The 121,896-nt window shown below is 31.6% G+C and overlaps 11 protein-coding genes, 1 long non-coding RNA gene, 1 other non-coding gene and 2 pseudogenes across 14 annotated transcripts; 10 read left to right on the forward strand and 5 right to left on the reverse strand.

Moving 5' to 3' along the window:
• The first annotated feature begins 6,936 nt into the window (after window positions 1-6,936).
• Window positions 6,937-9,818, forward strand: LOC114377159 (transcription factor TCP4-like). Its single transcript, XM_028335566.1, has 3 exons — window positions 6,937-7,105; window positions 7,533-8,952; window positions 9,228-9,818. The coding sequence occupies exon 2, from the start codon at window positions 7,872-7,874 to the stop codon at window positions 8,904-8,906; it is 1,035 nt and encodes a 344-aa protein (XP_028191367.1). The 5' UTR covers window positions 6,937-7,105; window positions 7,533-7,871; the 3' UTR covers window positions 8,907-8,952; window positions 9,228-9,818.
• Window positions 9,819-17,464: 7,646 nt separating this feature from the next.
• On the forward strand, window positions 17,465-18,676 carry LOC114375181 (RING-H2 finger protein ATL40-like). The gene is made up of 2 exons (XM_028332941.1): window positions 17,465-18,472; window positions 18,542-18,676. Exon 1 carries the CDS (start codon window positions 17,763-17,765, stop codon window positions 18,450-18,452), a length of 690 nt encoding a protein of 229 aa, XP_028188742.1. The 5' UTR covers window positions 17,465-17,762; the 3' UTR covers window positions 18,453-18,472; window positions 18,542-18,676.
• A 12,766-nt stretch (window positions 18,677-31,442) lies between these two features.
• Window positions 31,443-35,512, reverse strand: LOC114374592 (basic leucine zipper 61-like). The gene is made up of 4 exons (XM_028332251.1): window positions 34,559-35,512; window positions 33,858-33,948; window positions 33,433-33,559; window positions 31,443-32,224 (listed from the first exon to the last, which is right to left on the reverse strand). The coding sequence occupies exons 1-4, from the start codon at window positions 35,113-35,115 to the stop codon at window positions 32,064-32,066; spliced, it is 936 nt and encodes a 311-aa protein (XP_028188052.1). The 5' UTR covers window positions 35,116-35,512; the 3' UTR covers window positions 31,443-32,063.
• Window positions 35,513-44,931: 9,419 nt separating this feature from the next.
• On the reverse strand, window positions 44,932-48,332 carry LOC114374816. The gene is made up of 3 exons (XR_003658635.1): window positions 48,014-48,332; window positions 47,101-47,245; window positions 44,932-46,454 (listed from the first exon to the last, which is right to left on the reverse strand). It is a non-coding gene; the product is annotated as an uncharacterized LOC114374816 (long non-coding RNA).
• A 3,694-nt stretch (window positions 48,333-52,026) lies between these two features.
• Window positions 52,027-54,628, forward strand: LOC114374732 (rac-like GTP-binding protein RAC2). The gene is made up of 7 exons (XM_028332403.1): window positions 52,027-52,589; window positions 52,678-52,765; window positions 52,964-53,073; window positions 53,225-53,288; window positions 53,388-53,452; window positions 53,559-53,624; window positions 54,255-54,628. The coding sequence occupies exons 1-7, from the start codon at window positions 52,491-52,493 to the stop codon at window positions 54,351-54,353; spliced, it is 591 nt and encodes a 196-aa protein (XP_028188204.1). The 5' UTR covers window positions 52,027-52,490; the 3' UTR covers window positions 54,354-54,628.
• Window positions 54,629-59,322: 4,694 nt separating this feature from the next.
• TRNAR-CCU lies at window positions 59,323-59,395 on the forward strand. The gene has a single exon. It is a non-coding gene; the product is annotated as a tRNA-Arg (tRNA).
• Window positions 59,396-60,983: 1,588 nt separating this feature from the next.
• On the forward strand, window positions 60,984-63,404 carry LOC114374908 (ras-related protein RABA1f-like). Its single transcript, XM_028332633.1, has 2 exons — window positions 60,984-61,400; window positions 62,718-63,404. Exons 1-2 carry the CDS (start codon window positions 61,189-61,191, stop codon window positions 63,160-63,162), a joined length of 657 nt encoding a protein of 218 aa, XP_028188434.1. The 5' UTR covers window positions 60,984-61,188; the 3' UTR covers window positions 63,163-63,404.
• A 783-nt stretch (window positions 63,405-64,187) lies between these two features.
• On the reverse strand, window positions 64,188-66,507 carry LOC114374909 (vegetative cell wall protein gp1-like). The gene is made up of 2 exons (XM_028332634.1): window positions 65,837-66,507; window positions 64,188-64,658 (listed from the first exon to the last, which is right to left on the reverse strand). Coding segments are annotated over exons 1-2 (576 nt in total). The 5' UTR covers window positions 66,412-66,507; the 3' UTR covers window positions 64,188-64,657.
• Window positions 66,508-73,207: 6,700 nt separating this feature from the next.
• Window positions 73,208-74,291, forward strand: LOC114373517 (fasciclin-like arabinogalactan protein 13). The gene has a single exon (XM_028330994.1). The coding sequence runs from the start codon at window positions 73,288-73,290 to the stop codon at window positions 74,038-74,040; it is 753 nt and encodes a 250-aa protein (XP_028186795.1). The 5' UTR covers window positions 73,208-73,287; the 3' UTR covers window positions 74,041-74,291.
• Window positions 74,292-75,865: 1,574 nt separating this feature from the next.
• LOC114374558 lies at window positions 75,866-79,231 on the forward strand (annotated as a pseudogene).
• A 6,301-nt stretch (window positions 79,232-85,532) lies between these two features.
• On the forward strand, window positions 85,533-86,413 carry LOC114374804 (glutaredoxin-C9-like). The gene has a single exon (XM_028332498.1). It carries the CDS (start codon window positions 85,670-85,672, stop codon window positions 86,192-86,194), a length of 525 nt encoding a protein of 174 aa, XP_028188299.1. The 5' UTR covers window positions 85,533-85,669; the 3' UTR covers window positions 86,195-86,413.
• An 11,119-nt stretch (window positions 86,414-97,532) lies between these two features.
• LOC114373451 lies at window positions 97,533-101,226 on the forward strand (annotated as a pseudogene).
• A 2,629-nt stretch (window positions 101,227-103,855) lies between these two features.
• LOC114377540 (protein N-lysine methyltransferase METTL21A-like) lies at window positions 103,856-106,163 on the forward strand. Of its 2 annotated transcripts, XR_003659101.1 has the most exons (3): window positions 103,856-104,657; window positions 105,156-105,199; window positions 105,496-106,163. XR_003659101.1 is itself a non-coding variant. In XM_028336093.1 (2 exons), the coding sequence occupies exon 1, from the start codon at window positions 103,972-103,974 to the stop codon at window positions 104,638-104,640; it is 669 nt and encodes a 222-aa protein (XP_028191894.1). In that variant the 5' UTR covers window positions 103,862-103,971; the 3' UTR covers window positions 104,641-104,657; window positions 105,496-106,163. The 2 variants fall into 2 exon arrangements, 1 of the variants encoding a protein (XP_028191894.1); XM_028336093.1 differs by lacking the exon at window positions 105,156-105,199 and having other exon boundaries at window positions 103,862-104,657.
• Window positions 106,164-106,729: 566 nt separating this feature from the next.
• LOC114374673 (NAC domain-containing protein 73-like) lies at window positions 106,730-109,364 on the reverse strand. Its single transcript, XM_028332342.1, has 3 exons — window positions 108,830-109,364; window positions 108,276-108,468; window positions 106,730-107,682 (listed from the first exon to the last, which is right to left on the reverse strand). Exons 1-3 carry the CDS (start codon window positions 108,941-108,943, stop codon window positions 107,150-107,152), a joined length of 840 nt encoding a protein of 279 aa, XP_028188143.1. The 5' UTR covers window positions 108,944-109,364; the 3' UTR covers window positions 106,730-107,149.
• A 5,989-nt stretch (window positions 109,365-115,353) lies between these two features.
• On the reverse strand, window positions 115,354-119,022 carry LOC114375285 (receptor-like protein kinase HSL1). Its single transcript, XM_028333064.1, has 2 exons — window positions 116,347-119,022; window positions 115,354-116,004 (listed from the first exon to the last, which is right to left on the reverse strand). Exons 1-2 carry the CDS (start codon window positions 118,931-118,933, stop codon window positions 115,613-115,615), a joined length of 2,979 nt encoding a protein of 992 aa, XP_028188865.1. The 5' UTR covers window positions 118,934-119,022; the 3' UTR covers window positions 115,354-115,612.
• Window positions 119,023-121,896: the final 2,874 nt, after the last annotated feature.

Below are 121,896 nucleotides of genomic sequence, written 5' to 3' on the forward strand. Positions count from 1 at the left end.
TTTTTTGTTTTGTAGTAAGTCAAAGATCATTAATATCCTTTAATTCATTAGATAAAAAATTAAGATAACTTTACTTATTGTCACTAGATCAAAAATTTTTTATATAAAATAAGAAGAGGTGATTTTCACACATGTTAATATAATAAAATTTTATATCAATTACGTCAATCATTTAGATTGTATGATAAATTGATTATTTTTAATAACTTAAAGTCATATTAAAGATAATTAGATGATTAAAATTGAATTACAAAATCTTTTATATTTATGGAAATTTAACTATAATTATTTTACTAAAATTTATTATTAATATACTTTATTATGATTAATTGATTATCAATATACTTTCAAGGTTTTTTTTATAAAAAAAAATATTTATACATTCCTTAACAAGATCGTATCTATAATAGCTATCTATAAATAAACAACGTAATTTTAATTCTTTAATTATTTACCATTCTTTTTAAACCGACTAAGTGTAACTTTCTGAAAGTGCCGTCACGGGCATGGCAAGTTGCGAATTTGATTGTAGACTAACGAGTTGCATGCGTAAGTGTGACTTGGCTTCTAAAGAAAAAGAGAGGAATGGAGAAAACTTATATATATATATATATATATATATATATATATATATATATATATATATATATATATATATATTTTATCTACAGTATATTTTTTCTTTTTTCTCTGACTATCATCTAAATGTTAGTAGCTTGTCCATGAATTTTTTTCAAACTCATTAGGCATATATAAATAGTGGTGGAGGAGTTCATTAGGTGTCCATTCTAGCAGACGACACTGAATTTAATTGCACTGTATAATCACCACCTTGGCAATTTATACCAAGATTATAAATTATTTATTGATGAAAAAAATCTAAAATTCGAACATAAAATTACAATTTTATTAACATGAACTCTTGAAATTGATTTTAAATATTTTTTTAAAAACATCGAAAAGTACTGGAATTTAATTAGAAAAATATCTTTTAAAATTTTATGTAATAAATAATTTTAATAAAAAAATGTCACTTTAAAGGTTTAAATGAACTATACAGATGTTATCATCTTTTTATACAGTTATCAAGATAATTAGTAAATTAAAATATCTTATAATTTTTTCTAAAAGAATTGTACATACAAGAATAAGAATAAGGTATAATCCTTGACGTAACGGTACGGTTGTCGTCGCCTTGTGATCTAGAAATCGCGAGTTTAAATTTCAGAAACAGCCTCTTCACGTGTAATAAAATTGTGCATGTCAATTTTTTAAATATGTTAGCTGAGTTGTGTTCATCAAAGGATTGATCCTTTGACATTATTCTAAGAGTAATACTTATTTTTGTGTTTTAAAGATATATATAATTAGGTAACATTAGTTTCGTTTTGAATAATAGATATTATAGAATGATAATTCAGTGTTATTTTTTTATATCAAATTAGTCCTTATTTATATTTGATGTCAACATTTGACATTGAATTATTACTCCAATTAATGATTTGCAAAGTAGCTCCAAACTGAAGTTTTCCTAATGAATGCCACATTAATAGAGTTTGTACAAATTGGTTTCTTGTTCTTACATTACACCATATTTACATTAATATTACCTACGACATTAGGGCCATGTCAAAACTATGAAGCAGATATTTTTACGTTGGGTACCTAAGTAGATCATTTGAGTAACGTGCAAGTGAGGATAATTCTTAAAGTAACTGTACTACTAACGGACTCCGTCCAGGAAAGATAGATATGCTGACCAATGTAATGTAATGTAATGCAATAATAATAAATATGAAAAAAAGTTCAAAATAGTGCAAAATTACAAGCACCAGTGTAGTGTTCACAGTCCCACATTAACAAGAGAATAGCTAGCTGTAAATATCAAACTAAAAATCTTATTAGACACTAATTTAGACACTCTCGGTATATATTTCAAAGACGTCATTAATTATTTGTAAAAAATCATTTTATTTTTTATCTATCAATGTAAATTTGTAAGTCGTTAAGTTTATCAGTAAAAGTTCACTCATGATCAGAAAATAAAGAGGAAAAGAATAATTAAAGCGAGAAGAAAGTAAAGTGTTTGATGTCATCCTTGGCTAATCGCTTGTAAAAGAAGAATAAACACATTGTGTGTTGCTTTCATGTTTTTTAGCATATGCCTTACACAACCTTTTATTTTTCATTTTTTAGGTGCTTCACTTTAAGTACAAGATTCTAGTCATATCCTCAATGTACATTTCCGATCAATATTAGAATTAGCTCTAATAAATATTTCATTTACCTTTTTCTTCATGTATTTATGATGAAAAACAAAAACAACATTGCCTAGGCATCAAGTTAAATTACAGTTGCAATGGTAGTAGTTATGGAGTCTTGCCAAATCTTAAGATTACAAACAATTGTCGACAAATGATGTCAATGCAGCTATAATTGCAATTATGATGAGGTCACAAAGACTTCATTAACCCTGATATAGAGGCCAATTGCATGTATCCCGAACCACTATTTAAAACTTTATTTCAGATCATAATATAGATTAATGGTACGCTTTAATTTATATGTACCATGGTAAAATAATTTTATATTATTATTTAATTATAAATTATTATTTATATTTTTTTAAAATAATTATTTTAAAAATTATATGATTAAAATGATAGTGTAAATTTTTTTTAATACATAATATTTTTTTCTTAATGATATACCCACCAACAACAAGCTAGAACAAGTGTCAAAAAAGAAAAATGAAAACAACATGTTGATGAAGGGTTTGTGTGGTACTCTTACACCATCTATTTATACTAGTGTGTTTCTTTTGCTGTTATACTAGTGTGTTTCTTTTGCTGATTAAAAAAAATAAAGCAATAGTAAAAATAGTATACTATAAAATAACTTTGTATAGTATACCAAATTAGCTTGGAAAATTATAAGTATTGGTCAATTTAATTCATGAAAATACAAAATATGTTTTTAAATTTCTAAAATTAACAAATAATAATACAAATAATTATAATTTTGAAAATTAATATAACTATTATTTAATACTTTTAGGAACTAGAATAATATTTTTTACAACTTGAGGGATTAAATTAGTTTATACTTATAATTTTAAGAACTCATTTGGTTATTACTCATTTTTCTGTTGACTGGTATATAAGAATATAAACATGTGTCATTACTAAAAGACTTTGGCGGCTAGTCTCATCGATCTATATATATCTTAGAAGCAGCTAGATTAATAAACTTGCACTAATTATTTATGAAACTTGAAAGGGATTTGTGGGCATATCCACCATATTTAAGTCATCTCATAAACCCTACACGCCCTTTTGGGTAATTACCGAACTTGGTGTAAACTAACCGGGATGAAAGAGTACCCAGTTCAAATTCTTTTTTGTTTTCCTTGAGATAGAGATTAAAGGTGTTTCTCAACTGGCGTTAAAGATTAAGTCCACTTGTAGTATTTAATTATCGTTAATTCAAAAAAAAAATTGCACACAAAAAAAATTAACAAATAAATTATCTCATTAAATAAATCAATTCTTACCTATAAAGTAACGACATCTTATCACGATATCAATCTTTTTGAATTTCAAATTTTTTGGCTGGACACACGAAGAAGATTGATATTGGGCTATCGACAATTCCAATTTTCATTGGTTACATAATTTCATGCTTTTTTCATAACTTTTATTTCATATAATTAATTACCGCTATTAAAAAAATATAATTTCTTTTTTTCTCTCTTCTTTACCTTTTGTAGATACAATTAGGGATGGATCCAGAAAATCATTAAAGGGAGTTTGACTTTTTTTTTGGTGTAGTTTAATTGTTTAAATATTTAATTTTTAACAAATAAATATTTATTAAATAATAACTTCTAAATTTATTTATTAATTTTTAATGTAAAATTAAAGTTGATTTTTATTTCAAATGATACAAGAAAAAAATAATTCATACTAATTTTTTGTTTCAAGTTTTGAACGATTTTTTTGTCTCACAAACACAATAATAATCAAATAAACAATCATCTCACCATAACAAAAGAGAAACATACTCATTAGATATACAATTTAGTGCCTTAAATTTATAAAAAAAAATGTGGTTTTAATTTCTGGGCTTGTTCCTCAATTTTAACACTTTTTTTTTTTAACTTCAAATTGTGAGGAGAAATTAAAAACAGATTTTTATAAAGTCTAGGAACTAAATTTGTTCAATGTGAAAGTTTAGAGACTACAAACAAGATTCAATGAAAATATAAAGACTAAAACATATTTTATCCTAATAACTAAAAGTCATCAAATCTTATCATAATATTATATATATATATATATATATATATATATAATGTATTTTGATTTTTTATGAAGTATAATGTAATCTTACTAATAACTAATGTTAATAATTAGATATATAAACAGATAAATTATAATAATACACATAGTATAATTAACCTAGGACAAAACAACAGATAAAAGTCATAAAATATCATTCTTATTATATCTATTATCTAATATACATATCTGTTTGAATTAAATTATAATTAGCGGCAACAAATATTATTAAAAAGATTAATATATAATCATGTGATAACATATATTATTAGATTTATTAATAAGTATTTTTTTACTTATAGTAATATATATTTTATTAATTATTGTATATTTATTAAATTTTTTGAGGGAGGATTGTCAAAAAAAAAAAAGCTTTGTGGGAGGGAGGGGGGCTAAAGCCCCTGCTAGCCCCCCTATATCCGTCTCTGGATACAACTCCTCTTAATTCCCCTCCTCTTTCATCTTTTCAAAATACAAACTAACTTTTAAATAAAATTTTGGCTTAAATAAAAATTTAGTTTCGGTAAGTTCTAGTTTTTTTTTTTTAAAAAATTTTGGTTCTTTTAAATGTTTCTTATTCAATTTTAGTTACTTTTAAGAATATATTTTTGTAGTTCATGTAAGTTCACACTTATAGTAACTAAAAAGAATGAGCCATAGTCCAAAAGAGGAGCCTAAAAGATTAAATCGTGGAGAAATTAATTAATTGTTGAGAGTTTCTTAGTTGTGATAATTTCTAAGAGTTCAATCTCATCATAATAATGTTTATGGAAATATCCTATTAAAAAATGCTTGATTGAAGATTAGGAGGAAAGAGATGGAAATATGGGCTATTACTAAAAATATATATATTAAATATTAATTTTATTGAAAAAATATTATTTATAAACATACCTCCTTGTCAAGTCTAATAGACCTTTTTGAATTCTTACAACTTAACCTACTTAACTTGAATGGAATTTTAAAAAACTTGAACCTAATTAACACTGTTTTTCTTAAACATGTTAGGCTAAATCTTAAATGAGTTAGGTTAGTAAGCCCTGTAATGAGTGTCCTAGCCTATTTTTACTCATAGATGGAAGGGCTAATTTTCCATTTGAAAAATAAAATCCTCTTATTTAATTTTTTTTGTGAAATAAGAGGAATAAAATAAGAAATTATAATGTAATATTTTGATAATTATTTATTGATTTGTGTAAGCAGCTTATATTTGGTTCTCAATTTTAAAAAATAAAATACATATTATTTCTATTTTTCCTTAGAAAATCCTCCATTAAACATATATAAATGGTTGCTATCATAATTAAATAGAATATAAGTTTTACATTGTGAAGTGAATAAATTAATGTCAAATTCACAATTAAATGAAGAAAACGTACTTCGCCTTTTTTTAGTTTAGACTAAAACGCAAGAGGAAGAATGGTTAGAAAGTACTACAAGTGAGACTGGGAGAGATCATCATCAAATCAAAAACTAAAATCAAAATTGAAGAAAACTTGGAAAGAATGTTCGCTTAGCACATACTGATTTGCTAGCACTCTTCAAATGCATTATTCCTTTCCCTTCCCACAATATTAATTTGCAATGAATGATCTGAATCTCCACCCCCACATCCACAGTTGCACTCACCCGATCCCTATACGTTGCCTTTCTTCTTTAATCTCTACAAATGTTTTTTTTTTTTTTTAATAATTCTAAGCCATATGGTGTTAGGGCTTCCGTGTGGAGATTAGGGATTCACACCTTAACCCATATCTATAAAAATAAATTTTTAAAAATAATTAACGTGTACTTTAGCTGCTAAAAAAAGTTGCTAAATGCTATTATAATGTTAGCACCTTCAAGATAATTTAATTTATGCTACAACTTCTCGTTTACCCTAAATACAGTAAAAGAAGAAAGATTATATAATTTATTGAAGGCGATATGCAAGTAACCCGCATCACCATGTTAAATTTTTGCATTAAAATCTAACCAAAAAATAAAAAAGAAGAGGAGAAAAAGTTATGCATTAAATTGCAGGTTAATTAATAATTCATAGAACAAGTTGCCATAACTTGCCAATAGTACCACTTATTGATAAGCAACAAGCTCGTTAGTGCATGTTGCATACCTTTTGTTGTTCTAGTTGAGCAAAAATTCCTCTCTTTTGAATGTCTGAGGGAGACATGATTGTTTTAGTTGGAAGAAAAAGTGTAGGAGAGTAATGAGAATGCACTGTTTCTTTTAGCGAAATCAAACATTTTCTTAATAGTGAAGCTGCAAAGTACAGATAGGAAAGAAACCAAAAAAGCTGTTAGATGTCATTATCAAAGGCTTAAAAAGGTGTGGGTAGAAGAGATGGCCATTGAGAGTTACCTCTCTATCATCCATGACCTTAATCATAGATCATCACTAGCATCCATCTAAAGTTATTAAACAAAGTTTCAAGAGTGAGTCAGTATATTTTATATTCTATTTTTTTATCTGTAAATATTAATTATTAATTTTTATTAATAGGAATGTTTGAACGTATGGCTTTTTTTTTTCTTTCACTTCTTGATTAATCATCCAACTAACTTTGTATCTCCTATTTATTATACTATTATATATTAGTGAGGAGAAAGTTGAGGGGCTGGTTAAACTCCAAGAAATGAGTTGGGGTTTGTGACAAGGCCTTATTATTATAAATTTTGCGTTTGTGGGGCTAAAAGATCTTTAATCTCTTCTCTGAGCACACTCTGCCTCTCTTTGCAGAAGCATCAACAAGCTCTCATAGGCCACAGGTACCATTTTTTCTCCCCCTCCCATTCTTTCTTGCAATCCCATGTGACATCTCCTTAGCTCAATCAAAAGTTGGATCAGTCACAGAGTTCAATGTCCTATTGTAGTTTGTGTTTTTACCCCCCCTCCCAGTACAACCACCAGCCACTTCAAGTCATTGAAAGTTGAAATGAATCTGCATACTCTTCACAAATATTTTGGGATGCACACGTAAAGAAAGAAACATCAACTCCAACTCTAACAATCTACTAAAAAAATTTACTATGTCCTTTTACTCCCTTGTTTGTAGATAAAATCCAGACACGTGAGTCAGTCACCAAGATAGCATTTAGTAATTAGCTTTTGTTTGTGTTTTGTTGTGTGTGTTATGAATGTTATCCATTGTGCTAGTGTTATTGGATAGGGAATCTTATGAGGTTGCAATTGCAGGATTTGGTTTTTTGGGATCAGCAGCAGTGGCAGAAGCAGAAGCCTCAACAAGTAACCACAGTTGATAGTGTCAGGAACTAAGCAAAACCAAAGAGTACTACCAACTACCATACCAAAGTACCAATCTCAACAAAAACTACAAGAAACAACCCTTTAGAAGAGTAAAAGAAAAAAAGGAATCTGAATCTCACCCTATAGACACAAGAATAAAAAAAAGGAGAACAATTTTTTAGCATATAGAGTGGGGGTGTCAATTGTCATCACTCATCACACAAGGTGTGCAAACAGCGAAGGGGACTAAATTAACTATGCAGAAGGCACAATAGAAGAAACTGAGGAATGGGCATGAAGAGCACTGGGGGAGAGATTGTTCAAGTCCAAGGAGGGCACATTGTTCGGTCCACAGGTAGAAAAGATAGGCACAGCAAGGTTTACACTGCAAAGGGTCCTCGTGATCGAAGGGTTAGGCTCTCAGCACACACTGCTATTCAGTTCTATGATGTTCAAGATCGTTTAGGCTATGATAGACCAAGCAAAGCCGTGGACTGGCTCATCAAGAAGGCCAAGAATGCTATTGACAAGCTTGCTGAGCTTCCTCCATGGCACCCTAATCCTAACACTACTGCTGCAGATGCCGAGAACAACAACAACAACAATGCAGGGTCAAGTGACATGGCCATTGCAGAACAATCAGAGTCTTCTGGTTACAATTTTCAGCTGCAAAGGCAATTAGGTGAGGACCATGATAACCACCACCATTCAGCTTTCATTCCTTCACCTATTGACACTGATGCAATAGCCTTCTTTCCCACAACCACTGCAACCTCCTCCATCAATTTCCAAACCTACCCTCCTGACATAATCTCAAGAACCAACAACTCCACTGAGGATCTTGGCCTTTCCCTTCACTCCTTCCAAGACCCTGGTTTGATTCATCATGGCCAGTCCCAAGCAGGTGCAAATCAAACACCTTCCAATGACCAAACCCTCTTCTCTGGCTCAACTCAAGTGGGGTTTGAGGCCAATTACCCCAGGATTGTGACTTGGAACAGTGATGCAAGCACAGATATGAACAGAACCGGGTTCATGGTTAATTCACCATCAGCACTTCTAGGCCAAGGTGGTTCTGCTGCGTATTCCCAAAGGGGGACCCTTCAGTCCAGTTTCTCACCATCACTTCGTCCTTGGAGTGACATTCCAATGGCTTCATCAGAACATCATCACAAGTCACAACAAGCTTCCATCTTTGGCAGCAGGTTTTTGTCTGATGCATTGCCAGGGTTCTGCATTCCTGCTAGAATCCAAGGAGAGGATGAGGGCCATGGAGTTGGTAACGACAGGCCATCATCTGCTTCTCCTAATTCTCATCACTGACCACAAACTTGAACTGCACAATACTGCACTGTTCCTTATCTATCAGGTACTTTGCTGGTTATCCATTTCATTTTTTCTTCGACAGTAATGGTAAACAATATCAGAGAAGGAAAAAGGAAAGGGGAAAGGGACCACTTTATGTGATTTGTGCTAACATGTCATCTTTTGTTTTTAATGGAAGAAAGAATGAAAACAGATCAAAGTCATTTCCCATGCAAACCTGCAGATTAAGTAACAAAATTATTGCAATTTGCCCCCACTGACTATTATTAATATTATTATTCCTTTTTTTAAATTCCTCTCATGTATTTTGCTATGCAGGACAGGAGCATTGCCTACCAGACTTTAAAACGTGGGAAGATTAAGATGGACACATTTTGATGATCTACACAATTTTATCTGGTTGGATTCAGCTTTTATATGGCTTTCTTTCCCCCCTACTTATTGCAGCCATTTACATTGGGGCTTTATATATTTTTTAAGGAAAAGAGATATTTATGTATTATGCATTATATTTACCTGATACTTTGCTCATTTTATATATGGCTTTAAGCTAGATTATTCCGTGGTTGTATCCCGTATCGTTTCTTTAATGTCGAGAATAGCATAGTTCATCCAATATCAAGTGAACAGAAGAGGTTTCATGTCAATTCTTGGTGAACCCCACTTCAAGAAAAAATTGAATCTAGTATGGTTTTGATTTAGTTATTCTCCCCTGTAGTAGAAAGACATTTTGGTTTTGTATTTCTGCATCTGCTTCAATTTCAAGTAACACCATCAGGAAGGAACTACAGATGGCTTGTAATGTCTCAAATAATAGGCAAAGTTGTAAAATGTGATCGTGGTTGAGGTTTTGCAATGTTTGATATCTTAGAAAATTGCAGACAAATAAGACTAATACATTGTAAATAAGACTATAAATTGTAAATGTAGTCATGTAGTTGCAAAAAGTCCAAAAACCTTGATGTTAATGTTATAGCCACAATTATAAATGCGGGTACAATTGCTAGTACAATACATTGCAATTGTGGGCTATTTTTCCTAACCTTGGTAATATGGCAAGTTAATTAACTCAATTTTCATTCCATAAAATTCATGTGTAGGTAATTTTTTATATATCAAAGATTTGGAACGGTTAAGACTCTTTTTCATTAAATTTTTTTTACGTTAGTGTTCTTGTTAGTATCTTTTATCTCTAAGGAGTAAGGGTATTTGATTTTACATTTACAGAAATGTTCAAAGTAATAAAATTTGTTACTTTGAAAGAGATGAATGTTGGAGTCTTGAGAAACCTAAAAACAAACACACACTAACTGTAAATGGAGTTAAAGAGATAACATGAGAACTTTTTAAGGATGAAGATTAAAACTGACAATATGCGAAAATTTGAGGAATTAAAGAGATAACATGAGAACTTTTTAAGGATGAAGATTGGGATTAAATCATTATTCTAATTGTGATCCAATGTAGTTGTAGTATCAAGTATATTATCGTACTGTTATAAATTGTTTGCTTGCTTGATTTTGTCTGAGTCGGTTATTGCTTTGTGTTTATTACAAATGCAGACAAATCTATATGCCCAAACAAATTTTCAACAACTTAGATTCCAAACATAACAAAATAAACAAACCTCCAATCCAAATCTCCTACTATGAAGACCCGTATGACCAAAACAACGAACCTTTATCCCCAAAAGCAATTATGATAGTACCTGTTAAAAGCAAACACAAACACAACGTCCTCTTCAACTTTAACGCCAACATAGTAACATGAAAGCAACCACAAAACTCATGCCTCCTACACTTCACATAAAACAGAGAAGCCAAAACCATCCACCTTACAACAATCCCTTCCCCAACCGACACGGTACATCATGGAGCAAATACAAAGAGTTAACACCATTTTTGTCCCCCAAAAAATTAATGTTTCAACTCTTTAATCTCAGATTCACATGTTATCACTTTGGTACCTAACAAAATTTAACCTGCCATTTCTTCAATCCTTCAAATACTTACGTATCATCATCACTTCATTTCTTAAAAAGAAAAAATCTATACGTCACAAAAATAGTCTTTCTGCTAGCATGTGTACCGTGATGCTTAGGTAGCATTGCCGTGTGGATGCTTAAGAGGCATTTAATAGACTCTACATAAGCACTTAATGTGCTACATAAGGCTCCATTAAATGGAGTTTTGATGGAGGGTAACGTAGAGACTATCGCGGTGACATTTTCAATAGTCAAAATAACAACACAACTTTGATAGATGAAAGTAATGCCACAGCCCACATGAATATGTGAAATTCCTTTGCATTTTGCATTTGTGTAGCCCCCAATTGTGTATAAGGCAGGCAGCAGAATGACTTGATAATGTAAATTAGTTTTTCCACAATTACATATCAACCAATCTAAAGTTGGCGTTGGTATGACTTTACGGTGTAAAACTGTTTATATTTCAAGAGCTTTGAAATCAAACTATGTAAAATTTAATTACAGAAATGTTAAAACGGTAGAAAAGAGAAATAAATTGGAAAGTAGGGGTTTCAGACTTTAAATAGCCATGCATTACTTCTGCTCTAGTAATGTTGGTTCCATATCATACGTACCCCAAAAAAGTCAGGGATTGACTCAGAGCCTTATGATTTAAATGCTGATCCTACCTAGCTAGAATCTTAATTATGCTAACAAAAGGGGCGTGAATTTGTAATATAGGATTATAGGACGGCAGAGGAGAAACAACTTGCTGGCTCATTTGTCTAAATTTTGCACTCCACTGACGTTGATACGTAGAAAATGTGTTATTGCTATTCTATGTTCTGGTGGCGTCACATAATTGCCTACGAAATTAACACAAATTTTCCCTTTCCCTTAAAACTCTCCCAATTAAATGCCTGAAAGGGCTAACTGAAAACAGTAGCAGATGGAGAAGCAGTAGGTGTAAGGCATTAATTTTGATTCCTCCCAAGCTTCATATATTTACTTTATCAAAATTGATATTGGATCTTTATATCATTTAGGAGGACCGGTATTAGCAGACCTACTTATATTAATGTGTCATTGACTGCTGAACAGAATATTGTGTTCATGGTAATGGGCCTCTTGTTAATGTTGTGTGATATCCTATTTTGTGTCGATTAATTGGTTCTTTCCCATTGCAGCTCTGTGACTGCTATTGATATTTATGTGCCCTGCTCATATGTCCATGAAGGATGATTGAAGTTAAACATAACATAAGGGTAGCTAAGGACGGTTTGGGTCAGGAGAAATTTAATCCAAATCCAACAAGGTGAGTGGTGAGAACGGTTTTTTTACATTTTTTTTAACTTAATAGGATCGTTGATTGATTGTGTAAAGATGCGTGAATTATTTTAAATTTTCACTATCTTGCATTTCTATGCATAAAAAAAAACACATCTTCGTAGAATAGATTGGTTTGAATGAGTCACAAATATACTATTAATATTTTTTCATTTAAAAAGTAAACAGATTTTTTTTTAAAAGGGGAAAGTTGAGGTTAAATTGGGGTGAATGAAATTTATCAAACCAAAACCTAATTCGCAATAATCAAGTGACAACAATTTCTATCCAAACAATCCTAATTTTTTATAATTTTTAGTTTGGTTGAATTTATATTTACTAAATACTATTTAGACCCCTATCCAATCTTAATTATTTATAGGGGTCCAAATGACAACCTTTTTATATGGATAATTAGGAATATAAACAAGTTGATTTAGTTTCAATTTAAGGAAAACTAAATTTAAATAAATTACATTTAATTGGATTAATTTAATTTGGTTTTTAAACTGATTTGAGCAAAATAAAATCAAAATTTTTAATTTATTATGACTCTTTAGATTAAGTTAAAATATAAATAGTTATATTTTGAGTTTTTATCTTCATATGCTTTGTAAGAAAATTATAATGCTACAAACTACTTTTTATTTTATTTTATAATTTTAGAAGAAACCTAAATTAATTTTAAACATATTTCATTACTCCGTATTATTATTATTATTATTATTATTATTATTATTATTATTATTATTATTATTATTATTATTATTATTATTATTATTATTATTATTATTATTATTATTATTATTATTGATATTTTGCTTGTAAAAAATAAAGCTGATAATTTGTAATATTTGGGCTTGAGGGCCGTTAGATGTGCGTTTCTATGTTAGCTGTTACTTCCTACACCTTAAAATTCCTTCCCGCCCCTCTGTATTTTCTAATTTCCAAAATGATCCTTTTTTTTTTCTCTCATCCCACTCGCCTACATATTTGAGCTCCATCTTCTCCATAAAAAGAATATCCAAGGAAACTTACACATGATATCAGCTACCTGAACAAGTGCCACACTTGAATCCATGTTGAAGGCTAGGTCTTATGCAACAATTTAGTTTCGGCTTTTTGATGAAAATAGGTTAAAACAGAAAATAATATCACAAAATATGTTTCGTTGAAATTTTTAATAATGATTATCTAAAAAAATAAATGTCTAATAATGAGCTCAAGATAATAAACCCCATAAATTTTGTCTTGCAATAAAAAAAAATATGTCAGTTATTTAAGAATTTCTATGATACTTTTTTTAAAACATTTAATTATTTTGTCTTGCATATAATTTTAATTATTTATTATTTATTATTTAATTTTTTTTTCAAAAATAATTGCTAAAATATTGAAAGGACTTTTATATATAATTTATGTAGTTATGGAAAAAAGTAATATTATTTTTTATGTGGTCAATATTGATTTTAATGGAAATTAAATATTTTTTTAAATTATTAAATTGTATTTTTAATTAATTTAATATGAAATTATCATTTTAAACAAATAAATAAAGTTATTTATTAAAATAAAAATTTAATTTTTAATATAATTTTTTAAAAAATCATATATATATATATATATATATATATATATATATATTGAAAAAAGAAAAAAAAAGAATAAGAAAATAATAAACAAAGTGAATATTGTGTGAAAAGAAAGAATGAGATAAACTTAAAAAAAAATTACTCCCCTATGCAATCATAAATTGTCATATATAATAAATTAATTAAATTTTAAAGTAAAAGAATTTGAGTTTAATGATGATGCATGAAACTCAAATTACAAATCATCGTTGTTTCATTGATATGAATTTTAAAGTAATTTTATAAAAATTAATAAATTTATCATATATAATAATTTATAATTAAATAATAATGTAAAATTTTTTTTATAAAAAACTTACTAATTTCTTTATTACTAGTTTGATAATGTGTTTTTTTTTTTTGGATTGATAGATAGGTATGGAAATTAAACTAAAAATAATAATAATACTATATGATCTTTAATTTAAGATATAATTTAGAAAGAGCTTTTATAAGACATTTTACTATTTCTATAAATTATATTTTTTCCATTATTTATCCTTATTAAATAATTTAAGTATTAGTGTTTTTTTATTGGTAATGGTGAATGCATAATGGTCTTAGACTTTGATATTTTTACATCATCTTTAATGGATAAAATTGGTAAATTAGTAACATTTAAAAAACCCATAAAACTAACTATTTACTTCCTTTGATTGATATATATATGTATGTATATTTGTTGCTCAAGAGGGTCTAGGAGTCCCCGAAAGAAGTTTTTTTTTTATAATTTCAATATGGTTATTTCATGTCAGTAATACAATTAGGAATATTATCAAACGAATGTGGATTGGCAAATAACAGAGATGCTCTCGTTAAGGAGTGAACGACTTGTTTGCGAATAAGACTGAATGAAGAGTTGTGAATTAGACTCAGATTTCTTGGAGCGTGCCTCAGCATTGACCCGAGAAGAGAATACCATATTGTCGTGAAGTTGCTTATAATCGGTCTCAAATATGACGTTTTGGAGATGAAGATCTCTGACCCCGTTGATGAATGATTGGAGGCCACTGGCTTTAGCTTCGTGAATGGAAGGGTTTCCAGCTCAAATAAACTTTTATTAAAAACCATCAAGTGTCTTATATTAAGGATAAAAAGGAGTATTTTTATTTTTATGGTGAATGACTAAAAATATAATATGAAAAAGATTGGTATAAAAATTTTCAAAAACATTAATTACATAATTAAAGAGTTTATTAATTTTTATTAAATTACGTTTTTAAAATGCGCGTAGCAAAATATCATAATCCAGATGAAAATATGTCTAAACAAAAGTCATATTAATATGTCAACTCGGAGTTACGAGAAACTTTCCGTCATTTGATTATCAACGTACGTAAACCTTGGAAGTCAATAACAAATTCCCATGAGTTCCCACTTTCCTTCCACGCATTATCGATAGCAATCTGCGTTTAGAAGTGTCGTTTGTTTAATTAATAGTATTAATTAATGAACGAAATTGTATTGAGCAACTTGCAACCTTTATCCGAAAAATCAATGCTCAATAAATTGTATTAACTTGCACTTTAAAAAAATTGTCCTTCAAATTTGATTCTTGGTTCTTTTCCTCCAAATTTAAAATTGATTATTATCGTTTCCTAATTTGAAAATAATCCATTTTTTGTTCTCATCAAAGTTTTTTTTATGACACCAAAAACAAAATCAAAGTTATTTTTGTTTTATGGTGATGTGTTAGGTAAATACTAAAAGTGGACTATCACTTTTAATTTTTTAGTATCATTCTAAAGGGGAGTATTTTTAGTATTTTAGAGTATGTTGACATTTATGATGTATTTGTTTTTATCTTGAACAAAACACATTATTATGATGTGAAAGTTTTCTATCTGTTTGATCTCTTTAATAAAATTTTACTGTCTGTTTTGCATGATCTGTTTATTGTCTTATGCTCAGTTATAAGTTTTATGCTTTGTAATATCAAAGATGATCGACTAGTTAATTAACGTTGGTGAAAGATATTTAATATCCTAATAACAATTTTCTCTTCCTTAAGAAATCAAACTAAGGAAGCTCAAAGCGACAACAAATATTTTTGAAGACTTCCTAGATATATCAGAGATACCATTCACAAGACAATATTTTTCCTTGTGGTAAGAGGGAAAAATTTGTGTAAATCATGTGTCCGTAACTTATATCTGTTTGGCAAGAAGATAGGATTGTGAGTCTTACACTTAACCAATTTCTATGTGATTTCGGTTGAAGTTTAAAGAGATTTTGTTTCAAAATTAATTGTGGTTCTTAACTTGGATAGAACAGCCAAATACGACTGGTTAAGCTTGAAATTTCGTTTTTAGGAACTAAATGTTGTATCTAAAATGACACAAATCAGTATAAAAATCCTCATATTTTTAATTATTCTCTTATTTCTTATTTAACTAACCATCATGTTTTAAATATTTTTAAACTTGTTTTCAAAAAAGTTTTGATAAGAAGATTTTTTTAAAAGATTGGTATAATACTTTTACATAGTCTTTCAAACAAACAATACTTAGTCTTTCATACAGATTTGCAAAAATTGTTTGAAACATGATTAAACCCCTTATGTTTTCCGTGTCTTACATATTTATAGGGATTTGGGTTGCGCTTATCATGAACAACAAAAGCAAAATTGTCACAAAAGGTCAATTACTTTGTTCTTAATTTTCTTTTTTGTTTGATTTGTATTATGTCGTTTATCCCCCTCCTTTATACTTTCAAAATGCCATATATAATTCCAGGAAATACAAATAAGAGATTCATGTTGTGAGGACAATTTATGTTTTGAGTGGTGCTTTGAGTGTTTTAATGAGTAGCATTGATCATGGTTGACCTTACGTTCGTTCGTGTCGACTATAAATTGATTATAATATGCATTGTCTTAAAGTTTATGCTACTTTGCGTTGGCTATTGGCGTACGCTATTAGTATCAACTTGGGCCAACTTGCTTCAACAATGTGTACTATCAACCCCTTTTTTTAGTTAGTGTTGAGTTTAACATCGATTTTGTGACCAACACAACATAACAATAACCATTTTTTATGGAACTTTAGCTTCAAGCATTATAGTGTTGGATAAGTGGTCACCAACAGAAGTCTATTTGGATACAACTTATAAATACTTTTGATAAATATAGACTATTTTTCAATAAATAAATTCTTAAAAACACTTCTAGTCTTAAATTCAAACAAATTTAAATAAACATTTAACATTGCCTTTCACATTTTAAATCGATGCTAAAATGCAAATTTTTTGTAGTATATGAAACATGGTTAAGATATGAATATGTATAACTAATATGAACAATAAAATTCTTTGAGTATTAATAAAATCATACATCTAAAATTTGAATTCAAGAATCACATATCAATTAATCTATACGTTTGGTGATAATTTTTGTTTTATTTCTCACCTTTTTAATCTCGATCATCTGATTGAAAATTATATATCTCGTAGCTTATTTTTTCAGTGTGCACTGGTGTACCGCATTCTTTTGATTCTCCTTGTGTATAAACAGAGGTATACAATCGTCACAATTGCCTTTTATTCTTATAGTAAACAATAGTTGTTACTGTCAAACAAATAACAGTACTTCTCTACACTCCCATTCCCATAAATTGTTTTACTTTTACCAGATAAAGATGAGTGAGTACTGTCAATGTTCAACAGTCAAAAGCCTTGAAAAAATGGGAGTTTCTTGTTAGTTAAGACCAATGACTTTTATAGCCACAATGGAAGAAGAAAATATCCATTAGAAAAAGACCGTAGACTTTGGCCATTTTTTCACTCCACACGGAGCCAAAGCCAAATCCAAAGCCAACAACAACGCCACCAACTCAACTACAGGAAAGTCCTCATAAACCCCATAACCCAAACCAAAACCCATTGTCTCCTTCTCCTCCTTCTTTCTCCCTCTCTCTCATACACAAAGAGGCCATGGGTTACTTGGACGATGATCATGATCATGACACATTCCACGACCACAACGACTTCAACAGAAGGATACTCATCATGGCTATAGTTTCCTTATCAGTGGTATTGGTTCTTGTCTTTACACTTCACCTCTACGCAAGGTTTTTCCTCCGCCGCAGAGCCGCCATATACCAACTCAGCCTCAACGTGGCACACGCACACGCCGAGCCAGACAACAACACAGGGCTCGACCCTGTCCTCATCACCACCCTCCCCACCTTCCCCTTCAAACAACCAAACAACGATTCTGTGGAGTGTGCCGTGTGCTTGAGCGTTCTAGAAGATGGAGAACAAGTGAGGCTTCTTCCCAATTGCAAACACAGCTTCCACGTCGGTTGCATCGACACGTGGCTTGCTTCGCACTCCACGTGTCCCATTTGCCGGACCAAGGCCGAACCGGTCCGGCTCGAACCGCAGCCGCGTGAGGGCCCCACCGGCTCGGTTCTTCTCGATGTTGTTGCACCCACGGCTCCGCTATTGTTTGAAAACGTGGAAGGAACCTTGGATGGTGCTAATAATAATGGGTCACCTAAGGTTAGTGGTTCGAATTCGAGGTTGAGTTCGTTCAGAAGGATTCTTAGTAGGGACAGATCGATGAGGAGGATTCAACCTTCTAGCCATGATGATGTTGAACATGATTTAGAGAGCCAGTGACAAATTAATTAATTATTGAGGTACCAATACCAAGTATCTGGTTTTATTAATTATTATATTGTTTGTTGATCGATTTTCTCGTCATACAGATTGATACACACGGAAAGAGCTTGGGAAAAAAAAATTGTCAAGGTGATATATAACACGGTTTTGAATTGTTATTTTATACATGTTAGTCAAATATGAGTGATTATTTTGTATTGAATTTGATTTGATTGCTCGTATATTGCTGTGATTATATATATATATACATATATTGTAAAAAGGATTTGGTGTTTGGTAACCTAAATTAACATAACAATGACGGTGGAGATATAATATTGTAGATTAGGGGGTAGACCATGTGAGCTTAGTAAAGATTAATTAACGGATTATTTGTAGATTAGTGCGTGTGTCTTTTAAATTTCGTAGTTGGTTTTGTTCTATTGCGGCCTTATTACCATAGTGAATGAGCTTCGGTGGGAAGTCAAAAATCAGGAGCCTCATATTTGGGATTCTTGTTGACTTGCTCCTATAAATATAATGTATAACCTCAGACTGACGATCTAACTTTCAGTTTCACACAGAATAAAATGGATTTGAGTCTCTTGCTGTCATCCACTGCATTATTATAATGACCAAGTATGCAACCAAACAATTAGCTTCGATTTTATTTACTTCTACCCTAGTTAATCACTTATTAAGCTACTATACTAGTTGGGCAATTTTCAAAAGCAACCCTAATATAGCAAACAATAATGAATACAATTGCACAAAATTGTGTTTCAAAGGAATCACTTAAATCTTTCCTGTTTAGTTGAATTTGGATAGAGAGCTATATATGGTTCTGTAAAATGTAGGAATACGGGGTAGGGAAGGGCATGGGTGGTTTCTCCCTCCCTACCTTTCCATTGCCACATAGCTCCATTCCTGTTAGGGATATGAAAAATTGATTCCAAACCCCATCCTTGTCAAGGATTGAGAAAACCCTTTCTTACTTTTGTCATTTTTTTGGTTGATTTCATATTTTAAAAAATAAATAACAACTCAAAATACATTTTTGAATTAAATGATACACATAAAAAATGGATGCTCAATTTTTTTTAAAAAAGAAATGAAAGAATCAGACATTTGATTTTTTTCATCAATAGTACAAAAAAGTACGTAAATTTAAATTTATAATTCAATTGTTAATGGGTCGGATTCATGGTAATTAAGTATCTAATTATGACATCAGTAAAGTCCTTGGAGGGCAGGGATTTTGGTCTCTTTGAGTTTTCGTTTCTCCTCTCCTCCCTTCCAAGCAAATCAAATTAATAAGGAAAACTAAAATAAAGATCTCTCCCTTTAAAAAAAAATTAAAGATCTCTCTCTTTCTTTCTCTCTAATTTTTTATACTGCATTCTTTCTCTCAATTTTCATCTTATCGAATACTATCTTAAGTAATTCTTTGGAGAATATAAAAAATAGACATTAAAACAACTTTGCTTTCTTAATTGGATTAATGTATTCGATTTGCATTAGATTAGTTGGAATTTAACAAATGTTAAAGGTTCAAAAGAAAACAAAAGGCGAAACTTTTAGTTTATACAAAGATTAAACTGAAAAGAATTATATTAATTAATAAGAATTAAAGATATATTTAAATACAAATGTTATACAGAAAATGTAAAATTTTAATCTTTACGGAGTTTGACTGTTTGAGTAATTTATAAGTAGAGCCATGATGATATATACTCAAAGCCCATGCCTAAATTGAGAAGTGCATTATATTTTTGACATAACACTTTGACAAATGGTTGTCCTATTGTTAATTAATACCATATATATATATATATATATATATATTGATTAATTTCAATCTTGACGGTAATTAAGCTCTGACTTATAAATCCCAACAACTCTTCATAGACTTCTAGGTAAAATCTTTAAAAAGTAAAAGATCCTTTTTGTATCAAGCTTAAAGATCTCGATTTATAAGGCATGCATAATTATGCATGACATGGTCAAATTACATATATCCAGCGACTTCTTTGAAGACTAGCTAGGGACCACCTGATAAATGCAACATCAGAAATACTTTCTCAAGTGACAGCTATTGAGAGGTTTTGTCTTTGAAAGTGCTACTATTCTATTAGATTTTGTAAATGTTAATTTTTTACATTGTCATAAAAAATTTGTAAAGGGTTTGCAATATTAGTAGTGTAAATTTTTTTTATATATACAGATTCATCTTAACTCAAGATTACATCCATTTCTTGGTATCTTATCCAGATTCTATAATTTTCAATACATTTTAAAAAATGTGTGACTAGCACTCCTTATTATTAAAGTGCACTAGCTTTGAAATCTCTCCTATAAAGACTTTGACACTTCTCTGCAATTCATTTAGTTAGTCAAGTAAGTTGATGTAATCCATATGATTGTTTTAGTAGGTGTGATTTGCTCAATATGATGGTACAAATGAAGTAGATGGCGCTAAAATTTCCTTGTTTAAAATGATATATATATATATATATATATATATTTGCCGCAGTCACATTTTGCATAGTGTTGGATGTTAGATTTATATCATCTGTGAAAAATAATATGTGATGTACCTCGCAAAATTCAAGTTTGTCTGAAAAATTATATTAGAAATTGCGAAGTAGAGAAAGCTAGAAATTGGTGACAGATTAGGTTGAAAAGAAACCTTTGGCAGATGAGTAGTTCTTACATAGGCACACACCCAACAATTCAGCTTCAGGCACAACCAATTATAAAATTAGTTAATTACACATGTAACACAATTAAAAATGAAAAAAATAACAAGAAAAGTGATCAACCGGTGACAAGCTCACAATTGGTTTGGCTCTTGCGAGAAATCAGAGCTAATGTGGTTGTGTTAGCATATGAGAGGAGAATTTAATCAGAAGTCTACTTTGTTGTTCTATAATGAGAATTTTTTTTTCACTATGAGTTCATTTGTGCCTCGTCTCATTTGTTCTTGCAATATTAACCATGATACGAATTATTCATCTCTTAAAGGGATAAAAAGTATGCTAATGAACATAAGAAAAAGGCAATGGTTTCATCATCAATTTCTAAAATTCTAATATCATCCGCTGGACTGCTACAGCCTAAGTGGACTAAACCACATTGTATTTGGTTGCGGCTATTCATGTCAGTTTAGCAAATTCAGATAGGATTCAAGGAGGTAAGGTTGGTATGGAACTATGAAACTTTATTAGGTGGCAGCAACCAGAAATGGGGGAGATGTTGCATTGAACTGTAATGGTTCTGTTGTACAAAATGGTCTACATACATTACTAGTGGCTTGGTTAGAGATGAAAACGGAGCTTCCTAGTTGGAATTGCAGTGAAGTTAGGAGTTTGTTCAATCTTGGATGCTGAACTTCAGGGAATTTATCATGGGTTTTGGAATACAGCCTCCGCGTTAATTACTAATGGGTTTGCTCGAACTCTTCCTTGTTATGCACGAGTGTTGGTCTATTCATGAGATTCATAAAGAAAGTGGTCACATCTTCTGAATGCATGTCCTGAGAGAAACTAATCAAGTTGCTGTAGCACTAGTAAACCATGGTCTTAATTTGAATAGTTAGTTTATGATTTTTATTTTTTTTTACTTTCCTCTATAATGCCTTATTGGTATATGCTTCTTGTTCTTGTTTTTTAGTGTTCTTTTGTTTGAAGCTTAGCCATTTTTATTAAAATGAAAAAAAAAAAAACAAAAAAACGTTGTATTAGATCAAGGTTTGGTTAAAACAGCAATGTGAGTATGTGACATACTAAATTTATGGACAGCACATAGGCTGAGAGAGCAAAGTAGAAGACTTTATTTAGTTCTTTTGGAAAAATTCTAGACTCTAGTGAGGTAAGCCAATATATCTGCACCAATTATAAAGCAAATAATTAGAAATTTAGAACCATGAGCACTTCGAGTTCGCCTGAGTTAAGATTTAGAGCAGACTCTAACGAAAGTGAGACTCAGAAGTCAGAAACTATATCAGTATGAGAAAAAATTACCTCCGAATAGTGATTTCAACCCCCGAAGGTCAATGCAATCATAAGACCAATTTAGCAGAGGACATAACACAACCTTCCATTTACTCAAATTCAATTTTGAATGAGGTGCAATCTCCTTCAAAATGGTGGTTTTAATCAATCAATACTTTGCTAGCAAAACTACAAATTTGGAAGCAGCTGAGCATAACCACTGATTACCATGAAACAATCCGTGAAGGTGAAACTATAAACAAAAAATGAGTGGTGACAATAAATGACGAAAACCACCTCCAATTCCAAACAACTCCACTGTACCCACTTGTGTCTTCACCGGACATCGTTCCCATAGATGACGCCGACCCCGAGAAACTTCCATTGTTCACTAACAAACTGCATCACAAAATTGGGCCTTAAATTTTCAGAACCCAAACTATTTTTTTAAAAAAAGAATCTGAACTCAATTAATTACCTACCAAGAAGGGAACTTGCAATTACCAAAACCTGAAAAATTAAATTATATACAAAAAAAAACAGCAAACATAGCAACAATAAAATTCGAGGGAATGAAGAAGAAAAAAGAAAAACGGGTGGGTGTGGGTGAACTGACTGGGGTTGAAGGAGGTAATGGCGGCGTTGTTGCCGAAGTTGCAATTCTCTTCGGAGATAGCGTGTTTGCGGAAATAATCGTTGAAAGCGTACGACGCCGTATTCTACATATTGGAAGGGTCGAAGCAGGGTCCTCCTCCGTGGATTGCTCCGCAATCGGCTCCGCCGGCGCCGCAGGCCCACTCCACCGCCGACTGCAGCGCCGCGTCCTCCGCGTTGTTCTTCGCCACGCACCACACCTCCCTTCCCGGCGCGTCGCCAGCGACAAAGCCCCAAAGAAGAATAATAATTAAGAAGCGGCACAGAGCAAATCCTTCTCTCTTCGACATTGTATAACCAGTGAACTCAACTCAATGAGCGATAGCACCATGTTGTTGTTGGATTTGGATGTCACAAAATCAAAACGTCAAACGTTGCAACTTGCACCAGTGTCCGGTACTTCTGGACTTTTGTCCTTTCTTTTCGGTTCCCACCTTTTTATTTTTTTCTATTACCTCTTTAATTTTAACTAGGGGAAGAGAGATCGTGTTTCTTTAAATTTTTTAAATAATAATAAAAAATACAGTTAATAAAAAATTAATAATATAAAAGTAATAAGAAATTAATATAAATTAAAAAAAATTAAAATTTAGATTAATTATATTAAGAAGAATTAATCTAAAATTGGACTTCATGATTGACATTAGAATCAATCTAGAAATTTCAAAAGTTACAAAGGACATTAACATTTTAGATCAGTTGTACTAAAAATTGATTTTAAAAAATATTTTATGGATTGGTTATACTAATAATCAATTTAGAAAGTACTTCTAGATTAATTATGTGTACTATACAACTATCTAAAAAGTTGCAGATGATGCCACATTTTAGGATAAAAAGTTTATTTATAAAATGTGTTCTACAACAATTATTAGTACATTTTGATCTATCAGGTGCTTTCTAATTTGATTTTATAGAAACTGATCTAGAATTTTCATCCAAATACTGTAAAGATGTCTCTCACGTACTACACGAGTCAAGCTTTTTAATTTGATACCTGTGTAAATTTCTTGTGTAAAAATATTTTTGGTTCGAATGAACTCTTAATTATTTTTACAATCACTGTAGAGATAAAAAAAAATTTAAGAGAGAATAATGAGGTAAGTGATGTAAAATTCCAACACAATGTTTTTAATATAAAAAGTGTTGTAAAAATTATACCAATCAAAATCATCTATTTCTTTTAGAGTGTATTAACACGAAAATGAAAGAAAGATGATCTACTTCTTTTTGGATGTATTGAGACGCAAATGAAAGAAATATGAGAATAAAAGAAAGAAAAAAAAGAAAATAATAGGCCTGATAAATGATATAATGAAAATAAAAAACAAAGAAAATTGAAATAGAAGAGAAAATAAATAAAATATTATAATTAATTAAAATATTGTTATATGAATAATATAATTCTTTGATTTATGTTGTATATTGAGCCTATATTTTTAGAATTTATATTTGAATTTAACTAAAGTAAAAGTTGTCTCTCCCTTATCTAACATCTCCAACACTTAATAAATAAATAAAAAAATCTATCAGTTAGTTAGTTAATTAAGAACATCTCCGATGAAGGTACTTAAATGAATTATTTAACTTTAAGTAACAATTTTTTTCACCAGGCAATATATGATGTGTAGTTGTTTATGTAAGCTTAATTGTTTAATAATATTATATCATAAATAACATATTTATAGGATCCATAAAATTAATTTAAGTACTTATTTTAACAATTTTAGGATTGGAGTTAATTTCAAATGGAATGGTAAGATTCACAAAATTAATATAAACAACTATGCATTGGATATGCTCTAAGAAATTAGATAGGGATGGTTAATACAATCAACTCTATAAATAAGAGCTTTCACGGTATGATTTTCATCTTTTTCAATCAATTCAATATGTACTCTCACGAGGATCAATATGCACTTTACCTCTCTTATGAGTTTGATCTTCATCCATTAAATCCAGGGGTTCATAACAGTCATTGTTCATTCATTATTTGAATGACGGTGGAAACATAATTAAATTACAAAAATGGTGACACTGTGTGTCAATCTACACCCCAGAGAATGAATAGAGAGAAGTGGAGACAAGTGATATGATGTGTTAATTGGGTATATACACTCTTCGGGTGTACATGTATCATCATTCATTTAATTAACATTATCATCCTTTTGCTGTGGATGATGGTGCTGGGGCACATGCCATGTAACCGGTAAGAGATAAATAATACTAATTTCAGAACAGGCATAGGTATGGCAGCTACAGAAAGAAAAAGCCAATGCTACATCTGACTTTTCATCATCGATTTTAAGCATGTTGTAGAATTTATTGTTTGTGTCATTTTCTTGCTACTGTTAAAGAAACACGGGATCTCGCTGGGAACCACCATTCTTCAAAGTCGTGGAACATGTAAAAGCAATTCTGCTTTTCTGAATTTTCTTACATATATGAATTGGCAGAAAGAGAAGGGAACAATGGTTGATAATCAATTGTCGTATTCAAAAAACAAATTAATTTGATCTATTGCTAGCAGATAACTTAAGATATAGGAAATACAAGCAGAGCTAAAGCCTTTTGTGTCCTTCTGATCTATTGCAACTCAAGGTCACACAATTCCAACTATTAGAATGGTTCCCCATAGTATCTTTAGTAACATTACAGTTGATCCATTCAACAGGTCCATCTTAAAACAACATAAAGTATTTTATCCAAACAAAAAACATAAAGTAAATATCAATTGTAACACTAGAAACAGAAATAATTGTGCTGAAGTATAAGCAAGTATATATAAATTACATTAGGCATTTAATCTTAAGAGAGAAATAGAGATGTAATAGTATAAAACAAATGAAGAGTGGCTTCTGGGAAAGTGTGACAATGCTGTGCTAGCCTGTGATGTTTAACGAACAAAAAACTTCTTTCACTTAAGATTGTTGAGCTAGATTAGCATATGAACAGCTGTAGTCAAATTATTTCATGATTAAGTCAATTGCTTAGAAAATTAAGATCTTAAGATTGTGCTGGTAAAAATTTGGTGAACTTTTAGTAGTTCTTCAGTGATCATCAAGTATTTGAACACAGTAACGGATGATCCAACTATGTAAATCCATATTTCATCACGATCACAATTCTCTAGAACATGCCATATTTTGGGTCTACATGATTAAATTTGATTTGGGTAATTCTACAAATTTCCACCACGCAAAATTCTACAAATTTTGTAGTTTTGGTATACTTAGGAATTAAAGGAAAATCCAAGATAGTTGATTACCACCTGGTATATAAAATTCTCAAATCCAAAGTGAAGTACAAGCAATAAGAGATTGTAAATAGAAGATTATCAAGAATAGTTGTTGCATCAGAAAGAAAGCTCAAAACAGGTAGGAAGAGTCCACCAATAGTACTAGGTCCAATAATTTGAAGTAAAAGTAAAATCTGTTCGAAAAATAAAATCAAAATAAAATGAAAGAAATAAATAAGAAGAAAATACAAAAAGTCTTTAATTAAATAACAAAATAACAGTAGCAAACTAAATTTAATTGACACCACATGAATAATTCATTATAACATACAATAAGCACAAGAAAAAATTAAATCAAGGAAAAAAATTAAATAGTCTGGGTTGAAGTGCGTAAACGCTATCTTTAGAGAGAAAACACTCCCACCGGGTAAGAAAGAAAGTCTGATTGTGCTCCCTCCTCTTTGAAGATACGATAACCTATTAGTTCCGATCGTGTGTAGCGAAAGGATCTCCGAATCTTATAAATTTCAATGCTCTTGCTGTCAAAAATAATTTTTTTATATAAAAAGAAAGAGGATTTTTTTTGTTGGGAGAAATAAAAGAAACTTTGTGCTCTTGTAAATAAAGGGTGGTTCACAACGATTTTGGACTCCATCAGAAATCATCAAAAAGGGTGCCTGACCGCTGATAGACCAATCGTAATTAGACTTAATTTTTTTTTTTTTACAAAGACTTACATTGTTAATATGAGCAATAAAATGAAGAGGTAAAAAGACCGAAAACTTGCGTTCCAAGGTCTTTTTTGGTTTGGCTAGCTTTGCCACTTCTTAGAATGCTTGAAAGTTGAAAGTTATTGTGTTTTTCCCCCTTAATATATATTCATGTCCGACAATCCTCATTATTTTTGCGCGAGGAGGAAGGCTAAATGATGATGTATTATGATAGAATCACCATGTATTGATTCAAAGTTTATTAAAAATGTATTATGATAAAATGTGTATTTTTTTATGTTTATAAAATGTGTATTAATTTTAAAAATGTATTAAGATTAAAAACATATGTGTTCTGAAAATGAATTGACGCTGACATGATAATTTAAATTTTCTTGTAAGTTATAACAAGCACTAGTTTTCTCAAGTAGCATTTTTACCAATTTGGGCTACTGAAGGAAACTGATAAGCTGCGTTTACCATTTTTTTTCATCAGTTCATATCGAAGTTCAGGACTGCAGGTTTTCTACTGTAGTAATTTGCAGTCTTTAATTTAAAACAGGGGGCCATAAACTAAGGGTAGCTGTTACCTAGAATTACGTCAGTATCAAATTACAAATCATGAAATTTATTATATGTTTAATTTTCGTCTTTACTCGCATAACTATTCCTCTAGTTTAATTTTCGCCTTTACTTGCATAATTATTCCTCTAATCCACCTCTATAATTATTGCTCATTCTGTGTGGGGGTCGGAAATTCTGCTGTTTTCACATGGCAAAATTTGAGCCTATATTTCCCGACAATGTCTTATTGTTTCCACCGACAACATGATACGACATCGATACGACTAGGACAATTCACCTGGGATATATTGCATATGATCAATGATTGGTACGCTAATCAATTTAATTTGGTATGATTTAAACTCTCACCAAATTTTAGTTCGTGGATTGTGTTACTACTTATTACAATTTCTATGTTGCACTGGTTACGATTGAAGAAAAATGTCTGGTTTAGCCCAAATTTTGTTGCATCCCCCGAGTAAATCGTCCACTTTCTGCAATTTTTTAACTCACTTTAATACAATGATTGGCAGTTCAGTGGTTGATATTTCTGGTGGGATTCTACGTCTTGATATCATCCATGCATAGACCAAGTCATTTCCTTGGCGAGCCAGAGCATAATCATGAAAGTAATTAGTGGTTTGGGGAGTTCAACCGATCTCTCATAATAGTTTCTCCTTTCTTTTGCTTTATTTGAAGAGTTTAATGATTCTGAAGTGTTAGAGTAAATATTTTTTTACCGTGTCAATTAATAAAAAATTATCGATATAATTTTATAATAATTATTATCAAAATTAATAAATATGTCATCATAATAATTTGTATTTAAATGATAGTATAAAATAATTTTACTTATTAATATTTTATAACTTATTTTTTAGTGAAGAATTTATATAACTTTATTTATTGTGAAAGTAAAAAACTCTATACATAATAATTTGTAATAAAATAATGTTATAAAAACTATTTTAAAATGTGAGTCTATTTTCAATTGAAATATGTTAACTATGTTCACATATGAATAAAATTAGCAAGACATTACACAGGGTGGTTTAATTATGAAAGCTAGATGCATAAGCAACTAAGGCCTAACAACCTCCGTTGGTTGCACCAATTAATGATGAACAAAAACACCATGACTTTTTTCTTTTTGCTCTTGGACCATTTGTCATTTGGCCATGTTATGTTCTTCCATTACTCCTGTTCTCATTATCTCTTCATGGAGCTGTCATAGATCTTGTAACAGATTAATTAAATTATATACAAATTTATAGCTCGATCAGATACCCGCCAAACTCACAAACCTGGACCACCCTTTAGTTGGCCCCCACACCATATAATTGTAAAACCATTCCTATCCTAAAAACTGTGATAGTGTGGATGGTTTTACCACTTTCAGGAAAACACTGATAGTTTGATGATTGGGGTTCGTGAGTAAAATTGACCATTCAACCTTTTTACTGCTGGATATAGTTACTTGACTGCATATGATATGACCATCTCTCTTGTTCCACATGCAAAGTGGACCAAATGTTTTAGGATTATGGCAAGCATCATCATTTACAATGACTACTGTGGCAAATTGCACAGATATGCCCCTCGGTTTAGAGATATCACATCTCTAGCTTTAGAAAATATCTCTTTGGTTTTTCAGTTTTCATCTGCAGGTCTAGGACTAGAATGAAAACTAGACCTGATATCACATTTGCATGTATGTAAAATAACAAAGTAATGTAAATTTCAAAATTGGATTAGAGTGGAGTCTCAAAAAGACCTCAAATCAAAACTAACATGTTAGACTTACTAGTTATTTTGTTCTTATTATCTTTCTAAATTATATTAATTTTGATTTTATATATCAGGAAGATAGTACAAATATCAAGATTAAGAAAAGTGACAATCACATTTAATATTATCATAAATTTAATTTTTATTTCAAAATATCTTTAAATTTAAATGTTATAGGTGATGATCTTATTTAATGTTAATATTCATATTCTAATAATTGAATATCGTAAAAAAAGTTAATAATAAATTAAAGATATAAAAAATATTTAACTTTAAATTTTAAAACTGATTATTATTACTTAAAATTAGAACCAAAGAAAAATATCACTATTGTTTATATATAGAATAAGAAGTAATATTAAGCAATTTTGAGCAAATCTCACGATGGCAAAGCTGCAAAGAATTTGAGAATACTCTTCTTACTTTCCGCAAGTCAACTTGAGAATATTACTTATTACATAGTTCATAATCATTCTTATATTTACATTTAATCTTAACCTATATTACATATAATTTGAGTTTTTCAATTCAATACAGGAAAAAAAGTTAGTGATCCTCAATTTTGCAACACATATATAGAATATATTGACATCATAATTCATAATAGTCCAAAATTATGTAATAATTTCTGCTACAAGTAGCATCGATCATATATATTATAGTTGTATATATGATGAGTTGTGGCATGCATATGCTTGTCTTGTGCTCGTGCTTGCGGTTGTAGCACTTCAGTACGATCCTTTGCTAGAATAGTAAGCTAGATGCAAGAATAGTAATGATGAGATAAGCAATGAACCGTACTGTAGAGCTCAAAGAACAACAGTAGTTAAGCATGTTCACAGCTACCTAACTGTACCGAAGATTCTAGAACGTTTTAAACATAATAGCTATGGTATGGTTTAATTTGAAAAGTTAGAACATGGACTTAAATTCACTGGAGTGGACCATCTGTAAATCTCATGCCAGCCAAAAGGTCACACTCATGCCAGTGTAAATATCATCACTGCCACTCACACCTATACATACAAGCCAAAAAGAAAATAGTCTATGTCAATTCCTTATAAATATGTATTAAATCTACTTCTAGGGAAGACACTGTCTACATTTACATTTGGACTCCACATCAACTCCCGTATATGGATGTGGTAGCTTTCCCATTATTGGAAGAAAATATCTTGTTTCAAGACTCATATTGATGAATTCGCTTAGAATAGCCTCAACTAATTTATTATACAAACACAATTTCTCATAATTTGTTTGCTAAATTGTTTTTTCTTCCTTACTGTTTCCTTAAATTCCACTCGACTACTTTGGAAAATTATTAAAGGTAATTCTTGACATCTAGATTTAGCATGGACTATCTTAAAGAGGAAATATTTATTTCCCATAGTAAAGAGGCCATATTTCTTCAGTATTCTTGGGCAAGAAATTTACCAAAAGAGCCAATTTGGATTCTTACTTGATAAAAAAAGTATGGTAGATTTTTACTAATATTTAAGAAAACGAAGCATGAGATCGAGTAGTACAATTTAGTAAACTCCTTATGCTACGTCCACATCAGTTTATCTTTAATTATTACTATAAAAAAAAAAAGGTAACCCTTTGCCATGATTTCTTTATTCGTTTACCCTCGCATGTATCTTTTTTTTCTAAAGAAAAAACCGTAATAAGCCTTATACAAATAGAGAAAAAGAGATAATAAGAGAATGAGAAAATTAAAGGATAGAACACATTGTGAGATTACATGCACTATTTCAATTCCAATGTAATTTTAGTCACAATCTTCGTATCCTTTTTGTCATCATAGGAAGGTATGATGTCAGTGAGTCCACAACACAAAATTATAAAACAGTTAAAACAACATTATATACAGGGTAAATTGAGTCAACTGACTATTTACATTTTGGCTTTTTTTTTCAATTAATTATGTCAAATAAAAATGGTTACATAGTACAGCCAAACCATAAAACCCATCAGGACTCACTGACACACCTTCCTTTCATATGCATCGATTCTTAGTCCCTACACAAGCCAAGCCACTTGTGTTTGTTTTCCAACATATACATACATATATATATATATATATATATATATATATATATATATATATATATATATACATTGAAAAACATGAAGCAAAATAGAAAAGAATCAAAGACAACAACAAATAAAGAAGTGAAAGAATCATTCATCAACACCAATAACATATACTCCAGTGACTCCTATCTATCCATGAAGATAAAGCAGACAGACACAACTGTTTCTTCCAACCTCTCTTTTGATGCCACTGCTGCACATGTGGATCCCCCTCCATTCTAATCATGCAAGCTTTGAGTGTGGTCCCCTTCATTTTTAAAGCAAACAGCACATCACGTGCCTGCGCAGTTTCTTAGCAGAAGCCAATGGCCTCACCACGCACAACGTGACTCTCTCAGTGAATATTTTTTCCTTCATCAATTGACTAATAAAAATTCTCACCACCCAACAATACGTACGTGACATCATTCAATACATTACCAAGCACAAAACAAAATTTAATCTCCTTCCATCAGTTTCTCCCTTCTCTTATCCAAAATTCTGCAATTTCTTTCTATAAAAGTATATATAAAGAATCACAGTGTAATGTAAATTAGCTAATAAATATAGCTACTTGATATCATGTTATAGTGTGATGAATTAATCTTCAAGCGTTGAGAAGTGTTGCTTCCTTTTCTGTTTGAGCATCACATATAGGCTTTGGTGATGGTAATGGTGATCCTGCAGCATTTTCCATCTTCTTGAGGCTTTGTTGGTGATAAACTTGCCTTAGTCTCTCTATCTCCCTCTTCAGTGCCTCTTGATGAGCTGCATGTACATGATTTTGATTAATAATTATTGGAAGATTAATTCGTTAAACAATTTTAACTACTTTGGAGACATGGCACATGATGATCGGACACAGACTTAAATACGCGTGCATGCAAAAGCTTTCACTAAAATCAATATAACTGCACTGCACTTTCATAATTGGTCTGTTTCTTCCTACTAAATTAATGAAATAATTACTATAGTATTCAGCTTTCGCGAGAAAAAGGCCAAGAACAGTGCAAATTAATTAGTACTATTACTCTTTGTTCCACATTGGTTAATCTTTTGATTTATTAATGCTTCGGGAAAAATATATTAATATAACCAAATTCAATTCGAGGAGATGTTAGGTACATTATCTTCATTTATATTTTGTCATGGTCTCGATTAGAAAACCACACAGTATCAATTGTAAAGCATAGATTTTATTTTACTTATCCTGGTAAATACACTAAATCATCATTTCTATTTCGCTGGATTTTCAACATAGCATACGGAGATGCATGCATGTTGATCGATAATGATACAATATTGGTCCCTAAAAAATTAATGACATTAATCTATTCCATCAATCGAGGGTAGTAATATGAAACTATATCTATCTTTCTGTCCACAAATCATAACATTTAGATTTTCGAGATCAAAATCTCAAATTCATAGCAGTATTATAAATTTTTAGGGAACCGAAACAGTAGTTTACTAATGATAATTCTAAAAGAAAGTTAAACTTCTCGATCACTAAAAGATTCTAATCTATGTATAGAAGCCATAAAATATATATATATATATATATATATATATATATATATATATATATATATATATATATATATATATATATATATATATAAAAACCCACATGTGCATCAACTATAAAGACAAGTAGAAAAGCCACGAGGTTAGGTTCACTTGGCAAAGTGAGCTTATAGTGGACATGTTACTTTCCCTTACTCTCGGAGGGGTTTATATTTCACTTAAATGGAAAAAAATGGACGGTAATGAGTAATGACAATTAATCTCAACCAAGAAAGGCATTGGATCACACAAGTAGGATGGATTCTAATGGCCATAAAGTACTAATTATTGCATCCATCAACCACAAAGTATATCCGAAATGCTTCACCAAAAAATTAACAATAAGATAATAGAGTTAGGTTTAATTTAATAACTTTTTAATTAGCCAAGTAATAATTGAAGAAAATTACCATCTTTAAAGATCTTGTCTTGAGCAAGGGCAGCGATTCGTTGCTTGAGAGCACTGTTGTCGACATTTAGAAGCAATCGTTGATGATCTAAAAATGCAACCCTTGGAGACAGCACTGAAACTTCGGCCTTCGTTGGTCAACGGATTGGGAAATAGGTCAATATATTATTTTGAGTAATGTTATTTTAACCACACAAATCTTTAATATACTTAATATAAAAAAACAAAAGAAAAATATTAAATAAAATACGTTATATACTAATAGATAAAAATGAAGAAAAAAAGTGAACTGTGAAAAAATCTTAAAAATTTTTTGAAGAAAAATGTTATGCCACTTAAAAATTTACTTAAAAAAAGATTTATTATGGACACTAAAGAAAGTAAAAACAAAGATTTATTATAGTCACATCACGTTACATCCCAAACCTGTAATGAAGTTACACTTCTCTCAAGCTCTGATATGTATTGCAGCTTCCTCACTCGCGATCTTTGTGCAGATTGTCTATTAGCCAAGATTCTGATGCAAAACGACAATTAGAGACAGAACTCAAAGAAAACAAAAATCCTAACTCAGCAATTAAGTATGGTTCATTTTCTGTTACAGAAAAGATAAATACGAAAGGTATTATGAAACATTGTACAGAAAGAAAACAACAGAAAAAAAAAAACACCATAATAATTTTGAAGAACCAGTTCTCAATTATAAGAATGATTCATAAACATAAATTAATCATTATACTAGAATAGCAACACCAGTTATTCACCAAAAAAAATTTAGAATAGCAACATCAAGCCTATATTAAATTAAAAAAATACATTTAATTAAGCAAGAAGAAACACATTATTTTATCCAATTTTGTGTAATGGTTGCAAACCTTACCAGGAAAAAGCATATTGATATTAGATATAAATACTCATATAAGAAGAAAAAATATGATAAATTTTTTATGTAAGCTAAAATTGACTCTTGTATAAGTTAAAAATCAGCGTTTGAAAAACCTAACACGAAAAAACTTCTATAAATGAGCTTATGGAAGAAACTTTTTTTTTTCAAGTGTTTCTGAAGAAGCTAATTATCTAAAACAGGACTTACGTAGGGATGAATTTTTTATGACTACTAAACGTACCTTTTGACTCTCTTGGGGTCAGTAATTCTCTCGTTGGAAGAACAAGTATTGGTGTCATTTGGAAGCTGCATAATTTCCTGTTTGCATTGGCTTTCAACCTCATCTGCTTCATTTTTCAATTGGTGGTGGTGGTGCTCCTCCTTCTTCTCCTTCTCATCATTGAAGAAGTTCTGATCAGAAGGGCTTGAAGGGTTAGAGGAGGACAAGATGGTTGGTGGAAGCAAGGGGACCCCAGAGAGCACTACTTCATCCGTGAACATGGACATGAATTGTTCATCATCAAACTTGTCAAACTCGTTCTCATTGTTGTTGTTATTCTCTCCACACTTCATTGGTGAATCCAAGTAGGTGATGGAATCGCTCACCGACCTCCGGTGAGCGCCCCGCCGGGCCGAGGAGAAGTCAAGAAACTCATCCACCCAAGAAGGGTTCTGGTTGTGCTGATAATTGTTGTTGCTACCGGATTTAAGAGGTGGCAATTGCATCTTCTGGTGGTCTGAAGAGAAATCTGGCCAACTTGGTGACATGTTTGGGATCTTTGGAGGTAATTGCGTCATTTGAATTCAAAGTTCAAACACGCCAAATCAGTAACTGTTGTTGCAAAATGCAAATTAACCTCAGATGATGTTAATGTTTTTGTTGTAGTACATTAACATGTCCCTAACAAATGATATATATACATATATATGTATATATGCACACATTATTGTATGTGCAAATATATTGCATAAGGCATGCAGCACAACAAGGATGTGTCAATGAGAGAGAAGAAGAAATGGAAACAAATGAGCCTCTAGGCTCTAACACAACCCTTTTATAAATATATATGTATATGCATGTTCCCAGCAACCACAGGGGAATGTTGTTAGAGGTAAGAAAGCCACACGAACATAAAACAACATAATCATGAACTTTCTTGATTTCTTCTTTTCTCTCTCTCTCTCTTTTTAAGAAAAAAAAACAAAGTTGTTTAAAAATTTTAATTGTTGTAGTAGTAGTATTTTGTTTCGGGGTTTAAATCCCCAAATTAAAAATAAAAAATCTCTGGGGTATCTGTATCTATATGTTTGTGCAGTGGGGTCACATGGGGATGGGGAGGGATTAGACAGCTATGAACAGCTATGAAGAGGGGTTGGGTTTCAACGGTGTTACAAGAAAGTCGCCAGTGGATTAGTAAGTAGTGGGAATCGGCCACCACGTGCCCTTGTGACCTTCTTTTTAGTGGGATGCCCTTATAATAATGTAGTTTCTTTCATACAAATTTGGTCATTATTTCATTTTAGAACATTCTCTATTCTCTTCCCACTTTATTAGCCCACACTAATTTTAACCCTTCCATCATGATGACATGCAATTAGCATGTCTATTTGTGTTGGGGTAAATTATTGCAACATCAACGATTTAAGTTCGATTATTATGGAAAGGAAAAAAGAGTCCAACAATGGTCAAACATATGTAGTTGACCAATTTAGATGAATTTGAAGTGGTTGGAAAAATTATCTCAAATTAGACTTTTGAAAATTTTGCATGCCCGTAGAGAATGGAAGGTTTAAAAGGGAAAAAAGAAAAAATTGCATATAGTGGTATATAGTACCAAAATTAAGAGATATAACGGAATTAGGTAATTGATTTGATTCGAATAAATCGAGCCCACGTTCCTTGATAATTTTTTAAAAATTTTGTCTAAGACAAAAGGTAAGACAACCTCACTAGAGGGGGTTAGTGATTGGTTAAAAACCAAATGGGTCGTGATCTTTATCTGAGAGAGAGGAGAACAAAGGCCATGTGCATGAGATTATTTATAATGTAGTTGTTATGCATGGGGTGCCACGTGTCTCATTAATCATTTCATTAAAAGCTAGCTACTATACATACAGTAATTAAGATAAGCAAAAGTGTTATTGGTCGTGGGATTTGGGGCATGAGCTGTGAAAGAGAAGAAAAAGAGAGGCCTCTTGTGAAGGATCATGTTATGCCCCCATGTGAATTGTTTGCACGCACTATGCTTTCTTTGCTTTGTCCCCAAACCATTCCCACATGTAGGGTATATGCCTAATGCCTCTCTCTCTCTCTCTCTCTCTCTCTCTCCCTCTCTCTCTCTCTCTCTCCCTCTCTCTCTCTCTCTCTCTCTCTCTCTCTCTCTCTCTCTCTCTCTCTCTCTCTCTCTCTCTCTCTCTCTCTCTCTCTCTCTCTCTCTCTCTCTCTCTCTCTCTCTCTCTCTCTCTCTCTCTCTCTCTCTCTCTCTCTCTCTCTCTCTCTCTCTCTGTACGTAGGTGTCTTTGTGTTTCTAGGTACCTTCTTTATTTCATCATCTTATCTTAACTGGAATTAATGTAGTTTTTTAAGGAGAAAAGTATTTGACAAAGCTCAGTCATGATTAGTACCATCTTAATGGACGGGCTTTATATTAATTAATGACATCTATACGAGAATTTGAATTTGATTTTTCTTCATTCGAAAATAATAAAGTTAGTTTCTACCAGAATTGGAATTTGATTGATTCCAATTTCTTTATTGATAATCTATATATGTTAGATGTTAATTGTTCCTATAATGAAATAATGCAGACAAATTTACGTGGTACAAAAAGAAAATTAAAAGAGAATTCAGTCACTTTATGACACAAACGCTTAGGTCATATATCTAAATAGAGAATTCAAAGACTTATGTCGAATAAAATTCTTGAACCTTTAGATTTATCAAACTTTGAAGTCTGTGTTGAATGCATAAAGGGAAAACAAACAAACATAAGAAAATTAGGTGTCGAAAGAGCTAAAGACATCTTAGAACTGGTACATACGGACATTTGTGGTCCTTTTCCAACACCTTCTTAGAATGGGCAACAATACTTTATCTCGTTCATAAACGACTACTTTAGATACGGTTACCTTTATTTGATATATGAAAAATCTCAATCCCTAGACGTTTTTAAGAGTTCCAAGGCTGAAGTTGAACTTCAACTTGGAAAGAAAATCAAGACTATCAAAGCTGACCGTGGTGGTGAGTACTATGATAGACATGATGGATCAGGAAAACAACGTTCAGGACCTTTTGCGCTTTTTCTCAAAGAGTGTGAAATTTTTCCACAATACACTATGTCAAGCAAACCTAACATGAAAGGTGTTGCAGAACGACAAAACCAAACTCTTAAGGATATGGTAAGAAGTATGGTTAGTCATTCTTCTTTGTCAAAGTCGCTTTGGGGAGAAGCCTTAAAGACCGCAGCTTACATCCTTAATAAGTTGTCAAGTAAAGCAGTCAATAAAACCCCTTATGAACTTTGGACTAGCAAAAAGCCAAGCATTAAGCATTTGCATATTTGGGGTTATCCGGCTGAGGCGCGGCCTTATAGGTCACATGAAAGAAAGCTGGATTCAAGAACAATTAGCTGCTATTTTGTTGGCTATGTTGAACGCTCTCGGGGCTATAAGTTTTATGATCCCACTATAAGATTAATATTTGAAACAGGAAATGCAAGATTTCTTGAGGAAGTTGAGTTTAGGAAGGAAGAGAACATAAGGAAAGTTGTCTTTGAGAAAGAACTTGTTATTGACAGTGCTCAAGTCCTCATACCTATTGTTGTTTAAGAAACAACTCCAGTAATAGAAAATAATGTTCAAACTATTGTTGATGACATTGTTCAAGAACAAGACAACGATGAGGTTGTTCCTCAAATACCTATACAACAACCTCAACAACCTCAAGAAGCGCCATTAAGGAGATCTGATAGAGAGAGGATAAGTGCAATCCCTGATGATTATATTATCTTTCTCCAAGAACATGAGGATGACATTGGTTTAACAGAGGATGATCTGATTAACTTCTGTCAAACCATGCATAGTTCTAACTCTCAAAACTGGATCAATTCCATAAAGGATGAGATGAAATCTATGCAAGACAATGATGTTTGGGATCTCGTCGAATTGCCTGAAAGTGTGAAACCTATTGGCTACAAATGGATATTTAAAACCAAAAGGGATTCAAAGGGCAATATCAAGAGATATAAGGCTCGTCTAGTCGCTAAAGGATTTACCCAAAAGGAAGACATTGACTATAAAGAATTTTTTTCTCCAATATCTTCAAAGGATTCTTTTAGAACAATAATGGCACTGGTAGCTTATTATGATTTAGAGCTACATTAGATGGATGTTAAGACTATGTTTTTAAATGGTGACATTGAAGAAACAATTTTTATGATGCAACCAGAAAACTTTGTATCAGGTGACTCAAAGTCTATGGTTTGCAAACTAAATAAATCTATCTATGGTTTGAAACAAGCTTTTCGTCAATGGTATTACAAGTTCCATCAATTCATTACCTCGTATGGTTTTGAGGCAAATACAGTTGATGATTGTGTATACCATAATTTTAGTGGGAGTGAATACTCATTCTTAGTGTTATATGTCGATGATATACTACTTGTTATCAACGATATAAGCTTCTTACAAGAGACTAAGAAATTTCTGACGAAAAATTTTGAGATGAAAGATCTTGGGGAAACCTCTTTTGTATTACGAATCAAGATACTAAGAGATCGCTCTCAAGGTATCCTAAGGTTGTCACAATAGAGTTATATCGATAAGGTCCTAGATAGATTCGGCATGAAAGATAATAAACCAGGAGATACCCCGATAGCTAAAGGAGACAAATTTAGTCTCAAACAATGCCCTAATAATGACCTTGAAAGAATAGAGATGCAAAAGATTCCTTATGCATCAGCGGTAGGAAGTCTACTGTACGCTCAAGTTTGCACTCGTCCCGATATAGCATTTGCAGTAGGAGTTCTGAGCAGATATTTGAGTAATCCTGGAATGCAGTATTGGAAAGCAGCAAAACGTGTGATGCGTTGCCTAAAGAGAACAAAAGGATATATGCTCACTTATTAGAAGTCTAAGAATCTGGAGATCATTGAGTACTCAGACTTTGATTTTGCTGGATGTCAAGATAGCAAACGCTCCACATCTAGATACATATTTATGCTGACTGGAGGAGCTATCTCTTGGAAGTCTGCTAAACAGACTCTCATAGCTTCTTCGACCATGGCCCCGGAGTTCATTGCTTGTTTTGAGGCATCCAACCATGGGATATGGCTAAGAAATTTTGCCACTAGATTGCGTGTGGTTGACGACATTGAAAAACCATTAAAGATTTATTGTGACAATAACTCAACAATTCTTTACTCCAACAATAATAGGAGTGTAACCAAATTAAAGTTTATTGACATCAAGTTTTTGGTTGTTAAAGAAAGAGTTCAGAATAGACAGATTTTCATAGAACATTTAAGGACTAATGATATGCTAGCTGACCCACTTACGAAAGATTTGGTACCTAAAGTTTTTCATGAGTACACTGCTTATATGGGAGTGACTCTTTATAGTACCTTAGTTTAGTTGGAGTCTCATTTATGTTCTATATATGCCTTATGTTTTTCAGATATTTGTATAGATTGATTTTCTATAAAATAAAGTTGAAGGTTATCATTTCATTCTGAGCTTGTTTTGTTTGCAATATTTATATTGTGTTTGAATTAATCTCTATAAAGAATAAGTTTGGACTAGTTGTAAATGAACATGAATGATATCACATTACATGTTATTTTCATGTCGCTTATCCATATTTGATCTATGTCATCAAGTATATGTGACATTGGTGATCATTGTGGCTCAATCACGTTGGATTGTGAGAAAAATTATAATGGTTTTGTGTTACTATATAAGATGGACCAGATTGTTTAAGAAAAGTAAAGTAAATAACATACGGTTGCGCACCTAAAGACTTTTGCAATATATATGATTAAGGTTAATATGAAGTTCAAGTGGAAGATTGTTAGGCATTTTATGATTTCTAATTGATTAATTAGTGTGGGCTACATATTATATTTATCATTTACATTAGTTATTTACATTTATGTGGATTATCATCAGAAATTAATATGGACTTGATAAGCGGAAACCAATTTGGCCCGTTAGAGAATAATGGGAACTCTAATAGGTTAAAATCTAAAGCAAGGTTGTGGTTCCCAAAACACCAAATCAAAAATTGTATTATCTTCTCCCATCTGACGAGAAACCTAAGGTCCCAAAAGGAAAATGATGATTTGGTTAATGAAGAACACAAAACCAACAGTTCCTCAGACTCATCAATTTCGCTGCTTATTATGGATTCATGTATTTTTCACAACCCCTCTTAATAATCTAAGGTAATGTGTTTCTAGTAATTATTGATATTTTATTAAGATTCCTAAAATTCCAAACACATATACACTATAAAAAAAATATCGTACCATTTTGGTACAAAATTAGTTTCTGTTAGTATAATTTAGTTTGAAAATTAAATTATTAGTATAGACATTGCAGGTCTAGTATGATGATTTCATATCAATAAAATATAGTATAAATATATCAAATGTTAATATAATATATTATCTACATAAATAATCTGATTCTTATTAGATAATAAAATTGTACTACTCTAATTTTATTTCCTACTAAACCTTTCATAAAAACATCTTTTATTTTTAAAATTTTTAAAATTATTTCATATCCCAAATTAAACATCATAAAGTGAAAAATTGAAGATTTTAAACAAAAGCTTAACAAAATAACTAAACTTATTTAATTTTTAACATATAGAGGGACTTGATCGATCTGGTTTAAAAAAACATAAAGTACATTGAGTGAGAAATTCCAAAAAAAAAAAAAAAATCGTGACGACTAAATATAACCCCCTGTTAAGTTAGACAAATTTTTTTGTTTAAAAAAATCACAAAATTTCAGTGAGTGAATAAATCAATATTCCTCAGTTATGACGATCCCATTGCAGATTGTGTTAGCTTCATTATGAACTATGCATTGGAAGATACAAGGAGTAGCAGAAAAAGAATTCGGACTAATATCGAAGAGACGAATCCCAACTAATGCAGAAGAAAAGAATCTCAAACATATTATGTATTTTCCTTCGTGAAATACCGAAAAGGGCATCATCCTTACGCTAATTATTTAATTTGTTGTCCATTATACATTGATGGCTTCAACAACTTGGAGAGTAGGCATGTTTATGGTGCTTAAATGTTGGTTCTAAGAACCCACAATGAGGTTTTAAAAAGTAAAAAGAATGTGTAAAGTTAGAAAATAAAGATGGCTATAATTAAACATAAAGTGCCTCATAAATTTGAACTATTCTAAATAAAAGATTTTTTCTTTTTTTACAAACCGCATATATCCTTTTATCGGGAACAATCTTATTTAACACAATAACATATGCGAGACTTTAATTTTATCCTACTAATTAAATTAAAATAATTTTGTACCAAATAATTTATGTATTTGGAGATAGAGAAATATATTATTATTTTATGAGGTTAAATATCTCATTTGGCAATTGATCCTTAATTAAAATCTAATAAGGTTTCCTTTAATTTATTTTTCTTTTATTTTCCTTCTTTTCTTCCAGATTTGGTAACACATTTGAAGTTAGGGCAGTCAAGCCCTTTCTACTACTGTACTAGTGTACTCCTATATCAATGCACCATTCACTAATCACTTAATGGGTAAGCATGAAGAGCTGGCAAGTTGAGAAGCCTAAGGTTTTACCATGGATGTGTGCATCCACAGTTCTCAAGTCAAGACATGTGCAATTCTTGGAGGAAAGACATTAAACTTTCAGGGAAACATGGCTGGATGCTTTTTTCTGGAATCTTACCCGCTTAACACCCCACACCCTTAAAGTCATCCAAGATTGTCTTTGAATTAATGTTAAGGGATGAAACCAAATGGAATGATGTTAAATTTCGTTGTCTGAAATATATGATTACATGAAATGAATAACGATAGATTGCATTTCATTTAATACCTATTTTATAGCTCTAATTTGAGGCATGAGATGAAATCAATCTCTTCTGCTCTATTATAAATATTAAATACAAATAATATGGTTAATTGGTTTATTCTATTTGACTTTATTTTATTCCATATCATTCAGTTTTATATCATTATCCCTGTCAGACATAAATGCATAAAATGAAATAGAATCAGATTACCAATTACCTTATCAATTATCATTGCTCGAATATTTAATTTTGCATTATTTGGAAAATGAACAAAATGATAGATGGGTCAGTTAATAATAAATTAGTTTCACTCCACAAGCCCAAATTAGGAAAGAAAAAATAAAGGTATTGGATTAAATGAGATAATAATTTTAAAAAAATAGACTCCATTCCATTGCATCATATTTTAAAATTCAAACAATTTATTACATTTTATTCGGTTCCCTTCAATTCATTCCTCTATAGCAGTGGCTCTGCCTATATCTGAGATTTAGCAATAAATATAGAATAAAGGCTGTCAAATATATATCCCATGTGCAAAATTCCTTAGCTTCTGCATGAAATTAGCGTGCTCAGACAGTATCTTAAGCTGGACATGATTCCCTGGCTCTTGAATAATCTTTAAATTCAAATATTATAAAGCACTAACTATCAGCGTAGACTTACAATAAAAAATTTCCTAGTCTTCCATTAAATTGGAATTCATTCGAAATAATGCACTACAACTGTAAGTCTAGACAAAACAACAAACTGTTCACACCAATTGAGACAGCTTAAATCGAGGAAATTGCTTATCAAACATCCAAATGTGTCAGAATTCAGTAATTTTGGGCGATTTCTCTGTTGTCCCTTTCCCAGCTGTCCCTGTGCTGCCCGTTAAAAACCACACAGTTTTAAAATTGAATCACAAAATTAAATATTATCAAAATAAAATATTAACACAACTACATGGATAGTGCATGAACAGCTGAAAAATGGAAAGTAGAGAAGCCAATTTCGTTTTGGGCAGCTAAACCTTAAGCAAGTTAAAGACCTGCACGTCTGTATTATGGGTCATGCAGAGAAAATGATACATAGAATTCATGCCTTGCTAAAACTCACAAACATGAAATACATGGATGCAAGATAAACATTGTGCAAAAACGCCTCTAAAATAGTAATGAACATGCATTTCAATGCATAAACAAAACAAACATACATAAAGAATAAACACTTGATCCTTTAAAGAAAACAAAGAATAAACACTTGGTTATAATAAATATTAATGCATGTTGTCATTCTCTGCTGCACTAAGAACTAGCCATGAAGACAACAATAACATTAAGTGTTCCTATCATCAATCTTCTTGTCTTGAGCAATCTATGGATAACTGCAAGTGCATGTCCTGAAAATTCATCTGATTCAGAAATAAGGAGGAAGAGGTATGAAAGTTGGCTGAAAGAATATGCACGAAAATACGGGAACAAAGATCAATGGGAAGTCCATTTTGAAATTTACCGAGTAAATGTTCATTTTATAGAGGTCTACAACTCTCAAAAACTATGCTTACAAGCTCACAGACAACAAGTTTGCAGATCTTACAAATGTAGAGTTTAGATGTATGTATCTGGGTTATCGACCTATGTTGCATTTGCAGACAGGATTCATGTACCAAAAACATGGGGATCTACCAAAAAGCATAGATTGGAGGAGAAGAGGTGCAGTTACACATATCAAGGATCAAGGCCATGTTGGTAAAGTTTCTTAAAATAAATAAATACACATATTACACACACGCCTGTGGTTAGTCACACTTGCACAGCAATTCCAGGTGAATTTTACCTATATTGATTAACCTCAGTAATATTTACAGGGATATTGTATTCTCAAGATTTCATACATCTTAAGGAATTTCCTTACAATGGAACGTATTGAAAGCCTTTTGATATTTATCTAATGCTTAGTTAGCTAAAGATCATGCTTTAACACTTCCAAATTATGTCTGGAGTTGTTGACATTATGGCACCAAACTTTTGATGCAGGAAGTTGTTGGGCATTCTCTGAAGTGGAAGGCATCAAAAAAATAAAAACAGGAAAGATGGTTTCTCTTTCAGAACAACAACTGATAGACTGTGATAGACTGGGGTGAATCTGGCTACAGTAGGATGAAGCATGATACTAAGGATAAAGATGGTACTTGTGGCATTGCCATGGAGGCTGGCTACCTGTCAAGCATTAGGTTCATAAAACTAGGGACATAGTTAGGAAAAAAGAAGTTAGCAGTTAGCACCACAATCATATCAAAACAGTAAGAAAAAATCCAAGTGAAGTTAATAATTTACAAATACCCTTCAGTTCCTTTCTTATCCTCTTGTCCCACTGCCCTTTGCGTAGAAAACCCCTAGTGGTCCCCAAGATCCACCTTAGTAGTGAACCCACCTCAAAACCAGTAAACCCAACAAAGGACCAGCAAATGAAAGTGAAGTTAAGCCATATTGAAGTCATTAATTGATCATTCAGCAAAAACAAACAAAAAAGAAACCGGAACACTGCAGCACAAATTACATGATTTCACCCAGGAATTTATAGCCAGGTGCATTTAATATACTTGCATTTTTTGAGTAATTAATATACATTTAGTTACTTCCAGTCACAAAAATACTGTTTTATTGCCAAATTCTGTTGAATGGGGTACAAAATAACTAACAAATTTAAAGTTAGACTAAGTGGGAACATTAATTCCACAATTCAAATGAAACCAAGTTCCATCAAATATGCTCACCCTTTTCCATGCTTTGACGTTATAAATTATACACCCAAATGTTTTGCAAATCTGAGATCCTTGTGCTTCATTACTCTGCCTCAAAGAATGAGATAATCTTCCAGTAATGTCATTGAGAAAAGAACACAGACACCATAATGCAAAATTCACAGGTCTTAGCAATATGTAGTCACTTGATCGGCATTAAGCATTGTAATTGGCCCACTATAAATAATTTAACAACTAAGATTTAAGTGCTGCAAATCTTTGTCCCACAGCACAAGCTAACTTCCACTCATCGATATTGGCCAAGCCTTCAATAATTTTCTGCCTGACCCTGATATATGGTATAAATAAAACCTTTTTCTGTCATCCCTGTTGCAGCCTTTGCAGCCAAAACGTACTCACGTTTCTCAAAGCACCCTTCAATCACTAACTCGTAACTCTCAAATCCAACAGAGTTACCCTCTTTCTCCAGGAATTCAATCATCTCAACAGCCTTCCATATTTCCCTGTTTGCCCGTAATGCTGCCAACAATTTCACCAGTGTTCCCTGTCTGGGGTTAAACCATATTGGACCACCATTTGCTTCATCAAATCCAGTGCTTTAGCAGTCTTTCTCACTCTGCTCATTGCACCAATTACAGTGCCATAACTACTCGAATCTGGAACACATCCTGCCCCACCCATACCTCTCAGGACTTTAACTGCCTACTCTAGTTGATCAACAGCACATAGAGATGATAGCAGATAATTACAAGTCCCACAGTCAGGATGATATCCAATTGATTGCATCTGAAGTAAAATATTAGCTACAGAATGAGACAGACAATGCTGGTCCAACCATGCAGATGAGAGGAGAACATGGCTCTGAGGAACTGGAAGGCAACCAGAACGTGAAGTCCATTGGAGGACAGCTAGTGCAAGGGGGAAGGGATGGGAGCTTTGAAGGGTGTAAGAAAGAAGATAGGAATAAGCTAGCTGGGGCTTGGAGCGTGGTCTGATAGGTATAAAAGATTGCAACATTTCATCAACAATTTGCACTCGTAAGTTCTGAGGAATTGAAGAATAAAAAAGAAAAAGGATTTGAATTTTGGCAGGATTCCGAGGAAATGAGAAGCTCTGGAATTTTAACCTAGTTTTTAACTTCTAGTTCCGCTCTAACAGCCTGCTCAAGATTTTGCAATGAAGAAACTGAACGTCCTGAAAGACATTGATTGAGAATAGGGCAGAAATGAAGAAGAAATCTATGGTGCATCATTGCTCCCATCACCATTCTTGATCAGCTAAGATAGTACTGGAGCACCTTGACCCAAGAGAAATGAAACCTGTGGACATTTGCCAGAAAAATACTAGATCAATAGGGGCAAAAGGGTATGAGTATTTATATTTCACAAAGAGAAGAAAAAGAATGAAAGGATGCGGCCAAACATTGAAAAAAATATCAATATATTTTTTTTGTTATGTTCTACAAGGAGGCACCTTTACATGGTGAAATATCAAACAAGGTATCACTAGAAACTGCCAATTGGACATTACCAGTGTTTAGAGAGGAAAATGAAATGATTAAATCACAAAAATGTGGCACGTCATCACCAAAAGCCAGGACATCAGCATATCAATGTATAGAATCCATGTTGAAATTAACAATAATAAACATACAATGCAATGCAATGCAATGATTAACAATAAACATATAACTAGGGTCTAGGTTCACACATTATGGTGCAAATAAAGAAAAAATATATATGACTAGAATCAACATAGCTCTCCTAGGAACATGCACTTGAAATGAATTAGGCAATTAGCCAAATATAACTACATCAAACAGCAATCAATCACGTATTTAGGGGTGTTGTCAGATTGGATCAGGTTGGATCCCTGCAAGTATAGCAACCTAAGAAGTTGTAAAGGGTATGTACGAAGAGGCATGTGTAAGGGTATCACTGCACACGTATGAAATAATAAAAGCACCTATGATGATTGTAGGCCCACTTGGAGGGACTAAATGGTGATGAATAGACTTCCACTTAGCACCTATCGGAATTCAGAAGCATGTTTATGACTTTATTGCTGCTCAAAATCTCCCTTACTTTGTCTCAGCAGCATGACATGGAAACTGAATGAAAGAATTTAACATAATTAGAATATTGTTAGATTAGGTGTTGAGACTCCCATTAGAAGCTGAAACATGTAATGACTGGAAGAATTAAACCTCTGAGCCTAGTTTCTCCTACAAAACTGAACCGTACTAAGGCAATAAAACTATGCAAAAATAATTTTGTTAAATAAATAAAGCAGCTAAATTGTAATTGAATGTACGGCAAATTACATGTTCGATACCAGCTAGTTGAACACAGGAAAGGAATAATTGCAGCAATAAGGGGACTTAATGGATTAAGTTCTTCGTAGAGAGTGCAAGAAACTAAAATTAAAATTTGTGTTCACTTTAATGGATAGATTTTAAGAGAAATAAAAGAGTTATCTAAGGACAATTTTCAGCGAGAGAAGAAATATAAAACTACACTGACTTCAGATAATTATGTGGTTGTGTATAGGACAGGGACAATAATTGCTTCGGTGCCTATAATGCTAGTACAAAATACGAACAAAATATAACAATAGTTGTATAAAAATATGACCTTTACAATAAGAATGACGCGGAATGCTTTTATCTAAGTAAGCAAGTAAAATGTAAAGTAATAAAAAGACTAATTGAAGGAACATAGGTGAGACAGAGGAGCAAAGAATTAAGAACAACGAACGCAATGGCTAAAGCGATGAGCCGATGAGCACAAGTTACCACACACGCGAAGATACAACAGAACACACAAATTGTGTTTAAAGGAAATGATACCAGAAAATTACATAACCATATTTGGGGTACCTTGTAAGTTAGAAGAATAAAAAAAAAAAAACGGTTTGTAGGTGCTGCACAAACCACTTGCGAAAAGATCCAAGCTTTAGATGTTGGACGGAAAGGGAATAAGCTGCAGAAGTTAAGAGAAGAAAACAACAGCAATGCCATTGGGCTGTCACTTTCTGATCACCGCCGCATCTTCTGTTTCCTGCTTTGTGCTTCCACTTCCATACCACCGTGAGCACAGGCGTTCCTCTTTGTCGACGATAGAGGCGCGGTGGGCTTTGTGGCCCAATTAGTTAACTTCGACTCTAAACAGGTTTTTTTTTCGTTTAACCAGATGCATCTCATTCTTTTTATTTGACATTTAACTCCTTTTGAGTTAAAATGGTACTTCCATAAAGGACTTTAATAATTTATTTTTATTTAGTTTTTGAATTTCAATATACAAATTTAATAATTGATTTTACATTTAATAAAAACAAGAAAAACATTTTAATAATATTTAAATAAAAATTGAATACTATTAAAAGACTTCAATGTAACTTTTGTCTAAGATAGTAACCTAATACTGATCAAATCACTAAAATGTAGTCCTTTTATGTTTTATTTTTTAAAAAATGATTCTATAAGTTTCTTTACAACAACAACAACTGTCGTCAATAATTTTGTTTTTCGTCAATAATTTTGTTTTTGTTTTCTTATCTGGATTCCCTTATTATGTAAGTTTTTGACTGATTAAATTTTTAGTGGTTGTTTGTGTTACTTTATAGTGATAGTCTTGGAAGTAATAATAAAGGCATATTCTTGACATGAGGCTAATTAGTAAACTTTATTATTTGTTGTTGTCTATATAATCATAAAGGAGAGGTTAGTTTAATTATTAGTATGGCCTTTCACTGATTTTTTTCATACTAAGGTTAACAGATTTTTTTTTTATGCATTGGAAAGGAAAAAAAAAAACAAGATCACCCTACACTACTGTTAACAGATTGATTATTATACAATAATTAAAATCTCTTTTTTTTTCACAACACAAGCTTTCCCTTTATTTTTTTATTACTTTTTTTAAACTATCAAATAATTTTTTTCAGCTGTTTGTTTTCATTTTTTTTAATTTGAACTGTTTTTTTCATGTTTAAAGAAATCCATATCAGTGTTGGGTTGAATTTCATTAATTTTAAAAGTGTCGGGATTTGATTTGGACAATTAAAATCGCCCATTCAATAAATTATAGAAACTAAAAACTTAATTAAAATTAAAAAAATATTAATCTCTAAAAATTTCTGTATTATTTGACAATTTTTAATTACTTCTTTTAATTATTTTTCTTCTTTAACTAAGTTCTTAAATTTGTATTTATTTTTAATTAGGTTCTTGTAGGGAACTAGATCCCTTAAAAAAAATAAAATATAAGTTCAACAATTCAATTGAAAATAAAAATAAAAAAAATTTAAGGACCTATTTAAAAATCACCATAATTTAGGAACCTAATTAATCAAGTAATTGTCAAACGTCTATAAGCCAATATTTTCACTCCGCATGTCAGTATTCTCACGAATGCAGCTTTGTAGGTTCTAAAGTCAGTATTCTCAACCTACAAGGTGAGAATACTATCATAGAAAGATTTGGAAATTTTTAATTAACTATTTATCATTTCGAAATAGTTTCCCAAACTATTTTTTTAATTGAGTTACTAATTACAAAATAAATACAAATTTAGGGATTAATTAAAAACACTGTTTATGAATCTAATTAAAAATTATCAAATAATTTAGGAACCTAAAAACTTAATTTAACAAAATTATTAATAACGGTAAATTTATTATTTATTTTTTCTGGAAGGCTATGGTAAAAATTTTATACTGACAAAAAAAATGTGAATCATATCAATTTTGATAAAATAAAACCTCACAAATAATTATAAACAAATTACTAAAATTCAAGATAAATGTTATTATATTTTTCATTAAAAAATTATATTAATTTCAGTATTCCGATATATGAATTATTTGATGATATATTTTCATATTTTTATTAAAATTTATAATATTTAATTCTTCAAACTTATGTAATGACGTGATAAGTGACAACACATCAAAACATAGAACATAAAATGTGCAACAATAACTCATGTTAATTATTTTTAAAAAAATAACATTTTAATTAAATTCTTAAAGAATCAGTATGGGCATTCTGATCGAATTTGGCATCCCGTGGAAGGAGCATTTCTCTTATTCAGGAATAGTTGCGGCGATGATATGGTTCGAGGCTATATGATGAGCTTATCATTGTTGCACTGTCATGCAACTATGCAAGTCTTGTTGAAGTTGAATGTTATAATATAACGCACATTTGAAGTTGAATTTAACTTTGATTAATTGATTCATACTGAGAGTTTTAACTTTTACTCATTCGATATATAATAGTGAAATTTAGTTTAAAAAATGTTTTAATCAAATATTTTGTTGTTACCATAATTAACTGCGACTTTTGTTAGTAATAAAAGAATTAATAATGGATCATTGGACCGGATAAATTAAAATAAGCCATATATACCTGTGTACAATCTTTTTTATTTTTTCAACATATAATATATATATATATATATATATATATATATATATATATATATGTTAAATCATACTATATGAATATATGATCATTGACAAACTTGATATACATTTTGCACTAATAACAATAAAAAGATTCATATAATATGAAAAAAGGGAGCATATTGTGACATTAGAGTTAGAAGTTAATTATCTGTGTATTATATTGTATAAAAATACGTCATGACTAATAACAACTTTGTATTGCTGTTTACCATATAACAATAATAATTCCATATATTGATTTACAGATTGATAACTTAAATTTTCAGTTGGGACATGATTTGTCCCTTTTTGTCATGGCAGATATATATTCAAAAGTAATTTAGCAACCTTGCAAAACAGGGTTTGAAATCAACTTTTTTCATACTAAATCATCATTTTAAAGCCTTGGTTATTGTAGCAGTTGTCTAGATTAAGGAAACTCTTCATTCACATGATGATGCATTCAACATGTTAAAGCTAAAGCTAACTTTAAGTGAGCTGGTAAGGCGCGCATGGAAATGGAAAAAAAGAAGAGCAAAAATCACAAAATCCAAGAGATAGGAGAAAGGGAAAAAGAAGCCAAACCAAGAGGGGAAAAAAAGGTGGTAGAATACAATGATATTATAATATTTGCATTTGGGTTTGTACTAATGAAGTTTAAAAATTACAATTGACTAGTGTATTCAGCAGACACAGCTTTTAGTTGTTGGTGATTTGGAATTGTTCTCTCTCTTCCCTATGAAGTGTGTGAACAGTAGCCCGGAATTCAAGTTTTATCTTTTAAAAACAAACAAAAAAGAGAAAAAGAAAAAAAAATTCTAGTTGCTTACAAATTAATGAAATCACAGTTGGTACTCAATAATATTGTACTGCGTTACATATTATTAATGCACACATAAAATGATTAAAAGTCAAAAAGCTTGCTTTACTGATGAAAATAAAAACACATTGGTGGGTCTTCAATAACACTAACCACCCAATAAAGATGGGGATAGATCCACCAAGGCCGAGAACAGAACGTTGATTCATCATTTGGGCAGTGATTTGGTGACTTGGAAAATGAATATTTTTTCCATGAACTATAGTGTCAAATTCATCCACCCACTTCCACTTGTTCCAATATTTAGAGTCTGTGTTGTTGTACGGCACACTAGTGCAACTTGATACCATGCTTTTGGTTTGGTAAGGTAATGTCCAAACTTCCAGTTTTTACCATCTACTTTTCTTTTCTCCAATTGTAATTAATGATTCTTATTTCTACCATTAGTTCTGGGGTATCCATTAACCAAGCAATGTTTATGTTCATTTTTTTTACAATGTTATAAATGCGAAGTATTTATTGACTTTGTGAATCAATGACTATCTAAAATTTATTATATTACCTTTAAGGGAATCTTTCTTTACAATTACGTTTTTTTCTTATCTACAAAACTTGAATGTGAGATTTTATCGGAGTCCAATTCCACTTACACTAAGGTAATGTTGCTAAGGAATGCTTTATGTTCTAAATACTAATTATTCACTCTCTCCCTTGTACAATACTTAACCAACTAACACCACTACAGCACCAAACGACTCCTTTGTTGCTCTGGCCTTCCCCTTAAAGAAACAGAAAGCCAAATGCAATAATGTTCAAGGTAAAAGAGGCACACTAAAGTTGGTGCTGAGGGACTTGGCTTATTAAATGCTGATCATCCCCTCCATTTCTTTTCAAAATCAAATTGACCCTTCTGGCCTTCTCTTCCTCCTTCTTTCTAAGCATCATACTTCTTCTCTCCATTGTTTCATTTTTATTTCCAATTCTTCAAGTGAAAGGAATATAGGAACTTGAAGTGATGAAAACAACAGAATGTTAAAGGAAGCTTTGATGTGAGGTGAGGTGAGGAAATCACAAGAGGAATTTGAAAATGAGTACAGCAAGATTCATCAAGTGTGTTACTGTGGGAGATGGAGCCGTGGGAAAGACATGTATGCTCATCTCTTACACCAGCAACACATTCCCCACGGTACGAAAACACATGATGTTTTAGTTGTTTGAATGTGTTAAGTTTTAGTTTGTGTTTAACTTGCTCTTGTTGGAAAAAAAAAAAACAGGACTATGTGCCTACAGTTTTTGACAACTTCAGTGCAAATGTGGTGATTGATGGAAGCACAGTTAATCTAGGATTATGGGACACTGCTGGTAAGTACTTTCTGAAGGTGATTAAGAAAAAAAGTACTCACCACTCACTACTACATTACCAAGCAGTTGTATTGTAATGTGCATAGTATATTGTGGTGAAAAGAAGGCTTCTATCACTAAAACTGGATATTCCTTAATTCTTGATATGGTTATTACTTTTCGATGCTTTACTCATTTATTGTAGCTTCATAAATTCAGGACAGGAGGATTACAACAGGCTTAGGCCTTTGAGCTACAGAGGAGCAGATGTGTTTTTGCTGGCATTTTCCCTCCTCAGCAGAGCCAGCTATGAAAATATCTCTAAGAAGGTTTTTTTGCCGAGTCTCTTAATTATCCCTCAATCATATGACACATTTACACCTACCAATTTTACACGTATACATCTTATATTTGTCTCTGAGCTGTGATATGGTATAATTCCAGCCAAACATAATCTGACACTAGGCCCATTTTGTGCAGTGGATCCCTGAACTGAGACATTATGCCCCAATTGTGCCAATTGTACTTGTGGGAACCAAACTTGGTATCAGCTAATACTATAAAAATTACTTGACATTTTGGTATTACTTAAGCTACCTATAAGTGTTTTTCATAGTTATGTGATGTTTATAATTGGCTGCAGATTTGAGGGAAGATAGGCAATATTTGATTGATCATCCTGCGGCCACACCTATAACTACTGCTCAGGCAAGTCACTTGCATTCTATGTTCTAACAAAAACCGTTTTCTTGTTGCTGGCATAGAATTTTTTTTATTTTGTTTTCAAATACATTTGAATGTTAATGTTGGGCAGGGAGAAGAGCTGAAGAAGGAAATTGGTGCTGCTGTGTATATAGAATGCAGCTCAAAGACTCAGCAGGTTCTTATTTTCAATGCTTATACTAGAAGGTTTTAGATACCATCAAAGCAAATTGCACTAGAAGGGTCCTAATAGGGACACAATATAAAATAATACCAAACATCTTCAGACTTCAGGTTTTAAGTTATATGAGGACATGAGCCAATTATTGTTTAAATATTAACTGCATTAGATTTTACAAAATCAATATGCCCACACCATTTTTCTGTGCAACTTTTAACTCTATTTCTACATGCTTAAACAGTAGAAAAATGGTTCTAAAATCAAAAACAGTATGCGCATCTTTTTCCTAGATCATTTCACCTAACAAAGCATCTATCAAGAATAAAATATATACAGTGAAAACATCTTTTTCAACGCAACTGTATAGTAACCATTGCACTTAGTCATTTTGCTGCAGATGTCAGACTACTTGTAAATTATTTGTTTTGTTTTTATAAATTTTGTGTCTGAAGTATCTTTCTTGGAAGACATTGAATGTGGTACATGGCATCATTGTCTTCGTGATAGATATATATTATAGTGTATAACCATATATAAAAGTTACTCTATCAACTTGTGCAACAAGCTTGAAAGTAAATAAGGTTATTAGCCTCAGCGTAATTTTATGTCTGTGATGCAATGTTTCAGAATGTGAAGGCTGTGTTTGACGCTGCAATCAAGGTTGTTCTGCAGCCATCAAAGCCAAAGAAAAAACGAAAGAAGAACAGAACATGCGTTTTCCTTTAATTGGTATTCATTTGATTTGCATCATGTAACATTCGTACCCTTCCCCTAAGTTTTCCTTCTGTTTTTTTACTTTATTTGATTGCAAGAATCGCCCTTTCTGAACGTATGTATTCCAAACTCTACCCTCTTTCGGTTTTCCAATACTTTTTATTGCTGGTGGATCTAAATGATGTTGTATCTACTGGATAAATACAAGGAAAGAATGTACTCAATTAAAGATAATTTTTGTGATAAGAAAAGTATAATAGCATTAATCATCACTTTTGTGTTGCTCAGCATCTTTGTTTTTCTTAGCACTGTTCTCTTCTCTAAGTTATGGTTAAATTTCCCATCATAATTTTTGTCGTTAACCATTTTTCAAATCCTTCACGAGGTGCAATAAGCATAGCTTTGTCATTTGTGTTTAACGGGGACTTAAAGGTTAAGTAGCTAGAATCATTATTGATTCTGAAGTCTGAATTCACATAAAAGGCAATGACATCTTGTCAAGCTATTGCTATGATTGGTTACATAAATCTGGTATTATATTTATATATTGCACCTCCGAAGTATTCTATATAGCTGCGAGTCAAATGATAGGGAATTCTTGAGTGGTTCTTCGTTGTGAACTTTATCATTCGGTATTTATAATATTCATGTGGAGTTTGCAAGGAGGGAAAAGAACAATTTTTCTCTTCGAATTTTTCTACAAGCTCGATATTCGGATTTGACAGTGGAATAATGCGATTGGAAGAATAAAAATATTTAAATAAATTTATCGAAAGATAAAACTGTCACCAAAATATAATTGAATTAAAATAAATATTAGAAAACTCATTTGATTAGAAAAGAAAGAGACTAATATGTAAAGTTTTGGTACTTTAATTGGGCATTTGCTGTATGAAATTTTTTAATATCCGAAAATCATCCCATAGAAATTATATTTCATGAGAATAATATTTTTTAAGAAAGTAGTAAAACATGTTTTATTTATTTAAAATATTTTGAGAAATGAGATACATAATTATAAATAAAAAATATGTTTTCTTGGTGAGACTATCATACTCTCATTCTCTTTCATTCTTTTTATTATATTATTGATATGAAATATCAATTGATTTTATGATATAATCGAGTAAAAGTCTAATCATTTCAAATATCTTTTGTAATGGATAAAAGATTCAATTATCAAAGTAAGACCGCAATAAATTAGAAAGTCTTTCTAAAATATAGTCATGCAAGTGTCCAAACTAAAAATTGTCTCATTTTTATAACTTGAAGATGAATTCAACAATCTTAAAGATAATAATTTGAACACAATGAGTCCAAGAGTTTATGTTCAAAATGCAATTGTAGGCTGTAATTTATTTGGATGGATTATATAGTTTTTGAACTAAAGAACTATTCTTGAAATATTTTAGGTCAATTTTTAGGTTTTCCAGGTTATTATAATGGTAAATGGAGTTTTATTTTTAATGGAAATTTAATGTAAGTGGGAATTCATATCTAAGTGGAAATTAATTCATAGTGAGATGTTTAAAATGAAGCTTAGCCTATAATAGTATAAACTTTGTAGTTTTGAGGCAAATTGAGTCTAATGAAACTTTGAGTTTTTTTTTCCTTGTGTGAGAATTTATCTTAATTCATGGACAAATAACTAAATCAAGACAACTTGTAGTGATTAAATTGATGACTTATCACTTATCTTTTCACATTGCGATGTCAATACTCTTCTCTAAAAGAAAATTAAATCAATTTCTAAGACTGAAATCTTTAAGGTAATTCGTCTCGTTTTCTTGTTTTTTATTATTTTGTTAATAATTAACCTCCATTTGAAAACTTGGTTGGTCACATTTAATAAAGTCTCTCTTTTCAATCATGTTTTTTTATATGCAAAACTCAAAATCCAAGATATTGCTTAAAGAAATTGAATCTAATACCATTTAAATCAAATACTTGTTATAGGAACCCATTTTCTTTGATAAGAAAGTTTTAATGATAACTTGTATTTAAAAAATATTCTTAAGAATGTTAGATTCTAAAGATTAAATTTAAAATTATTCATAGTAACCATGCAAGTTAAAAAAAAATTAACATAGATTCTTAAGAAACTTAGAAGAATTTCCTACCAAACATATCCTAAAAGTTGTGTATGAAAGGGTAGAAATTTCATACTATAATAATAATCTAATATATTTATCTTAAAACTTTAGCTCAAATTACATGAGAAAAAAAATTTAGCTCAGTTAGTTAAACAATAATATGAGTCGTTATAAATCTTTAATACTTGACTTTAATTATTCCAGATAAAAAAATGACAAAAAAATTGAAGAAAAAAATTGTCATTTTTTCAAGGAAAAATGATAAAGTTAATAACCTTAAAAACATTTATTTTTCCTATTCCAAAATAAAACTAAAAAAAAAAGAGAATTTCAAATAAAAATAATAAAGGAGAATATACAGAATTTTTGTAGGAGTTGAAAATAAACAATATTATCATCATAATAATAATAACGACGCAAAATAAAGTTTGCAAAAAATGAGAGATTTATGACATTTTAATTTCTGTTTCATAGGACAATACTCACTGTTTTTAGTGCAATGAAAAATTTAAACTTGTGCCCTTCTTTGAAAATAATTGTGAGTTATTCACTCTCTTTTTTAACGCAGTTTTTTTTGGATTTTTTTTAAAAGAAGTTAGTCACTGTTATTCTTAAAAAAAAAGAAGTTAGTCACTCTTCTAATTATAAAAAAAAAAACTTCGAAAATGATTTTGATTATTTTGAAAACAAATTGACTAGTCAATCAATGCATGAATCAAAATTTCCCTAAGTGTAGTTATTAGTAATTTATTAATAATTAAGATATTTGTAATTGTAACAAATTTAAAGAGTGAATAAATCATAATTACGATTCAAACAAAACGTATACTAGTAAGTCAATTTAATTTAGCTACGAAAAGAATATTCTGTTTTATATAAAATTTTTAAAAAGACAAATAAAATTATTAAAGTACATAATTCAAATTTGTAATGATTAGTTATTCAACATCCAATGTTCCCAAAAAAGGTTATTAAGTAGGGATTTCAACTAAAGGAATAATTCCATCTGAAATTTATTAAATGGGGATATTTTTTAAATTAATTCCAAAAATAGAGATAATTCATAGGATTTTTTATTAGATATGAAATCTTAAAAACATTCACAACTTTGTTTTTTTTATATTAAAGTCATAAAAAATCTAACCACTTTGTTTTTTTTAATTATTTATATAAAGTCATAAATACTGAATCACTTTAAAATCATTTTAATTATAATTTTATATTTTTATTATCTTTATTTTATAATTTTATATTTTATGTTATTGTGTTTCTACTATCCTATTTTTTTGTCATATAGTTATGCATGATAAGTGTATGGTAGAAGTTTATTTTTATTTTATATTTTTTATATTTTTTTTTGTAAATTATTGTTATTTGTTAAATTTAAAAATGAAAAGGAATCTAAATAGTACAAATTAATGATTTAAAATAATTCCTTATTCATTCTATCTAATTATTATTGGTTAAGAAAATATTAATTAAAATAAATAATTAATTGTTAAGAATAAAAAACAAAAGACATTGGATTATAAAAGAATTAATCATTTTAATTATAATTATTATTTGAACGACTTTAAAATTATAAATTATAAAAAATATTAATTAAAATTATTTTTAATTTTAAGAAATTAAACAATGAAATATAAAATTATAATTAAATCAAATTTAAAGTTATTCAAAATTAATTTTTAAAAAATTAATCACGACTTTGAACTTGTAAAAAATTATGATTTTATATAAATAATTTTATAAAAAAAAACTAAAATCATTAATTTTTCATATCTTTACTGTTAAAAAATTAATTTTTTTTTATGATTTCATATCCAGAAATCATAAAAATCCCTACTTATCTCAATTTGGAGATTAATTCAAAAAATATTCTCATTTAATAAATTTCAAATGAAATTACTTCTTTTTGATCGAAATTCCTATTAAATATGCAAATAATATTGAGTATAACGTGTTATTCAAACGCCAATTTTGGACATTTGAATATTTTTGTATTTACTTATTCATAGAGTATTGATTAAATCCAACAAATCTGCTATCACATAGTAGAATTTAAGTTATCGTTTGACTATTAAATAAACCCCTAAGATCTGCGTTGCAAAAAGATATCATACATCATTTAATCATGGTCACCATTCATCATTATGTGAGTTATTTAAAGGAAATGTTAACTTGACGAAACAATTTTTACATTATTTATCGAAAAGTAGGCAGCATGAACAAGTAATACTAATACTTATGAAATCAACATTAATCTTGCATAAAAAAATGAAATCAACATTAAATCACATAATTGAGGAACTAATCAAATAGAATGTGTTCTGCATTGATTGGAGGCCCAGGTCCAATTGAAAGGATCAACCTAAGGGGCTACTCTGACCTGGTTGGTATCCCTGTCTGCCACATCTCATATTCATCAAAAGCTTATTTAGGTATTAAAACGTCTTTTACAAGTTTTTTTCTTGCTGAATTACAACGTCTCTTTCAAGTATATCTCCCATCATGATTCTTATTGTTGTCAAAAAGCAAACTCAGTCACCAACTTATTTGTTAATTCGGAACATATCAAAATGTAACAGAAATACAGAATAATACAAACAAAGGAACTTAAAATAATTAGGTTTAATGTATTAGTAGATCTTTAAAGTATTTAGTTTTTAAGAATTTGGTTTCTAAATTAAAATATATATATAATGAAATTTAAGGACATATTAATATATTAAATTAAATATTTATTTATCATTATTTACAGTCGTTCTTTTTCAGATTGATTCATTTATTTACTTATATTTTTTATTCTCTTATAAAGTATAAGAAGTAAAGAAAAAGTAAACTACTCATTATATTTTTATATTAATTATCAGCTAATTAGGGAAGAGGCGCCTGTAGCTCAGTGGATAGAGCGTCTGTTTCCTAAGCAGAAAGTCGTAGGTTCGACCCCTACCTGGCGCGTTCTTACCATTTTTGATATGTTACTATGATTTTAATTCTGTTGAGCTACTAATGAATTAGAGAAAAAGGGATAGAATTATTTAGTTAATTTTGTAGGGAAGGTTTTATCTATGTCTTAGCTCTGAATTGAACATTTGGTTTTCATGGTCTCGTACTGGACTTTGCAATTTCCATGCATTACTTTCCTTAATGTAATATTTTTCCATGTTAAACTCAAAATAATGGGGACTAACTCTATTAAAAATGGAATGATAAAATACCCCCTCTCCCCAACACCCGATTTTTTTTTTAAAAAAAACCAACTGATTCAATTTTGGACTAATAAGCAGATAGATTGCTCACGTGTCATTTACACATTCTTTGGCTTAATTAATCGCAACCTTGCGATGGTGACGAATTGAACTTGGATTTCAACTTAATTGCAACTTGTTTCGTGGCACATCAATGACCTAGCCTAGGCTTTCTTTTTCGTCTTGAATGTGAAAACGGTGAATATTTATGATGAATCAGCATAGAATAGTAGTATTTGGAATTCAAAGTGTACGACCAAACCATAGAAGAATAGTGTATTAGTATTATTATACCAAGATGTGCCGGCGAAGTTTCTCCTTTTATCCAAATCATAACAAAATGTTGCAGTAGTTTTTATGGCTGGTCCTGAAATTAGAAACGTTGGAGGCTGTTGATTTGAGTTAAACTCTCTTCATGAGTAAGATTTGAGTTTAGTATTACAGTACTTATTTTCATATTTAAATATGTATTTTTAGATTTATATTGTGGATCTGTCAAAATAAAATATATTGTGGACATAGTAATTTAGTGATTAGTCCAATAAATGAGTATCAAGATATTTACACTTTATTAATTAAACAAATTTTATTTATATATTTATTATAAAAATACAAAAGGTGAAAATTTAACAAAGTTTAAATTCAACAAAATAAATTAATTAAAAATATAATATAGGTCTAGTACTTGTAATAAATCATATTTTAAATAAATTCAAATCATACATAATTAATGTTATCTAGTTTAATTTATGTGTGTGTGTTTTTTTTAAAAAAAATATGTTTTATATAATTTTAATTATGTAAAAAATTGTGTTATTCTATATTAGAAAAAATCTATTTAATTTATTTTCAAATATTTTTTCAAATTGAATTTAATTTATTTCCAACTATAGAAAAACTGTGTGTTTTAGTCTCTGGTTCTACTTACAGCTCTACTTTTACATTGATGAATTTATTCTTTAAATTTTTAAAAATATGATGAAATATTAGAAATGAAAGACTAAATTCACATATTTTAAAGTTTAAAAATCAAATTCATTGATAGAATAATATAGGAATATTAAGTGAATGACCCTATAGGATGGTTAAAAATCAAATTCACGTTTGACAAAAACAAAATATACTGAAAACACTTTTTTTCCCCCAAAAATCATATGTATGTATAAATTTATTTTTAAAATGTTAAGTGAATGACCCTATAGGATGGTTAAACAAAATGAAAGGGTTAATATTATATTATACAGAAGAAAAATGTATCAACGTAGAAGAGTCATTTTGAATACTTCTCCCTCCAACAGGCAAAGCCTACCTTCCTTCCTGGTACGCGCTACACATACACGTCTCTCTCTCTCTCTCTCTCTTTATCCGTGTCTGCTACAACCACAATGCTGAACAATTCGCAAGATATAAACCCACCCATTTATCCCCTTCAACCCATTTCACCCCTTTCACCGTGTTTGGATTGGATCTAAGACGTTGTTTTTGCTTCATCCAAACTACTCAATGGGTGCCGACGAAGACTACGACTACTTGTTCAAGCTGGTCCTCATCGGAGACTCCGGCGTCGGCAAGTCCAACCTCTTGTCCCGATTCACCCGAAACGAGTTCAGCTTGGAGACCAAATCCACCATCGGCGTCGAATTCGCCACTCGAAGTGTCCCCGTTGATAGCAAGCTCGTCAAGGCACAAATCTGGGACACTGCAGGCCAAGAAAGGTTACATTTTTTTTTCCATCAATCGTTATCTTTCGAGATATGCATGTGTGATTGTGTGATCTTTTTGTTGGATGTGACGTTCTTGCTTTGATCTTGATGATCATGAGGTCACTGATCAAGATACAGATGATCCATTTATTTATTTATTTTAATCGAGAAATGTTAGTTGATAGGATTGTTAGTTTTCGTTAGTGGGAGGATTTAAAACCGTGACCTTTCTCCTCTTCCCTTCTTTCTTCACTACTAGACCAATCTTATATGCCTGGATTGATTTGATTGTGTTCTGTAGTACATGGTTGCTGGTTCGGGAAGATTTTCAAGATATGCAAAAAATGTAGTCTGTTCAATATGTCAGGGACTCTGTGTTTCTCTGACATGATCTGTTGTTCTAGATATATTCTAGGAAGCATAGATTTGGATTTGGATCACATGTCTCCTTATTTCTTTATCTTTTCAATTGCAAAAAATAAGACATTTCCTAGAACCGGATTCAATTTTGCACAAATTCACATAATCAAGGCATTTGTAATAGTTGGGTGAAGATTAGACTGCTCACATTTCAAATGTGTTCTAAGACTGATTTACCAAGATACATTATGAGTCGTCCGATCTTTCATCCAACAAGTCCAGAATTATCAGATGTGTGAATCCGGAATGACAATGTTTTCTCAAGGCAAGGAAGATAAGTGATTTTATTTCTGCGTGTTATTAATCTTTACAAATAAAACATCTAGAGATATGAGAAATTGGCTGAAGACATGACTTCTCAAGCTTTTGGCCCTTATTTGAAAAGAAGAGAGGCAGAGTCCTCTGTCATTGACCAGTTACCCTAGAGCATGATAGTTCCAATTTGATCAAATACATAATTAAGTGGATTGTTTAGCAGTGTGGAGTGTAGTTAAATGCTACTATCATGAAATTCGATTTAATTGGATGCTTCGGTTTATTTCCATGTGCCAAAAGAGTGGTATAGACACATATTGCTAGAACTTGCAGAGACAACACATTAGAGTGGGAGGGATGGGAGCAAAATCAAATGCAAGGGTGTATAAAATATAGTACACGACAAAATAACAAAAATGCCCTTACAGTTATTATAGTTCATCCAAAGTCTAGACTTATAAACTTGCAATGTTGTATTTTTTTCCATCGACATGGTACTTGCTTATCAGAGACTACATAAATCATAATTCATATATGATCATTCCGGAATCCTATATTTACAAGTCTAATTTTTTTATAATTTTTTATTATTATATTTCTGATTCATTTTTATGATAATTCATAGAAATTCAACTCTCCTTTTGTTTACCTAAGATATCGTGCAATTACAAGTGCATACTACCGAGGAGCCGTGGGTGCTTTGATCGTGTACGATGTAACCCGACACGTGACATTCGAGAACGTGGAGAGATGGTTGAAGGAGCTTCGGGATCACACAGAAGCATACGTTGTGGTCATGCTGGTGGGAAACAAAGCAGACCTTCGACATTTGCGTGCAGTGTCCACAGAAGAAGCCACAGAATATGCGGAGAAAGAGAACATCTACTTCATGGAAACCTCTGCCCTTGAGTCCCTGAACGTAGGCAATGCTTTCGTAGAAGTGCTGACTCAGATATACAACGTTGTGAGTAGGAAGACTCTTGAGACCATGGATGATGACCCTAATTCAAAAGCCTTACCCAAAGGGGAAACCATCGTTATTGGAACCAAAGATGATGATGTCTCAGCTGTTAAAAAGAGTGGATGCTGTTCCACATAGTTTGTTTGAGAGAGAGATGCAAAAGAGTCTCTTGGTTAAGCAGTGTAACAGGATGTTTTTGTCGATTCATTGTTTTATTTTGTTCAATTTTTGGTTGGTGATGTATACGATTGATTGGCCTCAACTGCTCCTTTTCAGTGGACCTGTGGTCATAATACAGGTTTTATATTCAAATCCCTGCCTTGTTCTGTATTTTTACAATTACTTACACTACACCCATAACAAATCTCGTTATTTTTCAATTATTATATGACATCAATATTATTTGGACACGGTTATTGATAAACAAACAAACTAAAAGATAAAAAAAATAAAGAGCACACATTACCCCGGCTCTCATCGAAGTTTAACATAGCAATTCTTTGAACCCCATTTCTTTTTTGCATATTTGATAATGCTCTACGTTACCCAAAAGGATAAGGTGCATCCATGATCCATGCATCTACGAGGAAAATTTACTTTTAAACCATTTTCATCTCCCATTCTTTCCCATCCCTCCACCCCACTGCCACCAATGTGCTAGTATAGAATATGCTAGCATACGAGAATAAGAGTATGTGAAAAGTGTCTTATCCCGGAGTTGGATAATCATCACTCAGTACCTGGCGTCAGGATTTTGTTTTAAAGTAAAAAAAAAAAAACCAAAAAAGTCTTTAGGAATCTCAAACAGCAACTTCGTTGACAAAAATTAAAAATGGTTTATGAAAATGGCAGACAATTGGACGGCTAAGAAAAATGACAGAGACATCTGACAATGACCCACGTGATTTTACAATATAAAAATTGCAATGACATACTCAAGAAACAATCAACATCATAAAAATAATTGTAGGCATTATCTACTTGTTACTGTTTAATCTTTAATTGCTTACTTCTCATTATTGAACTCTTCAGAAATCTCTTGATGGAATCCTATTCTATTGTGAGGTACACACATTTTCAGTTTTCACTGTTTTCAACAACTTTGTGTGGACATCTGAATATGTAAAACATTTTTAGGAACAGAAAAAGGCCAAGCCAGTGTGTAACTAATGAATGAATGGGTCTTGGCTGAATTAACAAACAAACTGCAACAAGTACAATACAACAATAAAAACGATTGGATCTCCTCTCAAACATATGCTCAAAGTACAGAAGGCATGTCTTTCAGAACAGTCAAAATAACAGTTTAGCTAGGAATTAAAAATATGTATATAGATTCTTCTACATTCTATTGGCACGTGGTTAAAGATGGCCAAACACCAACAGAAGAACTTGGGTGTTAAAGCCTCCTATGAGCACAACAAATTTTGCTATAAATTGGGACGTTAGGTGTTGAAAATCTGCCACCTGGTAAGTTTACCTCTTCACTGATATTAGAGATGCCATCTTGTGAAAATTGATGTCAGTTCCAGAGGGACAAAGGATGCATGCACTGAATTGGTATTGAGAACCAATCTCTGTAGCAAAATGTGTTTGTCTTCGTCCTCGGAAAAGAATTCAACTTCATAACCATTCTGCACAAAGACAATTTTGTCAAAGCCATGCACATACGAAGTAAACATTGAAAAGCTCATTCCACGCATATGTGTTACGACCCACAATGTCCAGACATTTTGTACTTGGTTGCCCTTTTACGCATTTTGGATAAAAAAAAATGAAATGAAAAGTTTAGCATAGCATGATATTATGAATATATATTGAGAAGATAATCCAGGTACCTACTTCATTCTTTCAAGTAAATTATAGACATGGAAAATTTATATAATTAATAAAAAAATTACGTGGTCTAAATTCACCATAGAGACAGATTGCACATAAACTCATTATCCTTGTAAGCATTTAACCTACCCAAAATATGCACAAACAAACAACAGTATAAAAGTCACTTACAAGTACAATAAGACAAGGGTCATCAACAAAATGCCTGGCTAACTATGCTTAAAATACAAAGTGCACCATTTTAATCAAGTAATCTACCCATGCACTTCTTTAAAAATAAGCCTAATTAAGAAAACAAATGCAGGAGCAAACAATAAAAAGTTATACAGTTTTCTATCATCCAGCCATAAAATCTGCTCAAGTATTGTTGAAGAACCGAAGGTTAAAAATAAACAATTAAGTAAAATCTGTATGTTGTTCCTTCAAAAAGTGTAGCCTCACTAATCCCTTATTTTTATGGCTTCAGAGAGACAACCATAAATAAATCTGCCAGTATGTTTCTTTCAGAAATGATCCATATTTTCGTTGACAGAACAGTACAAATTTTCGACATGCCATGCATCCCCGGCCACAGCTCTAGTGAACATAAAAAAACTGAAGAACCATGAAAAACAACATCTTGGGCTCTTCTTCGAAAGCACTTTTATTACTCTCATCACCCGAAGACATATAACACAACATATATCAGAGAACTTAAAAAAAAAACCAAGTGCATAAATTGATTTTAACTTATGCAAAAAGCTTAATTCATTTTAACCGCTCTAAGTACCAATTGAAAATTCTATCCAAACAGGACCTAAAGCATTTTCATTACTCTGATCCCCTTAAGATAAGGCCAATCAAAATTCTCATCTAGCTACCACAATCACCAAACATAATATTGTCAACCACCAGGAAACGACAACCTACAACACAAAACGATTGTTATAAATAAACCGTAAAACGACACCCAAGCTAATAAAAAAGAGCATACCATCCACTGGAACTGGGCCGACTCCCGCGGCCCAAGAGCCCCGAATCCGACACGCCACCCGGCCCACCCCTTCTCATCCTGAACTGCCCGCCACCGGACTTGGGCCTCCCGTTGGGCCGAAGTTCGGGCCCGGGCGGGGGGGCCTCCTCTCTCGGCACGAACCCGGGCCGAAGGTGCGGTGGCACGAACTTGTTCGTCTTCGGTGGCTGAGGAGAGAGCAAGGGCAAGTCCTTGTCGGGGCTGGAAACAACGGGGACAACCGACGAGAGCGGTGAACCGGTTCCGGTTCGGCCCAGGGGTCGGAGCGAGATCGCATCCGATCCCGGTTCGGACCGGGGGTGGTTGTGCTGGATCGGGCTCGGCGGTGGTGGTTGCGGTTGCGGGGTGGGGGGCGTGACGGGTTTGGGTGTGGGTCGGGTTAGGACGAGGATGCGGCCATGGGGTTTGTTGGGAGCGGAGACGGCGGAGTAGGAGACGGAGGAGTAGGAAGAAGAAGAAGGAGAAGGGTTGTTCTTGTTGGTTTTTTCGTAGATGTGGTTGAAGTTAATAGAAGCGTACTTATTGTTTTTTGCCATCCACCACCTTCCAGAGAACAGAACAACAGATCGAGATGCAGCCAGAGGAAAATGAATTCAACAATCAATTGTGTCTGGGAATTTCCTTCCAAAAAAAAATACAACAGCTATATAGTTTGGGCCTTCTCATTTTAATCGGCTTTCATTGTTTTATGAAAGCCAAGCCCCAATTTAAGCCCAACAAGACGATTACAGTTTAGCATTCACTCTTTGTTAAGACACTCCCCCTTTTCAATTTATTTTCCACAATTGTCCTCTTTCAAAAAATACATTCCCCTTTTGATTTTTTTCCAACATTACCCAAAAAATACAGTTCCAGTTGCGCACACTCGTTCAGAGATCAAATGCCAAGCATTGAACTGCGAAGACCCACATTGCACAGACACCAATCAATCTATAGAGTAAAGTGGGTAATGGATTGGATTCAAACAATAATCAATTTTCCACACTTAACACAGCAACTCCCATTAGAACGAGTGAGTTTAGGGACTACCTTGAGAATTCCAGAAGAAGAAATAGCGAGACCATATTGCATTCCAGAAATCGCAATTAAGGAGAAGGCTTCTTTCATCAAAATGGGAGTGTAATAACAATTAAGGAGAGTAGAAATAGCAATAGCCTACAGTACATGCCCATGTTTGTTTTTGGTTTTTGTGAAGCCTGCCGAAGCCTTGGCATGGGTGTAGACAGAAATTTGTTTCATGCACTCCCACTGTTGAATCCAATACCTCATTGTATTTCTAGAAAATTTATTTTGAAATGCAAATTTATATTCTAGAATACAATGAGAAGTGTAGGATATTAGAGAAGCAAATAACAAGGGAGTTGAATTGTATTTTTAAAATTTTAACACTTTTTTTTTACTGAAAAACATGCTTATCGTCTAATATAAAAGAACCAAAGACACTTAGAGATCAGACTATATCAAACTATGAGTAAAATAATTTTCTTTATAAAACAAAACAAAATAAAAAATCTAAAAATAAATTCAAACTCTTTGTCAGTTAAAACAAAAGAGAGAAACACAAAGAGAATTATATTGGTTTGTTTTAAATCCAAGATTGCATTCAGTCCTTGGTAACCTACCAAGATTTCGCTAACTTAACAAAGTTATAAGTATTGTTCATGTACTCATATACTTACAAGTTCTAACCTAAACTTAACTTAAGACCAATATTCTTTATTCTACCAAATCAATGTTGGCTCTAAATAAATCAACAAGATTTTTGTTAAAAGTTAGTTCACAGACTAAAGTATGATAGTCTAACAAGCGGATATATCACTCAACACTTTTAGTCTTTTATCTTAAGATATACAAGATGTTTTGAGAGCTTAATATTTTTACAATAATTCATAGAAAAAAATTTACAAGATTGAAAGAATGATTCATGTGAATTATTCATGTCTTGTTTCTTCAAAACTTCTTCTATATATAACCTTCATCTTCGTGTATCTGTTGTCTCTCAACGATTGAATTCTTCACTTTGTTTTTCGTCCGAGGTCTTGAGTTTGTTGAAACATTTAATGTCTGCATTAAATGCACATCACTTCTTCATACAAAGTTCATTCTGATAGGATAACATGGCTTGTATTTCAGTAGAGAAGTTACTTTTTTAATCATGACATGCCTCCAACATCAGAGTGTATCTTTTAATGAGAATTAATGTCTTCCAAATTGTGATTTTTATTTATTCTTTATAGGACTTTAACAAATTCAAGAAGAATATTTTATGCATGAAAGAATATCACACGTAGAGTATTAAATGAATGTCTTAAATATATTACTTAAATATTACATCAAATCGTCTTATGAGTATATCGTTTGAATTTTTCAAACGCATAGAAACAGATAATGATCTGATAGGATATTGTTAACTCCTTGACAAGTGTAGCAATTTGTCAAAATAATATTAAAACGGTAAGACTGAGTGTCAAATTCACAAAGACTTCGATCATACTTAGAGTTTGTATATACCGAGTTTAAAGTGAATAAATGACTAAAACTAAATAATTTTCAGAATGATAGTGTAAAAATATAAACTTCAACCATAACAAAGAATAGAAAAGCAAAGTAAGATGTAAGAGTAAGAAAAACAAACACTTTGATGTATAAAATGATATTTGGTGCAGATTTTTGTAGAAATGTTGGATGCTTGACATACCAAAATTACTCTTAATGCATTGTTATCTTCATTAACTAACTACTTTAATCACGATTCCTTATATGAAAGAGCCTAAATCACCTAATTTCACTCTTAATCCCTTAAGAGCTAAACCAAGTAATTTGCTTTAAGAATAAAGATGCATTAATAAGGTTAAATAATATCATTCTATCCCTAGAGATGAATTACCTATAAACTTTTTCAAGTTCTTAGGATAAAAACATTTTCCAATGATTAAAACCCTATAACATACATGTGAACGGGTGATCAAACCATGAACAAGACAATACACTTATAAAGAAAGCAATAATATTGAAATAACATTAAATAGATAGTAAAGATCATTACATCAAAGAGTATTTGGTATCCAAGTCTCAACAATGGATAATTTAGCCTTTCATATGAGAGGCTCAAAAACAAGAGATGAAACAAAGGAAATGGAAGAAGAGGAGCTCCAAAGTGAGTATTTTGCTTCTTCAATGTGCCCTTACTGTTAACTCCCTCCAAAAAGCAAGGGAACCTTTCATATTCTTTAAAATGCTACACATTCATGCTTTTTGAAAATCATTGTGCGCTAATCTTGTGTATGCATGCTTACCACACATGCAAAGTACAACTAGCTTAAGTGATAATGTGCTAAGCTTCCAACCACATGCTTAGCACCCAAACATGATATAGCTGGCTTCCAGCTTAGCTTATCGCATTGAGCTTGTAGTGGCGTGTTAAGCGCGTTATTCTAATTCTTCAACATCTTCTAGAGTCCTCTGTTGGTGTATCAAACTCTACAAAAAAAATATAACAAAAACTTGTAAAGTTACTAACTTTAACATCCTGGAGATGAAGACTCAAAAGAAACAATTTTTTTATCTTTTTAAGTCAAAAGAGAAGAAATTAGATGATTGCTATGTAATTTAACTGTACAAATTAAGTATGCATAGCAATTATCATATATCAGATACAACTTTTATTATTTATATTTATTTACATCTAATTAAAATTATTAGAAATCTTAATTTATCTTTAAGATATAAATTTCTTTTAACTTAACATATATAAAAGAAAGTTTTGAATTCAAATGCATTTATAATTGTATTTGTACATCAAACATTTGATGGAAGGCCTTTAGCATCTCCATTCTAACAATTATCTTTTCTACCTTTTACATATCTTAGATTGAGTCTCAACATTACATGTTATTGTTTACTGACTTTTACTTTTTACAATTTAAACAATTATTTTTTCAACCAACAACTTTAATGTTATGTTTAATTTAGAAGATAGATAATTTTTAAAAAAATTAAAGTAATATGTTTTGTTGTTTCATTTAAAAGAAATAACAAAATAATAATATTGTAAAGTTATTCAATAGGGATAAAATATGAAATTTAATGTTTGGGCCCACAAATTGTAACTTATTTCTACTTAAAATTATGCTCTTCCTTATTTTTAAATGTTCAATAAACATAGCGTAAAACTTTCAATAAATGACTTTTTTGTGATATACTTAATGGATTTTGATAAACCAAGATAACTCTTAACAAGAAACCAATGGTTACCCTGAGATATTAAAATTTATTTGGGGATTTAACATCTCACGATCGATATTTTTTCTTATACACAATAACAGACATTTCCACAATGTGAGATAACTTGATATTGTCTTTTACTTTCCTTTCGGTACCAAAAACTTAAGAGTGTGTTTGGTTTATATTTTTATTTTTATTTTTTGAAAATTATTTTTATTTTTAAAATATTATAATTTTAAAAACATGTTTGGTTTGACTTCTTATTTTTTACTTTCAAGAAATAAAAACACTAAAAATGTATTTTTAAAAGGAAATATATTTTTAAATTTGCTATTCTTTGTCCCCGCATTTTTATTTTACCCAAAATAAAGTTCCTGGTTTTAACTAAAGTAAATCGATTTTATTATTTTCAGTTAAAAATAGAAATCCAACTAAATATATTTTCATCACTATTTTCTATTTTAAGTTAAAATGAAAATAGAAAATAACCAAATCAAATACTCCTAATATTTCCCGTTTGCCTCATAATGCGATGAATGTGATTAACTAACAAAAAGGAGGAGTGGGTAGAACTGTATAAGAACATCCGTTAGTAATCAAGCTGACAGCAGGAGGAATTAGATTCCAGAAATATATTCTTGAATCCTCTTCTCCCGATTTAATAGCAAGAGTTGCTAAAAAATTCCCCACGTGGTATCTTAAGTCATAACACCCCACCACAGCCAACTATCTTGTTATAAAAGTACATTATATAACCCACATAAAAGTTTAACACCAATACTTATAGCATGATACATGATGCTTAAGAAAGTTTCTACTAAAAATCAATTAACTTAAAATTAATTAAAAAAAATCTTATCTTAATAGACACAATTCTTAATAAGAAAGAAAAAATATAAACACCTCCGGATGGAGGTGGCCTTATGTTTCTTCATCAACAATAAGAATCAATATGACATTTGGAGGCAATATTAATTATTTGAATTAACAGTTCTGGTGGTACTGAAATGTGAATCGATGTAGAATATTGACCGTGGGATACAAGAAAACAATGTTGAGTGATGGGCATGGGCGTATTAAATTGGCTGAAGTGACTTCATAGCTTAATCATATTGTATCACTGTATTTCTGACAATGATATTGCAGGGCACACATATATAATAATGTCTTCAAATTTATTATTTAGTGCTTAATGTTATTCCACATGTTATGTCTACATATGCCAGGCTGCCAAGCACCATGTTACAACTGTTGCTTGTCCAAACTCAAAACTTGTACATCGATACGATGTGTATTCTTCAACGGCCATCTCGCATATAATCATTAGATGGAATTATTTTCGTCATTTAGACGATCAACAATTCTTTTGAAACAATATACATATACTACAGGAATTAATTAACTTGTTCCTTCGTAAAACCAAAAAGACAGTAGAAATAAAAATTCTTATCTCACTTGTTTTTTTTAATAAGAATATATTAGTTCATTATAATTTTAGATTTATTAAAATACTCTAAAAATTATATTGTTATTGTTAGTGATGTTAGTATATAATTTCTACTTTGATTTTTAAAATGAATATTTTGACAAATTAGAATTTGAACGTGTTATTTCAAATACGCTTAACGGTAATACGGTATGCATTGGTAATTAGCATACTCCTTAATAATAAAGGTGCCACCACCAACTGTATATTTTATTTGGTGGTCGCAGAGAATAATTAAATAACCAAAAATACCAATAACAATAATATGGGTTCAGTTTTCCTCAATTGCTGGTATAAATTTTTTCACATTATTATCGCGAGCACATTTTTTTCTTCTTCCTATCTCTCCGTAGTCAGTAGGTACATCCACCTAATGACTGTACGAATACCAATTAAAACTGCACACCAAAACAAAGCCGGGTGAAAAAAGAAAGAAGATAAATAATTAACAAGAAAGAAATTTGGGATTTTGGGTTACTGTAAATAGGAGTGTAAAGCTTTAATTTACCTTAATAACTTTTACTAACTTTTTGGGGTATCTGGTAAATAAATATTTCTTTTAGAATGTTAGGAATGTATTTAGAATATTTAAAAGATTCTTAAAAATGTTATCTTAAATCTAGTTAAAACCTTCTCCCTTTCATAGAAATCTTAGCTAGATGTCTACTTCCTCGATGTTTTTTTTTTACTATGCTTTAGAAGACATTGTTACAAATTTCTACAAATGTACAGTTCTTAGAAATGTTTTTGAAAACTAAACGTGAAAATTTAACATTAACAATCTTAAATGAATTCAGTTACCAAATACTCCTTTGTTGACCTTTATTGTATAAGTAAATACTACATATCGAGCTAAAATTCCAGTTTTTATGGGAAAAAAGATACTACAATTACTTTGCAATTGTAATAATAGGTTTGACTTGATCTCTTCTTGGATTTCAATTCCGTGACTTTATGCTTGCCCACGTTTTCCTATGATTGCAGCCAACGTTAAGATTTATTCTTATAGTAAAATTTGATGTGAGTCGTTTCATTTTCATTCTTTGTTCTATCTCTTTCATAACAAAAGAAACTACACTCTTCTCTTCTCTCCTCCAGGTATCTCTCTCCATGCCCTACTTTAAATTAACATTGTGGATCCGTACAAAAAAATTATATTATATATACTATTAACCTATTATCTAATGATCAATTGTCATATATAATCAAATTAAACTTATATTCTTGATTGAAAATATCACTAGCACCTAAAGTACTGCATTAAGTTTTGTAATTGGAAACATTAGGTTTGACGATCGATTTCTGCTTATAGCATTTCCATTTCCACGACTTTATATATATGCTTCCCCACGATGGCATCCAAAGTTAAAATCCATTTGTTTTCTTAATGTAAAACTTGACAAGAACCGGATTCATTGTCATTCTTTAGTACTATTCTTTCTTTTTCCTAGCAAGACGAGACGATTCTTCTCTTGTTGTCCCCTTCATACATCCTTCTCCGTGTCCTACTAAACTCTCTTTAACATTTTGTGCATTTTCTACTTCATCATTTGTCAACTACTAAGGCAATTGTTATTTTGATAATTTAAAAGCCACGAGCCAGCTCATGCCAACAAAGTCTCAACCTAACACTAACACACCCTAACCAAATAAAACCCCCCCCTCCACTCCCACACACACCACTACAACAATAATCTCAAACATGGCCTCCAAATCCTTCACCCTCATTCTCCTCATCCTCACCACATTCCTCATGGCCCAAACCCAAGCCCAAGCTCCCGCACCGGCCCCCTCAGGCGCGGTGAACCTCACCGCGATCCTGGAAAAGGGTGGCCAGTACACCACCCTAATCAAACTCCTAAAGGACACACAACAACTCACTCAGATCGAGTCCCAGCTCAAATCAAACTCACAAGGCTTCACTCTCTTCGCACCCACTGACAATGCCTTCCAGAGCCTCAAACCCGGTGCCCTAAACGACCTGAGCGATGACAAGAAGGTGAAGCTCATTCTCTTCCACGTCACGCCCAAGTACTACACCATCTCCGATCTGTTAACTGTTAGCAACCCCGTGAGGACGCAGGCCACCGAGGAGGAAGGGACTTGGGGGCTGAACTTTACCGGCCAAGGCGGTAACCAGGTGAACATCTCCACGGGCGTGGTGCAGACGCAGCTCAACAACGCGCTGAGGGAGAAGTTTCCTCTGGCGGTGTACCAGGTGGACAAGGTGCTGTTGCCGTTGGAGCTCTTTGGAACCACCAAGACCACTCATTCTTCTGAGGCTCCTTCTCCTAAGGGTTCTAAGAGTACTCCTGAGATTCCCAGCGTGGGTAAGGCTGGTGGCGCTCCTTCTCCTCATGGTGATAAGAAGGATACTAATGCTGCCAATGGGAGGAATGTGGCTTTTGGACTTGTCGTTGGACTTGCCTTGATTTGCATAGAAGCTCTCCATTGATCATCAGATAACTTGTGTCTCGTGTTTTTCATCTTTTTCTTTTACTCTCCATCACTTCATTTGTGAATTTTTATCTTTTTTCTTCTTCTTCTTCTACGGACAAAAGGAATTGTGTTGGGTTTGATTGAGCCTCATTCTTTGTATTTAAGGCTTTTTTTTTTTACGTGTATTTAATGGCTCTCTTGTATTTAATTTGGATCACATGAGTTTGGTTATGAGAAAAAGACCACCTACTTTAGTTTTTTTCTTTCCCCTCATCCGAAAACCTAAATAAATGGATGCTCAACCATTTACAAAAAAAAATAAAAAAATTGAATGCTCAACCATTTTGTCACTCTTCTTTTCTTTTTCTTTTTTTCAACTCTAGCTAAGGAGTGTTCTCTTTTGACTACGAGTATAATAATTAGTGTAATAGTGTTTAGTTATAAATGGTATTTTTTTTTGAAAGAAATTACTCAAGTTAGAAGGAAATATGGTCGATGGCATAAAATTGGATGAGTACGAACCGAAATACAACTTAACCGGAGATATAAAGCTGAATTTGATGATTAAAGAAAGAAAAAAAAATCATGGATTTATTCTTATTCTAAAAAAAAGTTAATAATTAATAATTAGTATTTATCTATATAAAAAAAATACAACTTCAGTAACAATGTATGATGTATGGACAGTATGGTTGCATATGGGATATTTTAGGAATGAGAAAATATACAACCATACAACGAGGATAATCTCAAACATCTAACACAGATAATAAGGTTGTTACAACTTTTGAATAAATGTTGTTAATTATCACTAGTGTTATCTTTGGCTGCCGTACAAAATAAATCTCGGGTTGTTACTTGTACTTTCTTAACTCATTTTCTTAATTAGCATTTTGAACACCCTTATCAATATTGTTAGTCAAGATGGAAGGTAAAATTAACATCAAAAGGTAATTTACACAAGGCCACCACAATTAATTTTAGTCAAGATGCGATGTCCTAATCAGAGAATGATATCCAATCAAATGTTTAAATACTGCACTGTTCTCCAGAGTTGTTTTACCCACCCATGACATGATTTTTTTATGTATATATATAAAAAACTACGAATCTTGTTCAAATGAGAATAGACAGATCTGATCTGAAATTTAGCTAAAATTAAAGATATCAGAAAAAAAGAACATACTACTAGTTATTGGATTAAAAGTTTACCACAAAAAACGTAATATACTAAATTAACAAACACTTATAAGTTATTAGCTGTTATTAGTCGTGCTGCCACATGTGACTATGTGAGTACCATTAATTAAACGTTATCCGCCAAAAAATCAATGGTCCACCATGCAAGTTGGTTAATAGTCTAATTGTAGTAGTTTCTAGTTTGTGTTGAGATTCAAGCAAGGTTAATAAATATTTTGATCATCCCTAGCAGGTTTGATTAATGTTTCAGTTCCCTCCTTCAAATAATAAAACTAAATGTGAATTAGATCGACTTCTTTGTTTTTGTTTTTTACAAGAGGAAGAAAATAATTAAATATAAAGACTTTATTTTATTCTTGAAAGACAAACAACGAGAGAAAGAGAGAGACAAAGAGGGGTGAAGAAGAGAGAAGTTTACCTTTTATTTTATTTCATTTTTTGTCTCTGGTGATGTAGGAAAAGGGTAATTTAAGTACTATCTAAAATATTAAAAAGAAAAGGAGGTGTGAAGAGTAAAAAGGTGATGTAAATAGAAACCCCGTTGATAATATTTTTATTTTTGAACGTTGGGTCTTTGGGGATCCACAGCACAAACGGCCCGCCCCCACCCAGATTAATTCTCTCTCACGTGTCACGTCTGAACCGTTCGGTTTTATTTTTCTTGTTGGAAAAGTTTAAACCCTACAGAAGAAAACGCTGCATAAACCCCACAACAACCCCAAACCCTTAATCGAAGGTACATCCATTTCCATTTTCCATCTCTTTCCCGGGAAAATTTTAATACTAACTAGCTTTGCGTCCTTTCTCGATCAACTTGATTTTTGATTCTATTTTTGTCCGAATTGTTGAGAATTTTCAGAAAATTCGATTAATGTTCTTCCCTCTATGAACATTTTTCGTTCGTTTCTCGTTTAACTTTATTGATTCCGGATCACGTCTTTGTGTTCAATTACTTGACGTTGCTTGCATTTGCAACATTTCTGTTCAATTAGGTAAAAAGATGAATCTGAAGAACATGAAGGTTCCGAACGTTCGAGGTGGCGGGGGGATCTCTGCGCTGCTGAAGCTTGGGATTGTTGGTGGAATTGGTTTGTATGCAGCTGCTAACAGTCTCTACAATGTTGAAGGAGGTCACCGAGCCATTGTTTTCAACTTGGTGTCAAAGACAAGGTTATTATATGAAGAAAAAAATTGAAAATGTTTTGCTATTTACTGCATTGCAGTGCTTGATGACTGCTACTTGGTTATGATTGTGGTGTTATGCTTGATGTTTTTCAGAAGAGCTATTTACCTTCTCAGTTAATTTGTTATCACTTATAAGTGTCTGGCCATTGTTTAAGTTCTGTTCTGGTGTTGGTAGTAAAATTGATATGTTGTTTAATGTGCAGGTCTATCCTGAAGGAACTCACTTCATAATTCCGTGGTTTGAGAAGCCGGTTATCTATGATGTCCGTGCATGACCCCATCTAGTTCTAGTTGAGAGTACATCTGGGAGTCGTGATCTACAGATGGTAAATAATACATGTAGCTAGGATTTGCGTGTAGTCACAGAGAAATGGTTTTGGTATCAAATTCGTAGAACCCTAAAAAAGAATTCTGACCTTAATCATATTGTATTCTTGGAAATGAAATTGATTTGAGCATCTTTGTGTCTTTCCTCTTGATTTGCAGGACTTTTTGCATTAGTTTCTCTACTTTGTCCCTTGATTCCTTTTTTGATGGTCTGTTTGTGTGGACATTATGTTTCAACTGATATTTGTTCCATTATGTTTCACCACTGACATGATTGCCACAACTGTGAAACATAATTGTTATCAGATTGTAAAAAGTACATACAAATTTGTTTATTTTCATTTTCTAGACATGCTATTTTATATAGGAATTTTGATGTCAGTTTTTGTGTGGATTACAAATTAGTTTGTTTTTGGATGACAAGATTTACCTTATGAAGTTCAAATGATAAGATTTAATAATATAATTGAATCTGTTGGAATATTGGTTCTTTCATCTAGTTGAATACATTCCAATCTAGTACCCCATCATTGGAACTTAAGTATAAGATACTGATGAAAAACATCTATCTCAATTTTAATATCAGCTTAGCAGCTTTAGAACCTGATAGATGCCCCCTAATCTGACATGATGTAAACAGATTTACATCACCTCCCATTTGGTGTTTTAAAATAATTTATTTCTGAATTTTGAAGCTGTTAGACATCTGATATTTGGCTTCGTAGTATAAATATCTTATGCAAATGTTTCGAATACTCTAATCTACGATTTGTCTTTTCAAGTTTAGCCTTTGTTTCTAATGGGTGAAGGTATCTGCATCCATACTCTTTCCATCACTATCTGCATATTGGCCTTTATCCCACTGTCCTGTGTCATTCTGTACCTTTTTAGCTCTTCTTTGAATGATAGGATGCTGGAAGTTTCAATTAAGACTTTCTAGGTAAAAAATCTTTGATTTCTAGAAACCAATTAACAGGGCAATATTGACCTTTTATTGATTGCACATACAATGTTATACAGGTGAAAATTGGACTTCGAGTTCTTACTCGCCCGCTGCCCAACCAATTACCTACGGTTTATCGGACCCTTGGAGAGAATTATAATGCAAGGGTTTTACCTTCAATCATACATGAAACTTTGAAAGCCGTGGTTGCCCAGTACAATGCCAGCCAGCTTATTACTCAGCGAGAGGTAAGGAGCAAAGCAAAAATAACCATTTAAAAAAAGATTGCTTGTTGCTGAGGTAGTGCAAAATAATTGAAGTTTTTTTTCATCAGTTAACATTACTCAATATCACAATGTGTATTTTATCAAAATCAAATCCTTAAGGATGATTTATTGTCATGTGAACTAGAGAAGTATTATTGCTTTTTTGTTTCGTTCACATGAATCATCTCCCTCCGAATTTCTTTTATTAGTTCCATGCAATGTTTTCTTATTTCGAGTATTCATTTCTAGCACACAGTAGAGTTTGTTTGAACTTAAACATTTAACTTGACCTTAATCTTTGTAGGCTGTTAGTCGGGAAATCCGGAAGATTCTGACTGAAAGGGCTGCTAACTTCAATATTGCCCTTGATGATGTGTCAATTACTAGTCTGACTTTTGGCAAGGAGTTTACTGCTGCAATTGAAGCAAAGCAGGTAGCTGCACAAGAAGCTGAGAGGGCTAAATTTGTTGTAGAAAAAGCTGAGCAAGACAAGAGAAGTGCTGTAATTAGAGCACAGGTGACATAAATTTTTAATGCATAGATGCAGTTAACACTGTGGTGCTTAGTACAAGTTTGTTCTAATTTTATATTTCCAATACAGTATGTGTATTAAGGAAAAAGTATTATTTGGTGGGTTAGACTATACTGCCATTATTCTGACTAGGTCTTGTTCTGAAACACACACCTGAAACTCATGGAAAAATTGGTGATTTTTTTTTCTTGATAACTATGTTGGGTTCTTCTTTGGTAACAAGTGGCCTGTTCATATCTGCCTGTTAAGTTTAGAGTGAGATTTTAAATTTAGCATATATTGTTTGCTATTGGCTGTTTTGCTTATCAGACCACTTTTGCATCTTAAGTATTCAGTTCTCCCTGACCTTTCTTACGAATCTTTAAGGGAGAAGCAAAAAGTGCCCAATTGGACAGGCTATTGCCAACAATCCAGCTTTTATCACACTGAGGAAGATAGAAGCTGTACGAGAGATTGCACATACTATATCAAACGCGGCAAACAAGATTTACCTGAATTCAGATGATCTGCTGTTGAATCTTAAGAAGATGAATTTGGAGACAGGCAGAAAGTGAGTGGTTGGTAGCCTGTTTGTCTCTTTTTGTTTTTAGGATACATTTTCTTGATATGTTTTCGTAAATTCGGATATAGCTGGCTTGATTAGACTACTTAACGGTAACCCTTTGAATCCTTTGCAAAGGATTAATTGAGATCCAAACGAATGCTTCACATTACATGAATGAAATAATTTCAGCCAGAGAGTTTGGGATCCTGATTTTTTTTGCTGCCTGAATAAAATTGGATTGTCGACTTTATATTTTTTTTGCTTACCAAACCTTAACTGATGCGTTAGACAATATTTGCCCAATGATGAATGAGAAGATTTGAGTAAAATCTGTACTATTTGGTTTGACACTTGACAGTAAATTTACCCGATGATTTTGATATAGCATGATTAATGTAAAGTATAAGGGGTGTCAGTGTATATTCTTAAATAACTGAGGATTAGATAAAGGCATGAATAATTGAATATGGCCTAAAAAAGGCAGGAGAAGTTTGTGTAATTTTATATAAAAAAAAAACTTCAGGGGATGTTAGCTTAATTTACTTAAAAAAATAAAATTAGATTTAAATATTTTCCAAATTTGATCCCAAACCTGGATGGAAGAACAAAACCCTTTGCCCCGAGATCCGCATCTAAAGAAATGTAATTTAACTAAGTCAGTGAGCCAGTTTATAAAATATAGCCTCTATATGATTATATTAATGTGCTAATTGCTAAATGATACTTGTTAATTGGTACAGAATCGATGTCAACAAGATTATGATAAGTAGAAATACAATAATAAAAACCTGATGCCGCTTCTTGGTTTGTTTGATTCGTTGCATATTCAACCCAAAACATCACAAAGAAAGTTTCAATTAATTTTTGTTCCTTTAAGCTGTCAAATGTATGGGCATATTGGCCAATTGGCAATTTATTTGATATGTTCGATATTGCACCGCGTCATGCTTTGACGTATTGAATTTAATCAAATCAAGTTATGCTATATTATGTGCCATGTGGATTTCAGATAGTTTTAAATACTTTGCCTAGCCAAAAATAAGTAACTCATGGATAAGCTTAATGAGTTCTGGTACAGCGTCATTGCAATGGTAATGAAAGGCACCGTGATCTAGTTTAAATGAATTTTTCAACAAGTATTACAAAAGGATAAGTAAATAAAATAAATTTATTTTTCAAGTTAAATTTCATTCATACATCATAATCAGGTCTTTCATCTAGATTTTCTAAAAGTTAAAGCGTATAACTTATTTTTAATTTTAAAAAATTGATTTATTTTATCTTTTCATTTCCTTAATTTTATTTTTTTTGTGTGTGTGTGTGGAAGAATTTATTCAACCTGTCTCTATATGTGATTTGTGACTCTATATTGAAATTGAAACAATGGATGCACAAATTATATATCTTGTGGCGTGAGTATTAATCCATAAACACAGTCACATGTATAGAGAACTGTAATACGATTTTAAATATATAAAACTCGTAAGACAAACTATTACGAAATGACGAAAAAACTTTGAAATGAAAATAAAATAATGAGTTTAAATGTGTAATACTCTTTTTTTTTATCATTTGCTAATTATCCATGTCAGATAAATAAATTATGCAAATTCATCATATATAACTTTTCTAACAAATTTTCCAGTACATATTATCCGGATTTTTCCACCATTAGGATGATCCTAGTGAGTAGTGGATTACTCATTTCTGATTGTTATTATTATTATTATTTGTAAAATAAAATATAAACAAGTTAAAAAGGAATAAAAATTAATGATGTTAGGTAACTTGTGAGATTCATTTAATAAGTTTTGCAATACTGTATAGAGGAAAACTTCTAAGTTGTATCAAACAGAAAATGAAAATTAGGAGGGTTTATCTCAGTTTATTGAGGTGTGTCCTAAATCATCTGATACTATGTTCTTTAGACTTTCTTTTAAAGGAAATAGATTTTTGGCTGAATATCAATTGCTACTTATTTGAAAAATTGTTTTCAACTAATTTATTGTTTATTTGATTGATTTGTTTGACTAAAATAAAAACATGTAATGAAAATGGGCTATTACTTTTTAAAAAAAAATTAATGGAACTTCTCATTTATTCTCTCATTTATTAGTATATTATTTATTTTAATAAAATTTCTCATTTGATATCAGATTATTTCATTTAATTTTCATACTACTTATTATGAATTCTTAACCATTTTCTACTTTTAACAACAACAAAAAAAGAGAATTGTATCAAATATAGCATTAATAACTAGGAAACCGAAAAGAAAAATTGGGGGGAACTAATTTTACTGGTTATATATATGGATATTTTAAACAAAATGTTTTATTTGATTTTCTAAATCTGAATAAAGAAGAAAACCATTTCTATATTATTATATTATTAAAATGGTTAAAAACTAACATCGCTGTAATATATTTTTAATAAAAAAAATAACTTTTATGATGATTTTATTCACTAAAAATAAATTAAAATTATTTAAAAAAACTAATATAAATTTATTCAGTAAAAAATATAGTTAAAGATGTATAATTTATATTGAAAATATTTCTTTTGCGTCATATTTCTTTGAAATAAGTTTCTAAATTAAACTTCAAGATTGTATACATACGTAATTATAAGTAATGAAATTTGTAAACAACTATATTAATCTCCAACATCATAAAATAATATTTCAATTATTTATTTTATATTATTGATATTTTACAAAAAAAATAATAATTAAAACATATGTTATTTTATAAAGTTAAGAGTTGCCAAAAAGATTTTAAAATTTCAGAATTTGGAATATATAATTCATCCAACCTGAAGAATTAAATCAAAATTTTGTTTTATTGATTTTCTTTTATTATTATTATTATTATTTTTCTTATCCTTTATATCAAAAACAAATAAACACATTTTTTTAATATATACTTAATTTTTAATTTATTTCATTAAGGATACATTTATTCATTTTTCATTAAAGTAGATATATTCATTGGATTGTTATCAATATAAAGCACACCTATTAGTTGAAAGAATATCTCTTAAGTTGCAAAGAATGTTATTAAATATAAAATTCTCTAAAAAAATACTTAAGTTATTTAGTTCTGTAAGTATATTTGAAATAAATTTAAATTTATCATATTGTTAACTAAAATTAACACTTTAATTATTCTTTATAGAAAAATATTAATAAATGTCCTAATGACACTAATTAAATTATTAAAAATTACAAGTAATTTTTTTATTAAAAAATGCAAAATTACATTTCATATAAAATTTTTATTTCTCGTATTATGATTTACGTATTAATTCTTTCAAAAAATAATTTACATATAAAAAATATCTTTTTTTTAATACCTTAATCAATGTGGTAGTTGTTAACAAGACTTTCGTTAAGAATAAGATGGGAGGCAGTAACCTGAAACAAGACGTAAGAGCTGGGGACCATGACCAAAATTCCAAGGCAGCCATGGTGTGTAAATTTCCCTGCTAAGATGCCGCAACGCTACAGCCTAATATTCATTCTTAATCAACAACATGCTCACCACGGATCCTGACGATGCTGACATCTTAGAGGAGGGGTCTGCTCAATAATCGAGTTACTGTTTCAGTCATCTAACGCCTAGATTAATCATTGGTTCCATTTCATTCAATTTATATTAAAAAATTTAAAATTATATATATATATATATATATATATATATATATATATATATATATATGTATATATATATTATAAGTATATATAATTAATATTATTTGATTATCAAAAATTTATTCATAATTTCATATTTTAAAATCTAAAATAAAAATTGAAGTATTAAGTTAATAACATAAGTAAAGTGTATTAGTAATAAATAAAATGTAAATATTAATTACCTAAATTAAAATATAAGAGCTAAAAATCTAAGTTTGCTAATAAATAAAAAGATTTTAGATAAACTTTTTGTACTTCCATTATTTTTTAACGTGCACAACCTAGTTCGGATTTTTAAAACCAATCAAGTCATTGAATTTCTATAAAATCAGTAAGATTTGATCAGATTATCTCAGGTTACATGTATGAGCGGTCTAATAGTGAAATCGATTCAGTTATACTACTACCGAATCCCGATTAGATTGGTCCGACCGATCGGACTAAACCGAGTTTTGCTTAAAATATTTCTAATATAAAATCTCATTTTAAGATTTTTATATTTTTTTTAATCTTATGTTATCACATTATTTTTAAAATCTTTTTTATTTTTTTATTTTAATAATAAATTTTATTTTAACATCTTAAATAAAAAAATTTAAGTCTTACAAAATTTTGATATAAATTAATTTTGTAGAAAGAATAAAAAATTAATATTTTTAAAATAGACGTAAATCTTGACTATTCTTTTAAAAAAATTAAATTTCTGGACGAAGATCCAATGGAAAATCTTAACAAAATCAAATCTATTAAATTAAGATCTTTTTATAAAATTCCTTTTCTGAAGATACTTTAGTCATTCATCTTATTCTTAAGTCCGTCAACGCCAAAACACAACGTGTGCCACCTGCGTGGCTGCGTCTGCGTGACATCCTTTCTTTCTTCTTCCAGAACAATTTTTTGCGTCATCCCCCCTCCCTTGTTTTGGAATTTCGACTTCTTTCTTCCTTTCCAATATTCATGCAATGATGATTGCACCTTATTTTGCATAAAGAAAAGTGAATAAAATAATATAATTTTTATATTTTACACTTTATTTTAATTCACTTTTTTTTTTCTTTTTTTTTTCACTTTATCGAACAACCTTTAATAGTTTACCAATTAGTATCAACAATAAAGTCATTGCATTTGTTAGCTTTTTTTCTTGTTGTTTATATTTGTCCAATTCCGCCCATGTGAAATAAATAATATGTAGTTCCCTACTCTTTTATGTCATGTTCTTTCGGAATCTTTAGTTTTTCAACAGAGCATTAGTTCCTCTAAAAAAAACAAAAACAAACAAAGCATTAGTAGGATTTATACTTGTGTAAAAAAAAGTTGGATTTATACTTAGAATACTTGTAGTTGTAGTATTAAAGGGCGCTAAAACGTGAATCATGCAAGTTTAAAGATAAATTTATTTAGGCTATCTTTTGCACTTCATTTAAAATAGCTTTTAATTTTTTCTACTCACCGAAAAATTTGTTTTACCTTATTAGTAGCATTTGATAAACAAAATTTTCATTAATTAGTAGTATGTAGTGTTTATGTAGCGTTTTTTTTTATATAAAAAGCTAATAAAATAAAAGTTTATATTATGAATCATAATGAAGATATAATAGTGACATTAACTAATACACTTGAAAAAAAAAGATTTGGACAAGAAATTAAAAAATAGATTTATTTTGTTAAAACATAAACTAAAGTGCAGTGGAAATATAATGTATTAATAATTTTCTAATTTTCATTTCTTTAGACAAATCCTAACCAATACCTCTAAGAAACGTCCCGTATAAAAAATATTTAGAATAATTGCATCAACAAATCAAAAATATATTTTTTTTGCTAAAAATGTTATTAAAGTTTCTCACGAGAGGAAAAAAACTGGTATTTCTTAAAGAAAATTTAAAAATAATGTTTATAACACGAAAGAGAAAAAAAACTTAACACACCATTAAAATATTAAAGTTGAGTGTAATGTTTATGCAGGTTATAAAACATTCAATCACAAATCAGGTATCATTTAAATTATTTTAAGTCCAATTCTACCATGTCTATAACGCCGAATACAAAAACGACGTGGATAAATAAGGATGCAAGCAAAGTATCTCACCTATGCCCTTTTAAGTTTTAAGACTAGAAACAGGTAGATGGAATGTTTAGAACACTAATTGCATTTTATTCTTTTATTATTATTATTATGTTACGCATACAAAATATTTATCAACTTTATCAATAATTAATAATTTTTATTAAAATATTTAATTGACTACTTTTAATTTTCCCAACTATATTTTTTCTATGTAAAAAATGGAACCCAAATTCTTATTAGAAAATTTGAGTCCACTTTCACTTCGTCAAGCATAATATTAGTAAATCTCAAATAAATCACAATTTTGATCATTGGAAAAGTATGCCGTTATCATATTAGTCTATAAAATTAAGAAAATATCTAAACATTTAAGTTTCAAGTTTAAGTTTCTAAACTTAATCAATTATTATTGTCATAGTCTCTAAACATATATATATATATATATATATATATATATATATATATATATATATATATTGATTTTATAGTTAAGTCGTATATTTTTGTACTTTAGTAAGTAGATGAAGAATTGGATTGAGACTGAATTAGAAATAGAAATAGAAAAAAGGCATTTAGTACTATTTGGGATTAAACATGGAGCAGGACAAGTTGGGCGCCGTCCAAATCAATAGGTACACAAAATGCAAAGCAGAGGAGGAAGGTGACATAACCTACAACGTCAGCCACAACAAGGTGACCAAATACAAATACCACGTACACCGCGTGACTTGGAAAATTTATGTTTTTGTTGACGTAACGAGTTATTAGTTTATGACCCTTTCAATTCTCAATTCTTCCACCACCACCATTTATATTAATTCCACACCCTCTCTTCCAACCTCCCATAACCACAAACAACCCACAACCATTTACTAAGATCATCATCATGCATCAAGCAATTCCCTATAGATCATGGCGCCATCTCCATAACCCCACCACCCACTTCACCCCACTCCCATTAATTACTCATTCCCACAACGATGATGATAAGAAGACCAAGAATATTATTGTTAACAACAATAATACTATTAATATTCATTCTTCTTCAGTTCTTGTTTCACCAAAAGAGAAGGAGGGGATGAAAATGGTGCTCAACATGGTTTCTGAGAACGCCGTTATAGTGATTGCGAGAAGAGGGTGTTGCATGAGCCACGTGGTGAAGCGTTTGCTTCTTGGTCTTGGTGTTAACCCTGCGGTTTATGAGGTAGAGGAGAAAGATGAAGAGGGTGTTGCCACGCAACTGGAAGCAACAATTCGTAGTGATGATGGGAACACACAACAGGGGAAGGTGCAGTTTCCTACGGTTTTTATAGGGGGTAAGTTGTTTGGAGGATTGGATAGGATCATGGCTACTCATATCTCTGGGGAATTGGTTCCTATCCTCAAAAAAGCTGGGGCTTTATGGCTATGATGACTTGATCTTGATACCCCTTTGTTATTCTTTAGTTTTGTGACATTATATTATATTGCTTTTTTTTTTAATCTAATTTTTCATTTTTATTCCTTGATAGCTAGTTATTAGCTTGACCGTTATATGTTGTCTGATTAATCTTCTTCTTTGTAATTTTCCCAAGTGTTGATTAAGAATCACTTTCTCGAGCCTTCAATTTGGCTGCCTATTTCGATGACATACATGATACATGAATTCTGATGTACTCGATCTTCCCTTTAATCATAACATAATTTGTTAGTAATAATGAATAATCTGAGGTTAGTAGATGCATGGGTGAACTCGTTTGAGTTAAAGCTTTCTGAACATTTTCTTTAACACAACTTGAATCCAAAATGATTACTAACACTACACTTTTGTTTACACTTTTTTTTTTTGAATTGTTTACACTTTGTTTGGATCCACAAGTAAAAGGGGAGGATATATTAAGGAATAACGGAAAAAACAAAGTTATCTATTCCTTCCTCCATTTAGATTGTTTTAAGAAGTGAAGGAACCAATAAAAAATCTTCCAACTCATAATATTTTTTAGACTCGGTCAGATTTTGGATGGAAAGCAGAGGGAAACATGGATTACATAGTACAATTGAGTTTTGATTTTAGTTCCATAACATATCAATCTTTCATTTTTATCCCTCTAAAATCCACAGTCACTATACATTTTTATTCTTTAAAATTACATTCTAAAGTAGATAAATGACATTTATTTAAAGATATAATCTTTTTAGAGATGTTAAAGTACATTAGTGGGTGTTGCAAATTGGGAAGTCTTCTAACATAAAAATAGTTAACGAGTACGTATGATATTAGAACAAGAATCAAAATGTTAAAAAAAAACAAGAATCAAAATTAAAATCCACTAATTTACACACTTCTCTATTTTATTGGAGATGTTTCTGAAATTTTAAAAACTAACTTTTTTCTTTCTACATAAAAAATAAGGAAAAAGATTTTTTTTTAATTTCTTTAGCTTTTATTTTCTTTACTAACAAATATCTTATACTATCAACTCATTTTCTTCTCACATTGTTTGTTTTCTAAACCTAAGAAACTCTTGAACTTGTCACTTACACCAATAGCGTCGGTAGTAATTATAAATTCTAACCTTACTAATAATATTTTAAATTATTCGGATATAAAATTTCAATCAGGTTTTGCAAACATATCTTCTATGGTCACGCTAACATTGTCACATTATGCGTTGGAATCCTGTTTGAGAGGGAAAGAAAGAAAATGTAACTTGTTCGGCAAACTCGGCGTATTAATGGTGGTGGCTTTAGAATTTAACATTTGGGCTACTTGGAGTTGGAATGGCCACAAGAACACATTCAGTTGCGTGTCAGCCTTTGTCAACTCTGTTCATCGCCGACAATGGAAAATAAACATTTCAAGTTAGGCAGTAACTGTGATGATAAAAAAAATGTTAGCTAATTATCACGTGTACATTAGTATTTTCGTGCAAATTGTGCTTAGAGACTGTTTCTTTAGCCTCCCTCGATCTCTCAAATATCTTTTAACACTTTCTCTCTCTCTAATAAAACAGGTGAGAAATTAAGAAGAGAGAATACAAGAGATATTAAAAAGTAGGGTTATTTAGTTGAGATGAATTAGCAACAAGAGAAATTAAAAAGGTGGTTGATATTAAAAATATTTTCATGCTAAAATGATGAGAAATTGAAGGGAAATATTCATAATACTTGTTGGCTGTGTTTGTTTCATTTAAGAATTATTCCTTTCTCTATTTTTCTCTTTTATATTTCTTTTTCTATTTTTTAAAACCAAACCCTCTTCTTTTTTATTCAATTTTTTCACTTATTTACATTCACCCCATTTCTCTTTTTTCTATTTTATTTACCTTATTTTTTATATGTTTCTTTTCTTTCTATGAAAAACACTCTAAAGCAGAATAAAACACACACACGCACACTAAAGCCTTATTAAGGAAATGGTTCTGAGTGTATTGTACTTTAGAGAATAACATGCAATATTAATAATTGTCTCTTCCATAGACTTTCAAATATTCTTATATGACATATATACTTGAACTTGGACCTGCATGGTAGCTACATCAACATAAACAACGTAATTGAGTCTGTTCATTTTGTATAAACTAAGGTATAACTTTCCATCTCCCAATACTGGTATCAATTTCAACTTACGTGTTTGAAGGGAAATAAACAAAACTTCCCCTTCTAGAAGCTAGCGTGTGAATTTAATTTGCGTGCCATGTGCTTTATTAGTTTTTTCTCAACCCCTTTGACACAATTTAATTAATGAGACAAAGTATTAATCAAACACTGCCAATAAATTCTAGTGTCTTACCGGCTCAATTTCGTATACACAATGATTATAGTTTTATATGATGTCAATTCCTAATATGAAAATTATGAGGAGGATCCACATAGAATTTTAGTCTAAGGCTCACAGCAAATGAATCTAGAAAAGCATCTCCAATTCCTCTTTAGCAGTCTAATTTTGCCTTTTTGTATCTTCAATAAAATGTAAATTAGGAAATTGTTGGAAAAGAGAAATTAATATTGTATCTTCAAAGTTAAAAGATTTGCGAAGTAGTAGTGAAGGAATGAAATTTTATAGTAGTGAAGGAAATATTTGAGAATGAAAGAGATTAGAAAGTTTTTGGTGGAAAATGTTATTTATAAAATTGATTATTTCTTGATTTGTGGCTTGATTTGGCTTCATGTAAATTTTAAGACATCATTCATATTTATATTAATGACTCTTCTTAAATTAATGGTTAAGATTTTCTCAATACACATTTATTCTAATAATTACAAATAACTCTATAAAATTTTCTTTAAGATATAGCGAAATGTATCACCAATCATATCACGCATTCGGATTCATACACCCCAAAAGAGAAAGAGTCTACCAGAGTATTAGTGATTGACAAATTTTTAACTTTTTAAGCCCTGATCGAAATTCATCATAGACACAAATTACAGCATTTTCTGTATCAGCTATAAGGGAGAATAGAGTTAGAATGCGTGTAACTGCAAGAAAGTTCATTTGCCTAAATTGTTTTTTTTAATACATGAAGTTTTAAATAATGGTAAAATATCAAATTAAAGAACACTATTTTATATTTATTCTGTTATCATTCAATCAAAATAAAATATTTTTATTTCTTTTCTTCGTACATTTGTTTATTTATTTTTATTATTTGCATGCATACTTATTTCTGAAATTAATTAATAATGTAAGAAAATGAAAATAAAATATAATAAATAGTTAAAATAAAAACACTATTTTTCCACATCAGCAATTAATCATTATAGATCATATAACTGTTTTTGACAGAAAAAACGTAACTTTCACAAGCTGTAAACAATTTAATATAAATCTGATGAAACAATTCTTTTGATAATTGTTGTATTCAAATATTAAATAGAAAGTTTTACTAATAGGCGTGATTAAAAATAGATAAAATAAGTCATATATTAATGTAAAATAATTTTATACAATACAATAATTTTATTGATTTTTATATTAATTATCAATAATAAGTTATGTTGATCGTAGAAGTTCACCAAGTTGGATTCTCTTCAATCTTCTTGCCTCTTTCTTTCCTACCTTTTGTCTAAAAGAAAGTTACAATTTTTTATTGATTGATGCTTGATAGTGGAAGTTTTTACATAGAAGACTGTACATATCTATTAAGTTCTTAATAATAGATGGCCACAGTTTAAGAGATTTAGATACACTTTTTTTCTTAAATAAATATTTCGATACATGAAAGTTTATGGGCCAATTGTCGTATGTCACGGGCCATAGCTTACCATATGGGCCTATTCTCTGGAATGGAAATAATCCATAGTTCCTTTTCATTTGATTTTTTTTTTCTTTTTGTTGACTAACGAAGGGAAAATAGTTATTATATCATTATTTTGAGTATTTTATGATAGAAAAGAAGAAAGTTTTTATTTTATCAATTTATCTTATGTTGAGTCACTTGGTTTATTTGCACCTCACATAACTCGCCATGGAGTTTGAAAACCTAACTAACAGATGTTTACATTTTGATAAAATCAAGTGAAATTCAGAGCTGCCTTAGTTTTAAAACCGTGGTTTTTTTTTTTTTTTTTTATGAAGAGAAACGAAGCACAAAACGTTAATTAACTGTATTTTTATGCAAGCCTCTTTAAGGCTTTTGAGCCCTTCCAAGAGATGTCAGAATTAAAATTTGGTATCCAAATGACAAGATTTGATTTGCATATTTATGCAAACTTCTCCTGAATAATTAACATCTCTTTGTGGGGTCGCAGTTATCTGAAAGAAATAATAATTTATTAAAGGAGGGGCACCGTCAATATAGATGTTAAGGTAGACAACAAAGATCCCTTTTTATACGCATACACTTTTATGTACCGAACGTGTGATTGAATGAATATTAACTATTTCAAATTATGAATCATCGGAGTGGAATATGGGCCTCTTTTGTCTATGAAGGAAGGGAGTTTTGAAATTCTGTCCTTTTGCTCTCTTCGCCCATCCAAATTTGCCAATAATTCAATGAAGAAAACGAAGGACACACCAGGCCATTTGATATATGATTTCTTCTCGTATTAAAACATTGTTCTTTTATCCTTAGTGCAACTTCGTTGTGCTCATATAATTCTTGATGGTGACCTTCCCCGCAAACGCATCAGAGAGAACAAGATAGTGACCTTTGTTTACCGTAATAATACAACATGTCTTGATTTTCTTGACTAAATAATTTCTCGTTTGGGCATTATTTGATCTCTCTCTCTCTCTCTCGCTCTCGCTCTACGTATGCTTGGTCCCTTTACCTTTTTTCTCAATTAAAGGGGGATAATTAATAGCTAATGCATGCTTGATTCACCTAAAAGTAAAGGGAGAATACTAGTGCTGTGGGGTGCTGCTTTTTAAATTATTTTTTTCCTGAATGCTTTTAGCTAAGAAAGAGAATCCTTCTAATCTTGTTACATATGTTACATGGCAATGCATAGTTGGTTGATTGAAGTTATAGTGGTGGTCAATTCCATATCCATGAGGGCAAAGTGCTTGCCTCTTCAGCCTCTAAGCGTGTTCAGAAACACATTTCAATCCCATACAAATACAATAACTGTTGTTCATCAACTAATTCCTTTTATTATATTACTATTAAAATTGGTGGAGTAGGGGCACTCTACCTAGCTAGCTGATTCTATCTTCTACCATAGAGAGGAGATTTTTTTGGGTACTCTGTTAGGGCCCCATTTTAATTTAAGAGTCACACCAATAAATTCTCAATCTCAACCATGATCTATAATGATATTATAAATTATCTATTAATTTGTTTTTTATGTTCAAATTAAATTATGGTACGGAAGCATTTACGCAAAATTGATTGCATGAAATATTTAACTAATATATTTAAACATATGACATTTTGATGTTTAAATATTCATTGTCATTGTTTTGTATGGTATATTTAATCATTTCAGACAGTAATTTAATGAAATTTTAATTTTAAAATTATTCTAATTTTGCATGATATAATTTATCACAGATTATTTTATGCAGTTTATGGAATTTTAAATATTATAAAAATTGTGATAATTAAATTGACCACATAGTTCGAAATTATATTGGTAAAATAAACTGTGATATACTAACAATATAATTATTCATACAAGTAAAAAGGAATACTTTAAAAATCCTAAAAGTGGATGCATAATAGATTGCTTAATTGGTGGTAGGATTGTAGGGATGTGATAGGGTGCGTTTCATGTCCAAAATAAAATGGTTGGAATATTTTATAGGACATAGATAAAATATTAGAATATTATTTATGATGTTATTTAGTTTTTCTTTCTAATACCCTAAGCTAGGATGATAACACTTGTAGGATTTACATTCATTAGGTTTTACTATTTAAGGTATGGTTTGTAATGCATTGAACATAAATGAATGAAATGAATTATCTTATTTGTCTAACTTCTATATTCTATAGTTTTAATTTTAGGTTATTTCCAGTAATATAGAAGTAGCATCCTAATGGGACGGCAAAGAGACAAGCTGGACTCTTTTTGCCCCTATGATCTCTATCCCTGCTACGCATTGTGCATGTTTAGGGGAATGTATCAAAAATTGAAATCCGATTCCATCTTTGTTAGATTGTTAGGGTAGAGGAATTTGCATGCCCACCTTTTATGAAGAAATTTAATTTATTTATATATAATTTTTAATAAAAACACATTTAAAGGTATTACTTATATTTTAATTCAAATAATATATATATATATATATATATATATATATATAAAATATGGATTTTATGATAATACTTTCATATATGAAAATATCAGAATAATTAATAACAATCATTATTATATTATAATTAAAAATAATAGAAAATTGAAATTAAAATATCTAAAAATTAAAATTAAAAACTAATATAATCATTAAATTTATAAAAGATTCACAAAATAAATCATGTTAAAATATCTCAATCATAAAATATATTTTAAACTTACATCTCCCAATCCAATCCGGCTTCTACAAGGTGAGGAACATTTGATCTCGACCTCAATTAAGATTAAGGCAAGTTTCATTACAAGAAAAACATAAATTAGCATCAACTATTTGATGTGCTGATATGATTTTTCTGCTTGTGTTGATAATAACATATTTCACTAATATTAACAATTAAATCTTAAAAAAATAAATGATATGATAAGAATGAGAAGTAACTCTTTGAGAGTTACTTTTGAAGTAAGTAAATCTTTCCTTTTATATATATATATATATATATATTAAAAAGATATTATTAGAGTCAACCTGTTGAGTTAATTAATATTTATAAAAAATATTTTTTATCTTTAATATTGACATAGTTGACGCTAGTTTTTCATTTTGAGGGTGCCGAGAAGTGAGGATGCAGTGGAAGAGAAGGGTAATGGAGCGGAGCTGCTTCAACAGCAGCAACGTATTTTTATTTTTATTTTTTTTTGTGCATGTGTGTATTGTGTTTGTTTTTACAGAGGTCATTGTTTAGCCGGCGCTAAAATAGTCATTAACTTTAGTTTTTTGATAATTAGGGCTGGCTTTAATCTGATGATGCTACCTAATTTATTTATTTTTTTAGTGTTTTTTCCTGTCAAAGTCAGGTTGAGATGGAACAAAGTACTGAGTTTGAATTCGGATTTAAGTAATAGCAATCAAACATAAACACCACACATGTAATGACATCTAAATGTCATGAAACTTAAGAATATAATCTATAGATAAACTGATGATCTGATGATGGAAAAAAAAAAAGACCGGTTTCCTTCACATTGTTGTTTGTGCATGTTTGTCTATCGGTTTATTTTTATATTTCTTAAAAAATCTTCTTTTTTTATCATGTGGAGTCTTTGATATTAATATTTTAAAAAAAATAGAAAGGAAATAAACTAATATTCAAGGTTACGTTGAAATAACAGCATATTTTATCTCAATCTCTTAATGGCATAATAATTGATATTGACAACCACTCTTCTATTGAACCATTTAGCTTTTTTTATTGTGACATTTTAGAATTGATTATTGGTTCTCTCTAAGTCTGACCCTTTTTACCCAGCTAAAAGGAAAAGTGAACAAAAGTTGAGAACTATCAAATATTGCAAAGCACTGTAGTCTATGGATAGTGTTTGTAATCAATCAAATAAATTTCATGAAATGATAGTATATATCTATGGAATTAATTGGAAGTCGTCGGAATGGTTAAAAACAGTAAAACATCGTGGCGTGTGAAGCTGCAAAATACTAATCAGCATAAATTTGCTCTTAACAATTCGCCATACTTGAATGCGTATACAAAGAGCATGTGTCATGAAACTGAAAAGCCGAAATCGTAAAACATGCATTGCATCCATCATATATTGTAAACACAGTACTCTCTTATTGTAGCCAACACATTTGAGACAACATATAGTGGCATGAGTTGTTTTGCTTTTACTGTAACTTTGTTGTTCCTTTTCTTATATCTGTGATAAGAAAGAAAATGACGAAACTTTGCTATGTACGTATTCATTCATTCATTCATTCTTGAAGAAACATATGTACTGTTGCAATTATGCATTACAAAGAAACCGTGCATATCCTTTGAAAAAGTGAAGTACAATTTGCAAATCCAAAAGGGAATATTCATGTCAAGTGCTGTTCTTTCATTGTGTCCGTAAAGTTGATCGATTTGGTTAAAATGCAACAAGATCTTTGTAGCATATCCTGCATTTGTACAGCAATTGATAAATAAAATAAAATAACATAATATTAAAGAAAAGAATTATCAATTGCTCAATGGTAAAAGGCAAATATTCTCCAGCTTTTGATAATCAGAACCATGTGGGTTTCTGTAATGGAATCCCAGATCTAAATCTGTCCAACTTTCGGGCAATTATTCCAATTTAATTAAGCCAAATCTACTCGCTGAAAATCCAGACTTTAAATATCACCCTTATAGTATAATTTGAGCTTAAAACTTTTTTTTACTCACTGAATTTTTGTGGTCACATCAATCACTTTTTTTTCACAATTTCTCATAATATCAAAGATTGTGATGTACATGTAATCAAAGATTGTGATGAAATAGTACATGTAGTCGTAATTTAAGACCATGCTCTAGAGGTTATAACTTATTTTAATATTGAAGTAATAATATAGAAATGAAATTGCACAAAACGATCAAAGTAAAATTTGCCAAAAGAAGAAATAGGGCTATATATAATAACTGTCTTTTCAGGATGAAAAATTGACAGTGAGTCAGCTACAACAAATATTGTTGTACATATGTGTTGATATTAATACTTTTCTGTTTTTACTTAAATTGGCCAAATGAATTCTGAAACAACTTGTGATTTACTTTCAGTTTCCGTGAACAAGAGGACAAAGAAAGAAACGAACACACCCTTGGTGACAGCAATTTGTTTTTCCCTAAATTCACATATATGCTTTCAAGTTTCAAATGTCTGTTTCCAACCATGTCAAGCTAGAGAGAGAATTGAAGGAAGAGGGCAATTTGTTTGTGGCAACTGGCATGGTCGAGTTGTGGAGTTTGAATAGGAATCTCACAAGGCCTTGAAAGTTGCAGCCTTTGGGGGGAGTGTTGGAGGGTAGAGAATATTCTAAGGCCAAAAGAGTTCAACAGCTAAACTCCAAATTTTTATTTTAAACAATGTTAGAAAGGAAAAACATCATTAGATTATGATTAAGAATAGCAAAGTAGCATGAAAAGTCAGCCCACAAGGAGACGCCTACTCACATTTCCAAAAATTCACTGCCTTTGTCAGCTGGCTGTCTTCTATCATATTCTCTTTCATATTGTTCTTAGTATTTCCAATTTTAACATATACTATCATATTCAAGTTATAGCCTAAAGAAAATATTAATACTTATATTACCCTAGAAAATCATAGCGTTGAGGTTAAGCAAACTTTTTACTTTCTTTATCTCCTTTCTTTTTTTTTTCTTTTGTGGTGCCTTCATTCTATGAAGAAGTTACACTAGTATATACCTTACATACTATATATATCATTATTACAAGAAAAAAAGAGAGAATATTGTTTTTAAGATTTAATCTTTCTATATATTGATATATAGGTTACATAACATAAACAACATCCATAGGTTAAACATTTTTACCTTAGCAAATCTTTATTTAAAAGAAAAGGAACCTATCCACGCAAAAGATGTCGAGAGAAAAAGCTAAAAAGTAAACGACCTACCATCCAAAATATTGAGGGCGGAAGGAAAAAGGTTCAATTCTCTATACATCTACCACTCGAAAAATTGACCACCCAATTAAGGTCTTCATAGACCTTCAACTTGTGTATAAGAAATTAATCAAAAGCAAGTTTGACTGCCAGTTGCATCATCATCACGATGTGATGATAGCCCGTAATAACAATTATTATTATTATTTCATTATTCTTATTATAATAATTAATAAAAACAAGAACAAGAGTTTAGTTTGATGTATATATATAAAATCCAAGTTGGCTAGAAACACTGTCAATGTACGTGAGACATATGGTCATGTCGTCATCCGGACGATTATTCCCTTTTATGTGTTTTTTCGTCTTTTGCTTTGGATTAACATTGTTTGACAGTTTGGTGAGTGTGTATGGACACACGTGCATGGCTGTTTACTAATAAGAGTAAGAATGCCAGAGCAAAATTAATAACAAGTTGCATAGCCAAAGTGATGGATCATAATGAAAAACTAGCTAGCTAACTCTCCCTATTTTTCTTTTAATCCATTGTATTATTGGTATTCAAACATTTTACAAGATTTTGGCATCTATCAATCTTCTTCGGGGAAATGACCTGCTGCACTTTCACTTTGACTATGCTTCAAAGACTTGAAAAATTTTACTTTTTGTGGAAAATAAAGATTAAGGAAGGCGTTTGGGTTGGCTTTTCTTTTCCCATGCCAGTCACACTCACACGAGACACAATGATTTTCACTTTTTGACAGAAACAGCGTTTTGCCTTGATTTAAAATGGTTGCAAGTGGAGTATTACAAGTTAAAACATTAATCTAGGAAAAGTAAACAGTTTTTCTCATAGACGCTTGGTTATGTTTGTAGCGCTACACTAGTATGGATAATAGCGTTTTTCTCTTTGTTTAATGTTGAATTGGACAATCTATACATAAAGCTATATATATATATATATATATATATATATATATACATACATACATACTACACTAGAGCCTATGAAGCAAAGGTTTCTGAGGGTCATGGCAGAAAAGAAAATTACAGGAAATATAACATGTAAACTCAGAGTGATTTTGGATGTAATGCCCTGAGGACAATATATTAATATTAGATGTACCAGATATATGTGACTACAAATATATTCTTACTTTTGTAATTGAGTATTATTGCTCTACTCGATAAACATAAGCTTGATATGTTTTGTAACTTTTGTTGTATTTAATTAGGCAAAACTAATTAACAGATTTACAATCCGATTCCGGGGTTATGGTTAGGTAAAGTTTTTTTTATGAAAATAATTTAATTCATGTTGGGGTAAACTTTACATATATACACAAAAGGACTAGTTCCTCACTATTTAATTATCTGGAGATTTGAATAAAAAAGTCATTGAATGAGAAAGGATTTGAAAAATAAGAAAACGAAAAGTAACAAATTATGAGATAATCATTCCAAACGAAGATAACTTTCTCAGGACCGCATATGTGTCATCATACACCTTTGCCTCTCACCTCCTGCTCTCTCTATATTTCACTGACTGACCCCACCTCTTCTCTTTGTTTTTCCTCTCTCTCCTCTTTTCTTTGCCTCCCCCATAGCATCTTAGTTTTTTATTCCACCTAAAAAGTAGATAATTAAAATTGACTGCAACATTTATGAGAGGGAGGGACAGAGAGATCCCATCTAGCATACATCAGTTCATGTTGGTTTTAGGGTTGGAACCATATAAATAACAAGGCTACCTAAGCTACCCCATTCCCTCGGCTTTTCTCCTAATTCAAACACTTAATATACTTCCTTCCCACCTTAGTCAGATTTACAACTGTTTTCCAAACTGAGTCAAACTTAGGATTGAAAAAAACACCTAAGCTCTAAGATGCTGGAAAAGATGGATGATGGAGAAATCTCAAATGCTTTCCCTCACCAGAACCCTTCAACTGCTGCATCTAACAATCAGCCTCCTACTTTGAAGAGGAAGAGAAACCTCCCTGGAAATCCAGGCAAGTAATTTGTTTAATTCTTTAATTTCATGGCTTATTCTCAGCATCTTTGGTTTTATCTCTTTCTGTCTCTCTACCTTTTCTCTTCTCGTCATCCTGATAATAAGTATATTCAAAGTTAATAGCCTTTTTTTCACAAATAAAGAGCAATGCTTAATGGTTTATTATTATGTGAATGAATTAATGAATAATGTTTTGTACATGCACAGATCCCGAAGCTGAAGTCATAGTCCTATCACCGAAGACTCTAATGGCCACAAACAGATTCGTGTGTGAAATCTGTCTCAAGGGTTTCCAAAGGGACCAAAACCTTCAACTCCATCGCAGAGGGCACAACCTTCCTTGGAAGCTGAAGCAAAGAACAAGCAAAGAAGTAAGGAAGCGAGTTTATGTGTGTCCTGAGAAGACATGTGTCCATCACCACCCTTCAAGGGCCCTGGGAGACCTAACTGGGATAAAGAAGCACTTCTGCAGAAAACACGGTGAGAAGAAGTGGAAGTGCGAGAAGTGCTCAAAGCGTTATGCTGTTCAGTCAGATTGGAAAGCACACTCAAAAACATGTGGCACCAGAGAATACAAATGTGACTGTGGCACTATCTTTTCACGGTATTTAGTCATATCTATCTCTCTATCTTATATATTGTGGATCACAACAAACTGTTATGATGAGTTATATCCATATCCTACTAATAAAAAAAATTGTGTAAAAGTGGTAACTTGTCTAGTGGTATATATAAGAAGAAAATTGAAAAATAAATAAATGAAACAAGCAATTACCATCCTTATCTCTGTGGCAAAAGAAATTAAGAGCATCGCTTCCTTCATGCAGTGGTGAGATGAAATCCAAAAAGATGTAGATAAAATGATAACCATGATGCTGAAGTCTTTAAACTGTAGCTGTGACATCTTTGTCTGACTCTCTTCTCTGCGCTTCTGAGTGTATGCTGTCTATTTTACATTTTGGGAGTAGTAAAAGGAGAAATGAGTTTAGTGCAGTGAAAAGAACTTGAAAGAATCTATACTTGCAAGTTTTATTACCTTTTTCCAATCATCTTAAACCACAAAAGCTCTAAGCTAGTTTTGAATTCTCATAGATTACCTTATGTGATTAAGAAATTGTCTTAATATTATTGACTAATCTGGAGAGTGGGGTTATGGACCCTATAGGTTAGTATTGAACTTTTCCCTAATTTTTTGTGTCCTTTCTCTTGTTCCCATCAAAAAAGTGAAACATGGTTAAAAAAATAAGACTCTCTTGATTGTTAGTGTTTATTACCAGCTCGTGTAGTTTATTTTCATAAGCTATAATTAAGTGTTACCAGTCGTAAAATGCTGCAGTCTCACTAGAGAAATTCTTAAGAGCTCACGAGGCAGAAAATAAAATTGAGCCACCTTATTATAATTATGCCTTTAACTCTTTTTTTAAGGTACACATTAACTATCTTGCATGCTTGCTTGCTTTTAAATATTAGTTAAGAAAAATAATCTATGGACGCCTAAATCCTAAATGACACCTAGAGAGAGTAAGAGAAAAACACAAGTATATAAAACAACATGATGTTGTGATAAGAAAAAAAAAAGATAAAAATAAATAATAGATCGATATTAATGAAATGTTTGATATATAAGAGTGGCTGCATATCGTTATTCGCAGTTAATTAATTTACTGTATGTTATCAATTTTGGATGAGCAGGAGGGATAGCTTCATCACTCACAGGGCCTTCTGCGATGCCTTAGCAGAAGAAACAGCTAGAGTGAACGCAGCATCAAACATTAGCAACTACAGCATCATGCAAAATCCCCTAGGTCCTAACATGACAACCCAATTTTCATCATTTTTCAAGCCAAATTCATGCTCTGATCAGGAGCCAGCACCAGGTAACCAAACATCTAATAAGGGCCTATCCCTTTGGATGACTCAAACATCTCAGGCTCATGAGGCAATGGCTAACAACAATAATTTGCATGAATTTCATCAACTTGGGTCTGTTACAAGCCCAACAGCAATTTATGGTACTAGTGGGAATCCACTTGCTTCATGCTCAAATCCACCACCCTCTAATTACCAGCTAAATTGGGTGTTTGGAAATAAACTCTCCTCCAATGGAAGCCATCAAGAGTTAACTAGCACTGCTTCACTTCCACTAGTCAATAACATTGTTAAGGATAACCCAAACCTTCAACTCATAAGTGTCCCTTCCTTGTATAGCTCACAACACCAATCCCATCAAGCAAGCTCAGCAAACATGTCAGCCACAGCTTTGTTGCAAAAAGCTGCACAAGTTGGGACAACTTCATCGGACCCATCATCATTATTCCATGGGAGCATAGGTTTGAAATGCAACAGTCCAGGCCAAGATGGGAACAAATTTTGTGGCATGTACGGTTCAAGCTCAGTACTCACAACAAGTCATCATGGGAGTGAGGCAGAGAATAATAATAATAATTATTCAGGTGATTTGTCACAAATACCCCCTACAAAAAGACGGCACGTACAGAATGAGGAGAGTGCATGGGGACAAACTAGGGACTTTCTTGGTGTTGGTGGTGCCAACCATTTGCCACCCTTCATCAACCAACGGATGGATTTGATTTGATATCATGCAATCAAATGTGAAGTTTTTTATTTTTTAGTTTTCTCCTTTATTTCTTTTTTTTTTCTCAATGAAAGGGAACATATGATAATAAATGCCAATGGTGGATGGGGTTGGAATTAGTAGGAAAAATAAGAATATATTTATCTTGAAACTTTGCAAGGAGGAAAAAAGGTGGGAATTGAGTGCTTGATGGAGGCTGAAAAAGTTGTTATAAAAACTATTGAAGGGGTGAAATTAAAGAAGAGAGATAGATATCCATGCATATTCTTTTGAATCCTGAAAGCTAACCCCTTTTCTAAAAATGGGGGGCTTTAATTTTTTGATAAAGGGGAGAGAGGGGAGGGGTTTGTGGAGTAGTGGGGGCAAAGGATTGGACCGCTTTTGGACTCCATTATTGCTCAGTTTTCATCTCCGTGTTGTTGTGGTTGTTGTTGTTGCCTGTCAAACTGGACTCAAAAGAGAGAATTTTCCAATGACCAAAAAAGCATGATTCTATAGTACAAATAGACTTTTAGCCTGTTGTTGATTATTATAAAATAATAAGATGATGTACCCTTTCATTCGATCCATCAACAACGCATGCATACATGTACTACTACTAGCTATCTTCTCTTTTTGTATGTCGTCAAAATATTTTTTAACAAAATTGACAACATGATGGCCGTTAGAGAATGATGTTAAAACCCATTTATATTTCTTCATCTATGACTTTAAACTTCCAAAAAATGAAGTGGTTCTTGACATGCTGTGAGAGGGCCAGGCTATTTGATAAAGATGTTTCAAGTTTGATAATTCTTTACGCGTATCCATGTTTATAATAGTATGAAGTTAAATATTTTCACATTTATAAAATAAATATTTTTTTACATCATTAAGGCCGAAAATAATTCTTAGAGAGAGGCTTGTAATGTTAAAAAATATTTATATGCTTTCACTCAAAGGCTTTTTCCATAAATGATCAAATCTTTCTTCATTTCTTTTGGTTTTTCTTCGTTGTCAATTCCTCTTCTTTTTTACTGCATTAGCAACATTGCCTTTATTAAAAAAAAAAAAAACATTGTTGCCTTTTTTCACTATCTTTCTTGGGGCGGTAAACACAGCTCATAATTTAAATGTATCCCAAGACAAGTGTTTTTTTGCTTTTTGGTAAAGCAAATTTTTTTAGGTAAAATACAAGGCGTATGGGTCAGCCCTAAAGTGGATGTAGTAATTTTCCCCCTCAAAATATTCTCCTAACCGAAGAGTGAGAAACTATAATATCTTGGAATAAGTATCATCAGTCTTTAGTAGAAATTCTTTTCAATAGTATATTTTTTTTGTACACATACATTTCAAAATCTAATTCAAAATTAAATGCTTAAAGAACTCCAAATCCCTTCTGTTCAAATTAGCACACTGATAGTGTCATAGTGATGTAACGATTATGTTTTATAATGTAAAATTATGTTTCTATTTGGTTATAACTGAATATTTAATCATAGTCATCATAATTATTCCTTTTGTACGAGACAAATTCTTATATATATTCTCAATTAATAGTGTATAGAAAACTATCTCACATCTTATGAAAGTCCATTACCATCCTTTAGCCTCCAATGTTACCGGAATTCCTCCATGGCTCCATGAATAAAAATATAAAACAAAACTGCACCGGAATACAAGAAATACGGGCCTCATCAGTTTTGATGCGGACAAATAACTTTATTAGTAGTTTATGAACTCACTTGTTCGTTCTTAAATCTTAATTTCACCATTTTGTCTTCTATGGATATAATATACATATACTGAATGCCTCTTTTCGTAGCAAATGCCATATTGCACAAAGCTATACATGTGTATTTTATCGTTATTATTTTCGTGCTTGTTAGCATTTTTCTTTACCTAGCAACGAAAAACAAGGGGCACACATGTGCACATGGTTGATGGTATCACTGTTTTTGCATAAGACTTTAACAGTTAATCCTATGCTCGGTTGCATTGTTTGATCAAACGGGTTGGGAAAGAAAACATATAGGGATCAAAAGAAAAGGGAGAAAAGATAAAAGAAAAGCCATTTTATTGAGTATTGACTGCCGCACTCACCATGCTATGATTTTGATTTTACTTTTGTTCACATGATGACGGACGTGGTGTGGTGGGACAAGTTAATTATCAAATGGTTGTTCAAGATTATATACCACAATTTCTTTTTAAGTGAAATACATAGCAGATGATTAAAGATTTGACAACCATTGATAATGATAAAGTTTAATGTAGGGAAGACATATATGTCTAATGATAATTGCCATGCATGAAGTCTAGTCGTAAGATCTTCTCATTGCACGTATTGCATTTTACTTTCTTCTGATCAGACAACACAATTTTGATTTAGTCCCCTCCGAACATCGCATTTTCATCTGACATCAGTTATAGGAAATTAAGATTTTTGTGTATACCGCAAATAACCGATTAAGGTTTCTGAGTCAGTACGCAAGTACCCAAGAGACACGTATAGGAGTAAATCTGCTTTTCCCGGCTATATTTATGCTATATGATTCAACAAAAATTATGGAAAAAAGTTCGAGGATAATCTCTACTTAACACGTATATTATGTTTAAGATATGGAAGAGAAATATGATAGTTAAAATGGAGAAGAGAAAATTGGTAAAAAATAAAAAGATAAAAAATTAAATATTTATTTTAACTATGGTATTTGATTCTCGGGTATAACTCAAAGGTATTCCGAGATAGATGTTTTGTTTGTTTGATTTAAGGAAAATAAAAAATATAATTGATAAGAAAAAACATTTAAATTTTTACTTACCTTTTTTATCCTAGTTGGTGAAGTTAAATACAGGAATCACATAATCTCATTTAACAATGATTAAAAATTAAATTTTCAAAAAATATTATCGAGTCTAAGATTTTTCTAAATGATTTTTTTTTCAATGTCATTTTTGGTTTCCCATTTTTTTTTCAAACTAAAAATCATGTTTCTAATTGATTTTCTTTATTCACGTTCAAATCACCTTATTTGATTTTTTTGTCATTTCTTTTTTAAATGGATGTTCCATCAATCTTTTCTTTTCTCGTATAACATTATTTTAAATATATCATTGACCATACATTCTCTTAAAATTCTAACTTTTTTCTGTATATTAAAATAGATTATAAGTAAACACGATTGATTATCACCCTAATGGAAATTGATTATAAGAGAAACAATCAATTCTCAAGATCGATTCTTGCTCAACTATGTGTGGACCTAGTGTCTATATTTCAGGGCCCATTAGAGTAAGGCCCATGAATTTGAATATTCCAGAACCCAACTCCAGCCTCTTGGCCCACAACCCAAAACAAACAACAATCCAACATCCTCCGCACCTGCGTTGCGTGTTAGAATCGAAACTCCACAGTCCAGTGAGAGGAAGAGAAAGCATGAAGTTCACAGACTCGCCGGTGATCGAGCTTGCGGTGAACGACGCCGTTCTGTCGCTTCAGCAAGACAACGGGTCCATGCACGTGGGAACCACCGTGTGGCCATGCTCCCTCGTCCTCGTCAAATTCGCGGAGCGCTGGGGCCCACCCTCTGACAACAACCCCTACGCTCGCGTGCTCGACTTCCAAGGCAAGCGGGCCGTGGAGCTCGGCACGGGCTGCGGCGTGGCGGGAATGGGCCTCTACCTGTTGGGCCTGACGGACCTGCTCCTCACCGACATCGCACCCGTCATGCCGGCCCTGAAGCGCAACCTGAAAGTCAACAAGCCCATCCTCCGCAAGTCCCTCAAACACTCCGTGCTCTACTGGAACAACCCGCAGCAGATCGCTGCCCTAAATCCTCCCTTCGATTTCGTTATCGCAACCGATGTCGTTTACATTCCGGAATCTGTTCCTTCCTTGGTTTCTGCAATGGAAACCCTCGTCTCTGACGACGGCGTCGTTTTGCTTGGGTACCAGCTTAGGGCACCCGAGGCGCACGAGCTTTTCTGGGAACTGTGTCAACAAGTCTTCCACGTTGAGAAAGTCCCGCACGAGCATCTGCATCCCGATTACGCTTACGAAGAAACCGATGTTTATCTGTTGAAGAAGAAAAACAAGAAACAGTGACTGATTATAGCTAATAGGTAATTTTTTTTTCAATTTATGTTACGTCGATCGCAAGTGACAGCTCTGTGCACTGTTCGGTGACTCAAGGAAACAAATGTTTTTTTTTTCTATTGAGAAATTAGAATGGCTAACATCATTTGAAGAATGCTGTGCTGGTTGTTTAAACGTCCGTTTCGTTGTTTGTTAAGTTTGGTGCACAAGTACAAAATTGGGGTCAGTCACCAACCGCAAGTTAAATCCTTGATGCTTCCTAAATCCTAATGATTTCATCTCTGTTGACTGAATTTTGGATATTAGAATCATGGAAAAAGGTTAATTTTGTTTTTGGGGTGAAAGATACTATTTTTGTTCCTATGTAGTTTTGTTTTTTACAAACTGATTACTGAATAGAATTTATAGAAGAACTTATTTGCGAGTTCCCAATTTTGTGGATCAATTTATATAAGATAGAAACTTTATTGCTGGGTTCACATTGATAGGTTTATTTTTGCTCTTGTTTTCATTCTGATAAGTAGGTATTGAGGTAAAGACAAATCTTGGGAATTGGCTAGAGGCAGTGGTAAGTTAGATTAAAGACGCAATAGTCTTGCAAGATAATATTGGTGCCATCTAAAGCTCCATGAATGCATCCTAAGTGGTATCTGACTCTGGATATTTTCTAATTTTTTATCTTATTGTTAATTGAGAATGAGATTATTTTTATTCATTGAAACTTAGTCTATGAACAGCTTATATCTGAAAGTCTGTTTACTAGCAATGTCAGAGTGTTTGTATGCAATTTTTTTTGTTTCTACTTTGCATGTTATCTGGGATGGCCTTGAGAAACTTATTGTGGAAATCGGTTCTTGTTAACAGGGTGTGATAGAAAGTTGTTAGCCGTGGTGTTTATGTTGACCCTTCAAATGATTGCCAACAAAGGATCCTGGAATATACCTGAGACGCGTGTGCTTGCTGCTGTTTTTGTCTTTGTTTTTCTGAGCTTTAGGCTCCCTTGACATAAGGGGGAAAAAGTTAGTGAATGGAGGGTATTAAATATGAGAGTAAAGCTACCTATATCTAATTGTTACATAAATTTTATTATTTAATCATAGCTCATTTAACCTTCTTTTTAATCATTAATATTCGGATTCTGGTATATGTCCCATGTGTGAGTAGGAGTGTGCAGACCTGGTTTGCAATACATCTTATTGTAAATAAATGAATATGCAAATCATAGGCAAATACAAATTTCTTATGGTTGAAGGTATGGCTCTGCAAGACTTGGTTTGGTGGCATAAAGTAGTAGACTTGATTGCACCACAAGTCAATACACCATCAGTATTATTTTATTTTAGTACAAACAAGCTACCGAATGGCAGATGGTGAATAGTCTGCCACTGATGTAAGAACAAGACCGAGAAGAAGACGCAGATGAAGAGAAGCTGACTATTTATGTGTGCACTTTGCCCTTTCTGTATACAAAGATAATTTTGATTTCATGCATCATCGAATATAAATGTTAGTTAATCGATTCCCAGTTGTTATTCTGTCTAAAGTTGAGTGACTTCATTGTCCTTTTTCCAACACTTACTCAATTGCTTCTTCAACTTGTTGACCTTCGTATGTATACTTCTCGGTTGAGTAAAATAATATTCTACTGTAGAGTTCCTTTCATATCTAATCTCACTGAAATGGAGTGAAATTAGTGAATGGTTACCTTGACTAATTTGCATTTTTCATAGTAATGCTGTTTTTTGACATCTGGTTAAATTTTTTATTAGAACGCCAATGGATAGTCTAACAATAGCATGTCATATTTAAAGCACATAGCGATTCTGTTATCCGCATTCCCATAACGAGGATGGTTTAATTTGCAGTGATGCTTAGCAACCTTTCGTGGATCGAAATTCACACATATAATAATCGTATAAATTATGTTATTTATATATCTCTTCTTTACAACACTTTATAATTTATTTTCTCTTTATTTCATTCCATTCTATCACTCATTGAGTGTCTCTCTTTCTTCTCTTTTTCCACTGTTTTAAGATAAGCAGTATAAATATGCTATAAGAATATAATTTCTCTAATCACATGTATAGTCAAAATAAACTCAGTAAAAAAACGCAGACAGAATCTTCAGTTCAAGAGTGCTTTAGATACAAGTCATGTTTGCACAGATTGATGGTTAGTATTTACCCAAGTAAGGACAATTGAGATATGTTTTCGTGTCACTGTACAAAGCATGATAACAGCTACCCTTCAAAAATTCCAAAAGAATAAAAGAAAGAAAACAAAGTTACAGCCAAATCATTTTGTCTCTTTCTTTACTTTGAACCCCCCCCCCCCCCCCCCATCTGACCACTAGCTTTCAGATGAAACAGTTTCTCCTTATTCTGTGCCACCTTTTCCCTCCTAACTAGATATAGTTGGTTATTAACTTATTTCTTCATTGCAGAATACAATTGTAATGTTCCTTCCCCTTCCATGCATTGCATCTCAACTTTCCACTTCCTCACCACCACTACTTTCAAGGAATGAAAGGAGCACCATCATGGACAGGGAAATGGGATACTAATTGTGCAGTGCTGGACCTATGCTGGTCCCCTTGATCATATGATACAAAAGAATTATTGTAGTACTCGACATAGCCAGTGTTCTTATGATTAGTTACCTCATGCACGCCTTCACCACTTAGTTTTGCAGGATACAGGTCTTTCATGAGTGAGCCACATTGTCTAGGCTGTGTTTGATAGAAAACTTTGGAGACCACCAACTCCCCTTCCTTCTCCTCTTCATTGTTGCCAAGGTGGTACTGGTGCATGACCCAGTTTGTTTTCTCAGGCTTCCTTTGTTTTCTGTAGTTTGTGTAAAGTACAAGAATTTTCTTATACCCTTTTAACTTGCCACTGATGAAGACTGGCCTAGTCTTACCTGTTTTGTGCCACCGAGTCTCACTGCCATCTGCATCTGTGTGCACCTTTCTCCTTTTCCTTGTTCCAGTTGTGTATGCTTTGGAAGGCCTGTGAAAGAAATGTCGGATCAACCCATCTTTGCTAACTCCTGCAGTCAATTTCATTGAAGCATTAAGATGTTAGTTTACATCAAAGTTTAAATTAAAACTATACCATATAAGGTATTTACTGTCAACCAATCAAACACCATCTCTTATATGACTTCTAAGATAATTTAAGATTAAATGACACTGTAAAACTGTTTTACACCATTAGTGCATATCTTATAATTTTCTTCAAAACTATTTTTTTTATATATATATATAATATGAAGAGCTTTCTTGTGCCAGATCAAGGAAGAGAAACAGTTGTAAACGCAAGGTTTTGTGGCTTGCATTTGTATCCAACAAAATAAAAGATGTTATAAAAATGGATAACATAATGATGTAATGGTCACGTCTTCTGCCCAAAAGTATGACTTCAGCAAAGCTCATGCTTTCTTCGTTTGAAGTTACTGAATTTTAAAGAAAACAAACGTCTGACTATATATATATATATATTATGCTTGGCAAACAATATATAATAACGAAAATTAAAATGTGATTTATAGGAGATGAGATGATCGATATCCCTCGTTAGAAATGTTGAAAGAGTAAAAGATAATGGAAATCAATAATCTCAACTGGCTTGTATTTAATTGACCTGGCAACTTCTCTGGATGGGTACAGCAGATTCCATTCTCGCCTTCAAGAGTAGGGATGAACTCGTCAATTAATGGATGAAGCTTGTGAATATCAGAGCGCACCTTCGCTTCCAAATGTTCAAGAATCTCCTGATCAGTAGGATCAAACTTCACTCCAGCAGGAAGTCCAGGCAAGTCATGAATTCCAGCAGCCTAAGAATTAATACCAAAATATAGATGTTTATTCTTGAAATGAATGCCCCAATAAAATAGAAAAAATATAAAGACAAAAGTTAGATACAATTCGTTAGGTCCTGTTGGTGCTATTCTCTTAATTATCTGAATTAACGTTTCACTTCGATAAACCATGTAATAAAGGTATGTATTAAAAGATTACATAGATTACCGCCATGAAACTCTAATTCTGATTAAAGAACAACATCAACAATACTTATCAAACTGTATCTAAGTTTTATACCAAAAACAAACACTTACATCATTAAATTCAAACTACAATAGAAACAAAAAGGATAATGATAAGTATTCATTGACTTATTAAAGAGTTTATGTGAACCTGCTCTTGGCATTTGACATGAAGACCACATGTAGGACATGTTCTGATCAAGCTATCTTTGTGCCTCTCCACAATGATGCTATGGCTGTTTTGAGGGTAATTGCACTGAGTCATTTCCTTGTTATCCTCTTTAATTTCACCCTCATTCCATTTCTGGATATCTTCTTCTCTGTAAGCTCCTCTTATGCTGCTATAAAAGAAATGGAACAGAAACCGAAACAAGATGGACCGAGGAAGACTAAGAGATATAGGTTGAGCTATAAGAGATGAATTTAAAGTAGTAATAATTAAATAGAAGGGGTAAAGAAAATGTTGTCTCTTCTAAAGGTTGCTCCCCCTCATGCCAATTTTTGTTGAAGGGTGGGAATGAATTAAGTTCTCCCTTACTTTTTTTGGTGCTTTCTTTTGCATGAGAGAATAATATTGCAGTCTTTCCCAACCTCCCTCTTGCCCTTACGAGGAAGAGAGGAGAGAGTGATACCTAAAATTCTAAATATAGAGAGTGGAACTCATAATAAGTGATGGGGTTAGTTGCAGAGAGAGAAGAATGAAAAGAAATAAGATATAAGATTGCTTTGATCTCAAGTTTTGCTTTGCTTTGTATATTTGTATGAAAACTTGTAGAGGAATAAATGTAGATATTTTTCCTTTATAGTCTGACTAAAGGTAGCTTTGAATTTAATTAAAAATAAAACAAAACCAGTTTTAACATGAAAAGGAACAATTAATATAAGGATAAAAGAGTTAGTTGAGTGGGATTGGGGCAACCTAATATAAGCATAGAGCCACAACTTAGGTCCGATGTCACCCTGGAGTATAGATAAAGTTAAAAATATTAATACCAGAAAACTAAGAAGAATAAGTAGAAAATATTTTTCAGCCAACCATAACTCCATTCCTTCACGTAGACTTCTCATGCATAGCAAGAAACTTTTCTCCCCTCTCTCTCTCTCTCTCTCTCAATGCAACTTCACAGGCTTAGCCTTCAACATCATTGATAGTTGCAGCACACTATCTTTTGCCACATGGCAAGAGCAAATGCGATCGTGTCTCAATATTTATGTACTAGGTGAAGGAAATTAGGGGAAATAACAAAAAGATTTTTTTTCTTGGATTAGAGCCCAGATCACGAGTTAGTTTTATCTCAACTTAAAGTATCAGATTAATCTTGCTCGTGAGACATAATTATTATTCATTTAAGAGAATTTTTCAAATAAAAAAAAATCAAACATAAGATATATATTCTTCTAAATAAGTGATTTCCTCACGTGATAAAATTGATTTCTGACGATATTTTTTTAACCTTTTTGGTTAAAATTATTAAAAATTATAATATTCATTCAATAAAATATGAGACTTATAAAATTTTATAATTTCAAATAAATTTATAGAAAAAAGTTTGTTCAAAAGGGTGTATTTTTAGTATTTTTCTTATTATATTTATACGACACATTTTTCTAAATTTTAATCTCTTCATTAACCAAGAAGAGAAATATTAGTATATTGAAAGGAATAGATTAAATCATCGAACGAGTTAATTAGTTAATAATCTTAAAATTAAGTCTCAAATTTACATAGACAAAGTTTTACTACTTATAGTAGTATTATAGACTCGAACCAAAATTATTCCACGCAAAGATACCCAAAAGAGACCCTTTCAACCATTACTTAATTTCCGAAAACCTTTTTTTTTTATATTTTAAAACTCGACAACTTAACTCTTTGAACATACTAAATTATACATGTTACTACTGACTGAATTTTTAGCATATGCTGAAGAGATTATATTTATTTACACTGCTCAAGGACAAGGTACGTGTTTAATATATTTAAAAATAAACAACTAATAAGTTTTCCCAAATTTTTTTGCAAATTGTTCCAAAAATGGAAGGAATTTTCTGCATTTAGCAATAGTAATATTTGAGCATAATTTTTTTATTTTACAATAGATAGTATTAAGCTAACACATACATGAACACATGATTAATGTATAAAATATAGGACACAAAGACATCACATACATAAAAAAAATCTAATTAAATGAAATATAAATAATATAAAACAAAATATTTAAATTAATGATATATTTATTTTTTAAAACTGACATTCTATGTTTTTTCAAATATACTAGTTTTGTAAAGGTAACAATTTAAGTGTGTGCATGTCATTTTTGAATCAGACATCTAATAAGAAATATTATATTAGAAATGTGTCTAATTTAATGACAATTCAAACAAAAAAGAAATGTTGATGCTTCATAGTTATTAGACATGGTAAGAAAATCCTTACCTGTAGGTACCTGTCCGAATTTATCCTGACTTTGACACGTAATACTCGAATTAATTGAGTATAAGTTTGGATTTTTTTCGACAATTAAAAGTCGGGTAAGGATACGGGTATGAGATTACTACATCCGCCCTGACCTTGAACCCGGACCCGCCCTGCCACTTAAAATTTTTAAAATTTTTGTATAATTTAATCAAAAGACCTAGAATTTTTGTTACTAGTTAATTTTATTTTAAAATTTTTACTTAATTTAATATTCTTTTCTTAACGATTTTTTTAGGCACATGCGTTATAATAAATTTATTGATATATATGTAGTTAAAAATAAATATATAACAATCAATTTATTTTTTTTAAAATCAAATTTTTAATATTTTCTTTACAAAAAAATTTATTTTTCTAATTTGAATCAGGTACGGGATAAGGTCGGGAATATTCAATATACTCAACGGGTATGAAGATGAAATCATAAATTTTAATCCATCAGATATGAATATGAGGACATGTTCAAAAGTCAGGATAGGCAATTAGGGAGACAATACCCTTCGCTTATGTCTAATAGTTATTAAGCCATATGTAATACCAGAAAACTTATTTTGAGTGGACCATTGCACACTAAAGGTACAACTACAAGCATCAGCCAAATCGGACCGTGTACATAACTTATCTTATTATTAATATTTTTGGCTTTAATTAATAAAGTTCGCCATACTTGGTGATAAAAAAATTTTAAAAAAACATTGCCATGTAATACCAAAATTTTTCATACAATAATTATACGAATGGACCTATTTATATTTCATTAAATAAATATGTAAATTAAGAAATAATTAAAGTTAGAGAATATGATAAATCGAGTCACGTTAATTTTATACAACTTCCGTGCAATTATCGTTGAGTACGTGAATTAACGGGTATAAAATTATTTTTAATTTAATAGTTTTAAATTTGAGTACTTTATTTTAAGATTTTTTAAAAAAAAAAATCCCATCCATGCATAAAAGCATAAACTTCCAGCTGTACGGCAGCCTTCTAAAATAGGATTACATCATTTATCAAACTGGAAAGGGTAAAAGGTTTGGACAATTCGAATGCTCATAGTTCAGTTTAGTTTATGTCTTTTCGTTTGCGTTCCTTTTTCCTTTTTCCTTTTCTTAATTAATTACAAGTGATATGAGATCTCAATGATTAGCAGTTCACTTCTATTTTATTAATTTTCTCTATCTTTCTGGCTTTTTAGTTACACTAATGAATGATAAGGGATACCCTAGGCCCAAAGATAATTGGACTTGCTGAAGTAAAAGCTAGCTAGCCACGATGAATATTTTGGGTTTGAGGTGGTCACGCCTAAGAAAAAAATTAAAAATTAAATGTAACTAAAAAAATTAAAAAATAAAATTGATCAATGACACTAATTCATATCCTAAATTTGGTATGGATTTTTTTTAAGGAAGTATGGATATTTTAATCTCATACATTCTTAGGATAAAATATTTTATATTATTAATTAATTAAAAATTACTTTTAATTATGAATATGATTTTTAAAATAATTATTTTAAAAGTCAATAATTTTACTATAAATAAAAATCTATTACTAAATATATTATAACAAACTTGTATATTATTCTAAAATGTTGTGAATTTAAATTTTAATTTATGAATTTCTTAAAATAATTGTTGTACTCAGCTAAAAAATAGTACAAAAGATTAATAAAAAAATAGTATCAGATGTAGTGGCCGGGAAGGGGATTTATGCAACAGTTTCGTTGTGCTTGTGATTCTGGCAGACCAACCTGGTACAACTTGTACTAGTTCAGCACATGTTTGTTTCTCCGGTGCATTTGCAGTAACACTAAGTCTAAGATTGTTTCACCTTAAAAGTATGGGTGATGTCGCTTCTCGAAACTAAAGTTCGGATTGTCCCTCCAGCAATCCAAACACAATTGGTTACTTAAATAAAATCTGTTATGTTAGCTTGTAAATAAAAAAACCATTGGTGTTTAGAAAAACGGATAGAGCTACTAGGGTCTCCAAACACAGCGCATCCGCTCTCGGGAAAATAGATACTTCATACTTGTAACTATAGCAACAACAGAGTTTTCATGGAGATGCCATCATATATTGAATCATTTTGATAATTGAGGAATTGGAAATTTTTACGGGGTGTTATGACGTTTTAAGCAAGTTATTCTCTTACATTTATATTAGAAAAAATTATTAGATGATATAAAACTATCAAGTCTTGACTAATAATCATGTGACATGTAAATAATTTAATATTTTAAATTGATTAAAATTCTTTAAATTTAGGGATAACATAATTAATCCTTATTATAGTTACTAAGTATATCTTTAATTTAGTAAATATATTTTTTATTATCTAAGTATTACATGATTATTGGTTGAGATCATGGATAACATGATAATTTTAAACCATTTAATAATTTCTCCTACCTTAGCATGCGTAACAAATTAAGTCTAAAACATATTAAACTAGCATAGGAAAATATTAATAAGAAAACAAAAAATGATATGTTACGCCAATAGTAACTACCTTGAGAGCAAATTTTGGGACACTTCTTGGGTAAATTTGATATCTAATTAGCTTGCTCCAAGATTTGTACAGCAGCATATTTAGATGAGTGTATTCAAAAGAACAAAGGTGAGTAGAGAAAACCAAAGAAAATATATGAAAGATAGTGATAGGAAGAGAGAAATTTTGTTCATGTCTTATAGCTCAAGTTTTCAAACCTTATATAATGTTTATTATCCGTTGGCAAATTGCTAACAAATAGCCATCATTCTCAACTCAATTATAATAAAATAAAAAATATAGAAGAATAATACTAAGTCATTTTATTGAAAATACAATTGTATATATAACTTTAATTTTAAACTAACAATAAGGCATTAAAAAAAGAGAAGACTACCAACATGACAAATAAATTTGCTCCTAAGTTTGTGTGTAACGGAGAAAAAAAATTATTTAAAGATATCAATTGCTTAAATAAATCTCAATATCTAAACTATTAGTACTTATTCTCGATTAGAATATTTGGATTCACTAAAAAAATGCGCTTGAATATTTTATCTAACAAATAGAAAGAACGATAGTACCTCTACGATGAAGACTACAAGAAAGAAAATGAAATATTTAGTATCAAATTAAAATGTAGAAAAAGTAGAATAAAATATTTTATAAAAAAATATAAATAAATAAATGATGCTTGAATATCGTTACCTCTACAAGTATATTTTGAATTCCCTACATATGCATTCGCCCATTTATGAATGACCACTGTTGGATGAAGACCGAATGATTTATATCTTGAATATTTATTTTAAGTTAGATTTGTCATGATAAACTTTGAGATGTTTAATCTTCATTCAATGGTTTTGATTGACTGATGTGGGAATGTAGCAAACCCCAATCTATAAATTTTTATTAAATCTATAATTTTTATTTAAAATTTATATATAAAAATATTATTAAATAAAAATAATTATTACAAAATTTATTTTATATATATATATATATTAAATATATATTAAAAAATTTAATATTATATATAATAATATTAATTATTTTTTAACTTAATTGACCTGTTAACTTAATTGAGAAAAAAATTATTGGATATAAGAAGAATAATCGTTTAATTTTTCAATAAATAAAAGCCCATTACAAATTGAAAATATCATTCCCAACGTTAACTATTATGCGGGTAGGTTATCCGCATTAATTAAATGCATTTGATGTCCTTGTCACACTGCGGAAAAAAGAAGAAAATAACATTGGTCAATGCATTTTCAAAATTAATCGAGTACAAATGGAGAAAAGATGTAGTAAAACTACGCATTATCTTCCGCTTTAGCATATTAAAATTGAGATTTGATTTGAAGTAATCTCCACTAGGGTAGATGATGTTAATAAAAGGTTTTAAACGATTTCATCTACAAAAACCTCTGACAACATCATAATCATGTCCAATTTTTAATAATTAAAAAAAAAATAACACATCCCGCCAAGTAGTATCTGGCTTGCTAAGTATTTTGTCCCGCGTTTGTTTATTCTTTGCCATGATCTTACACACTAACACTTTCAGGCTTCAAGTTTAAGTCACAAATCAATATTAATACCAGCTGTTGACTCAATACTATACGCATGGGATTTGGATATTTTGGCCATTTCTAATGCCAAGTGATAGTACTACAAATGAGTACCGCAACAGAAATAAATAGTAAACAGATAAGCCAACTAGATATGGACGGCAATACGGATAAAGATTGGCATATTACAATTTCTTGAGTTTAATGCAAAGTAGAACATAATATATTCTATTGTGAATTTCATTAGACACGATTGAAATTGGAAAGTTTCTTGCTATTTTGTTACAATTGCTGCTTCAATTACTATTACCTATGCAAAAACTAACATTTTAAGTACCAAAGCTGAAGTGAAAATTGAAGCTGACTGTTATGATTTTCAGCATCTAGCTCAAACTAAGCTTCCCTCATGATCAATATCCGAAGCCTCTTCCTGAAAATAAGGAGAAGAGAGTTTTCCACTTAAGGATTTTGGAAGTTCAGTTACTTCCTTCAGCTTTTTAACCACACCACGCATTGAAGGGCGGGTTATAGGAAGAGAGTTAGTGCAATGAAGCCCCACGCTGAGTACCTTACTGATTTCTTCCCTAAATTGAATATCCAAAGTGGGATCAATCACCTCATCCAGTCCTTTCTGATCTAATGTGGACTGAACCCATTTTACTAGATCATTTTCTCCATACTCTGGGTCAAGAGGGAGCTTCCCAGTTACCAACTCCAAAATGACCACACCAAAGCTATAAATGTCACTCTTTTCATTCACCCGAAGTGTATAAGCATATTCTGCATCACATTGAACCAGAAAATCCAATTAAATCTATGCAGAATGCAGATTAATTAATTATGCACATAACATTAATGAACACATAAACAGTTTACAAGATTATGAGCATATTTGACAGGAGTAATTTTATCAATGGATCATGACTTTTACTTTTATGTTCATTTTGCTTTTATCTGTTGGATTTTCATTAAAATGCACGTCGCAATATTTTCAACTACAAACTAAACATGCATTAATTTTTCTACCATATGAGGTAGGTTGAGGTTTAACATTGGATGAATTTATTCGTTTTTAAATTAAAATTCAAAAGTTTGTTTGATAATTCAAGTTTAAGGTTGTACCTGGTGCGATATAACCATAAGATCCGGCAATCACAGACATGGACTCCGCCCCTTGGTTGGCTCCCTTAAAAATTTTGGCAACTCCAAAATCGGCAACTTTTGCTCCAAATTCATCATCTAGCAAGATATTGCTAGATTTGACATCCCTATGAACAATAGAGGGAACACAATCATGATGCAAATATGAGAGCCCCTCGGCAGCATCAATAGCAATTTTGTATCTGGTGGGCCAATCCAACAAGCTTTTCTTGCTATTGTGCAACAAATCAGCAAGACTTCCATTCGGCATGTACTCATAAACCAAGAGCTTGCTGTCTTTACTGTTGCAGCAACACCATAATCTCACAATATTCTTGTGCCGAATCTTTCCCAATGTTTCAACCTCAACTTCAAAACCGTCCTTCTCAGAATCAACAGATTCATTTCCCATCTTAGTTGCTCTCCACAATTTCTTAACCGCCACCAACTCGCCATTACTCAGCGCAACTTTGTAAACCTTCCCAGATGCTCCACTCCCTATTACATTATCCTCACTCAGCAATTTAATAATCTCAAACTCACTAAAACCCAGCTTATGAAACGACCTCCACTTTGAAAAGTGAAACCCCTTTTTCATCTTCTTGAAGTCCCGGAATTTGAAGTAAAACCAAGCCACCCCAACAATTAACACAATCCCAGCAAGCACAAATATGAACCGGAAAATCCACGCATACTTTCTGCTCTTACCCTCACTCTCACCACCCAAGCTTGGACACAATCCAGAGAGAGCCTTGCATAAACCAGGATTCCCAAGAAAACTCTTTCTATAATTCTCATTAGCATAAAGAGGAGGAATCACCCCAGAAAGCTGATTGTTCGACAAATTCAACAAATCAGGCTTCAACTTCTGCAGCTCAATTGGAATCTCACCAGAGAACTGATTCCCTGAAAGATCAAGATAATTAAGCACAGGCAGGTCCCCTAACTCCTTAGGAATACTCCCACCTAACCTATTATTCGCCAAATCAAGCTCATTGAGCTTCTTACAACCACCAACTCCAACAGGAATTTCTCCGAAAAGCTGATTGTCTCCGAGAACAAGCCTATCCAACTGACTCAACCTAAACACACTTTTCGGAATCCGACCAGTAAGACTATTATTATTAGCTACAAACTTTTCAAGATTACCCAATTCCCCAACCCCCTCAGGAATCGACCCAGAAAACTTATTCCCGGAAATTAACAACATTGACAAGTTCCAAGCCCCGGAAATCGAATTGGAAATCGACCCAGAAAGAGAATTATAAACAAGCTCCAACAAATACAAATGGGGCAAACCCCATAACCCTTCAGGCACAACGCCAGAAAAGTTATTGTTCCCAAGCCGAACCCTCCTCAAACTCTTGCATTCCTCGAGACTCTCCGGGATCCTCCCGGAAAACGAATTGTATATCAGAATCAGCTCCTCCAACGCTCCCCCGTCGCACAATCTCGCCGGAATCTCGCCGGAGAATCGGTTATAAGAAACGTCGAGAGACTGCAACTTCGAGTTTTTACCCAACCCACTCGGCAACGACCCAGTGAGCGAGTTGTTGAACAGTTTCAACTCGTACAAGTTCAACGATTTCACTATAGTCTCCGGCAAAGAACCCTCGAGCTTATTTTCGTACAAATTCAACGACCCGAGTTTCTTCAACCCACACAACTCTTCTGGAATCGTCCCAGTCAACTCGTTCGTGGAGGCATCGAATCTTTCTAAGTTGGCGAGGTTTGTAAACGCGGCGCGTGGCAACGCGCCGGAGAGAGAGTTTTCGTAGAGTTCGATTTGTACAATGTTGCGCAAACCCGATACGAGTTGTTCGGGTATGTCTCCGACGAGGTTGTTCTGCGACAGGTCGAGGTTCAAAAGATTACTTAACCTTCCTAAAGAGGGTGGAATGGGGCCCACAAGGCTGCAACCTGCGAGCCAGAGCTCCTCGAGATTTTTGAGGTTTCCGAACTCTTTCGGAATGGGACCGGCGTCGAAGGTGTTGTAAGCGAGGCGAAGTATTTTGAGGGTTGAAATATTGCCGAGGGAAGAGGGGAGGGTTCCGGCGAGGAGGTTACTGACAAGGGAGAGAGATTGGAGTTGCCGGAGCTGGCCGAAGCTCGCCGGAATATCGCCGGAGAAGTTGTTGCAGGAGAGGTCAAGGGTGACGAGGGAGTCGGGGAGGGTGGCGGGGATGGCGCCGGAGAGGAGGTTCTGGGAAAGGTCGAGGTGGAGGAGGGCGGCGCAGGCGGAGAACGCGGCGGCGGGGAGGGTGGCGTTGAGGTTGTTGTAGGAAAAGTTGAGGGAGGCGAGCGAGGGGAGGCGGCAGAGGGTGGTGGCGGGGACGGGGCCGGAGAGTTGGAGGTTGGAGAAGTCGAGAGTGGCGACGCCTCCGGTTGCGGCGTCGCACGTGACGGCGGTCCAGTTGCATGGGGTGGCGTCGCGGTGGTTCCAGTCGGAGAGGGCGTTTTGGGGGTCGGAGAGTTGGAGTTTGGCTTGGAGGAGGAAGAGGCCGTCTTGGTTTAGAGAGAGAGTGGGGGGTAGAGAGAGAAGCAGAAACAGCAATAGCTGCTGAAGCATGGTGACGTTGAAAGTGAAGGAAGAAACACACAAGGTTGTTTTGCAATATTTTCTCGCGCCCAATTTACTCACTTTTGTATTCTTCTATATATTCCACATTGGGGTAAATCAACCAGCATGGATCTTCCTCTCCTATTCAGGACCATTATAAATAAATTTATGATTAATGAAATAATGACCAACCAGAGGTTTCGACTACATGGAAGCAAATTATTGGCACTACTATCACTTCACTGTCTTGGTTATTATTATTATCACATAAATATATCCTTAAATTAATTTTAATAAAATACGTAGAAAAATTTGAAAATAAATTTATTTTGCTAAATAAATAAAAACAAAGTTTAAAAATTAAAAATGAATTATTATTTTAAAAAAAATAACTTAAACAAGTTTATATTCATATCAGTTGATCCAAATATTTGATAGTTACAACTCATGATTTTTCATATATCGGTTAATTAATCAATTAATTTTATTAAATAATTTTAATTCAATCAATAAATTTTTCAACATTTATTTATTAATTTATCGATACTTAGAACATAGTTGCTGTTTATTATAATTATGTGAGTCTTACATTTCATATACATTTAAGTATTTTTAGTTAAAATGTAATTTTTATCTCTTATTTTCTCAAATTTATGCTTAGTTTTTCATTTGTAAATAAAGATATTTCATTCATTTTTAAAAACTTTTTGATTTTAGTTTTTATTTTTAATTGAAACATTTTTCTCTCACTTTTTTAAAAATCAATAATTTTAGTTTTTATGGTCAATTTCAAATGTTGATCGATGTATTTTATAAACATCGACCGATAATTGTTTATTATGCACATGAAAAAATATTTAATTGATAATAAGCTTAATTTATTAAAAAAATAAAAAAAGACACAATTAACAAGTCTGAGATTGATCATGGAACTAAAATTACATATTTTTTAAAAATGAGGAATGAAATATCTCAATTAAAAAATAAGATGACTAAAATTGTGATTTTTTTAAAAGTCAATAACAAAATATTTCAATTAAAAAAATAAGAAACAAAAATTACATTTTAACTAAGTATTTTAAACAAAAATTCATTTCAATGCTAAGATTACTAAAATGAATGCTTAAATTAATATTGTAGATTTTACGATACTTTAAAAATATGTTATTTAGGATGTAAGTTAAATAATAGTATTTAACTAACTTTACGTGATATATGTTTCAATAGAAAAAAAAAAAAAAGAGTTAAAGTTAGGCAAATAATATAAGTATCTTATTAGAAATGTTGTTAATAATTTTTCACTATGAGCTAGCTTATCATTTAGTTATGCTAAATAGAATCTTAATCTTAATATACGTAAATTCACTTATGAATAAAAAGAAAATTTCTGATAATTATGATAAAGATACTTTATGAACATTAAATATCCCTATATTTGTTTTAATCATTACATCGTGCATGATTGACTAGATGAAGCTAGAGACAGAGGATCATTAATGCCCAACTGCAAAGTGGACAATGGAGTTTCAATTATTTGCCTAAGATTAGAAGAATGGCAGGGCAGGAGTTGAATCTCAGTAAGAGAGACAAGCCTTTGTGCTTGTGCATATAAGATTTGGTCCACAGCAATAAAAACATATGCCAGAACAACGGTGCTGTTACTTTCATCAATGCACGGAATTCCATCCTTGGTAAAAGGGCTGAAGCTTATAGTTGATATTTCGATAAACATGCAAAGAATTTCAGCTTAATTAGTAATGCAAACATTTACAGACGACACGTTTAAAATTGAATCTATTCGTAGCTTTTTAAGAAAACAAATTCCTTTTCCCCTCCCATCTTTGTTCTTTCCTTCTGTTTTTAAGTTTAAACTATTAATTATTGGATATATTTCAAGTTTAATTTGCAATATTCATTCACAGATATGCAGAATCATTTCCATAAAATTTTAGGTGGGCTTAGATTTTTTTTTAGTTGATGTACTTTATTAATGAATGTATTGATTATTTTTTGCTTATAAATTTTTATAAAGAAATATTAATACAGTATTATATTATTATTTATTATTTCTTTCACAAAAGTTAAAAAAAAAACACATAAATAATGTAGTGATTTTTGTAATTATTGATAAAAAATATTTACAGAAATAAGCCATAAGTCTATAATGACAGGAAAAAGTTGATTTATGAAATTTAAAATATCCGTGGCAGAACATGTAAGTATGTAAGCAATGGTAATACAGTAATCACCGAAAATGATTTAGGAAAGTTGAAGCAGCCACACACATGCAGTGTTAGAGTCTGGGTCAACTATTGGAAGCTAAAAAGAAACAAAAAAGAGTTGTTGAAAAATGATAAAGACGGGTTCCCAATTCCTAAGAGGGATTGTCGGGTGCCTCTGTAGTCTGAACGGTTTGAACGCATAAAAGACAGCTTTGAAATTGAAACTCTTGTATGTATGGAGTAGCTTTCAAGGGTCGTGTCGCAAACCGGAATGCCACTTACAATTTAACAACTTTCTGTTAGCCTTTTTGACTCTTTTGGCCAAAATTATTAGTGCTTTTGAAATTTATTATTTTTAAGTGTCAAACCATAATTTAGGCAAATATGCATCTTATTTTTTTTAATTCAAATTATAATTTTGTCAATAAATAATACTGTGCATACATGGCATTTCTCCTTTCTAAAAAAAAGCATCAAGATTCAAGGGTTGCTAACACTCCAGCACAATCATTAAGTATATAGCTTTAGTAGACAAAATTTTCCACATAACATATAGCAATGGATACTATTAAAGCTAGATATAGTGGAGTGTGGAGGACCTCTTGCAGGAAACAAATATTGAATTAAGTGACATTGGCATTTGACAGAGTTACTCTGATTAGTAGTTAATTTCCAACGAATGATTTGTTTTTGATGAAGCATTAAACATCTCCAACAAATTTACAAAAGGTTAGTTGAGTTTGGCGTTCT

Source organism: Glycine soja, chromosome 11, assembly GCF_004193775.1.
Source record: "Glycine soja cultivar W05 chromosome 11, ASM419377v2, whole genome shotgun sequence".
NCBI lineage: Eukaryota > Viridiplantae > Streptophyta > Magnoliopsida > Fabales > Fabaceae > Glycine > Glycine soja.

Excerpts from the sequence above, each read along its gene's own strand:
- LOC114375285 (XM_028333064.1), bottom strand. The coding sequence starts at position 118,933 with ATGCTTCAGCAGCTATTGCTGTTTCTGCTTCTCTCTCTACCCCCCACT. Across the intron at positions 116,005-116,346 it reads TTATGGTTATATCGCACCAG|AATATGCTTATACACTTCGG; the intron begins GTACAACCTTAA and ends AATGTGATGCAG.
- LOC114374909 (XM_028332634.1), bottom strand. The coding sequence starts at position 66,411 with ATGGCAAAAAACAATAAGTACGCTTCTATTAACTTCAACCACATCTAC.
- LOC114377540 (XM_028336093.1), top strand. The coding sequence starts at position 103,972 with ATGAAGTTCACAGACTCGCCGGTGATCGAGCTTGCGGTGAACGACGCC.
- LOC114377159 (XM_028335566.1), top strand. The coding sequence starts at position 7,872 with ATGGGCATGAAGAGCACTGGGGGAGAGATTGTTCAAGTCCAAGGAGGG.
- LOC114373517 (XM_028330994.1), top strand. The coding sequence starts at position 73,288 with ATGGCCTCCAAATCCTTCACCCTCATTCTCCTCATCCTCACCACATTC.
- LOC114374908 (XM_028332633.1), top strand. The coding sequence starts at position 61,189 with ATGGGTGCCGACGAAGACTACGACTACTTGTTCAAGCTGGTCCTCATC. Across the intron at positions 61,401-62,717 it reads GACACTGCAGGCCAAGAAAG|ATATCGTGCAATTACAAGTG; the intron begins GTTACATTTTTT and ends TGTTTACCTAAG.
- LOC114375181 (XM_028332941.1), top strand. The coding sequence starts at position 17,763 with ATGGGTTACTTGGACGATGATCATGATCATGACACATTCCACGACCAC.
- LOC114374804 (XM_028332498.1), top strand. The coding sequence starts at position 85,670 with ATGCATCAAGCAATTCCCTATAGATCATGGCGCCATCTCCATAACCCC.
- LOC114374732 (XM_028332403.1), top strand. The coding sequence starts at position 52,491 with ATGAGTACAGCAAGATTCATCAAGTGTGTTACTGTGGGAGATGGAGCC. Across the intron at positions 52,590-52,677 it reads CCAGCAACACATTCCCCACG|GACTATGTGCCTACAGTTTT; the intron begins GTACGAAAACAC and ends AAAAAAAAACAG. Across the intron at positions 53,289-53,387 it reads ACTTGTGGGAACCAAACTTG|ATTTGAGGGAAGATAGGCAA; the intron begins GTATCAGCTAAT and ends AATTGGCTGCAG.
- LOC114374592 (XM_028332251.1), bottom strand. The coding sequence starts at position 35,115 with ATGACGCAATTACCTCCAAAGATCCCAAACATGTCACCAAGTTGGCCA. Across the intron at positions 33,949-34,558 it reads GACCCCAAGAGAGTCAAAAG|AATCTTGGCTAATAGACAAT; the intron begins GTACGTTTAGTA and ends GTTTTGCATCAG. Across the intron at positions 32,225-33,432 it reads AGACAAGATCTTTAAAGATG|CTCATCAAGAGGCACTGAAG; the intron begins GTAATTTTCTTC and ends ATGTACATGCAG.
- LOC114374673 (XM_028332342.1), bottom strand. The coding sequence starts at position 108,943 with ATGACTCAGTGCAATTACCCTCAAAACAGCCATAGCATCATTGTGGAG. Across the intron at positions 108,469-108,829 it reads ATGTCAAATGCCAAGAGCAG|GCTGCTGGAATTCATGACTT; the intron begins GTTCACATAAAC and ends ATTAATTCTTAG. Across the intron at positions 107,683-108,275 it reads CCATCCAGAGAAGTTGCCAG|GAGTTAGCAAAGATGGGTTG; the intron begins GTCAATTAAATA and ends AATTGACTGCAG.